Here is a 137,704-nt window from a genome sequence, read left to right as displayed (position 1 = left end):
ATATTTTGAAGTGTATAGTTTAAAATTTTTGAAAATTTTTCTGGGTTTACTGCAGTTAAAGTTGTTAAAAAACTTATAGCAGACAAGCTTGGCTAAAAACTTGCTTGCCAAACCAGGCCATTATTCTTCAATTGATATAGGTCCAGTATCTTGCATCGAACCTCTACTAACATACTTTATAGGTTTTTTAATCGTTACTTGTGTAGTTAATTGTTGTAGATATCATTAAAAGTGTGTAAATGGCTTGACAACATTCAGTACACTTATTCTAACGTGCTAAACACCAATCCAAGGCAAAAAGTACAAATCATGTTAGTGGCCAATAGAACATCAGTGGCATGCCACTGAAAATCATAGAAGCCATTGACTGACATGTTTAACCGGTAAATATTTAAGAAAATCAGATATGGACACAAGGAACACAAAAAAGAAAATAAAAAATCAAAATTATTATGGAAGGATAAACAGTTAAGAGAGATAGAAAGTGGGATAAAAAATGGTCAGAACCAGTATAAATTTCCCTATTTTACATTCTTGTCTTGATCCTTCTATTACTTTTTTTTTTTTTTTTACCAGCGGTTAATCAATTCATTAATTCAAGAGCAAGACAGAGTGTTGTTCGAATGAATTTAATCTAGTTTAATCAATTGATCCAATCTTGTTACCAAGTGAAAAGTAAATTTAATCTAGTTTAGTCAATCCATAAAATCTCATTACCATGTGAAATGCAGTATCTCTACAACAAAAATTACTGTATAAATCCAAATAGGGCTCAAACTGCTTAACCAAGTAATATGCACACACAGAAGATGCTAATAGAACCAACCAACTGATGATTTGACATGTTTAATTAAATGGTGGTGATTGTGTAAAAGAATGATAGACTTTCAATGAGAGTTTTATACTACGAGAGTAATAACACCAACAGAAGGATAAATAGATTTATAGTACAATATAGCACAAAAAAGAATATATATCACCTTGTCTATAATTGTGATTTGAGCCTCGGTTGGCCAATAATGACAGTCTTACTTAAAAGAGTTCCTTTTCAACTTTTTATATGGATGTTGATCCTTTTCTAACCCATAAAAAGAAAAGGGGAAAAAAAACACGATGCTTCTATCAAATGATACATCTATCTCCTATGAGAATCCTAAATGTAATTATACCAGTACAGATTGCAATTGTACTTTGAAGTTTGAACGATGATATACTTCTGATTTTCAATTGAAGTTTTTGTTGGTGAAGATTGAAGTAGAAGTGCAAACAAGTCGAGTTTTGATCTAATCGAGTCGAATTTTAGCATAATTTTACGAAATTTGAACTCGAGTTCGAATTCAATGAGTTCAAAATATCAAAGCTCGAGCTCAAGGTTAAAAAAATTTTAAAAAATTATTTTTATTTTTAAAAAAATAAATAAAATAATAATTTTTTAAATAAATAATAAAATAATAAAAATATATATAATTTTACTATTAAAATAAAAATATATATATAATCGAGTACGAGTTGATTCACGAACTAATTAATTTAGTATTTTTGAATTCAAATTCAATTTAATTAGTTCGAACTTGATATTGATCGAGCTCGAATTGAGTTCGAAATCTCGATTTCATTTGCAGCCCTAGATCGAAGAGCCGTGGAATTTGGAAGAAGAAGCAGATGACAGCACCCTCTGACCAGTCCACAGAGAGAGAGAGAGAAAGAGTAACACGGACCAACTCAAGTTGTAACAGACTTACAGTATACAATGATATGATGCGCATGGGTCCCTAATTTCATTATACTTGCCGTCGCCGGCGCCATACAACCGGCCCGGGTTTTCTCTTTTTAACAGGTTATTTAACTTTACATTCTTTTCCCAATACCGGTCTCGAGTTCTGTTTCTTGTACCAGTCAATTTCTCCTTGGCATTCTGCGCTAGTAGACTTACCTCCATGTCTATCTGCATTAATTTTAGTAAAAGTATTACATTGCCTTGACGGCAACGAAGAGAGGATGGCTATATATGGACTGTCAGCGCTGCCGCCAAATGCAAATGTGGATACAAGTTCTTCTTGCATGGTCCCATTAATTATTGCTATTTGCTAGCCACAGCAAAATAATAAAGAAATCTAGTAGCGCTATCTGCTACTCTCATGAATATCGCTGATTTTATCTTTGGTCTTCCCTCCATCAATAAACATCTAATCGGTAGGTATCCTAAAAAGGAGGAGAAGCTAGCACGTAAAAGTTTCTCTGGAATCAGCAACTCATGTAAAAGGATAAGTAATTATTAGTCTTTTGCCAGGAGTGCAATGGTTAAATTAATCTGTGATGTTGCCCTCAAACTCAAACTACATGAGATGGGTACGTGATCAACCTAAAGCGGGAAGTTATTCAGATTTTCCCACATGATCAACCTGCAGCTACAAGTACAATGCGTGCACAAAACAAACTAGAACAGATATAGCAAAAAAGAAAGACGAGTTTCTTGAATTCCCCATCTAAGATCAGAATCAGATGGTCACTCCCTGAAGCAAAGATGGTCAAGGACGTTCATCCACATATATCATGATGATCAACTTCAAATCTATGTGCCACCTTTTCTTGTTTCTTTTTTCCCCATTTTTTGGTGGCAAGAGCTATGCGCTCTTCTTCATCATTAATGAGTATGATCGATCTCTTTAATTTGTATGTATGGCAGTATTCGTTAAAAATTCGGTAGGGTAACAACTCTTGCCGTAGCAATATGAATTTTAAGAATACCATCCATAATTCAAGGATCAAATTAAACCAACCACATGGGATAAGCACATCAGCTATATTTAGCAGCCCCTCCGGCCTTTCTTTGTTTTTGTTTTTTTCCCTCGTCAACCTTTCGCAAAACCTCAATCCCATGAATTCTTCGACAGACGTTCGGCTTTCGACCAATCAACTCTCTCTCGGTCTCTATTCTCATACTCTTTCTTCTCACCCCACTTTACGTGATAGTGATACCCCACCCCTGCATGCATGATGCATCATCGAAAGAATCTCCATAATTAAATCAATTTAGCAAACCACCGTCACCGGAAAACCTACTTAACTTCCGCCGCTAGGTTTTCTATTTTTAGCAACTCTTCTTATCATCAGCACCTTATAAATACCGCCCCTCTCCCACAATTCATCATATCCCCCTCGTCCATCATCAACCACTCAAGTTAACAGCCTCCAGCATTATAGCAACACACATCATTCTATTGTGTGCATCAATCAATGGCAAGTTGTAGTAGAAGAATAAGCCATCTTTTTGGACTAGCTGTTGCACTAGTAGCACTACTGTTACTAGTTCTTGCTTGTGAAGCTAGCGGTAGTACGGTTGCAAGAAATGGTGCAGGATTTGTTAGGACTCAGGGTGCTCGTTTTGTTCTGAATGGCTCACCATTTCTCTTCAATGGATTCAATTCCTATTGGCTGATGCACGTAGCCGCTGACCCTAGCGAGAGGCATAAAGTGTCTGAAGTGTTGAGAGATGCCTCCGCTGCCGGTCTCTCGGTATGCAGAACCTGGGCTTTCGGCGATGGAGGCGACCGTGCACTTCAAATATCACCTGGAATTTATGATGAACGTGTTTTTCAGGTTCATTCTAATTATTTTTTTCAAGCACTTCTATTTTTGTATTGCAACTAGCTAGCTTAATTACAATGCTGGTGTACGTGGTATACCACTATACAGGCGCTGGATTTTGCGATTTCTGAGGCAAAGAAGCATGGAATTCGTTTGATATTGAGTTTTGTGAACAATTACAATGACTTTGGGGGTAGAAGGCAGTATGCTCAGTGGGCTCGAAATGCAGGAGCACACGTCAACGGTGACGATGATTTCTACACGAATCCCACCATCATAGGCTACTACAAAGATCACATCAGGGTAAGACTAAGAGAAAGCTGCAATTAAGAGTCGGTAATTATGTTTCCATGTACGTCTTCCAGATTTATTTTCTTTAATCTGGACGAATAATGCTTTTTTTTTTTTTTGGGAAATGTACATATGGTTCGCGTTTGCAGAGAGTGGTGACAAGGTTCAACACCATTACAAGAATTTCGTACAGGGATGATCCCACAATCATGGCATGGGAACTCATGAACGAGCCCCGCTGCCAAGCTGATTACTCCGGAAGGACAGTCAATGTGAGGACTCGTTGCCGCTGCGTTTTAGTATCCCTCAAGTTTTTTAGTGCATTTTTCGGGCACGACCATTTCATTTGAAATATGTATATTGGTTAGAGTTTTTTTTAACACATTGTGCTGAAATGAATGAATGAATGAGTTGAAATGTTGTTGATCATAGGAATGGACTCGAGAGATGGCAAGTTTCGTGAAGTCATTGGACCGGAAGCACTTGCTGGAGATTGGCATGGAAGGATTTTATGGGGACACAAAGCCCGAAAAGAAACAATTTAATCCTGGTTACCAAGTTGGAACAGATTTCATAAGCAGCAATCTCCTCAGGGACGTTGATTTCGCCACCATCCATGCATATCCAGATCAATGGTAAATTAAAAAAAAAAAAAGAAGAAAAAAAAAGTTATATCAACCAATAATCCCATGGTTTTAGCAATCAAAACGTGAAAGCAAGCATGATATAATTAATTCCTTCTTCACATCATGATCTCACATATTAATACATTGGGTGGCAGGTTATCTGGAAAAGATGATAAAGCACAGTTGGTATTTATGCAGAGGTGGATGTCAAGCCATTGGGAAGACTCGAGGACCATACTGAAAAAGCCGCTAGTCATCGCGGAATTTGGCAAGTCCAGCAGAGATCCAGGCTACAGCTTGAGAGCGAGAGACGATTACATGAGCAACGTGTACAGAATAACATACGGCTATGCAAGGAGCGGAGGAACCATGAGCGGAAGCTTAATATGGCAGCTCATGGCCCAAGGAATGGATTCGTACGACGACGGATACGCTGTTGTGTTAGGCCGGAATCCTTCAACCACCGCAATCATGTCCAGACAAGCCCATGCCATGAGTGCTCTGTCCCATTTGGTCGCCGGAGCTGATGACGCCCACGGCCACGGCCACGGCCAGGAGGCTCACCCAAGATTGATGAACCATCGTCATCCTTCCCGCAGAGCACTGCTTCATCATGCAAAGCAGCACGGCCATCATCGTTCGTCATCCCTTCTCTGAGAGCATTGGCTCTTGACGGGGTCATATTTGATTAGTACTATTAAATTCTTGAATAATGAGAATTGATTTTGCATTAAATATTTGTACTTCTTAATTTCAAAGACGTACAAATTTTTAGTGTGGCACGCAAATCCTTGATCGATGCGTCACCTTCAATTAATTTAAAAAGCTTGAGAATCTGCATGGTAATTCTCATGGCTTAATGCAGGATATTCTATTTGTTTTTATGCAAAGTTGTAACCAATGAAATAAAAAGTGTGATTTACCTTCAATTAATGGATCCAGTACTATCTTTCGTTTGGTTATTTGAAATGATGATGTTCTTTCTCGACTACTTGATGTAGTTTTGATTTGTATTTTTTTTTTCTCTTTTAAGGTTTTTTTGTCCTTGTTGACTTTTTCTATGCTCTTAAGTGGTCAAATGGATCGGCAAATTACACTCAGAATAAAAGCTCTTTTGAGTTTGATAAATGGTAGTATTTGGCAATAATGATATAGATATAGAAAGTAATTAAATGCAGTGATGACGTGTTATTATTGATAAATAAGGCAAGAGGAAAGGGATCCACTAATGTTTTACAACTCATTACCGTGTAAATTAGCTCTAAACCAATAAGCTAAACCCAATGTTTTAAAGTATTAAGTTTGCATATATTGAAGTGATGGATTATGTGTATTAATTGATAGTAATTGATTTATATGCATTTGCATTGCATGTTCCGGATTTGATTAACTGAAATTAAGGCTCTGTCTTTTCAAGACAGTTTCCTGCACAAAGATTTCGAGACGGTTTGATGCTAAACTTTCATTCATTCATTCATCCCGTCGGAGGAAAGGCAGGCAACACTCGGCTGAAAAATGTTTCCACCACCATTGAGTTCAAGAATTGGATGCCCTTCTCAGATTTAATGCGCTTAGGCGTCTTGTATTGATTCAAAGATGCACCCTCAGAAAGAAACAAGTCCATGAGCCCGTCAAACGTTCCTCGTTTCACAACTCTAATTTCCAACGGATCGATTACATTGCTTCGCCTCCGCAGTGTCTTGTACATCCCATCTAATGATTCTTCCACCGCATTGCAGCATCCTTCCATTTGAACCCTCTCAAGCACTGCAGCTGTTCCCGCATTTTCTCTCATTTGAAGCTCCCAGAAGAGTACATAGTGCCCTGGAAAACAGGACATGTCTGCATAGCTGCTGTAGTCTGTGAGAAGGTAGCCAAGTGGTTCAAGGATTTGCATGGCTTTTGAAACCGCTTTCAAGAGGCCTTCTTCGGTTGTTTTATCCGAGTCTATGCTCAAAACCACATTACGCCGTTGCACAACTTTGAATTGAGGGGTGTTGTTACGGAAATCAGTTACCATGAGAACATCTCCAACTCTATATCTGTAAAGCCCTGTAGCGTACAGCAAGGAGGCAATGCTAAAAATTTAGACTTGAGGGTTTTTTATTTTTTATTTTGGGCAACGAGGCATTAAAGAAGTTTAGAATACTGGAAACAAGAAAAGTTACCATTAATTCATATAGCTAGTGTTTGTATGTAACTTTTAACTCAATCATTTGATTGTGGACATCAACGAGGCATATACTAAATTGAAGAAGGACAATGCAAGCAAAGTTGAAGAGTAAAGAGAGCCAACCTGTAAAGGTAGTTACTACTAGTTCATACTGCTGACCAATTTGCACATTGACAAGATCGACGAGTTCACCCAGCGTACTCATGCAATTAGTATCATTATCTTGGCTGTGATCTTGTGTAGCACTCTGCTTATGACCTAGTCGCAAAAACTCGTAGTAGGCCATCCATGGTACAAGAGTGTAAGACACATTATAAGGGTCGCTCAATGGCTTCAAGTTGAGACCAAAAAACCCCTCGGAAGCCGCATAGTACATTGAAACTAAAGGTACCCCACCACAGTAGAACTCAAGGTTTGGGATATATTGGGTCATAGTCCCTGTACTGACGACCTCAATGCACTTGGTTCGAGGCCAAAGCCTCTTGACTATTCCTCTCCATGATCCTGATCTACATTCAATTTCAATTGAATCAGCTAAGTCGGGCATCTGTTGGCTCAAAATCAAAGATACAGCCTTCTGGCATCCAGGATCAATGACCCAATCACTGATATTTCCTGTTTTTATGTTGGAACAGAGTTCTTGCCAATGCTCCTCCAAGAATTTGATGACGCGAAGAAATCCGGATGCATAAGTTGTTCCGATTCTCACTACGGCATCACGCTGCACAAGACCACAAAGTAATTGGCAGTACATGCTCTGTTTGATATCTTCACATAATATCACCTGATCTGGGCTAGTGTCATTATTCCAGCAATTAGAACGGTTTTGAATTCTGCTCCTCCTGAAGTTGCTTGATACAGCATTAGTTACCACCAATCCACCCAAGGTAGTCATTTCTGGCATGATGAATCGAAAGTTCATCTGTTTACCTTGATTCCAGAATTCAATGTGCCTGAATGGAAACATCAAATACAGCCAAGACAATATCACAATTTGAATTTTGTGGGATCGAGATACAAGTACTTGTTTACACAACTAGGCCTAATTTTAAGACACAAGGATTTTTAATTTTCAATAGAAGTTTTATGGTAGTCATTGAGCAACTTACAGGAGAACCCTAAGTTGCTCAAGCCTCAATGACCAATTAAAACTTGCCAACAAGATAACTAATTAAATGGGTCTAGTTGCTCAATGACCAACTGAAACCTACTTATCTAATACTGTAAACCATCTATATAAGACCTCAAGGGTAATGGCATGAGAGAGTTCATGGTTCAAATTGGACAACTCTCCTTTATCTTAGAATTACTTGTGTTCGGGAACTCCAGTGAAATCAACAAAATATATTTTCAACTAGCAGTATATCGAACTTCAGACCTTGATTTTGTTAAGAGTAGGGATTTGGCAAAATCCCTAACAACTAGAAGCTGCATTAGTTGTGGAGATACCTAATTCGTACGTGGAATGCAGAAACCTTTAACAAGTAGTCACTCCTATAATAATTGCAGGTAACTTAGAAAAGAAAAATTCATTTGTGAGCAGTAAACTTGAAGAAAAGAATTTTAAATTTGATCACTTGTTTAGTATAGTAGCAGTGAGACTGGCGTAGAATGCCCTGCGCCTTGGCTCTTCAGCTGTTGTCGGAATCGCTTTCCGCTTTCCACCGGAAGTTCCTGAGCTGCAATGAAGTGTTAAAAAGTCAGAAGACTCAGAACAGGAACAAATGAGATAGCAATCATTAAAAGAAAAAAGAAAGAAATACTTGGTCTAATTCCCTCTTGTGTAGTATAAACTATAAACCGTGCGAGTTTCGACTGATATTCAGTGCCATCTTCTACAATGTATAATACTTAATCTTGAGTCTTAGACCAAATTATGTATGAACAGTTTCGTAGACCAAAGTCGTCTACCTAATCTTTCTTCTCCTTTGGTAAAGCAATCTTTTTTCTCAATTTGCAACTAAATATGTTCACCTCAAGAGTTGAGTATTTTTCTTCCTAAAACAGATTACATGAATTGAGATGGATTAATCTATCAAATTAAATAAGAGAATCTGTAAACAAATTGAAAAAAAAAAAAAAGGCTAATATTGACTCTTTTTTTATTAAAAAAAAATTTTTTTTTTACCTCAAGAGTAGCTCAGTAATGGGGTGTGAAGATATTAGGTGGGATGACTCTCCGTTGGCTATCCGATCAACGAAAGGCTCGATATCTTGGTATTCTACAACCGGCACCGCCTTCTTGAAAAGTTGCTTATCAGAGTAGCCATTTAAGAAACCTTTCAGATACTGGGTGTTTGCATTTGTTGTTAAAATCTGCTGCAGCAAGTCATCCTGTATTTGACTAGCATCAGCAGTCATCTTCTCCAAAAGCTCCAGAAGTGCTTGACTATCTGTTGAATCCAAAGCTGGCAACGACATGTTTACAGCTAGCTAGCTATCTGCTGCTGCTGCTGCAGTAGTCTAAGTTGAAGCCTGATAATCAAAATCCACCATCATCAATTCAAATGCTTTTTATCTGTTTCTTGGACAGACAATTAATCGGTGATTAAGATGAACGGACTTGGTCAAGAATCAAGGGAAACAATTAAACAAGACAGCTATGCATCTGATTCCGATATTTCACTAGTAGTAGTATCCCGTGTTCCGTATAGATAGCTATGCATCTGATTCCGATACCAGGCACGCAATCTAGACCCACAAAGCCATGATCAGCAAATTTTTCTCATTTGCCAGCCTAAGAAAGAAAGAAAGAAAGAAAGAAAGAGTATCAAATTGAACACTGGTACTAAAAGAAAGATTACCCTCGCCACCGGCACCGGCCGACGTGCTCCACACTCTCAGTCAGCACGGATGGTGATAGCCACCCACAGGTCGCGCAATATTCGCACATTTGTTTACTAATTAAATTAAAGAAAAAAACTCCACTGCACTGATATCAAGTATCAATAGGACTGTCAATGGGGCTGGGTCAGCCCGAGCTCGGCTCGCTCGGCCCGATAAAAAGCCCGATAAGCCAGATCATTTAGTGAGCCGATCTGAGTTTGAGCCTAAAAATTAGGTCCGAATTAAATGTGAGCCGAGCTTGAGCCTTATTAGGATCAAACCCGATTTAGGCCTGGTCCTTTAATTATATATATATATAATATTTATAGTTTGATATTATGTATAATTATATATCCAAATATATTATTATTAAATACTAAATATCTACATAAATTACAAAACACAAAAATACATCTCAAAACTCTTTCATGAGCTTTCTTGAGAGCCAATATTGGTAATGCATAACTAAATTTCTAATTTTTCTTATTGGTTGAGTAAATTTTTGTATTGGCATAATATTGGTTGATTTTTTTTTAGTCTACAAACACAAAAATCATCAAGCATATTTGGATTTAAATCACAAGATTATAAAAAAAGTTTCAACTTTTAAAGATGTATTGACTTATGATCGCATGTTTTATTACTATTTTTCATGCATTTTGAATGGATTAAATATAAATATTATTGAAAATTTTTTGGTTTATATACGTTTTAAGAATTATTATTTGTTCATGTTTAGTTTTAATATTATAGTCTTGTAAATGTTAAATTAGTTTTACAACTTAATAGTTATAGTAATTATATTAAGAAAATTAAGGAGTAATAAGTGAGCTTGGGCTAAGCCCGATTAAGGCTCACAACCCGAATATTATGTTAGTTGAGTATGAGTTTCACATTTACGAATCCGAAACTCATAACCCGAAACCCGAAAACGATTCAAATTAAATGAGCTGAGTTTAAGCTCATCAAACCCCGGCTCATTAGGCCCAATTGACAGGCCTAACTGCACTGATATCAAGTATCAACCATACATACGGGACGTGGCTTTTTGTTTTTTTAAACTCTGGAAATAGGGAAGCTGTGAGTTTGGGTGGTCCATTTGTATTTTGTACAAATGAATAATTCTTGTAAAATTTGACATAAACTCGTCCAATTTTCATGTGATCAAGAAGTTCGTTTGTCTCCACAAATTCATTGAAATTATACCAAATTTTTGTAAGACATAAACTAACCAGAAGGGAACATCAACGTTACTTCCTTCCCTTTTTTTTTTTGCAACTATTGTTTGTTTGCTTTAGAATATAGTATATTTTTTCAATTTGTTTTAAGTCAGTCTCTCATATTTCGATTCTTGATAATTTATGACAACCCATGTATAATATAATGGGATAATTGCAGAAACCTCCCCTGAGGTTTCTGACATTTGCATTGACCTCCCCTGTGGTTTGAAAAATTACACTGACCTCCCCTGAGGTTACTAATCCTTTGCAAATTCAGTCCAAACGATTAAAATATTGTTTTAGGGAGTGAAATTAGAATTTTTTTATCAAATTTGTCCTTTGTATTACATGTTCAATGAATGACAAAATACTACAAATCAATTAACAATTAATAAATTTTAAGGAGTATAGTTTATAGGCAAATATGCATTACCTATTTAAAGTACCGGCTCTTTATGGGTATTTTACTTTCAAACATTTAATTTAATACAAATATTTACGCTCAAATACATATTTGTATTTACTTTCAAATATTTAATTTTTGTTAAATACAAAAACTATCAATCTCTCTTCCATAAAAATATTAATATAACACTTTTTCAATTTTAGTTACAAACATTTATGTATTTAACATAAATTAAATGATTCATAATAAAATACCCATAAAGAGCCAATACTTTACTCATGTAATGGATGAAAGCCATAAATAATTAATACTTTATGAGTCATTTTTTTAAAAAAAATATTTAATTTATATTAAATAAATAACCTACCGATTTTCTTTTTGCAAGAATATTACTGTAACACTTTTTGAATTTTACTAACAAACATTGATATATTTATCATAAATTAAATGTTTGAAAGTAAAATATCCGTAAAAAGCCGGTACTTTAAATGAATAATGCGTGTTTGCCTATAAAGAGCCGGTAACTATTTAAAATACCGATTCTTTAAGGGTATTTTACTTTCAAATATTTAATTTAATACAAATATTTACGCTCAAATACAGATTTGTATTTACTTTCAAATATTTAATTTTTGTTAAATACAAAACCTACCAATCTCTCTTCCGTAAAAATATTAATATAACACTTTTTCAATTTTAATTACAAACATTTATGTATTTAACATAAATTAAATGATTCAGAATAAAATGCACATAAAGAGCGAATACTTTACTCGTGTAATGGATGAAAGCCATAAAAAATTAATACTTTATGGGCCATTTATTTTTTTTTAAAAATATTTAATTTATATTAAATAAATAACTTATCGATTTCCTTTTTGCAAGAATAATACTATAACAATTTTTGAATTTTACTTACAAATATTGATATATTTATCATAAATTAAATATTTGAAAGTAAAATACTCGTAAAGAGCTGGTACTTTAAATGAGTAATACGCTTTTGTCCATAAATTATACTCTTTAAAATTTATTAATTGTTAATTGATTTATAGTACTTTGTCATTCATTGGATACGTAGCACAAAGGGCAAATCTGGTACAAAATTCTAATTTCACTCCCAAAAATAATATTTTAATCGTTTGGACTAAATTTGCAAAGGATTAGTAATCTCAGGAGAGGTCAGTGCAAATGTCAGAAACCTCATAGGAGCTTTCTGCAATTATCCCTAATATAATTATTCTCACATTGCACATTTTGACCGGATGGAGACAAATTGGCACTCATTGAAGCTGTTTAATCCTTTTGAGATGAGATGACAAAGCCTACTACGAAGTTCTAGATTTTCTCTTTTGAATTGCTCTCTCTCACAGTCGTACTGCTCTTCTGAATGCTTTGTGTCTACCTTTCACGGTCGTACATAATTATTATCCCTAAATAATTGTGGTGGATCTCATTCTTATGTTTTTGTCTCTCACTTGGACCATCTTTTGCATTCTTTGCAATTTTTTTTTTTTAACAAAACCACTCGCATGGAAGAAATAATGAAATGATTTCTTTTAGTTGCTCAAAATCAAATTGGACGAACTGTAGTCTCTAACAAATAAAAATGCTCACTTTCAGTCTTTCATCACTTTTTCGATCAAATTTTGGCCGGAACATGTCATGAACCCATCACATGATCGATTTTGAAGAGCAAATTTCGCAACCTACTTGATGATGATCCAATTTCTCACATAACCTACCATTTTCCTAATTATTGCCTACCTAAACCCTAATTTCAAAAACCTAAATACACGCTCTCCATTTCTCTCTTTTACTATCATTTTCCCACGCCATTCTCACTTCCACCATCGCCGCCACCACCCCCGACCCCTTCTCATTCCTTCTCTTCTCTCTCTCTTTCATCGTTTTCTTCCTCCCACCTTATTGGTCTTGTAAATAGAGCTATTTCTTTCGCTCTCTATTTTTTAAATTCCATGGAAATGAATCTCGACAAGTTTCGAACCTTTGTTGTAACTATGTTCATTCTTCAGGCTATATGGCTGATTTTGGGACTTACTAATGTTCTATGTTTCATGTGGGTTGTTTTTGCTGAAAATTCCATGAGTTTTGGTGATGTTTTGAGAGAGAGAGAAAAAAAACCGAAGCTGTATTTGGCCATTTTGACTACTTTTTGTATAGTTTTTGCCAAAAAATATTGATGGAATAGGAATCTATGCGAAAAATCAAATGAATAATTTGAGAGAATTCTATGACCAGCAGAAAGTGGTGGCCTACGACGGTACCAAAGTAGCTAGCTGTGTTGAAATCTACAACTATTGTAGCTCCTGTGAGCTTTGCAAGAAAATAGAAGGAAGACAAATTAATATAGATAAAGAAAAAAGAAATTAAAATTTTACTGAAACTAATGTTGGTAAATTAGAGTAAAAGAATAGTTCCATATATTAGTAAAAATATATGATACTTTAGCATGCATATTAATATTATTACACACTTGTACCTTGAATAATACATATGCATATGAAGTAATCCTCTATTTGGTTGGTCCTTGTCCTTTAAAAACACATAACAAGAAGAAGTGAATCCGATCGATGCTGTTTTTATCAGGAAAAAGCATAAACTCCCTTTTTCCTTTTTTGGCATAGTAATTTTAAAGCTATAATAGTGTAGTGATTTCACAATTGTTTTTCTTTTTCTTTTTCTTTTGGGCGTATGACGTGCATGGAAACCTTGACATAATTAACAAAGTCGGAACCCATTCTCATACACGTTAGTTGCCGCCGGCGGTGGTTTTTCTCACATAAAGTAGGAAGCAAAAAAAAAGCCCATTCTCGTACCTGAATCTCGGCTTGTGTTTGTGTTGCTTTTCATACCTGAATCTCTTGTCAATTAGTATCATCAAAATGCTCCTTTCCCTGATTAAACTCAAAGCCATTATTATATATGGTACCAGAAAACTGACCAAGAATTTGATTTAACTGACTCCATCAAACTAACCAATATTCCTTCTCTTTTTCTTATTATCCATCCCATCTTTTTGCATCTTTTTGTGGAGTAACACATCCTATAAAATATATATACCCTATCCAAACATTACTGTTCTTAATTTGTAGAACCCACAAATCTTTTTGGCATGAAATTAAATCAGCGTAGGGGAGAACTATTCAGAATCAGATCTTCCACACGAAATTGTCTCACTCGAGAAAGTATGATTTTCGATCGTGAGAAAGTTTCTCACTCGTTCGTCAATATAAATGCTTGGGCGGTCAAATATGATCTGATCAATCTTTAATTAGCAATTAATGAGTTTTGCGGGGTGACTAATTGTCTCTTAACAACAGTTCAGTTCAGGGATATATACTAGTAAAATTATTGTTAGCAACAAAGCCTAAAGAAGGCGTTTTTGTGCTCGAGACAGAGATATCAAAGGAATGAATTGAACATAAATGATGACTTATATATGTAAGAAAACGCACAAATTGAACAAAGAAAGCAAATTAATCAGTCGTAATGCAAAAAAAAATCAGCACATAGGATAATACAACTCCATCAATTTGAGGCAGATCATCGGGGAATTCAGTTGAGATTATATCCCTTGATCTCTCCCCAATTCCATGTTCTTTATTCCGTATGATTTTTGGACCTCATCCCATCATCATCAGCAACTGTTCTAACAAAAAACACCATCACAGATCGCCTTTTAATTGCTTTCTTTCCATACTCACTCAAAATCTATATCACATGGAAGTTGTTGACTCTCTTCTGTCCTAGTAATAAAGTTCCCCAGATTTTTTGTGCAACACTCCAATCCCTCGCCATAAAACCTCCTTTCTCACCAACTATAAGTACCCGCCAAACCTCACAATTTTTTGATCCATCCACAGCCAACCAAAACATTTACCCACTTGAAGAAAGTTCATTAAAAATGGCCTTCTCCCGGAGAAGCAATATCAGCAACTTCTCTTGCTGCTTCCTTGTGATCTTCGTCTTATCCCTGCATTGCGAAAACCATAGAGTTTCTTCTTCTGCTTCGCGCTTTATTCAAACAAGAGGAACCCGATTCGTGTTAGGTGGCTCCCCATTTTTTTTCAATGGGTTCAACTCCTACTGGATGATGCATGTTGCAGCTGAGCCAAGTGAAAGGCATAAAATTTCCAATGTATTTCGCGAGGCTGCTGCTGCAGGGCTTACTGTTTGCCGGACATGGGCATTCAGCGATGGTGGCGATCGAGCTCTTCAAATGTCCCCCGGAGTCTATGATGAACGTGTCTTTCAGGTTATTTGTTTTTCTTTTTTTGCGTTACGCTCCAGATCATATCTTCAAAATTTCCTTAGGTAAGATCAAAGTGCATGTAGTAAATGGAGAAATTGTCATGACTACAGGCCCTTGATTTTGTGGTATCGGAAGCAAGGAAGTATGGCGTTCACTTAATCCTGAGTCTGACCAACAACTACAAGGACTTTGGAGGAAGGACACAATACGTGACGTCGGCTAAAAATGCTGGAGTACAAGTGAATAGCGATGATGATTTTTACACCAAGAATGCTGTCAAGAGATATTACAAGAATCACATTAAGGTCCTTTCGATGAAACATGTCTTCTCCTTCTTGTTATTTTTTTCCCCTTCGTCCGGATTAATTTCATGAGTTATCCCATTATCTTATATATAATCAACAATACCACGTTAGCACAATATTGGATTGGATTGGGTTTGAAGGGGTGTGCTTTTTCAACAGTCGTCGACATTAATTAATAGCTAAGACGAATTTTACGTTTTATATAACATCATTGAACTGCAATGAACAAAAGCACTAAATACATGCGTTCCAATGTTTATGTTTATGTTTTTTGATCTCAGAAAGTGTTGACTAGGATCAACACAATCAGTAGAGTTGCATATAAAGATGATCCAACAATCATGGCATGGGAGCTAATCAATGAACCTCGTTGCCAGGTCGACTTCTCCGGAAAAACCTTAAATGTGAGTCCTTTTATTTCTAACTCATGTCTTCACATGCTTATTCTCTCTCCCAGGGAAACAGGTTTCCACATTCCGTATATAACCGCTCTCAATTTTTTCCCCTTTTTTTTTAATCTCTTCCACTATATATGAATATGATAGGCTTGGGTTCAAGAAATGGCAACTTACGTCAAATCACTCGATAACAAACACCTTCTAGAAATAGGGATGGAGGGATTCTATGGAGATTCAATGCCAGGCAAAAAGCAGTACAATCCTGGATACCAAGTGGGCACAGATTTTATCACCAATAATCTTATCAAAGAGATAGATTTTGCAACCATTCATGCATATCCCGATATTTGGTAGCACAAAATCCTCATTTCTTCTTCCCTTCACCGTATAATTTCCATGGAAGAGCGCTCTCCTAATGAATTCCTTTATTGCATGTCTTGTATCATGTGTGTACGTTACCAAAATAGGCTGTCTGGACAGAGCGATGGTGCACAGATGATGTTCATGAGAAGGTGGATGACCAGTCACTCCACAGACTCTAAGACCATGCTCAAAAAACCATTGGTTCTCGCTGAATTTGGGAAATCAAGTAAAGATCCAGGATACAGTTTATATGCCAGGGACTCATTCATGGCCGCAATTTACGGTAATATCTACAGGTTTGCTAGAAGAGGAGGCATTGCAGGTGGATTGGTTTGGCAAATCCTGGCCGAGGGAATGGAACCGTACGCAGATGGGTATGAAATTGTCTTGTCTCAGAACCCATCAACCGGACGAATCATAGGCCAACAGTCTCGACAAATGACTTCACTCGACCATATGGTCAGTAATAGAACCAATTCTCAAAGCAACAAACTGCGCAATTCAAAGGAGCAGTGATCAGTCTTCCAGAAAGTCTACTTGAGTTTGTTCGTATGTCAAATCAAGTATCAACCATAGAAATTTCCATTATATTAGGAGTGTTTTAGTCAAGTTCTAGTAAAACCGCTGGCGTCATGATAGTTATGATAGTAATACCGTTGGAGTCAAGTTATGATACAAATTTGTTATTGTTATGAGACTTGTTTATTAAGTAAATGGGAAGTCTTATTATTATTATCATTTGAGAAGAGTGAAAATTTGAAAGTATTATTATTATGCTGTTACTAATATTATATTGTTGATATTATTACTCTTTTCTCACACATATTTTTATATGTGTAAATTGTCCCCCATACATATTGATTTTTATGAAATTTATCTCTTATATCTTTTTTGTGGAACTTTTTGGGTTCTACATCTGATATCAGAGTCTTAGGTTCAAGAAATTGAACTTGACGTTCTTGTGAACATTGAAGAATTGACGAGACTATGAAGTTAGTCGTGGGTATTTTTCGCTGTCAAAATTGAAAGCATAAAAGTTGTTGTGAAGAAGTCAATTAATCGAGTTAGACCATATGATTGGTCATGGAGTATTCAGTTAGTGAAAACTGGGTCATAAGATTGATTCGAGAATTGTTAGATGTGAAGATTAGACTGTAAAATTGGTCAGAGAATTATTATATTGATTGGGAGTGTGAAGATAGAGATCGGAGAAGAATCTTGTCGATTGAAAATTGATATCAAATTGTGCGATGAAAACAGTCGATCCAGAATGTGAATTATTTTAGCAAGTCAAAAATAAATTGAGCGACAAGATGAATTTGTCTAGATGCATGGAATATTGCAGCAATGAACACTTTTGAAGAAGCAAAAGAAGTCAAAGTGATGCTGGTAGAATTTGCAAAGGATGGTGGTAAATTTGATCCAGAAGAGAATTTGATTTAAGGGATATAATATTAGTACATTAAATCAAATCTCAAAAATAAAAATTTTCATATAACTGTTTAACAGCGTTTCAATTAGATTAAGGTTGTGTTTGGATTGCATTTTCCGTCATTTTTCATGGAAAAATTACTGTAGCAATTTGATATATGTGAGGAAAAAATGTGATAGGGAAATGTGATCACGAAAAACGACAATATTTTTCGACGGAAACAAGCAATCCAAGCATGGCCTAAGATTTTAAGATAACACTATTGGAGTCAAGTTGTAGTAATTTTATCAAAACTTGTTTACCGATTTATCTGGTGCATAAAGTGAGAGTCTTATAGTTATTATCAATTGTGAAGAGAACGAAAGATTGAAAATATTTTTATTATAATGTTTATGATATTATATTATTAATTTTATTACTCTTCTCCCTCACATATTTTAATGTGGGTAAATTATCACCCAATATATATTAAATTTTGTGAAATTTACTAGGAGCGTAGAAAACTACCCAAAAGATATTTCCTTGGCATTTCGCTTTTAATGGCTAAGTGGTGCCCATATGTGTTAGTATAACACTAGAACTAATAAAAAAGAAGAAAAGGAAAACATACCGACTTTAAAGTCCAATGACGCAACAACACTATCGCTTGAGCCAAGTACCACATGTTATCTGATACCGTCAATTGCCTTTAAATTCACTAACAAAACATATGAAAATGCATGCTTCTACCAGCTAGATCTAATTATAGCATGCATCTACCAGCTAAGATATCCGTCACCGATTACATTAAGTATAACATGTGATGACCTTCAGAACGTGGCAAAAAAGTTGTCACAGAGAATGAAATCATTAATATGAACTATCGAACTCACTCCAGTAACTTCCGACAAATATAAGACCAGGAATACAAACTGCTCAGCTAAGAATGACCAAAAACCAAAAAATTACTCCTCATTATTTGGCCGTATACCAATTTGGAGTTGTCTATTATGATCAATACACTGACGCGGAACCAAGAGTATCCTGGCAACAATATCAATAATTGAGCAAAGAAAAGAAATGAAAAAGAAAAATATGTATACAGAATAAGGCCACTATGCTACAAGCAAAATTCACATACTTCTCTACATCATCTCGGGAAACAACAGGTTCTCACTGCAGCAACTATCAAAACATTCTTCCACATCTTTTTGCGTGGGACCGACTATGCGCATATTTTCATCCGTGCCTCGTATTACTGTGCTGACTTCGCATTCACACAAATGCGAGCCCTCATTTAAAGCAAATCCAATAGGGGTGGCTGTTCAGACTGAGGTTTCATGTGGCTAGATCGTGATGCTGAAGAGGCACTAAGTTGCCCCTGATTTCCTCGCCCTCTTCCCCTCCCTCTACCGACAGCAGTTACTGGGGGTGGAGCAAGTCTTGGTGCAGTGTGCTCACTTTTGCTCGAAGCAAATATGGATCCAAGATCCATTGTTTTCTCACTTGAAACACCGTAACTGGAAACACCTTGATTTTGTTTCATGAACCCAAGCGAATTTTGAGTGTTGAGTCCCCCACCATTAAGACTGTTGGTATTCAATGAGGAATTCCCTTGATTGGGTCTCATCGGTTCTGTTAAACTTTCGGTGTTAAAGGCCCACGAGGTACTGCTACCTGTTTGAAAGCTCAAGCCATTAGGGGCAGCACCACCGTAACTTGATCCGTTTTTGTTAGCTGACAGAGCCATCCCGCCATTGGTGGAAGAACCAAAGGCAGATGTAGAACCACCAGGCCGTGGAGGCCAGTTGGCAAAAGGATCTATATCATCCAAACTGGTAGCTGACAAAGTTTTGCTTTCAGTTAGCTTCCCACTGATGTCTAATTGAGTTGACAAACCCAACGAGGACGAGCGTGGGGGCCATTCTATGTCAACTGCAGGACATGAAGATGATGACTGACCAGATGCAGTAGACGTCATTGTGGACTGCAAATATCCTGAAGTACCCTGAACAGACTGAGTTGAGGCAGATGGATGAGCTGTTGCCTTTGTTGCAGATGACGGTATACTTGCAGATGATTGCCTTGTCGGAATCCAATCTTCATCCCATGATGGGCTGTGCTTCATATTAGATGAGGCAGCCGTGCTAGTTTTATTCACTTGTCCCGGCATATGCCCATCAGCAATAGGGGATGGTCTTACTTCTGGAATCCCATTGTCAGTCAAAGTTACTCCTCTTTTTTCTTCTATTTTCCTGTTATTCAACAGGTAACAACACGTATTAACTTGGATAAAGAAACTTTGATCCGCCTAAGTACTCTACTCGAGGATAGAGAATGCACAAAAGACAAGTGAAAATCCAATAGAAAATCTAAAAGCCACCAAACAATTGAGAAGGTTTTGGTTTTCGAAGATCATTACTCCCTTGCAAAGCAGACAGAAAAGAGAACTATATCAGACGAGGAATACCTGAGAATATCCTTGACAAAGTGCATAAACTTGGCAAATTGCTGAACATTTAATTGTTGGACAATCAGAAGAGGAGTGAGTAGTGGAAGGACATGTTCTGCCACAAATTCTACTCCATACTGAAAGAAAGATGGCAAGGACCCGAGTCATGATCACGAAACAGAACATTATATATCCAACCAAGTTAGGCTAAAATATTACCTGCTTCAAAATAGAGTTGGCAACACCAAGGGTACACATAAGAGTTGGAGCAGAATGATCTACAGCCGTGCAACATTGTATAGTTTGCAAAACATCTAGAACAGCATTCTTATCAAGCATGTGAACCATATCACCCAGGCATAATAGTGCATTCACTCTGACCTGCCAATATAAAAACAAAATCTTCAGATTGGCGAGCTGATTTCTACTTGTGTGTGCTCTAAACTACAAATACCACAGGCACGGGAAGAACTTGAAAGCTATTCATAAGCTGCAGATTTTACAGGACAGTTGGACATATAAAAACTACCGACTGCCAGTAATCATGAATTTAACTCTTAATTACCAGCATAACTAATTAAGGGCATCAAAACTGCACTTCCTAACTCTCTAATGTAGAATCATATTCTATAAACTAAAGTGGCAAAATTGGTTTAATCTCAAATCAGTCATGCTTGGTTTATACAAAGAGGATAGCCATAAAGTATGCATCTTTTTGCATCGTAAGGCTGGAAACATCTTTTTCCTTCTGTCAATTTCATGCTGCAATAGACCACAAGATAGTCTTCACTCCTCAAGAATACCTTTTTTGTCAAAGCATCTGATTTCAAAAATTGCCTTAAGCAGTCATCTCTCAACAGGTTTACTCAATTTAAAGAACAAAATGGAAACAGCGATGAAAGGATTTTAATGACAATCCTTTCTCTCTAGGTGCAAATTCAATATGTTCAAATATCATTAACAGTAAAAGCTAATGCAACTTCAGCAGGCTAAAACCCAAATTTAACCATTAACATCAAGAGTAGAAGCCCACATACTGCAGCAACAGTTGTCTTTAATGCTAAACCATGAACTCGGGGCAAGATTGCTTGCTTCACCAACTGCAGCAAAAGAAAAACCACAATAGACCAACGCAGATAGGTTAGCTAATGCTATTCTAAAATAAAAAATAACAGACAATGATAGTTGCAATATGCTACAACCACCAAACCATTATGGTCGCTTTTCAGGTGCTGTAGAGATGTGCTTGAGGAGAACTATGAAGAATCATTGGAAGACCATTAAAGGACAAGAATATCCAGGGCTGAATCACATTATCACTAAGAAGCAAATATCCAGAAAAGATGGACATCAAGAAGACGTATGAGTACACTATCCTGTAACAAGTGAGACATTTATATCTTCACACCAAACCAATTATATCCTCCTGAACAATCGAGAAAACTTATCATTAAGCCTAATATTCTCAGAGCTCACCACTTACTAATCATCAGTGCAAGAATAGAAACGAAAACACTCCAGAAATCTTGCCGTTTAAAGGCTATGATTCATTAAGAAATTATTAGAGGACCAAGACATCAGGCTAAAACTAGTCTGCCATCCCTAAACTGTAAATTATATGATAACAACACAATACAAGTTTGCTACTGCAAAAGATACACATGAATATCCAAATTGACAAGAAAAAAGGGTCTTGAGAAGCACTAAGCTAACACACACTAAATAATAAGAATGGCTATGCACTTGCCAATTACCTGAACATCAAGCTGCTTAACAAGCGATACAGTCTTTTTCAGAACTTCCTCTTGCATACGAGCATCAGTGTCATCATAAGCTCGAACAAGCATCGGTAGAACATGGGAAATCAAGTGCTCATGACTAGCCTGATAAAACATGTAAAAATTGCTAGTTAAATGAGTATAAACCATGGTCATAACCCATCTTTTAACTACTTAGCAGCTTAATAACAAGGCAAAGAAATAAACACAGGGTTTAAAACACAATGGTTATCTAAACCAACAATAAACCAAAACTGCAAGTGGAAAGCATTTTAATTGTAATTAGTTCAACTAAATTTCTCACAGTATCTTCTTCTCATTTAAAAATGACGATGGAACAGAAACAACTACTTTCGAGAATAAAATCCTCTCACCAAAATACTTTCGTTTCAAATGTTCCAGTCTAGACATTACTAGTAATAGTCCCAAAATTGGATTCACTCTTGAAAGGCAGGATAAGGCTTTCCCATGACACCATTTGGAAAATTACCATTTATGAATTCTAATGTACCGGAGAGCTACATTTCAAATCCCTTCCAAAGCCAGCTCACCTAGAATTTATTATTACATGTTCCCAGTCATAGTCTAAGACACCATAGCCAAGTCAAACTTTATTAGTGGACACCTAAAAGTATATATAAACCAACGACCAGAAAGCACTACAATCACAATGCAGCTACTGGGAGGAGTTTCTTGGAAATTTTCATTACATCATAGACGGATAAAACAGAATTATAAGCAAAAATGAAAGACCAAAATAGCTTTTGCATGTAAAACTACAAGGGTTCAATGCTTTGAGAATAACTCCACATCCAATAATCAACGCCCATTTCATCACTGGACTAAATATTATTCAGACACTCCCCAAAAGGATTGGGAGAAATGAAGATAATTCACCAGACTAATCCATCCACTTAAACAAGTCCAATTAGGCAAGTTAAAGCAGCACCTTAATACTCACTAAGAAAACTTACAGCAATTGCATCAATACCCCTAATTCCATACCAACTACCAAGTAATCAATCAATGCTTCTAGGAAAATTATTCAACACCATGACATAAAACAATCCCAGCAAAGACAACTTTAATTGAGTGGTGTCAGGAGTGACGGGAATAGGAACTGAACTTCAAGTTTTCTGTATGTAAACCTACGAGTACACATAAAATGACCGACTCCCACAGCTTGATCTTTTCCCCTTTTCCCACAGCTTTTTTTTTTTTTTTCCCTTGCATGTAAATCTACAAGTACACAAAAAATGACCAACTCCCACAGCTTGATTATCTTTTCGGGTGAAGCCTGCTGCAGTGAGCTTAAATTGTCACTTTTTCTGAACCTCAAAACTAACACTTCAAAACAGATAATAGCCATTTGTACATTAAATGGCATAACAGAACTAGTTCAGACAAACTAAAATTTTTCACAGGCAAGGGCTTATCAAGTTCTAACTAAACAAACACATATGGCAGTCTCCTTTAATTGAGTAATACATAAAAATCACAAAGAGCTACCATAAAGTGAACCACTCTTACAACTAATATAGATTCCCAAGAACAATTAGTTAATTACCAATTTCTGCATACGAATTAAAGACATTTTACTAAACAAATCAGATTTATCTCCTAATCATTAAGTTGATATGAACCTAAAAGGAAAAAAATTCTATGATAAGAAATTAACAAAGAGAAAATGTAAAGGCATTGACCAAAAGAAAAACAGGACATCCAAAAGCAATTTCTTGCATTAGCAGAAGTTCTTCAAAGCTATCTCTGTTACCTTATTGATAATAAGCTCGGCATGCTTCACAAGTAGCAACAATGTCTCACCTGCAGCACTATTTACGACAGGAACAAGAGCTGGAAGAGTAGACAGCTCAAAATCATTTTTGTCCTGCAAAATTCTTATACACATAAATCTACGAATTATGTGATATACAAGTTTCATAATTATCTCCTACCAAACTTCACATTTATCAGACAATATCATAATATGGTCCACACGAACAAGCAAGATAATCATTTCTCTATGACCCAGCAATCAGAACCTGAGGCAAGGGTTGTGCAGTAAGCAAAAGAATAATAAAACAAAAAAGTTTCATAATGCCACAATATCATTGTTAATTTTCGTAAATTATAAGCGTTTCAAAATGGTACTGCACAACATATCTTGATAAAAAATAGTAGTAGCAGAAATCACATCAACCAGAGCCCATTGGTCTGGAGTAGACTGAGTTAACATATGTCTTCAAATAATCGATTTTGTTAAGATGTTTTGCTTCATTGGCAGAAAAACCTGAACATGATATCCAGACACAGCATTCTTGGAAGGTCCTCAATTTTATCACCTCTTTAATCTATATGACATATTAAACCAAAAGAAACACTCATTTCAAACTCGCCTGTGAGAGCTTATGCCAACCATTGCAGGAAATGCTATAGCCTTTGTGAAGAGTGCAAGTGAAATTCTTTACATTGCACATGCTAGAGTATTCCCTCAATTAATCTTTCTGGAAACCAATTTGGTCGAATCATGCATGACTAAAGGACTGCAAAGAGACTTTTAACTTTTTTCCTTGAATACTATGACTTTCTTTCAACAACTAATCCTAGACTACCCTGCCATTCTGTTTAATGAAGTCCAACTTTTTCATAAATCTCAAAACCTTCCAGATCTGAACTTGTTGACAGCATGGCACTGAGAAGTTTATCTTATCAATGTGATAAACCATATGAATCTCTATCAATATTTTACTTGAAATATAAAAAGAAATAAGAATAAAATGTAGCTTAACATCTTTCACAGCGAACGGCAGAAGATTTAACATAGCTGGCAACATGGGGAACACATTAAACACACAGGCAAAAGTCAACTGTTTGGCCAGGTTCAAGTTCAGGCTCAAAAATGAAGGCTCCTTATTTTGTCATTGAACATGGGCATATGGATCAAGATTTGCAGGCATTAGTATCAATGGTACCTGAGACTCTGCTATTGTAAGAACCATGGGAAGTATCATTGGCTGCATGACCAGATTCCGAAGCTCAGCACAAAGTGGTGGAAGTACCTGCAAAGATCATCAAGATAAGAGCCATCTCATTAAAACTCTTTCCACAGCAAAAGGAATTAAAATGTCTCATCCATGTCCAACATCGGTATGACTCGCTGCTTAACAATACCCTATTTACTAACTCTTTTCTCTTTTTCCGTTTCTCCTCTTTATCTGTGGGGGCACTATCAGAGATGTTAAGGCAAGAGAACGGTTTCATGCGATGTTTTGGAGTCTAAATACACAGTGAAACAAGGTAACCAGGAGTCAACTTGGTTAAATATCCAAAATCACTGTAGAATCATCTAAAAGGGACTTCAGACATCATGAAATCAATTATTCCTGCAATCATCCAGTTCTTTGGTTCTGTAAAAAATATAAAAGCACATACAGCTCAAAGAAGTATGTCAGACAACGTTATAAAGTCATATTACACAAAAGGAAGCAGAAAAACAAACCTTATACCGCAAGACACGCGGATCAAAATCTTTCCACATGTCTGATAATGCTTTTAGAAACTCAGTCTTCTGCATGTTATCCCTTTCCTGCAATCAAGCAGAGTTTGAGTAGGAATACTCAAGGTTCCATAACATTCTACTACAAAAAATAATTGTCCTTGCTAAGCCTCTTCTGGCTGTCAAACTAATATAAAAAAGCATACAAGCATGTGATCCAGGAAACGAAGTGCACGCAACCTAGTGTCATCACGAAAAAAAGGTGACCCTGCAAAGAAGGAATGTACATTTGGTTATATAGAATAACAAGATACGCCTAAATAAAAATCTTAAACACAATAAGAACAGAAGTAAAGCAATTCAACATTACGCACGCTCACAAACCACAAAGCCTCCTCTAAACAATAGTTAAATTGCTAGTCCAAAGCCTCATTAACTTACAACCACAAAGACAAAAAGACCATTTTACTACCACATTCCAGATGCTCTCCATCTATTTTCACATCCTACAATTATTTAGAGATTGTGTTTCTCTTTCTTGTTAAAATACTATAGAGGAGTATCTGCCATCTTCCCCCTAGCCCAACCATCCAAAACAAAAACAAAAAAGCTTCAAAGAAAACTAGGACAGGAATTCTCCCAAAATGCTACTTCCCAGATGTTCATCTCATACAATATCACCAAAGCATATGTGTGCGAAGATAGTATCACATCCTTACCTGTAAAGTCCATTGCTGTTGGCCTCAAAGCCTCATTAGAAGAAAGCATCCTTTGCAAGTCCGAAACCAAGTCCCGCGGTATTGACGAGAAAGCCTCACTGGATAAGTATGTCAAAGTATTCATGTACTGCACTCGAGTTGCATAGGGACATTAGTATAAAAAGTTACATATGCTATTACCATGTAAATTAAACATATGAACACATCTATAATAAAGATACACACTATTTTGAGGCAGCAATGAATAATCCAACAGAACAGGAAAACAACTGTACTTCTCATTCAAGAGACCAATTAACCAGACTATTATTGATTTTAGCAGAGTATCTATTTTAGTCATAATGTTGTCATCTTATAACCATACAGCAATTCATTGTTACAATCTCAAATCTCCTACTCCACCCATAAATTGTGCAAATCATTGCGCCAGGAAATATTAGATAAATACCATTTTGACATTGTTGTGACAATTAAACAACGGTTTTCGAGCAACCAAGTGGTAGGCAAGACATGCAAAACTGAAGATATCAGAGGCAGATCCAACTGTAGATGCTTTACTTCGAACAAGTTCAGGAGCAGTGTAGTCCAGTGCTGGCTGAAGGGGCAAAATAGAATCTTCAACATCATATTCCTGTCAAAGAATTATATTAGCGGACTAGTTACAGCCTTAGTCAGAAGTAGTTCCAGATAGAATCCAATAGACCAGTTAATAGAACTCCAATCAACTGCTGCAAAAATTTTGATGCTGAAGGTGTTGCACATCTCCAGAACAAAGAGACAGAGCATACAAATACAATAGAAACAATCCTTTCAAAACTTTCTTCGGCCATATGTAACAATTTATTCCATGCAGAGCAACTTATAGACAAAACTGGAAGAAGTCAATGCAATTGCAATTAGAAGTTAAGGCCATCTGCTTAAATACACAGCAAGACAGTAAAACTACCAAGAAAAACAGAAAGAGAAGAACTGAACTAAATATATTAATCCTCTTCCGATCAATTCAGAACTGTTGCTAAACCATATATCAAGATAGAATAGATAGACAACAACTCGAGTAGGAATACGGAAGGACTTAAGTTTGAACCTGGCCTCTGGAATCCTCCTAAACAGAGATGATACAACATGTTATACCCAAGGAAATCTTATTTTTGTCTATGTATTGTTTTAGTATTACTCTGCATACTCAGTTCAAACTTGGTAAAGGATTGGAAGGAAATTGCAATCAACTTTGGCCTCTCCTCCTGCTCATAGAGAGATGACAAGTCAACAACTCGAAAAGGGAGCATTAAAGAACTTTAAGTTGAAACTGGCCTCTAAGATCCTTTTAAACAGAGATTCAGACGTCACTTTTACTTCTTCTTTTTCTGCCATGCCTCTTACAAGTTTTATTCTGGTCACGCAGTTTCTTCTACCTCTCCCATTATGTACCTCCATAACAACATAAGCCCATGCCAAAAGTTATATAAAAAAAAAATTATACACCATTCCTCTTCATATTCCTTGTGCATATCAACCTAGAAAGAAGCATAATCCACTTTCATGACCATTCTCCAAACTTGAAATTCACTCTCACACTCCAAATCCAAAATGTCCCTTCTAGAAAAAGACCTTGCACTCAAAACTTTTCCCAACAATTAATCCCAACCCATATCAGATGCACTACCTGTAAAATCTAGTCCACAACTTGAGACAATGATGCTACTACAATAGAATCTCAGACATTATGAAAGTAACGAGCCTATTCTTCTTACCAACAAAGCCCTACAATCACAAAAGAAAAACTCTTGTAGTGATCACAGTAATTTAATCTCGGGCATTAAACAATTTGCAAAACCAAATATGCTTTTTGTTTGTACATTACATCAATGCAAGAAAGTTCTTGGTCTCCCAGTATTTTGCTCCTGTCTCCCTAAGACTTAATGCCATTAGGGTGAAATGAAACCAGCCTTAAATAGGGGATGTGCCAAGAGTCTCTTTTCAGAGTAAAGCATACTAAACGAAAGTTCCTGTATCAGTTTTCCATGAGAGTTCAAGAAGTAGATGTTGGAACAGCAACTTATAAAATAGGGGTCAGATAAATGTAATCAAAATACAATTTCAGAAAACAGAAATGCAGTAAAAGATCTAAAAAAAATTACAAATGCATAAGTTTTGTGTTTCCATAATGGATCTAAAATTTCCACTCACAGCATAGTGGAAAGCCTGCAAATTTGCTGAATCACTGGATGATTGATCTGTAGATATTGTGAAACCAAATCCACCTAGCTTCCAAGCTCCATTAGATGTGATTAAAATTGTCTGCAATATCAGATAAAGAGGCAATACATCAAATAATGCACATTACTTGAAAAGAACCTAAAGGCTTTCTGGATTGCATGAGAAGCAAAAGACGGCATGATTCTTCTTATAGAATCTATTGCTCTCTTTAGGCACGAATGATGAAAACAACTAAAGCAACAATGACAAACCATCTTTAGGCCAATATTTAGCAAAGCAATCTATTATCAATTATCTTGATCCTTGATAAGACAATATGTTTGCGATAGTTAATGCTTGCCTCAAAAACACCAAAAACAATCCTCGCCCAACCTTCCTGACTCAAAAAGAAAATTTTTAGAAGTTTTAAGAGATATCAGTGCTTAGAAAGCTATTAAGATTGAGTCAAGTAGCCACTAGCAATGGATATCAGCAGATTTTTCACTTGGCTCAAAACCAAGAGAAGCAGAGAAGCAGGAGGTTAGCACACGAGTAAGCATGAAAAAGATTCCTCTGGAAATTTTTAGAAGGATGAGAAACCAGGAATTAAAAGAGAAACACAGTAACAAGCCCCATCTTCTGCAGACTCGCATGGTGCTATCTACCAATTGGAGCAGAAAAATCTGAACTACACAATTTAGCTTCTCACTACTAGACACCAAGCATTGGACAAACAAACATTTTTAGATTAACTACTGCTTAATTATCATTTTGTATGTAAACTACTGCTCAAGGCTCTAAAATACCAACTAAAATGAATAAGAGAATTAGATAAACCACAAAACTCTCTTTAAAACTTCATGGGAAAACAGGAAAAAAAAAAAAAAAAAGAAGTGCCAACTCAGAATGAGCAAATATTTAGAAAGGATACATATCTTTTCCCATTATTCCTCCAAATAAGGGAACAGAAAAGAGGATGCGTCGTCCTCCAACCCCCCAAAAACAAAAAAAGGCTCTTTTAGAAAGGACAAAAAGAAATGCAAAATGCCAAGTATGATATTGACTGAAAAAGACAAAATGGAAAGAAGAAAAAATTACCTCAGGTGCTATAGACCGATGTATAAGACGAGCATTGTTGTGGAGAAAATCCAAAGTTTCTGCAATTTGTAGGAGACCATGCTTCACCTCCAATAATCTCATTTCCTGCACATAAGGAGATTATCAGAAAACTGCATAAATCATAATTATTTGCAGCCATATATTACTGGATAAAGTGAAGAAATTCAGTAGCATGGCTTGATACATTATCTACTTCAAGAAGATTGTAGCATACAAATCAGTCATATATGAGTCAGGCACTCTAATCTCCCTTTTTCCAGAATGAATCCAAACAAAACCAGATCTTGAATCCAGAATTGAAGTCGGACTTTTGTATAATCTAGCAATCTAGTAGGTAAACTCATTATATCAGTCACAGCAATAGGCAAAGGGAGATTGCATGCACCTCCTCCGTCTGCCAAAGAAAAACAAAGGGCCAGAGGGAAACACCTGGTAGTTGTCAAATTTACTCGAGAAGAAATATTAAACAAGATAACACATTAATGTGCATTGTATAAAGTTTTTGAAATCAGCACTTTTCCTTTGTGCCTCCTTTAGTTCTTTTGTTAGTACAACGGTTCATTCACATGTAAACCACATCTTCTCTGTGAGGTGTCCCATATCATTGCCATTACTATCATTCACCGGTAATTGGCTTCTTTTTAACTTCTAAAAATACTTAAAAACAAATAAAGAGCATTGTAGTTCATTCCTCTTACTATGTTGGTGTATTGCATGTTATCCAACACTATTTCCAGAGTACAAACCAAGGCAAGATTGGTGTATCATCTGGGATAATTTACACTTAGCTGCATATAATGAACTAATGTCCATTCATGTAAGGACGCTTGACTGACTTCAAGATCCAAGCAGTACTGAACTATCATATAAACCGACGAGAAATTTGCCATCTTTGTTAAGCTATTAACAAATATAATTCCATGTTCTGCCAAAATCTATGCCAAGATTACAAATTTTTCCTAAACAACTCCAGAAGAATGCCTACACTTTATGGTCTAGTTGAGGGGTTTCAATAAGCTTATAGGCCGCAGATAAACATATGGAAGACAAAGTCTACTAATCAAGAGTGGCCATACCTGCAAAAAAAAAATAGTGCATTTTAACAAATCGACAAGTCAACCAAGTTCTCTGCACAATTAAATCTTTAGTCCACCTCTATTACAACTTACTAATGTAATTATTATAGAACTCAATCAGAATGATGTTACGATTAGCATTTAAAATGGTTTCCTTCCAATTAAATACCAAAATAAATTAGTCGCCTTATAGACTCTCAAAGGGCAATAATGATCTTCAAACCAAGTATCTAAAACGTAGTTCATCTGACATTCTTGGATCAGTTTTCATTTTCATCTCATTCCTAATTTTCACAGTCTCTCCTTCTCAACATCATGTAGTAACTATATTAATAGAGAACTCAGATTCCCCACCCATAGCTGACCTCAGAGTATACTCTTTTTGAGCTCAGTCTTGTACCTAAAAATACCATCTTGTCACCCAAATAACTTAAACCACCTCATCTAATAAGAAAAGAAACAATTCGTCTAGCATATTTTCACATAACTCATTTCAAGGCAGCGCCAATTCTACAACTCCTGAAAAACTTCATCCCTAGAACATAATGTACTTAAAGGGGAAAAAAAATTTTTGATTCCAGACAGAATGCGAGACCATTTGCCGTGGCACTATGTTCAAAGCAACTTGGCAAGACACAAGATGGCCTATGAGTGGACTGCTATACATTATTATCATTTTTTCAGCATATCATATCACTGCTCATGAATCATACCACCATTAAAATGTCGACACATACATATTGTTGGTAAATCAGATCGCCTTCGGGCCATATACTGTGGAAAATTACTGAAATTTAGCTTCCACGGAGTGTAGAAATAGACATCAAATCCTCACGTCAGCATAAGTTGCTTCCACTACGAGGATTCTCAAGTCATAAGAGAATCCACCTAATGATGCTAATAAAATATTTACATCAAAAGCAAACAATTACCATTCCTTTGAGCTCCTTGGGCACTTTCTCAACATTCTCCAAATTCCCCAAAGCATTTGCGGCCGATGCAAACAAAGGCTCGGTAACCATAGCCATTGCGTTCTTACTCTCATCAAGCGCGTGGACCACATGCACAACCCCAGGATGCCTCAGCCTGACCAACCGGGAAGCATCAGCTCTGAGAACCTCCAAAAACGCATCCTCCGCAGCCTTGGAAAGCCCGGCCCGCTGCCTCGCCTCCGACAGCGCCTTCTTGTCAAGCAGCCACACACAAACATTGGGATACACCGCGCGGCCGTCACGGGACTTAGCAGAATATAGCTTCCAGGCGAGTCCCGGGCCGGCGGACCCGATCTGGTCGAGCAAGTCGTAGTCCTGTAAGGGCTTGGGCAGGCCAGTGACTTCCTGGACCGTGGTTTGGACCGTTTTCTCGATCGCTGCTGAGGCCTTGGCGAAGGCCTGAGTGAGGGTTTTCATATTCAGGGACATGATTGAAAACTATGAGAAATCTAGAGGGGCAATTCTGAGATAAATGATGCTGTAATTGGACGTCTGCCGTGGGGTGGAATTGAAAGTGGATCGAATTAGTACAAATTACTGAAACAAGAGGTGATCAGATTCGGATCCCACACCTAAACGACGACGACGACGACGACGTCGTCTTCGCCTGGTAGAATGAACAAGAAGAAGAAGATGATGATGTTGATGATGATGATGAACCAGAACAAGTCTATGGGAGTGGAGGAGATGCCAGCTTGGAATTTTTCTAATTTTCTGGATATTTTATTTTTAAATTTATTTAATTCAATCGTGCTGCGGTGCTGGTTTCCCATGGGGTGTACCTTTGTCGGTCGCTGATGTCAGTGATGTGTGATGCCTTCAAGCCCGTTATTTTCTCTATTTGCATGTTTGCAATTACATTTTGACTAAATTAAAAATAAGCTCCCTAAAATTTGTCCAAATTACACTAGCGGTTCTTACTGCAAAAACAAATCTCTATTTGGAAGCTTGGTGTTTGGAAGCTTTTGCCTTTTGTGACGTTTACAAGTGTGATTGGATAGAAAGATTATTTGAAGTTCTATTTGGAGTCGAGTCGACTCGAGTTCAAGAAGTGCACTATTTGAGTTCGACTCGAGATAAAATAATTAAGCTCGATCTTATCGAGCTTTTAGAATTCGAGCTCGAATTCGTACTCCACTTCAATTTACATTAATCGAGATCGAACTCAAGTTCGAATTTAATTAAATGTAATCAATTCAAATCAAACTCCATCAAACCTATTCGAACTCAATTAAGTCTAATCAAACTCACGTAATAAAAATTAATATTTTACATATAATTTTAAATAAATGATATTATTGACATTTTATAATAATAAATATAAAAAATAAAATATATATTATAAAAAAGTTCAATTAGGTTCGTCGAGCCTTCGAATACAAAATATTGAAATTCGAACTCAACTCGCTGCTTCTATCAAGCAGCTCGAGTCCGGTCAAAACAAGCTCGAGCCAAACTGCTGATCAAGTAACTTGCGATCTCGAGTCAAGCTATTCGGTTCAACATCAGCCCTATTATTTGGAATATATGGTACTCATTAACAATCCAAAATTTGGCCATAAACAATTCTATATAGCAAATTTTTTAAAAACAGAAACAACATTTCTGTGCTAAAAATAATGAAATGTTGCATACATTATTATTTTTCCTGAAATATGCTAACTTGGAAGGGGAAATTTTATGTACAACATCTTGAATATTTATTTGCAGGTTCATGGATAGGCTACCCAACGTATTGAATACCACCGAATATGATATAATAACCCTGAATTACGACCAGGGCTACCGATCAAACCACCATAATAAGAATACCAAAACCCTTCCCCCCCCCCGCGCCCCAAGCTTTATGTTGCATGAAGCTTCACATACATATACAGAATTCTCTGATTGGCTGACAACCTTTGAGGTACATCACACAATGAATGGGCGGAATGTGTCTACTGTAAACAATGCGTACCCCAAAAACACACACACACACACACACAATGCAGCAGCAGCAGATTTTCCAGGCAGAAGTTTCCTTTCACTAGCCGACAGCTTGAGGAAGGAGCAACGGGAGGGACACAGGTTTCACAAAAATGCCTCCTTGTACTGACTGCCCTTGATCTACTGGTATGCATCTCCCAGCTCCTCGAGTGCATCGATCCATGCGTCGATCCCTTAGTGAATGTATTAAAATTCCATAGGTATTGGTATAAAATCTATTGCTAATGGCCTGCAGAAGTAATTACTCTGTGTTGGGATAACAGCACATATTTGTTTCTCTTCCAGCTCAGAATGAGAATAAATTCATAAGCATTTTGATCAGCCATCTAACTGCCTCACAGTATAACCATAACCATTTCTCATAACACTTTATTTCCATTTTGCAGTAAAAAAGTGTCTCTCTGCGATGAGAAATTCGTGATATGTAACCGGTCAATGAAATGCTAAAGTGAATCTTAACAGAGGTTCAGAAGCAAAACCAAAAGACGTGGCCCTAATGTCTGGTACAGTGAAAGCTTCTGAGCATAAAGCAAAACTGTAGCGTACACCAATCACATATATAGTAAACCATTAAACGGCCATTAGTGGATTCCATGACAGATTTTGTAGCGGTGCTTTACGAATTGCAAATCATTCATAACTTTCAAACGATCTATTTATTACTGCTTCAAAATACATGTGCACACAAAGTATATAGAAACTAAGAAAGAAGCCTAAACTGAGGAGGCAAATGGCCTCAACAGTGTTAATTAACAAACAACATGTACAACAAAGATCGAAGGAGAACCATTAATTTATTTACAAAAGTTGCATCTTACTCCAACTTTCAAGAAGTCAAAAACAAAATGGCCAAAGAAAAATACTACTACTATCGAATAAGGAACTTCTCAGCCACAAGTACTTTTAGCTGTACTTTCAATGAAATAAATGGCAAGAACCCATTTAGTCCATAACTGCAAATTGATAACTACTAAATGGCCCCTTTTGCTGCTGCGGCCTTTAATGGACAAACCCATACATCATAAAACTCCAAGATCCAATTTTTACCCAAAATTTCTGCAGCAAAATGTGGTACCTTACCTTAAGTTTTGCTCATACAGGAGAACAGGAGAAGGAGCCATAAAGAAGCAGAGAAGAGGTATAAGCCCAGCTCCAAATTTAATTTAGAGCCCATTTTCTTCTGGTCATCTGGCCAATTGTCCCTCCAAAATCATGTTGAAAGTCTCAATTTTGCCCATATAACTCTTTTTCATGTCACCTTCTACACAAACGAAAATAAAATAAAATTTGGCTAACCCCAGTATGCGGGTCGGAGTAGTAGTCCCTTTTGCCGACACCAAACCTTTAAATGCTTGTCATTTCATAAATACTTTGGCGCGCTATATTTCGTAATCCAAATTGCCCTTTAGTTTTTGTTGAATGCACTTTTTCTTATCCCATTTTCGCTTTTTCTTTCCCCCTATTTATCTTCCGTTCTCTGCGGTTCTTTTTCTCTTGTTCAACAATTTTCTCTGAACGGTCCTAGCACCATTGGTGAGTGACTGACCAGCAGCCCACAAGTGAAAATGGAGCACTAGAAATATGATCCCTACTGCTGCTACGAGCTCCAATCGACAAACCCATACATGATATTGATAAACTCGAAAGATCCAATCTTTTAGACAAATTAACGGTGGAATGCAGTAGATTTGGAGAAATTGTGGTACCCTAAGTTACAAAGTTACAGGAGGAAGAACCAGGGAGGGAGAAGAAGAGACCAATAATGTTGCTCCAAATTTAAACCGCAATTATATAGTTGTTGGTTTAATGGCCAAATAGCCCTCCAAAGAAATAAAATCCTTTATTGAGCCCTTAAGTTTTGTAAAACTTTTAATTTTACCCTAAGAACAAACAAAGTTGTTCTAAACCTCCCTATATTCTGGTCAGAGCTTCACATTTGCCCCGAAAGTCTTTGTATCAACACTTTGATCTTTTACTAAAATTTAAAAAAAAAAAAGATCTGTCTCCTTGCATACATATTTGCCAAAAAGAGCATAATAGCTTTGGATAACAATTATTTACTGAAATCGACAGCCATCAAATCATCTATAGATATATTAATCTTGGCGATAAATATATATATATATATATATATATATATATAATATAGTAATTCACACAAGGGAACACTCTCAAACTCAAGAAACACGCCTGACAACTCTGCAAATGCAAACATAAAAGGTTGTGAGGTGGTAGCAAGATATCGTGAAAGAAAAATCCAAAAGAAAAAAGGAAAAAATTACATTAAAATGAAAAAATCTGGCACCATTCGTATAGGCCAACGTGCCTCACATGGGACATTCTTGATGGAGGCATATGCAGCTACAGCATAATAGCTTAAAATTTTGTACTACCTCTTCATCGAGTACACTCATCAATTATTGGAGTTGGGCGGCTGGGGTGCGACGGATAAAACTGGAATTTGAAATAAAAAATCTGGAGTTTAAATGTATTAAATATTAAATTGTTAATTATTAAATCTAATACATTTGAGTGCATATCACATTCAGTGATAAGTGAATAGTTTATCACTTAATTTTGAGAATAAGTTTTATCTACGAAATTCAGTGCTACTTAATTAATTCAGATGTTCAATTTTTTGTTATCAAACGATCTGAATATGTTCAGATCTGATCTCATTAAATTTAAGTGTTGAATTAGATTATCAAACGGGACTTAGTCAACCTAATAGAGTGTTAATATATATTATTGTTATTTTCCCCTACAAATTTCTAATAAAAATCAGAGTAATTAGTTATTGCATGCAACATAAAAATGCCAGTGAATAGATCACAGAATGCGAAACACGAAAACTGTAGCAAGGCATTTAATGGTAATAACAAAATATAGAGCAGCCTAAGAAAAGCTGAAATGTTAGTGACAAGATCGTTTACAGGAGTAAAAATTGTTCAAGCCTTTGACCTGGTAGAAGACAATTCAACTTCAGAAGATTCAACGGTAGGATTTCAATGGATCATTCAGCGGAAGGAGAATTAAATTAAGAAGGAAGGCGGGGAGCAAGCCATTCCTTACCAATGCCACCTTCTTCTTAGTCAGTGCACCGCATTGTACTTGTGTCTTTAAGACATCCTTAGCTAGTGGGGTACTACCACACGTTTAATTGATGCTACATTCATTTTTCATTTTTATTATTGTGTTTTGAACAGAGTATTATTTAAAATAATTACCATAGTAGTATTTTTTTGTGACGTGATACAAATGAGATAAAAAGATGGTTAAGAATATTATTAAAAGGTGGATTGAAAAATATATTTACGATACAAGTGAAATAATATTTGAAATAATGTATTATCCAGACACAGTAATACAAGATTTGTTGTGGGATTATGCAAACACAGGGGAAGTAGGATGGAATTAGATGAGAGGAGAAGGGGAATAAGCATATGGTTGCATAATTGGAATTGTCAATATATATATGGTTGGAATGGGTATTATTGATGTTATGTGAACCTTGCTTTTCGTCATTAATTCTCATTTGGCTTTGCAATTTGGAGATTGTTGTACAGGAAGTAGACGCTAGTGGGATCCAGCAAGATACGGCTGCGGTGCATGTGCCTGTGCCTGCCGGTGCCGGCATGACGTTTTTGAAGTCTTTAGTCTGATTAGCCTTACCTGGCCGCCGACGTACTTGACCGTCATTAGTCATCAATATTCAGCGTCGAGATCCCAAATTGCTACCACTCCGCTGACTGCGGACGGTCAAATGCACCGTTTTAATCTAGGCCATCTTAGAGCTCCCAAAAGCGCGCATCCGACTCTCCTCATCTCTTTGCAATTTGCAATTGTGTGTTTATTGGGGGTCATGGTCAATGGACTATAGCTCCCGGAGTCTCCACAATTGATTGTGATAAATAGCTGTATAGTAGTATATAATTTAGACACTAACACATCAATTTTTAGACACAAATTTTAAAAGATAAAAAATTAATGTTATATTTTTACGTACAATTAACAATTCAATAGGACAGAGTCATTGATCTTATCTTTTTTTTTTTCATAAAGTTTCTTAATCTAATCCATTCTAATCTATAAAAGATATGAGGCTAAAAAGACCGTGTATAAGGGGCTAATATATATAAAAACCTGACTAAATCAAAAAAATTGATCTGACACTTTCTTTGAATTTATTTCACGAGAAATGGAATTCGAACTCTCGATTTATAATCTGAAAACACACTAAATTCTTTTTTGACAACTACTAAACCAAAGCTCAAAGAAATGATCTGACACTTTCTTTGAATTTATTTCACGTTACAAATGGAGTTCAAACTCCCAATTTATAATTACGGAACCAAAAGCTCGGTGGTTCCTTGATCCTATCTTCAGAGTGAGTGCTACATAGGATCCTAAAGTCTCCCGGCATGGTGATATGTGCTGGTATTTGTGGCCCACTGGCCCTTCACATTAAAGTTCGAACATTTAATGGTAATAAAATAGCAGCCCTACCAAGTTGCAGCTCCACTCATCATTAGTCACCGGTCACTTTTCCTCCACAAAGTTTTCCCTCCCTTGACCGACCATACACAAAATCACAACAATCTGGTTTTGTTTTCTAGTTGACAAACAAAAAATTTTTCTACTTGTAAACTTACTTAAAATAGATAGATAGGAAGTACATAATACTATAAATTTTTAAGATCCCATACTTGACCTTGGAACTGACTGCTGATATATATATGTATCTGTCTATATATGTGCATGTACGATTGATTGGGGCTGGCAACTGGCATTTCAATCTTCATACAATGCAATCTCTCTTCTTCTCCCGTCTCCATTTTGCTTTCCTCCTCCTATTCACTCTTCTCAATCTCCGCTACCTCACAGCCGAAGCAGCAAAATGCCACCCAGACGATGAAGCCGGCTTACTCGCATTCAAGTCCGGCATCACAGCTGACCCTTCCGGCATGCTTCAGTCTTGGAAGCCCGGAACAGACTGCTGCTCCTGGAACGGCATAACATGCCTACAAGGCACCCGGGTCACGGCCCTCGCCCTCTCCGGACAGCCTCAGAACTCCACCCAGGTTTTATCCGGTACTATCTCACCATCTCTTTCGAAACTTCAGTTCTTGGATGGCGTTTACTTCTTAAATCTCCGAAAATTATCCGGTCCTTTTCCAAATTTCCTCTTCAGCCTCCCCAGGCTCATCTTTATTTACATTGAAAACAATAGATTGTCGGGTCCGATACCTGAAAACATTGGCAGTCTGGCCAAACTCCAAGCATTCAGTCTTCAAGGAAACCGGTTCTCAGGCCGCATTCCCACTTCAATCTCCCAACTCACTCAGCTATCTCAGCTCAGACTCGGTGGCAACCTTCTTACGGGCACCATACCCCTGGGAATCCAGAACCTCAAAAACTTAACTTCTTTGACCCTGGATGGGAACCAACTCACCGGCACCATACCGGATATTTTTGCATCGTTCCCCACCCTCTATAATCTAAACCTGGCAAACAATAAACTAACCGGAAACATCCCACCAAGCATTTCATCTCTGGCACCAAATCTCAGGTACCTCGAGCTCGGCCACAATTCTCTCTCAGGACAAATCCCAGATTTCCTTGGAAAGTTTCGGGCCCTGGACACACTAGACCTGTCTTGGAACCAATATTCAGGACTCGTCCCGAAAACTTTCTCGAATCTTACTAAGATATTTAACCTTGACCTCTCCCATAATTACCTAGTGGATCCATTTCCAGCAATGCAGGTTAAAGGCATTGAATCCTTAGACTTGTCCTATAACCAGTTCCATCTGGTCAACATCCCAGCCTGGGTGACTTCTTCCCCAATTATCTATTCTCTGAAGCTGGCAAAATGTGGGATCAATCTGAAATTGGACGACTGGAATCCCGCACAAACGTACTTCTACGATTACATCGATCTTTCTGAGAATCAAATTACCGGGAGCCCGTTCAAATTGTTGAACAGAACGGAATATCTCAAGGGGTTCTACGCTTCGGGGAACAAGTTGAACTTTAAACTGGAGACCTTGAAACTTCCCAAGACTTTGAAGGACCTGGATTTATCGCGGAATTTAATAAGTGGGAAGGTGCCTAATGCAGTTGCAGGGCTTCAAAAACTGAACGTTAGCCATAATCACTTGTGCGGTCAGCTCCCCAAGACCAAGTTTCCAGCATCCGCATTCTCTGGGAATGATTGTTTGTGTGGCTCTCCGTTACCCGCCTGTAAATAAATTTTAACATCCTGTCACTATGCAGGCCTCTTTTTTTTTTTCTTTTTAATCCTTTCTGAAATAATGCCATGGCCAGGTCTAGCTGGAAAACTGGCATTCCAATAAGTGCTTGTTCTAGAAAGATGTATTTATGCTTTTCATAGTTAATGATTGACGTAAGCTCAGCAATTTAGAGGTGGAATAAGTTGTTAAAAGCAATAATAGACTTCATTGAAAGAAAGCATGTCTGCTTGTTTTGTTGCGGACCATTATTATCTCCTGTTCTCATTTCTGATAGGTGATCAAAAGACGACAAACCTACCATACCACTTTCAAGATGCAGAAGGCTGATCAGATCAATATATACAGGTGGAGTTGGTTCATGACTAGTGAAATGGCAAGGAATATGAAAATTTGTGTCTAAAGGCAATAGACTGATGAACGAACCATTGAGAATGAAGTTGCAGTAATAAATAGTCATTCTTTTGAATGGCCTCTGATAGGGTTGTTAGATTTGATTCAATAAATTGAACACTGAGAATAAGATGTTTACACCAGCCACAATTTCTTGAGCTGTATATTTGATTCAATAAATAGAATATTAAGAATAAGATGTTTACACCAGCCACAATTTCTTGAGCTGTATATCTACACTTTCAAAGAAGCACTTCACTCTAACCAAACAAAAGTGAGTGCAGAACCCTGCAATAGACCTCACTCGGCAAGTTTTCAGGATGTAACAAGCAGGGCAAGTTGAACCTTTGCCTTGAATCAGTATACCCCATACTTTGGTTGAAGAAGAACCCGAATCATAATCCATTCCCGAACTTCCAAGGCATTCACCATCAGAGCTAAGAGCGTCTTCAGTGCTCATTTCTTCGACCAAGATAATGCCACTCGGAGAGGGGCGACCTCCACCCCATCTTCCTTTGATACGGGGCCAGCTCTGTGCATCTGCCTTCTCTTTCACTAATCTGGTGTTGCTTGTGGATACAGATGCCTCTTCGCCATCAGAGTAGATGTGCACAAGAAAAGGTGCTTCATCAAGGTTATTCAATATCTGAACAAAATAACAACCGGGCCATGAACAAACAATACCAAGACAAATCTTCAAAATCTTTAGTACAAATAGGCAAGCTTTCACTGGGTTAACTATTTTCAGTACAAATACAACTTCCTGGAAAGTTGACAAGGAATGATGGATGATGCAATTCAACAGCAAAACTGTTGAATACTGCAAACAAAAGGAATCCCTAATATGTGCTAAAGACTATTATATGACTGATGGTTGAAGATCAAGACCATCATCCATTATGAACCCAGTTTTAGCGAAAGGATCCAGAGAAAATTAAGTCCAGTTTCACTCTTACAAAACATGGAAATGAAAAGAGTATTTCCCATATCTACATGGTAATTTTGTGACTAGGATATGCAAACTTATTTAAGTACTCGTCACAATAACCAGTCCAACATCAATTATCGCAGAGAGTTATTTGTAGACTGAGTACAACAGGACATGGTCGCCGCATATACGCGTAATAACGTAACTGTCATCTGCCTAACAAAAATGCAAACGTTGAAAATTTCCAACACACATAAAAAAAAAAAACCAATAAGTAGAAAGCAAGAAAAAGAACAAGGATCCAAAAATTAATGGAAAAAAGTTTTAAAATAAAAAGAAAGAAATTGAGGAAAATTTACCTCGGCAACGGATTCTTTAACCCAGCGATCAAGATTCCCAGAAACATCACCTTCCTCCTTATCAAACACCCTTTTCTTATTTTTGGAAGAAATACAAGCATTGTTATAAATTGAAGCTGAATGAGGATTAAATACAGATAAATGAGTACTGCTGCTGCAACTACAATCGTTAGTATTATTATTTACAACCGAAGCAGAGGCAGCAGCAGAACTAATACTAAGCCGGGGTGCTTGGCAAATCTGATTTTGATGATCCCTGCTCCGGCTATAAAAATTCACAAAACCCTTGTTAGGCATCAAAGATTGAGTATTGCCGAAGCAACAGCTTCGTAAATCTTCTAAATTATGTACAGATTTAGCCCGCAAAGGCATGGATGCCATGCTGATATGTATATATAAATAGATAAGCGTGTATATTTGATCAAGAATAAATTCGTGACAAGAGAAATAACCCGAGAATGAATTGAACAGAGACAGAGAGAAAGAAGAAGAAGAGAATGGCAAGGATTCCTCTGTCTCCGTTGTTTCTTAGGATTCAGGTTCTGTGGTTATATATTTATGGTGGCGGCTTTGGGTAACTAACTGTAAATAGGCTGGGGGGGGGGGGGGGGGAGAGTCCGACGTGGCACGGCATGACTGGGCTGCATCCATGCACGTTCCCGCCCGCGACTCACTTGCGCCGTTTGGACGCGTTTCTCCAGACTACTCGTGCCATGTCATTTTTCTATTTTCCACGTCAGATTTTAAAATTTAAAGGAACAAGCAGGAAACATAGGAGTACATAGTTGGAAAAAGGATAATAGTAGAAAAAAAAAGCGATACATAATACGGGTCAAGAGATAAAGTGGATGTATATGTATATGGTTTAAAAACATTTGTATTGAAACAAAAAAGATTAGACCAATCGGAGGTAAGACATAATAATAATTCTATACAAAACAAACAATTAAAAGGGACAGCCACCATGCGATGTAAAATAATAAAAAGGACGATTGATGTAACAACTAACAATTCTACTCTTCTTGATCGTTCTTTGACTGACCAATAAATTGATCTTTTTATTAGAAAGAAAAAAATAGAAAAGGCAGAAAATAAAAGTTGCCTGTAATATGTTTTTTTTTTTAACTTAAAGGTATTCCAAATTTTCGCTTGAACTAATTCCCTAAACTCATCTAGAGTTTTGTCCTAATAATACACAGCGAGGGAGGTAATACATGAGGATCAATCACAAAACCTGCTGATAACTATTAGACTCTGCGGGAACCAATTGCAAGAGCCTATGGTATGGTTGAAGAGTAGAGCTGCAAACGAGCCGAGTCGAGTCGAGTTTTGAGCTAATCGAGTCGAGTCTCGATTGAATTTTATTAAGTTCGAGCTCGACGAGCCGGCAATTTCAAGCTCGAGCTCGACTCGAATCAAGTCGAGCTGAACTCGAGCTCGAAAAAAATAAAAAATAATTATTTTTATTTTTTAAAAAATGAATAAAATAATATATTTTTTAATAAATAATAAAATATTAAGGATATATACGTAATTTTACTATGAATATAAAAAATAAAAATATAATATACGTAATTTTATTATTAAATAAAAATAAAAATATATATATATATATACTCAAACTCATGAGTCGAGCTTAATATTCTGAGTTCGAGTTTGACTCGAACCACTCTCGAGCGGCTCGATTCGTTTGCAACCTTATTGAAGAGGAAATTGTGATGAAGATTGGAGAGAAAACCAACCTTAGCTGTGTGGAGACGCAAAAAAAAAAAAAAAAGTGTGACGTGTTGGTGGGAAATCGTATTCATATCATCCCATCATGTGCAAATTGTGCTTTGCGTGAAGCAAGAATACACTACTGCTACTGGCGGGCTGTTCTTTAATTACTGTCACCAACGAACAGCTTTTTCTAAATTGACTCCAACTCCAGCTCCTTGTCGTGCTAGATAATGATAAATTGCATGTATCAATTCCTTGCGCCATGATAAAGGGTTCTTTCTACGTTTCAATTTTGAAAGGCTATTCTTGAATTTTCAATTTTGACAGGCTGTTCATTACTTTTCATTAATATAACAAATCTCCTGATGGAGAAAACTATTTATAGCACCGAGTAATGGATGGATGGGATAGTATTTATAGTTTTGCATGTTGTTTCATAAATTCGCTCATTAATGATTTCAAGAGTCTCTCTGCTATGTTGAATGGTTACTCGATGATTCATCCGATAGAGAAAGAACGTTTTGTTTCAACTTTCAACGAGTTCAAGACCAAATTTTCCGAGTCAAAGATGATCGAGTTACGTACGTGGTTTTTGTGCATGCCTGTTCTAGTATTTGTTTGGATAGAGTATTATTTGAAATATTATTTGGAATAATTACTGTAGCATTTTTTGTGATATGATGTATGTGAAATAAAGAGGTGGGTTAAAAAAAATCTCCACTCCAATTTACATGAGGTGGCCAATGAGCTTTTGTTCAATAAGAAAGATATTCTACAGATTTTTATCTTAAATGTTAGTTATTGTTTTACTATAGAAATAATTATGTGTAAGTGTTACGTATATGCACACACACATATATGTATATATATACAGACACACAGTCACACATATAGACACATATATAGACACATGTATACATATATGTACACACACAGAGCCAGATATATATATATATATAAAGCACTCGACTCTATGATGTGGATGGCACTAGTTATGATCTTATCTTATTGAATAATAAGGGATAATTGCAGAAACCTCCCCCGAGATTTCTGACATTTGCACTAACCTCCCCCATGATTTGAAAAATTACACTAACCTCCCCTGAGGTTACTAATCCTTTGCAAATTTAGTCCAAACGATTAAAATATTATTTTAGGGAGTGAAATTAGAATTTTGTACCAGATTTGCCCTTTGTGCTACATATCCAATGAACGACAAAGTACTATAAATCAATTAACAATTAATAAACTTTAAAAAGTATAATTTATGGGCAAACACACATTACTCATTTAAAGTACCGATTTTTTACGGGTATTTTACTTTCAAATATTTAATTTATGATAAATATATCAATATTTGTAAGTAAAATTCAAAAATTGTTATAATAATATTCTTGCAAAAAAGAAATCGATAGATTATTTATTTAATATAAATTAAATATATTTTTTAAAAAAAATGGCCCATAAAGTATTATTTTTTTATGGCTTTCATCTATTACACGAGTAAAGTATTCGCTCTTTATGTGCATTTTATTCTGAATCATTTAATTTATGTTAAATACATTCATGTTTGTAACTAAAATTGAAAAAGTGTTATATTAATATTTTTACGAAAGAGAGATTGGTAGGTTTTGTATTTAACAAAAATTAAATATTTGAAAGTAAATACAAATCTGTATTTGAGCGTAAATATTTGTATTAAATTAAATGTTTGAAAGTAAAATACCCTTAAAGAACCGGTACTTTAAATAGTTACCGGCTCTTTATAGGCAAACACGTATTATTCATTTAAAGTACCGGCTTTTTATAGATATTTTACTTTCAAACATTTAATTTATGATAAATATATCAATGTTTATAAGTAAAATTCAAAAAGTGTTACAGTAATATTCTTGCAAAAAGGAAATCGGTAGGTTATTTATTAAATATAAAATAAAATTTTTTTTTTAAAAAAAGAAATGGCCCATAAAGTATTAATTCTTTATGGCTTTCATCTATTACACGAGTAAAGTATTCGCTCTTTATGGGCATTTTATTCTGAATCATTTAATTTATGTTAAATACATCCATGTTTGTAACTAAAATTGAAAAAATGTTATATTAATATTTTTACGAAAAAGAGATTGGTAGGTTTTGTATTTAACAAAAATTAAATATTTGAAAGTAAATACAAATCTGTATTTGAGCATAAATATTTGTATTAAATTAAATGTTTGAAAGTAAAATACCCATAAAAAGCCGGTATTTTAAATAGCTAATGCGTATTTGCCTATAAACTATATTCCTTAAAGTTTATTAATTATTAATTAATTTGTAGTATTTTGTCATTCATTGGACATGTAGTACAAATGACAAATTTGGTAAAAAATTCTAATTTCACTCCCTAAAACAATATTTTAATCGTTTGGACTAAATTTGCAAAGGATTAGTAACCTCAGGGGAGGTCAATGTAATTTTTCAAATCACAGGGGAGGTCAGTGCAAATGTCAGAAACCTCAAGGGAGGATTCTGCAATTATCCCGAATAATAATGTACCAAAAGTAGTAGCATTGAATAAGACCGTTTCAGAGAACTTCTTAAACCTTTTCCAAAGATAAAAGGGATAATTTCACAAACCTCCCCTAAGATTTTTAATAACTGCAAAGAGCTCCCCTTAGGTTTTAAAAATTAGGCACAAAACAAATGTGAGGAAAAAAAAATTCTTTCCTCTAAATTATTCACCGAAGAAATATTTTACCCTTCTGTATGGATTTTTTGTCGGTTTTGAACATTTAAAAGCTTCTTTTGACAATAATCATTTTAAAGTTTCTTCTTTATTAAGGCTAGAAAGAACTTTATTTTCATGATGGTGTGACTAAAGCATGGGTAAAATGTGTCCTTCAAGCCAAATTTCGCTTAGATTTGTGATCCATTATGTTAATCTCAAGATCCCATCAGCATTAGCGAGTAAAAAAAAAAAAAAAAATCTAACACTACTAATTCTATGCCATCTACGGAACCATGCTCAATAGCACAAAGTAAATTCCATTTCAATAGGAAAATTTGACACACTACAATTATCTTCCTAATATCGATATTACACAAATACGCACAATATATAAAGCTGCAAGATCCATTTAAATTTGGTTGTGTTGCTCTCTTTTCCCAGGTCTCAACAAAGACTATAAAAAAGGGGAAGAAACCAAAGATGTGCAGTATAGTACTCCTATGATTGATGCAAATTTGCCCGTGCAAAGGATTTACTTTCCAGTTTTAATCTTCCACCTTTGAACTTGTTAAGACTTTTTATTTCTTTTTCCCCCCAAAGGGTTTCAAGCAAAACATTTCACAAAAAGCATAGAAGCCAAGCATTATTGAATCCGAAGTACCAAAGTATGTGCTTCAGAAAAACAATATCTAATCAAGACCAAAAACTCTCTCCACGCTCTCAGATTTATACAAGACGGACCAGATGCCAAAGAAAGGTTGCTAAAATGTACAGTTTCCTACATAAACCAGGCTTCAAGGACCAAATTAGTGCTTTTCCTCCTTGGGTGTATCCTTTCCAGGTATCTCCTTCGGCTTTGCCTTCTCCATCTCCCTAAATGGAACCAAGCATGCCATTATACGGTTGCTTAATGTTAAAATGAGATAACAGGCTCCTTCAAAAACGTAAATTTAAGAAAACCAAAGATATCAATGTATCCAAACAAGGACATATGCAGCTGCATCAGATATCACCGTAAGTTCAAATTCAGTTGCTCTTCCCACTAAATACATAATAAGTAAGAATTATTTGGGCGACACAGCCGAGTAAGTGTTCCCCTGCTCACATGGAGTTCCTATCTCATCCAAAATATTTGGGCCAACCTTCAATCACCATTTTGTTCTTTTTAACATGTATAAGTAAGCATGTGCTTTAACTGTGTTCTTCAGGTCTCCAAGTGCAATGCAAGAACAATAGAATAGTTTCTCGGTTTAAAAGAAATGCTAATGACACGAGCATCTGACAAAAAACTTTTATTCCTTCCATGGAAACATCAGGCAGTCACATGCTAATCTGAAATGCTTAACTACAAGCAAAACTTAATGCCCAAATACTATACTACGAGCAAAACTTAACGCCCAAAAACTATATAGCCCCCGCAAAAGAAATCTGCCCAACAAGAATAAATCATCATAATTTAGCTACCACTAGCGACCAAATTAGGTTCGACTTGGTCTACACAACAAATCAGTCATCCAGAATGACATTCCAGCAAAGTTTTTTGGAACTTTTCGTGCCTTTTGACTCGAGCATAATTGAACATGCAACTCGGATGAAATATTTGTTGTCTAAGTTCAAGAAACAAACACTTCCACTTCTGAATTAAACTTCTTCCACAACCAAGTTTAAGCTGTTAAAATGTGGAAATGTCAAAAGAGTAAAACCAAATAACTATTTTCCTCATATTATGACAAAACCTAATCCACAGAAGGGAAAAAGAATGACTAGTTATCCAGATTTTCAATTAGGAAGCATGTGGTCTAAAAAGGCTAAATAGCAACAGCATTGGCGTCAGAAATGGATTAAAAAAAATTGATATTTCAAATGAGAGAAGTAAAATTTTTTGTTGAGTTGGGTATTAAAACAAAAGGCCAATGGGTACAAGCGAATATCAGGGATAAATAAGGAAGGCATACTTTGCAGCAGAAGCAGACTCTTCCTCAAGCCAATGGCGTATCTGTCGGACATTGCGTCTGAAGATGGTGGCAGATTGCTTGACATCACTCCTAAGCAGCAGAATCACAGCACTGACACCCGCCACCGTGAGTATGAAGTTGGTTAAGGCCATTTGACTGATTGTCTTGATTCACTTACACAACCGTATCTTCAATGCAGAAACTAACAGTAATCATCAAGCTACAAAACATGTTGCAACACAAAAAGGTACCTCAGGAATCTTCAACTTTGCATAAAAAGCATGCATCAAATAAAAAAAAAAAAAGAGAGAAGGGATAAAGTCCTTTTTGAAGCAAGCAATCACAAAGACTAAACAAGAGCCTTTAAGACCAACCAAAAAAAGAAAAAAAAATTAATCTTTAGGAAGACTATTTTCCAAGAATAAGGTCTGCACTGAGAAGAAAGTTAGTTTTAAATATTGAAGGCTTTTAGCACAATTTTCCCTAGTTTTGATAATGTGACTATATACTCTCCTTAATCAAGCATGTTGAGTAGTAAATACTACCTCCAAGAACAGTAAACAACACAATCAGGTCACAATACAACTTCGGCGTCCAAACTGAAACCTTTCCACCTATAAAACCTCTTTAGTCCCAATTCATGGCCAACTGATGTATGAATATGGTGCCTACAATCTTCAAGGGGGCATATAGTGCTTTGCCCATGAATTTAGCATACACTCCTGTCCAATGAAAGATCCCAGCTTTTCCAAAATTTATATGTTGGAAATTTGTCGGAAAAGATGGTGTCAATAATTACTCAATTATTGGGATCAGTTATGGTGGATTTGTGGTGTACCAAAACGAGGCCCTGTGTGACATGAGGGAGTCGGGTGAATCGCAAAAGAAGGAGCAGAAAAGCAAAGAGGGGAGGGGGAAAAAAGGAGAAGAAGTCCATTTCTTGGAAATCCACTTTGAAGTCGATTTTTAAGAAACCCATTCATATTCTCATGTAAATCAGATAAAAGTATCGATTTTTCGCTGTTTGGAATTAAAACAGCAATATTATATAAAAATAGCTCCACAGGACATACATAAATAAGCTGCAAATATCACACAGCAAGTTCAAAGGAAAGTTTCAGCAAGATTTCATGGCAAATTCATAACAAAAGCAAGAAAGCTAATCCCTGACTCCATGTGCTAAAGAAATCAACAGGCAAGAAACAGTAACAAAGCCCTGACTATTTCAATTTACATAAAAAGCTTTAATTTTGATGAACAAAAAATTAAGAAACAAACCTGAGCCAGGACAAAACAGAACCAAGAGCAGGCGATGTGGAGGCCTTAGGTCATTCACGGCGACTTGCAGGAGGAAATGTCGGATTGACAGCGACGAGGAGGCTGGAGAGGTCGGGGAATCAGGGTTCAGATGGGAGCAGTTAGAGGTTGCTGAAGCTTTTAGTAGAGTCCTTTAAACAGTTTTTAAAAGGGAAAAGAAGAAAGAAATCAGAAAATGGAGAAAAGGAAAGGGAAAATATTTTCCAAATACTCCATTTGGATTGACCTTTTTTTACAGACAAGTTTTTTAAATATAATATTACAGTAATACATAAATAAAAATAATTTAAAAAATATTTCATATATATAATATATCAAATATTTCAAAAAATATTTATAATAAAAATTTTTCATATACACTGTTATAATGAATTTTTCAAAAATATCCGAAAAATTAGCTAATTCAAACGGAGGTGCCTGCCAATCAATGGTCATAGGAGGCTTATTTATTAGTAAAATATTTCTAATTAATAAAATGAAGAGGGCATTGCAAATATAATGTAGTATTAAGTATTGACCTCCACACTAAAATGTACAATTGTTAGCAGATAATACAAAAAGTAGCATGAGAGAAGGGAGATAGAAAGAAAAGAAATTAAAAGTAAACAAAGGGGATAAAGGTAATTAACATAACAACGGTACATTTGATCAAATATATATATATATATGTATGTATATATCTCATTTAGGTATAAAGTTTTTTTTTTTTTGAGGGAACATTTAGGTATAAAGTTAAGTGCCTAAAGAATACTAAACATCATTTAGGTATAAATTTAAGGAGGGCTTAGTGCATTTAACGAAAAGGGGGAAATAGAATGAACCAATAACACATATTTGTTCATTTTTGGCGCAATTTTTTTGGTTCTTGGCAGAGTCAATCGCCCCAGTTTGGAGCTTCTTCCCTTACCTGTCACAAAGTCTACTATAATTGTACGACTCATTATATGTCGGAATCTGGATCATAGGTTTTTTAGCTGCGAAACAACTTAGTTACAAATGTCGAACCAAAACTTCAAAAGACAGATTTAGAAGAAGGCAATTAAAAATTTGTGGGGAAGATAGATATGGCCTTACTTCGAAGCTTACTGATGCAATACTTATTTCACTAACAAATCTCTTAGTAATGAATGATTACAGAGGTATCATTGTAGGAGCAACAAAGGGTCGGTCACTTTTATTGACCTAAATCAAAGAATCTACAGAGTCCTAAACCAACTGACTGGGTGGTCTATGAGGCCTAGGAGCATTGGGATTTCCCTGCTCATAGAAAGCCTGTAGAAGAGAGACTGCCTCTGGTGCCAATATTCCTCCTTGGCACTTGAAACCCTTCCTCGAATGATCTCCAGAATGCAGTGACAATATGGATCCACAGCCTCCAAATTTATCATTTGCACAGCCATAATACACTTGTTTTATACCAAGCATTGATAAGGCTGCAGCACACATAATGCACGGCTCGCATGTGACATAAAGAGTGCAGTTTGAAAACTTCTCAGCAACTTGAGCCTTTGAAAGCCCAGTTTCTCGACACTGGTCCAGAAGCACATCAATGGCTTCCATCTCTGCATGCCTCGTAGCATTTCGGCTCTCAGTGGTTCGATTTCTTCCAGAGGCAATAACATTATTATTCCCTTCATCCACAATGACACAGCCAACAGGAACTTCAAGGCTATCTAAAGCAAGCTTTGCTTGGTGGAATGCAAACTTCATAAATGCTTCGGTATCTGGCACCATCTCCATCTGCAGTCTTTCTGTGACTGCAAGTGCCGACATGTATACAGCTGAAAGAAATGGGGCGGAAGAAGAAAACAAGAGGAAAATGCATTAAAATGGATCTATCAGCCACTTAAGTGACGAATTTCTTCTTAGGGAAAAGATTATTTTTCTTTCTTTACTTTGAAAATCACATTGTACAACAATTACAAGGGCAAAATTTGAGTTCAAAATGCGTATTACACTTGTCCCATTTTTTAAAAAAAAAACTTCACCAAAATGCAATCTTTGATCAAATTAGCGTGCAATGCTTGGAAATTGTGACTCAAATTTACTAAATGCAAGTGGGATTCTAGAAAATTAAGTAAAGGAATCAACTTTCTTGAATAGTAACAAATATACAGAAAACCCAAACAGGTAAATGAAGTTACAGGCTTAATCCACTCAAAAAAGAAGAAAAAAAAAACAACAAATGCAACTAGACAGCAAATAAGTGAGAGATAGCAGCCCAATAAATTCAATAACAATCTGCTAATCTGGAAGTTGTCCAAGTTAATGTGCAGCTAATGGTTAATTACCTGAATTAAGTAAGAAACGGATGCTAAATTTGGTAACAAACACAACCTAGATCAGCCCAATATCGCAGCTGAAAACTTGGTGTTTTGGTGGTACGCCAGGAGTAGCAGAAAGAAGAGGAGAGTATAGGAGGGAAGAGAAACGGCCAGTGGCCGATTGGACTTTGAGAGATTGGAGACTTCCTGCGGGAAGGCTAAGAGAGAGAGAGAGAGAGACCAACCGATGGAACCAGAGGAGGGCGCGGGAAGAGTAGGGTAATTTAGCTAGTTTGGGAGTTCAGATTTCAAAGGAATAGAAAAGAAAGGAAGGGAAAGGTGGACTTTTCACGTTTGGGAGATTTAAGTGAGACGGAAAAGAAAAGAAACGAACGGATCTTGAAGAGAAGCCAAGCGCTGCTACAGTGCAAAATTTTTCTGACCAAAACGGGCGGAAAGCGAAGGAAAACTGATGGAAGCTTACAAATTTTTTTTTTTATCCTTTCTTTTCTCACATAACTTACCCTTTCTCTTCTTTTCTTTTCTATCCTCAACTCACAAACTAGCTAGGGAGGGCATCTTCTTTTAAAACCGGAAAGCTTTGTTCCTAAGTCGAGGTTGGCATAGGGCTGTATAGCCTAATTTAAGCCCAAATCTTGTTAAAAAAAAATAATTGCAGTTTCAGTCATATGACGGCGGTTAAAAAAAAAAAAAGAAGAAGAAGTCATATGACGGATAGTTGGATTAGATGGCACAATAAAAAAAATTGTAAATAGAAAATTTCCAAAAATTACATTGCAATTTACCACACGTGCTGCAGAGAATAAAGGCAGAAGGGATTTTTTTTTTTTCATTTGGGGCAGCCCGGGAAGAGGGGGGGGGGATTTGGCGTAGGTTTATAAGTCTCCTGCAAGAACCATAAAAGTTACCGGCTTTTGTGGTACTTTTGTGGTTTCCTACTAGGTTAAGATTTGTAAAGTTATCAAAAGTCATTTTTTGGCTTTAACAAAAAAGGAAGGGGGCGGGGGTTTGCACTGAGCAGGACCGTAATGGTCAGTAGTACATATTCAGGTTGCCTATTTTATTCCAATTAGCACCAAAACCCAATATATATATATATACACGTGCAAACTTAAAAGAAAAGAAATACTCCCTCCGTCCCATTGTTAATGTCGTATTTCCACTTTTTGCTTGTCCCAAAATTTGAGTCACTTTGAAAAAGTCAAACCACTTTTACAATTATTTTCCAGTTATACCCTTATATTGACAAGTCAAGATTGCACTAACCAATTCTGATGGACCCAGCCATAACACATTATCGGAAGTTATATCCTTCTGATTGTCTTTGCCTTTTAGTCAAAGTGACTTAATGGCAAGTGGTCCCAACAGTTTGTTGTTTCACTCCATAAACAGCAAAGGATATGCTTGGAAGAGTCAGATAAGCGTGTCCTGTAATGTCACTGTACATAAAAAATGCGTTTCCCAAAAAGCGTCCCAAATTTTGGGACGGAGGGAGTAACATGTAGTAGTTCCATATGTCTAACTAGTAAACATTGCCAATAAGTCCGCTTACTTTTACTTTGTTCAGCTTCATTATCTTGCGGCCTCTGGTTCTTAAAACTCACAAGGGCCACACGACTACTTATTTTACACCAAAGAAGCATCAATTGGTTCTCTCTGTCTCTTTTTCTCTTAACTCCAAAAGAGGGCCAAATTGATTTTCCCAGGAAGTTTTACATGCTTTTTGGATGATTTTGTAACTGATGATCATCTCAAAATCAACCAACCGCCATCAACCAGGGAAAGAAAGATAGAGGAAAAGGCAAGAGAAATAAGCAAAGGAAATAAGGATGAGGCCTAAGGTTTGCACGGTTTTGATGTTTGAACAAAATGCAGTTGAAGAGAAGCAATAATGTTGGTAACTGGAAAACTCTCTGCGTGATATTATTCTCTGTGGAGCGTTTGCAGCCATGGTTATTGCAAAGGAAGAAATCACTTTAAACGGACATGAACAACGAAGCTGCAGTAATCTCGACATTGTTACTCTATTCTTCAGATTTCACTGTTCATAAATAATCCCCACCAAAAAGAAATTAATGAAGAAACCAGCTTGGAAGTTAACATCAAATTCCCTACTCACTATGATGATGTGAACACTTACTTCACCGCTTATATAAACTAGGGAATAATAACAGATGCTGTAGCTGGAAATTTGTTGGCTGTCCCCAGAATTGTCTGCCATGACTTACAGTAATAGCATAGCATCATCCAAAGCAAGAGCAAAAATATTTCTAAATGCTGCAAGTCTAAGGTCCAAAACAAATGTACGAGTCATTCTATTCAAGACACAAATTCGAGTGAAAAAATAAACGAAAGATATTCCCATGTGTCAGGGCACTACAAATAATTCGGGACTGGAGAAATCACATGCTTTGGTATGTTTTAGAAACAGAAATAGCATGCCCTCTCATATATGTAATTCTAAAAATTGCAGAAGAAATGAAACCCGACTAACTCAGAGATCCAGTAATCATCTCAATTTTTCATCATCAAGCCACTTCATTGCTGGCAATAGCTTACATAAAAACAACTTAAACTTTTTGTCAGCAATTGGATTTCCGGTAACACTTAACTGTCTCAAGTTCAAGCCACTAAAAATCGAAAAAGCATCCCAATAAATTGTCATCTCGGGACCACTAACCACAAATTCCTCTCTCTTCCAATCACTTGCATGGGACAGTGGAGACGCACACAAATATCTTCTTGTGTCAATAGGATGTGCTCCAATTTCATTGTGTGAGATATCTAACACTTTTAATGACTTCAGCAGTCTCAAAGGCTCTAGAGCAGAAAAACTGCAAATTTTATTGTTACTAAGATTTAAGCAGCAAAGAAGCTGCAAGGACTCCAAACCTGTGCAAAATCACAAGAGGTAATGTGAGACAGAGAAACTCTGATATCTAGTTGAACATTGGCTAGTTTGAAGATCAAGATCTTTTTAGTGATATAACAGATAAAAAAAACTAATTCCAAAAAGTAGCAGATAATAGTAGTTCAAATGTACAAGAAATTCCAGTCAAGAAGCATCATAATCCTGAAAGCATGGCTACAAACAACAGATCATCTAATTATAGGTACCTTCAATTGAACGAATTCCATTATTGCTAAGATCAAGCATTTGTACCCACAGCAGTTGCTCTATACACCCTATTTGCGACAGTGAAAGACCGCGCAGGCATAGACATAAAGAATTATTACTCAAAGAAGTTGAATCTCTATATTGATAACAGTATTTCAGCAATGACTCCTCATTCGCAAGCTCCTGTAGCCCAAAGGAAAAGCAAACCTTCTCATTAGCAGCCCAAAAAAAAAAATAAAAAAGCAAACCTCAGAAAGGATGAAAATTTAGTAACTCAATGAATAATTGGAAGTTCATTCTTATGTTTGAAAAGATTCCACAAACTAGGGTAATAGCCAGAACCTTTTTTTTTTTTGGCAAAAGTAACCAGAGATACAATCACAAGATTCTGTTGCGCTTTACAAGCCCAAGAACAAAGTAGCAGAGTTTCACCTGCTTTAAAAACACCAAACTGTATTGATCCTTGTAGTATTGAAAATGTGGCGGGTCCAGCTTCATCAAATCGTGGTAAAGTTCAAGAATTTCTTTGTACTGGAACATGTTTTGATCCTGTACACCACGAGATGCTGATGACAATGCATCATATGCCAATAACAGTCTTGCAAGTGTAAGCTTTCCAATTTTACTACAACAAAGAAGAAGAGTTCGTCAAACAGACTTGATAATGTAAAGGTTCTATGAAGTTTCTAAGTTATCTCAAAAACATTCAAGCATACCAGTCCATTTCTGACAGCAATTCACGACAATAAGCAATCTCATCAGCTATGATCTTGGCATTCGTTTCATATGTTTTCTTGTTACCCCCACTGATTGTTAGCTCATTAAATGAGTTAATCAAGCCTAAATTCTCAGAATGCAATTGATTGGAAGAGAAGTTTTCCTCGGACCAATCTATCCTCTCTATATCAGGCCCTTCATCAAATTCTGTGTTACTTGATGGTAGACAAACTGTGAATGCCATATGAGAAGGATTGCTACAGCAAAAACCAGCTGAAGAAATTATGCCCTCAGAATTGGCGATGCTAACCTTCACTAGATAATTCCTGGAAGGATGCATTGGCTCAGAGGAAAAAGTTAGGTATGTCAACCATGTTCTGGCAAACCCTGATTTATCTACTGAAATCGGTGTCCAAGTGAGATTGCTATCCATATTGCTTTCACATACTACACTTACTGTAGAAGAATTAATACCTCCAACTGCTTCACTAAAACAAAGAATAAGGGGAAGTGTTCTAGATATTGATGATAAACTAGGTGACAAAGCACAATAGTCTGATACATTAACATTGGAACCATTAGGTGGCCAAGAAGAAACCAGTAAATGCTCGAGTTTAACTGTCTGATCCAAAAGCCAAAGATGATAAAACCAGCCACTTTGATCATCCGGATCTGTGAAAAGCGCATTGCGAACAAACTCAAACTCCTCTGTCAAAACCTTCTCTTTTGGGTAGTATCCTTCTACCTCCTCCTTTAGCAAACGAGAAAGAAGCACACTGCACACAAGTTCACTCGTCAGACAGATATGCATAGAACAGCATTTGAAATATATGGAGACAAGAATGTGAAGTGAGCAAATGCAGCAAAAAGAAATAAATAAAAAGATGAACCAAAATAAGAATGTAAAACTATTACAAAAATTCATCCAATGCAATTGGTACACAATGTGCAGCAACTCAAGCAAAGAAACTTGGCCACCATTTCAATGATATAAATACCACAATTAATAATAAAATTGTAAACATAACCTACAAAATTTGCAGGTCCATAAATTGAATATCAAAAGTTCTCACCTCCCCTCAAAAATTTGTAAATGGCATACACAGAACAGAAAATCTACAACCTAATGGGCCCAAAAATGTGGTAACATTCATCATATTATAAATCCAGCCATTCTTCATGTCTTTTACTGATCGCTTCAAATATGCAAATAGCATGCCTAGATTTCAACTGCAGTGATTAGTCCACAATAACGACAAAGACAAACTTCTAGGGTGCCAGCCTTCCAACACCCCCCCCCCCCCCGGGGAACAAAAATAAAACAAAATCTTTATCCTCTTTATTTTTCTTTTTCTGCACAAATAATTTGCTCAAGGACTTAATTGGTCAAGAAGGCCCATTTCTTTATCTAATAGATATGTGGCATGTACCAGAATGAAAGTATTTCCACATACAATATAATAGTTCATAACACTTGTAAGAGTATCAATTTGCATTAAAATGTACCTACGGTTATGCCAAGCAGAATAGTTGCTGAAGTTTTCATATATCATATCCGTTGTATATTGCAGCTCCTCCTCATCAGGTATATTCTTCAACGCTGTCACAAATCTAACAAGTAAAGTCAAACTAGGTTATTCCAGAAAATGAAGTTGTGTTAGAACACAATACAGGTTCTCTACATATCAATCTCTACACCTTCGGTAATTCCACGCATGGAAATTTCGTGCGTCTAACTTCTGAAACTTTTTCAGGAGAAACAATTCACGGTCTGTAGAAGAATGCCCCATGTTTAGCACCCATTTCCTATGATGCCAAGCTCCATATGACTTGAAGTTTGTCATCAATGCGCTCTCCACCTAGATAAAGAAAAATGCAGGCTTAACAACAAATTACATGAAAGAAAAAAAAAAGAACATTGGTTTATTTTCTCTGTAGCTAAATTTCTACTAATGTTTTGCATAACCAAAACTCAAACAAAAGAAAACACTAGAAACTCAACATCACCTATTGTTCCGACTTTCTTCAGTCAAAATCAGTATTCAAATTCTGTTTTTTTTTTATCCCCTTGATTCTAGATTAAAATAAAGTGCAGTTAGTTCAAGACGTAGTTTTGGTCGATCCAGAAACGTTCCATTTAGTTTCCTTTATTCAATTCCAAGTAACTGATTCCAAATCAGAAATACACAATGGAGTCCTTAAATATTTGATTTAAAAAAATTAAAAAAAAAACATATATACAAGATTCCAGGATCACTAATAAATAATAAGATTTCATACAGTACTATAACTTACAACTTTCAATTCTTCGTCTAAAATGGACTTAATCGAGTCCTCGTCGGATTGGGCAGCCTCGAGATGATATTGAACAGCAAGCTTTCGGTAATTCCAACCAGTAATAAATTCCGGATTCATTTCCAGTAGTTTCGCATTGACCTCTAGGGCTTCTTTCGTATACCTAAAAGTTCCCCAATCACCCAGTTCCAAAAATAAAACAAAATAAAACGATAAGTAAATAGGAAAAAAAGAAAAGAAAGACTGTCTTTTGACTTAATTATTTTGGTTAAGGAGGAAGTTAAAGCTGAATTACGTATTAGTGTGATGAAATTGGAAGAACTTAGCCTGGATAGAACGGAGTTTTGCGCCTTTAACCACCGAAGCTTCTTGCTCTTCTTCAGTTGGGGCTTTTCGCGGCCTTCCGTGCATTTTTTTCCCTTTCTCTCGTAATGGTGGAGTCGAGATTGGATCCCGTGACACGGCAGTGGCGGTGGAGGTGGCGCTGGGGAGGAGGAGGAGGAGGGAGGGAGCGGTGATGGTGAGGACGGGGCTTTGGATCGTTTTAGTGACGTTGGAGTCGGACAACTTAGCATGGAAGAATCAAATCTTAATTTTGTCAAATTGCAATGCTAACCCCTTACGTCTGGAAGGCTGTGAATATAGTCCCCTTAATTTTACTAACTTTTTTTTACCTCTTTAGTATTAGGCTCTCAATTTTGATCTATCTAACAATTAGTGTCAATGGTAAATATCTTTATCTTTTGATAAAGGGAGGTAAAGTAAGAATGTAATCAAATCAGTTCGACTCGACACTAAGGAGGCACTATTCGAGCTCAAACTCGAATTCGAGTAAATAGCAAAAATGGAGCTCAAACTCGAGCTTAAAAAATTGTTAGAAAATTCAAGATTGACTCAATTATACTCGATTTTTTTGCAAATATGATCAAGCTCGAGTTAAGTACTTTTTTTTTTTTTTCAACAAACGGAATTAGTACTTTCATATATTAAACTTGATAATACAAGAGTTAGTTACAAAAAGGGGCAATTGCCCTCATATCTTTCCTAACAATATTCATCAGCCATACCGGAAACTCATTGTTCCATTCTATATCATGTACTAGCTTAATTGCATTTCGAGTTAAGTACTTGAGGTCAAGATCCTTGCCCAATTTCGAAAATGCATAATTTTATTTTTTACATATCTCCATGCAAAATGACTATATGATATATAAATATTTTAAAGTCATAACCAATATTCTGGTAATTTATACAACTCTCAAACCTTAAAGAGTAAATATGTAATAACTAAATATATAAGTTTAATTTATTACTTGGTGCTTGATAAGGTTCGACGAGCTTTCAAACCTAAAAAAATAATACTTAAACTCGAATCGAAATACTATCGAGCCACTTGAGCTTGACTCGCACTCAATCAAAGTTGAGTGCGAATTGAATTCTTAACCGAGTTACTCGTGAACTGCTCGCAAGTAGCTCCGTTCAATTACGTCCTTTAGATAAAAAACAATAATGGAAAATGTTGCAAGTACTAGTGACTTTTTCTCATTTCTTCTAATGTTTTTACAAGTAAAAGTAAAAAAAAAAAAAAAATGTAAGACTCAACTTTGGCCAGAAAACAAAACACAAGTAGATCAAATTCCCAAAATAGGCCTTCAACTTTTTTATTAATTCACGTTTACTCCTCAATTTTAAGCATAGGACATAATAATCATTCAATAAAATTTTTTGGGCCAAATTCGTCCTTATGTGACTAATAGCCAAGAAAATTCAAATCTCATCACCACTTTGGTCCAATTTTTTCCTTGACTGCTCCCCCATATAGAAACCATTTTGGTTCAAAATATTTTTATTGAAGGACCAATCTGTTCCACTTTTAAAATCGAGGACCAAACATGGATTGATTAAAAAGCTGAAGGACTATTTAGAAAATTTGCTCAAATACTATAAAACGTTGTTTAAAAATTTTTTCTGGCCTACACAATATTTTCAACAGTTCGAATATTATGTAAACAAAACTTGCACGATAATTAGTCTTCATTCTGATAGATACTGATATTGTGAAGGAAGAGAAGCTCCCGAAGGAAGAACGATAGAATACTTAAAAGATACGAAAGTCTGAGTGTCATTACTTCATTCATCACTTTATCCAGGACTCAAAAAGATGTTTTCATGTAAAGGTACAATTCTCACAATAATAATGTTTATCTGACAATTCATCAAGGCGAGCCTAACTATTTAAACCAAGGTTCACTAAATTCATGAACCCCAAAATGGAACCATAAATCTTCACTTCCCGATCCCCTTGTCATATGTTATTATCAAGCTCAAACAACAATCCAAGAAGAATACTCGCTTGCATGTCTCCTCCATGATTCCACATATCCCTAAAGCGAAAATCTGATGCTTCAAGCTGGTTCCAAGCCTACACACAGCTATTTACTGGTTGAATTCAACTGCACAATTTCAGAAGTTTCATTTGCTTCCTTAACCAAGCCATTCAAACCATCTCCATCGTTGAGAAGATTAAATTCTGGTTTAGAATCCCCATTTGCGTGAGGGACTGAAGCAGTTCCCACAACTTCACTGTAACATGCTTCATCTGTTGAAACTCCAAAGTCAACCACTTTGCTGACACTAGAATCAGCTCTACCCTGTCCCAGCTGATCATCCGTATGAACCACCGAGCTGGCTATGCTCTGGTTTGGGACAGGGTTACCTTCACCTGTAGCATGCTTCTTCTTCTTGGATTTCTTTTTGAAACGCCTTTTCTTCGGTTTTAGTGCAGCTGGAGTCTCCTGGGAATTGATTCCCAAATCTGCCATTTTCTTCTTATGTGGAACAACAGTATGTATCGAGCTGCCATTAAAATCAGAACCAGACGCATTAGCCTGGATGGCTAGCAAAGCAGTTCGGGCAGCTTTGATTTCTGCTTCTTTCTTTGTTCTTGCTGCTGCTCCAATGTATTTGATTCCTCCAATATCAACAGTACATGAAAACAAGGGCGCTCTGCCAGGAGTCTCATCCTTGCTACACTCGTACATTGGAATTGCATAATTCATCTTTTGAGCATATTCTTGCAATAAATTTTTGCACAAACCTGTTTCATGCTGAAACAAAAACCAAAATCGAGTGATTCAATACAGTGTTATCTGAGATAATTAATGTTAGAGACACGTGCAACAAAAACTGTTGTGCCATTTAGTCTTCCCCCTTGGCAGCTCAAGTTCAATATAAAAATAAGTGCATTTTCCAAGTACCATCGATGCGAATTTCCTCACACAGAGAGCCATGACACAGTACAAGATCAACAATTCTACTTTGCAGTTTAATGCCAGTCTGTCATCCCATCTCAAATTGATTGTACAAACCAGACTTTAGAAGAAAGGAAGTAGGGTGATACACTTGCAGAAGAAAGATGGCTGATACCATGAATACCAGATAACTTCAGAGAATAAGTAAATCTACATTACTACTTTGGCTTGCTATTTCCTTAAGCAAGTTCAGTGCCAATGTGAAACATTCTGAAGACCTTAGAGCTATGCACCAAGCAATCGAGATAACCGAACTTAACTTCACACTCTTATCATTACTAAATGACAATGTGGATTCCTTTGTAAAGGTGTTGTAGTTATTGTGTGTGTGTGTCTTATAGAACCATCATCTTTACTGTTGTCTGCTACCCTTAGAAAGAAGCCATGAAAGTGAGTATTAAATAACATTTGACCATAAGGTCAATATAAATAGCATGCTACCCCCTTAGCACATTGGACTACTTCGTAATTTACATGAAAGTTTGCTTCTTTTGAAGCTATGATCCAAGTTGCAATTTCATAGCAAATCACTGAAAACTGGTATACGATTCATGAAACCACCATAAAGTGGGAAAAGAATGCTAAGGATCAGATACTGCAACTTGAATAAACAATTGGGTATCCCATCCCATTGGCTATCAGAAAAGGTCAAACAATTATCCCAGCAGAAAGATTTTCTTCATTGAGCAGCTTCAGTAAAAGCACTTGGTCCTTTAGTTTCATCCTTGTTGATAACGTGAAAATGACTCCTATGCCAGCCTAGGCTAATAGATCTTCATATGTCCAACTAAGAACAAAAACCTTCGAGCTAAAAATAAAAAATATATACTAAAGCTTAAAAATCTCAAGAAAGAACCTTGATAAATTAGCAAAGTTACTTTTATAGCACCCTGCTCACCATGCCATAGCAAAATATTTGTGTGCTTGCTGAAATACTAAAATGTTTCACTTTGCATTAACTCTAGAAATCACAAAAAATACACCCTAGAAGGCATTGTACGCTACCCACCTCCCCCTTTCCCCCCTACATCCCCAGTCCCCCACCCCTCAAAAAATGGAAAAATAATTTCCAGGAGGAAGGAAATATTAATAAAGAGGTAAAGGAGTGAAGAAAGGTATAACAACATATTAACACCATCGAGGAGGTATGTGTATGCCATATTCCATGTCATACCATGTCTGTATACAGACATTTTTTCTATATGTGCATATTGAATACATATATCTCCAAAGTCAATAGATTAAAGAAGAAGAAGAAAAAAGATTGCTCAATGGAAGGTAGGGGTCGTTACCACTGGTTGAGAAATGCAATCTACCCTGGCTTCTGAACTTGAGAGCTGCAAAAGAGCAACTTCTGCTGCTGATTGCTCTGCAGCCTTCCGATTATAAAATCCGGGGAGAGAATCATATCTAACGTTATTTACAATTACTGTTGACCTAAATGTAGGTTCATGAGAAGGACCTTCCTTTATAGTGTCATAAACAGGCGTAGGCAGTCCTACTTTCTGAGCGAATTCTTGCAAGCGGCTCTTGAAAACGTAACAGTTTGATACACCTGCAATCATTGATAACTATGTGAATGTATGTAATATCCCAGAGTGATATATGGACATGAAATCTCTATTCCAATAAGAGAAATTTCTATGAGCAGTTTCAGCATACTGGCAGGTAAAAAGAAATTATTAGGTATTGACAAGAAAACTAGCACTTCCTCTACATAGAATATAATGAAGCCTAATACCCAACTCCCTTCGGACTGCAACCATCCTACATCAACAAACCCAACACCTGATTATTTAAGGTAGCAATTAGCCTGGCAGATCGAGGTATGTTCTAAATTTGTGAATACTATGAATGAATTGGAGACACTATCCTCAACAAAAGACTAATCAGCATTGTTCAGAGAAAAGGCGCACTGTATTTTTTGTTTTCAAAAAACAAAAGACAAAAAGATTATATAAAGTATAACCAGCAAAACTAATGGAAGAACTATATGCTTCATTTTCAGTTGCATAAATTGTTAAAAAGGCATAATTCTGTTCACCCTTTGCTAAAAAGGCAAACAGAGTTTCCATTTGCACCAAGAACTTAACCTAAATAAATAAAAGTTTTCATCTTTCTGTGTTTCTTTCTCAATCTAGTCCCATTATATAAAAAACTGTATATTTTTTATTCCTCTGGAAAAAGGTATCCTCAGCTAAAGAACTACTCTACTCTACTATATAATAACAATAATATAAGAGGGAAAAAAACCTGACAAGCGTAAAAACAAAAAACCAAACAAAAAAAAGGAAAACAAACAATCCCAATAAATAAATTTTTCCCAGATGACATTCAATCTTTCACCCCAAAACAAAAATACTAGCAGCACTCAAAAAGAAAAAAAAAATGGTGATATTATCAGCAAAATACCTTGGAAGGCGTCGGTGGTGGGCATTTGGTGGAGTGTTGCTGATGAATAGAAAGAATCAGAGAACAAACGACGAGTAATCGCTCGATTCTCCTTCTTTCTGGGTTCGGTGGGAAAAAGGGTTTGCTGTTTTTACTTGTTCGAGTTTTAAGTGATCAGTAGGTTTCTTGTACTTTCGGTTTTTGTCAGATTATCATTTACAAGTGGTGTTTTCTCGTTATTTTGGTTAGCAAATTTACCATCTTAGTCCTTATGATTCTTTGAACTTCTATTTACCGCGTCAAGTTTTTATAGCAATTATTTCTGATGTTGCGAAAAAAAAATTATTTATACTAGTGTTCAAGACACCCGCCAATTTGTGTGCAAGTAATGAAAAAAATTATTTATAAAATTTGTTGAGTATATTTGTTAAGATCATTTTCGGAAAAATTGGCTTTATATTGTAACAATAAATATGCAAAAAAATTCATCAAAAGAAAAAAGTATAAATGGATAGTTATTTGGTAGTAATCCATAACCATAATTGATAGTTGCTGATAAGAACTAAGATTTATTAAATAAGTTGAAAAATAAAATAATAAAAAATATGTTACTTAGTAGGATGACACATTGGTCGTGGGCGCTTATCAAGATGAATTTAAAAAGAATATAAAGTGACAAAATTTTGTTTATACCGAAAATCCTTTCTTCCTTTATATATGATATAGATATTTATTTATATTTCATTCGAGTAAATGCGTATGATTTGTGGAAAATTTTGTAAAGCTCCATTGAAAACGTTATTTGAGCACTATGATCAACTAAATCAAATCTAGGATCTAAAATTGTTCTTATTTCCCATTGGCTTAATCTCATTTACATTGCTTTAATCCATGGATTTCACTTTCTTTCCAAAAACAGGGCGCAATGCAATCCAAAATTAGTATTGAGGAGAGGAAGGAAAAAAACTTAAACTTTATGGGAATTTCGTTTGGTTCTATTGTTTGATATATGACATGTCAAGTTGGGAAAGGAATATGATTTGTACTAAGAATGAAAGTCTCTTGAATAGAGAGTTGGAGCTATTGAAAATCTAGTATTGGAGTTGGCTCTAAAAGAAATCTAAAGTTAGGTGCTTTCCCTAAGTTTATTAGCCTTGAGATTGTACTCTCTATAGTTTCATAGGATATATGCATTTGTCATGGGTACTTGAACGAGTGGTAGGCATATTATACAGAGGTAAGATTCAACTTTGTACTATTAAGTAGAATAAAGCTTCCACCTACAATGAGGATGATCCTAGTTTTGGTGGAATTCCTTTGCAAAAAAAAAATAAATAAGAGCAAATTTTATATACACTGACAGTGTATACACTATCAACGTTAAATCCATAATATATGTGTAAAAGTTGAATTTTAAATTTAAATTTTGTATACATATCATTCATCCAATGCTAATAGTGTATATTCTGTTAATGTAAAAGATTAATCCAATAAATATAGCGCAAAAGGTAATATATTAAATGAGAGAGGAGGGGGGGGGGGGGGGAGGAGTGTAACTTCCCTAATAGTTCAATGGGGTTTGTGCAATAGACCCTAGAAATTCAACCCGTCTAAGAAAGAACTGGATTTTTTCTCCCAACCCAACCAGAAGCCGAAATCCGATTAATCCAACCCAAACTTCAAAATTAATATTTTGCCTAAGCCCAATCAAATATTTTGACTCTATTATTCATCAATGGCTTTTTAACTTATTAAAATGGCCGAGGTTTGACCGGTGCAGGAACTTTTTGATCTATTTGTAACAAATTGCCTTTTGTCCATAGTACTAACAATTTTTTGAGTATAGAACCCTTTTTTTCCATTTCTTGTTTTGGACCAAAAAGGAAAAGAGAGAGTTAGAAAACTAAACTAAAGACTCTAAATTAATGACCTTCCTCTAGCATCATGTTTTGCTGTTTTTCTTGGGAAGTAAATTAGTTTCTGCAGCCTGCACGCAAGATGTATTACATTACATGAGGCTATGAACAATTGTACAAACTTCGAAGTTTGAGGGCACTTTCTTCTTTCTATTTGACTGAGAGATATCAAAATTACAAGTTAGCAAGGAAACAACCAGCAATTCTCCGAGCCCAAAATTGCAAAAGATTGTCTTGTACAGGTTCAAAAGGACCTATGCAACAACAACTACCACTCTTTCTTTCCACAAAAAAAAATAAAAATGAAGCTAATGCCACAATCTAGTGCAGAATCTGTGTGAAGAAGCCAATTTCTCCTCACTGCAAATCTCATCTTCGAAGGTATCAAGTAGCTGCCCGGCCAAGCTTGAAGGATCATCGACAAAGGTGTCCACGAAAACGCTGACTACCCTTTTCTCTTGCACTGTGGCTTTCAAGCTAAACCAGGCGAGAAACTTCACCCTGAAATCTGATCCTAGGTGCCCTTCGTGCTCCAATTTTCTGATAACCCTTACTGCATACTCATAGTCAGTTTCCTTCACCTGCCTCTTGCTAACCAGCTGTGGCATCCCCGTAGTTCCATCAGATTTACAAGGCGTTGATGGAGCATTTGAGCTGGGACTTGCTAGAGAGACATTCTTCATGGGAGAAGGTAATGTAGGAGACCCATCACTCTTGTTTCCGTACTCACTAAACGACAGTTCCTTCGAGTGATCATCACTTAAAGCAACTTTGCCGTCACTGGAATTCATTGACTCTGTCCGCATCTGGGAGTTATGTTCGTTAGTGTGTTCTCCTGCCGCTTGTGCAGGTGTTATCCAGTTAGCTTCACAAACTCCCAGAGGGGTTCTAGTTTCACCATCGACTGAAATCTTGCAGAAATATTGGGTTGAAGGATCTAGGTCATACAATTCAAGTCTCTCCACTGGCGCTAATACAGCATAAGTTGGTTCCTGTGGATAATCCCTGTCATATCTTCGATACCAAAGCCTGCAGCCTAGAATATCCTTCAAGATACAATCTTCATACTCCAAGACAATGGTTACTTTTGCTGGAGAGGATGCTTCAAAGTGTATTTTGATTGCTGTCAGTATTATTATGTACAAGACATGAGACGTCAAATGTATGCATTGTTATCTAGGTAAACATACAGGAATCAAGTCCCTTCAACCTATACTCTGTATGCTAAAGGCTCAAGGTGGAGTTCGTCACTAGAAATATTAATATGAAGTTGGGGACAATACCTGGTGATTCCATCTCATTTACATGATCAAAGCATTTGCTGGCCATCATGCGATCAAAAGCTTCTACTGCAGAGGCACACAACTTCTGAACTTGAGCACCACAAGAGAGTCTATTAACAATTCTCCGGTCCATAGTTGCTGATGCCCGATGTAGAGGCCCGACTTCATTTTCCAGGACTGTCACAGCAGATTCAACGATTTTCAGTAGTTCCTTGTACTTGTTGGTTCCTACCAGAATCTTATAGCTTAGGGAGAGCCGTAGACAGAGGACATCCACTCTCCTTGCCTCTTTGGCTACAACCAATTGTTTTCTCCAGGTTCTGAAAGTGTTTAGCACTGATTAAGTTGAGTTGAGAGTGTGACAGCATGCGTCAAGCACTTTCAACAAAGTTATCACCCATGAAAGAGTAATGGCAGTCTTCCTGCTTTTGATGCTGACACTCGCATTCTAATGACTAGAACAAAGCACAGGATTGCAATCTTACTTAAGTTACCAACAGGCAAAATTAGGTAATTTTGGTAACAAAATTGTTTCATTTCGGTACTATATCAGGTCTGATTTTCTATCCTTGTTACTTTCAATGATCAAAATTGAAGGAAAATAGTTTAAGGGCTTGAACTCGGATCATGCTGCACATGCAAGGTACAATTGAAATAAATGCTATTGCTATTCCAACTCTAAACACATAGAAAATATTGGTTCAGATAGGTCATCTAAGTCCCCAAGGACTTGCTTCACCGTTCAAGTACTGCTTTGAGCCTGCTCAATGGTCATTACATTCTCAAATAAAGGTATATAAGTTCTAGAAACATTATTTACCTCATCACTTCATTAGATTTTCGACAAGAAACACAGCAGAAATACCCATCTAGATTTGCAGAAGAATCTTGATTCTTCATCCCCATAGGCTCATGCTCAAGGACACATTTCAGATGGCATGATATTCCACAAAGTTCACCTTCCTCAGGGTAATTATAATCACAGGTTAACCACAGACTAGGATCCTTGTTTTCATCATATTGGTGACATATACAGCAAGAACATCTTTTGCAAAATGCATCATCTGTGCTCAGAGCAGCTCTGCATGCAAGGTTGCCACATAGTAGTAATTTTTGGTCTTCGACCATGATTTCCGCGTAAGATTGATCAGATTCAGTGGTTAGTTGGGATAGATATTTGTTCTTCCGTTGCTTATTGAATTTCTTTTCATCTTGTGAGGGGGAAGGAGGAGCCAAGTTTTTAACGGTTTCCTTGTTGCACTTCCTGGCTACCAACTCTAAAAGGTACTCTATCATTTTAGGCTTTGTGAATCCAGAGCACTTGCACTCTTTGCCTACTTCAGCACATATTATTTCAAGAAGTTCTTTCCGTGTAAATGAGTTCAGGACTGCTGGAGCATCGTCTAAGCACTGAGCAATTTCGTGGACTAATTGCCTCTTCTCTTCCAAGCTTGACCAAGAAGTCTTTTCAGAGCGACATACAAAACCTGGAGATGAGAAAAGCAGTTTTACAAATGAATCAAGATGAACACCAAATTTACCCAGCTATGACTTCAATTCCATAAATGAAATAAAGTTTCAACTGAAAAAGCTGGCAAACTGAGAAAGAGAAGCAAGGATCAGTAACCAGAATGAGATGATCTAATAAAGTCCTATTATCCAGTATTGAAAAGAAAGCCAAGATTGTCGTTCAGGTCATATTATTGCAGCACAAAAGTTTTTGCTATATCAGGCTTGCGAAGCCTTGTTGATCTGACCAATTTGATTTAAGATTATCCTCTGGAAGATCAATACCTCAATGGATCTCCACATGCTATCAAGTCCCAGATCTTAAGAAAGTTATACTTCTATATCAAGATCTTACGCCGAGGCAAGGTGTTGCTTCATTCTTTCTTCTGTTCTTTTTCCTAAAATAACTAAGCCTCATCTTTAGATGCATGAGCCCAAATTATATAGAAGGCGACAGAAACAATTAAGAGTGATCGTCATTATTGCATTTTGCAATCCAGCTGCTAATATCTTCTTAATAACACCATGAGAGATGTGAAGATTGTGTCTTAGGATCATGTCCACCTATTCCAAATTCCAAATAATCATACCTCTATTGTGCACTTCATTGACCCCCAGGTCTTTAACTATTTAGCCTACATAATTTTCATTTAAAATAAAAGGAAAAACAAATGGGGTACTAAAGAAGGCTTTTACCACTTCTGATAATAAATCTAATCACCATGTCATTGGAAGGGAATAAAATCTACATGCATGCATTCAAGCAGAATGCACATGCATGTAGTGAAGCAAATGTAGCATGAATAGAGACGGTTTATAAACAAAAGTCTGAAACTAAAAGATTCTGGCGAAAACCTTTGTTTGTCAAGAAAAAAAATGGAAGCTGAAAATTGAGCAAAACGAGCCAAAAAGAAAAATGCATGGCCTCTAGATCATCAAAAAAAAAAATTTTAATTACTTCCCAAATATAGGGATTGAACAACGCCTGCTTAAAGCTGCCCCCAAAAAAGAAAAGGAAAGAGGGAAAAAGAAGAAAAAAAAAAGGGTTCAGCAACCTTGAGGTCCAAAGATGTATTCATCTCGTTTTGTCACCCCAATTATCTTGTGAAACATTTTCCTAAAAATTATTTTCCCAAGAAACAAAAAAGACTGTCAACAAACTAATGCATATAACTAGTCACCCTATGACCTGCATTGTCTCTAAGAAAAGTACTAAATGCACCATGGAATTATAGAAGCCAAAAAGACAAACGATCAAACGCCAAACCGTACAATCGGAAAAAGCAACAGCAAGAAAACTAAGACTTGTTGTATCAAATATAGGCAAAACCCAGAAAAGGAAAAAGGTCATAGGAGTTACCCGATGCCATAGAATCGACCCTTTTACTCTCTGGTTTCCTCATTGGTCGTATACTGCATTCAAAAAAAGAAAAAAGATAAACCCGACAATGTAGATATCAAAATTACAACATGATAAATAAAAAATCGCATATGAAGTTAGGAACTTTGTATACCTCTAGACTAGAAGCACGAAAGAGAGAGGGGCAGGGAGGAGGAGGAGGGAACAAGAAAAAGAAAAGGGTTCTAGTTGTTCTAGGGAGTAAAGAAAGAGTGGCATTGATTGCATTTGTTTGTTTAGACTATAGAATGCTTGGCGTGAGCTCAGAATGAATGAATAGCTGCTGATGACGATGATGATGAATGATGACAAAAAGAGGCTCCGTTTTCTAACTACTACGGTGCAGTAAACGAAAAGCCCCTCACTCCTCAGTCCTCTGAGGCTGAGCCCTCTATGTATGCATCGTATGGAGGGATAGCTGGATGCATTGGGTTTTGGGGTTTTAGCTAGCCTTGGCGTGGTTTACTTTCACCCTCCCACGGCCTTACTTTTTTTCGCCTCCCTCCCTCCCTCTCGTCTGATTTCTTTTTTTTTTTTTTTTTTTTCTTTTGGTGTCCTGATTAGGCCTTGAACAATTCAACCACTGACCTTGGTCAAGGAGGGCCTTAAGTCCCACTTTGAGCTATAAGTGGGGGATTCAAATTTCACCTGTAGCGAAAAAAATTTAAGAATGATGCTAAAGCACCTCTTTGATCTAGTAAAGTCTGTGTATCTACGAACCCTTAACACAAGTGTCTTTAGACTCCGCCTCCCCTTTAGTCTAAGATAGAATAGATTATATATTTGCTATCGTCTCTGAACAAAAAAAAAAAAAGATTAGGCCTTCTTGAACAATTCGAGCAGTATAACTATAAGACAATCCCATTCTAAGATAGCTTTTTCAAAATTGTTTTCTCCATTCACAAGACCAAAAATTAAAAGGGTTCAATACAATTGGGATATTCCTACAAGCATCAAGCATGCCATTGTTGTACATTTTAGATGATTCGGTGTATATGCACGTCTCTTTATTGTACACCAACTCAATAATTTAATACAATCGTAATTTTAAATGTACCATGCCTTGTGAAAAAGGTACAACTATAGTGCCAATTGTATAGCATGCCTAATTATACTGGCCCCCTCTCCTTGCTAAGGGTATAAACTACTGTTAAGTTCCTCCTAAGTAATTAGCAACCATTAATTCTCTGGTCTGGTACTCCGGTGGTAAACAAGAGTAAGTGTCCCGGAATTGGGATTCCTCCTGAGATTGGGGACCAGTTAGGTCTAGACACCCTCGCAAACAAAGCCCTAGATTTGAAGGGGACCCCCACCGCCTTGGGCCCAAATTATAATCAATGCGCATTAGTTCCCATCACGTACAGCCTCATACACAAATTGTACGCTCTTAAAGGCTGTCAATAAATAAAGGGTACGATATTCGTACACAACATTTCAACATCTTGCACAACTTAACTTCAATATTGCGGTGTAAGAATGAATGTCACCACCAAACCAATGGTTATACGACTTTTTTTTTTTTTTTGTTGATAAACAGATGGTATAAAAAACCTTAATTATACTACTGGTAATATATGATTGAAACCGCAAATTAGGAGGACATCCTCCCGAGTAACGGGACTTTGTTTCCAAGTTGTAACCTAATCGGTAGGAACGATGTTGTTTGGGTGATGATAGCTGAATGATGGATCTCTCAAATCCTCTCCTTTAATCCTCTCCTTTTTCCCTTCCTTTGATAAAGCATAGGATTTTCCTTGCACCAAAATAAATAAATGCAGGGCTCTGTTGACGGTGCCCTTAAGGGAATGGGTCCTAGATTAGGTTGGGTGGTCTAATCCAAGATCCCATCTGGGCTGTAATCTTATTTGGGTAAATTTAGAGGTCAACAAAAATTGGATATGATTTGATATATCTAATGGCAAAGCAGCAAGGCATGATCTTCTTCTTCTTTTTTTTCTCATAAATAAAAGGGATAGTAGTGAATCGGATACCCTCACAAATCTCTCTTATGCAATCCTCATTCACATATTTAAATCTTTTGCGAAACCCAATCGGATAACCCTAAGGATTTTAACTCTTATCACCAAATCTTCTCGTTTCGGGGTTCGAATTATCCATTAGATACATTCTACTCGTTAATCTAAATAGTTTAAGAAAAAAAGAAATTAGCATTTAAAAAAATAAAAATAAATGCATATCATGTTAAATCAATAGGTTATATTAAATTTAAACTTGGGCAGAGTTGTAGAAAAACTCAACATTTTATGAAGGGTAAATTTAACAACCTTCAAAAAAAAAAGAAGATTCGAACAACTATCTCACATTTATATATAATAAAACATGACAAAGACAAGTATCCCACATTTTTCAACATGGTATTGCATGTATATATATATATATATATTGGGCATTGGAAATTTTAGAATTCTCTTACTAAATCCTATTGAATTACTTGTCAGTAACTTTTCATCAATACCAAACTCTAACGAATTATTCATCACTAATCTAATCTAATTAGCCGTCGTACCTGTGGATCTTGGATTTCCCTCTTCTTCTTCGCATCTTAATTAATATGATGAACGTGCTTATTCGCACCTATGTCGAAACATTCGTGGAATGGGCGCGACACCAACCCATAAATACGAAACACCTCAGGAGCGAGACGTGTAAGTAAGAGGTCATAGTCCTCTTCTCGAATTTATATGATAATTATTATTTATTAACTGTCCGGTTACACCTATTAACTGTCCTCATAAATAAAATAAACGTTGGTTAGCATGCATGGGTAGTTATTAGCTGATTAATAAATAATCCTGTCCGCAACCGTGCCTTAAAAGGTTTCAGGTTTTCTACTTTCTAGTGCAAGTACGTGCATGCCTTGATCGTCTAGAAATTACGTAAGATTTAATCCTTTTCAATCATCAATTTAGAGTAATCTTCTTTAGCAGTACTTTGGTTAATTCGTTTTTTTTCTTTTTAATCCTTTAAAAGTTTTTTTCTAAAATTAACAAACCCGACTATGTATTAATTTCTCCAGTTGGTGATTGGTGGGCAAATCATTCTTTTATCTAAACCTAACTAAAGCCAGAACCCAATTTGGTAAGCAAGCAAGAAGATTTTTCTCATTTCAAATAATATTAATCGCAGTGTTTGGATGAAGTATTATTTGAAATAATTACTGTAGTACTTTTTGTGATGTGATATATGTGAGATAAAAAAAGTAGTTGAAAATATAAAAAGATATATTGGGAAATATGTTTATAATTAAGTTTCGAGTCATTTCGGGTCAACCCACCAACCCGAAATTTTTGAGTTCGGATAAAGTATCCTGACCTGTTTCGGGTTGACGGATCAGATTCGGGTCAGTGAGTTTTCTGTCATACAATCCGATTTAGACCCGATTGCCACCCCTAGATTCGAGCATCAAGGGTATATGCCTCGCATGAGTCCAGTGAAGTGGGGCTTGCATGTTTAAACAGGCTAATGTCTGAGAATAGTTAACTTTCATAATTAACGTTCTGATTTCCCTAACCTTTTATCATCAATTACCAAAGATGGCCGTTGGAATTTACCTCTTTAAAGATAACCATCAACCCCAACCTCCTTTTTTCTTTTTTTTTTTCGTCTGTAACATATTCTTCACCTATAATTTCATTAATTGTCTACTCTTAAAACGTGCCTCATTTTCATTAATTAAGCACATAACAGGATTCTTAGTCAAACTAAGGGATAATGGACCGCTAAGTACCGAGTGTGAGTAAGTCATCAGAAAGTATTCATCGTAATTAGTTCCAGTGTCTGGGACGGCACAGGCATTGCATATATATATATATATATATATATATATATATATATATATATAGTTAATTCGAATCCAAAAGGCACCGTTGTAATGTGGGATTTGTGTGGCTCTGTTTGCTGCCGAGAAATGTTGATTTCTTCAAGGTAGTGAGGTACCCGTGAGTTTGACAAGGACAGGTTTCCCGTAATTTTCACAATCTTAAATTCAATGGAAAAGTCCAGTAAACGTTTGATGCATTAGATGGAGGTTAGCTCTTTCCACCTGCATCTGCATGCCCTAACTAAAAAATAGTGTACTATTTCCCAACCATTCGTGTACAGATCAATTGGTCCTGTAGATTCCTAGAAAATCATCATATATAGTTATTTGTAGGTAACATTTACAGTGTCTTTTTTCTTTTTAATAATCTGCATGAGATTTATTATGCCATAAAAAGACAGTTTGGTAGGCAAATTGAAACCTTAAGGTGCTCTATCCAAACAAATATTTGCACTTCGGACGTCAAGAGATGCAGGTGCAGCTGCATGGGTCGGAAGTGTTAAATAAAAAGAGAATTACAGTGTTGATCCCAATTATTTGAGAGCACGAGCCCTTCTAATCCATAAAGTTTGAAAGAAAGTAAATGTTAGCTAGGCCCAAATGTTATTCAATCTCTAAACTCATTTAGGCCTATTGACTAATTTTCACCGATTGCTATTAGAATCCGATCACATGCAATCACGTACTGGCAATTGGTATTTTTAAAAATAAAAAAAAAAACTTGAAATAACTATTGTTGATCATAATTTGTAGTAAAATATGACTAATTACTCTCAAGCCAATCACCTGAGTCATTAGTTTCTAGTAGAGCTTCTAATGAATCGAGCACTTCACGAACGAACACGTTCATGTTCGATTCGTTCGAGTTCGAAAAAAGTTTACTGGTTTATTAAAAAAATCAAATTCGAACACAACATTAGGCTCATTTAATAATTGAGCCGAACATGAACCCGTTCGCAAACTATTCTAAAAGTTCATGAATACATATACAATTATAAAAATAAAAATAAAAATATTTACTATTATTAAATATATATTGTATTTTACAAAAAAAAATTAATTATACAAAAACTATTTTTTTTTTAAACCAAGAAATACTACAATCAAACTCATTCTAAATAATGTATTGTTTATTCAAATATAATTAAATCATCTCCAAACTCTAATTTGAACTCGAGTTTGAGCTCAAATTCGGCTCTTTTAGTTTAACAAGCCAAGCTCGAATTTGAACTCGAATACTTATACGAATAAACGAATTGAATTCAAGCAATACTTATAGTTCTTTTGATATTCGAGTCGAACTCAAACCCTGTTCGTATATTCATATAATATATGAATAGAGTCTAAACACAAAGTATTCTACTCGATTCAGCTCTAGTCTTTAGTCTAGAAATACAAAAAATTAGTTGATAGAAAAATAGGATAACAACTAATTATTCACGTTACTAGCATATGAGTAATTAGTTATTTTTTATTATAAATTATGGCTAGCAATTTTTTATTGAATTTTTCAAATTTTTTTTTTCGAAAAATTAGTTGCTGGCACATGACCAGATTCCGATAGTAATTGGTCAAAATCAGTCATTAGGACTAAATGTGCATAAAAATATAGAACTCTATTTGCTTTCATCCAAACTTTAGGGACTAAAAACAGTTAAACCCCAAGCATTTAAGACCAAAACTACAATTCTCTCTAAAATAAAGCACTAAATCAGCTTTCATTAAATTTTGCCTCTTGTTGGCCCTTAAATTGCCAGATAAACAAGAGTATCAGGTGGTTGTGGCCAATTAGTTTGAAGAAGACCCTCGAGAAAAGGAATATGTAGTCCAATTTTTATAGCCAATAATATCCAACTCCAAAATTGAATCTAATAAGTATTAATTTGCCACAACTTTCAACTCCCATCAGATCTGATTGATCCTTGACGCCTAACCTTTTAGTCTTTGTGCGTCAATTCCCCCCTCCATTAGTAAACTTAAATAAATGGTCCAAACACAAAGATAAAAGAGTACCCCTCTACCCCTTCATATTTATTTATAGTGCCCCTCTTCCCCGGCCTTCATATAATCAAATCACATTCTTTTCTAAATGAAAAGTCTACACTTCTCCTTTAGTCCATTTCTAGCTAGCTTGGCACCAATTTCCTGTTTCCTTTAAGATCTCATCTTCTCTGCACTTCCTTGTCTGATCATATATCAAGATATGGTATCGACAGCGGGCGAAAACGCCGCCGTTTACGACGTAAGGCTGTCGTCGGTGGTCCCGGCGAGCATCACCGGAGAGGATAAGGTCCATGAACTCTGCAACATGGACTTGATGCTGAAGCTGCATTATGTCAAGGGAATATACTTCTTTAGAAGTGGAGCAGCACGAGGGTTAACCATAAATGACCTGAAAAAACCAATGTTTGAATGCTTAGCCCTCTACTCCACTTTATCGGGGAGAGTTAGAAAGTCCGAAGATGGAAGACCATTCATCAAATGCAATGATAGTGGTGTTCGTATTGCCGAGGCAAAGTGCAGTAAAACTTTGGATGAATGGCTGGCTTTCAACGATGATTCTCTTAACGATCAGCTAATTTACAGCCAGTTCCTTGCTCCTGATGCCGGATTCACTCCTCTTGTTTTTGTCCAGGTAATTAGTACCAACTCACTTCTCCTTTCTCCTCCTTCTTCTTCTTCTTATTTTGGAAGTGCATACTTCATTTGTACCAGGATTGTGCATTAAAATCTTCAAAACTTAAATAATCTATTGACAAAATTACTAAGACTGTTCATTTTGGTCTGCTATTGCGAGTACTTATTTTTCCAAATTTTTTTTTAAAAAAAAATTGTCTCCAAAAACCAGGTCAACTGGTAAGGATATTTAATTAAGTGACCTTGACATCCTTGTAATCAAGTGACCTCTCTTTGTAAGGCCCAGAGTTTGCCTTGAACCAAAAAAAAAAAAAAAAAAAAAAAAAAAACCACAAAGAAACTTCGCAAGTGTATGGTTGTTGGCTTGCATACTAGATGTAATACACACCAATTGGCTGGACGAATGTTTCTCGTGGGTCTCACTTAGATTGTTTGTTTGGGCGGTGTGTTCGGTGTTACCTCTGCGTTCGTATTAAATTAAGTGTGCGTGTGTTTATTCTGTCTATGGAAAAAAAAATACTAGATGTAATACACGTTGACCCAAAAAATAAACTGCAACCATATGTATGGTGCATTTAAGTTCTTGAGATAAAATAGCAAATGAACCTTGAGGGTATTATTGATGTGCTATAATTTGGCTGTAAAGTACCACCTTGTTCAAGTTTTAACTTCACGGACCAGGATTCATCAAATATGGTCCTAGCCTCAAGAATTTGGATAATATATAATTATTTTTAATCCTTCTGGGGTTGATTATCGGTATTAGTACGACCTTAAACTAATACTGGTATTTTGTGATGCATCTTCGTGTGTGTACACATACATATATACATACATACATACATACACGCATCATGAGCATTTGATGTATTGGAGCAATCTTTAGTGTTGTTTTATCTTTAGAAACACAATTGATTTATAATGCTAGCTACGGAATGAGATATTGACCTACACAATCTTTAGTTCATCTTTCCCTCTGGCTTTCCTTTCAAGATAGAATTATACTACTGCTAGTAGATTAGCATAAAACCAGGAAGTAAGCGGACAAATTAATCTGGAAATCTGATGGGAATTAGATGGTGTCTTATACTTCATTTATTTAACCTAGATTGCTCTTGAAGATAGCAGACTGCCATTTGTCCTGAAGAAAAATACAGCAGGCAACGTTGCCAAGCAGGAACCAATCACAAAATGACTAGCTATGTTAGAATACTAGAATTATATGAACATCAATCGAATGGCAAGTTGCTGTTGGGGGGCAGGGAGGAGTTTAATTTAATTTGGTCCCTAATTAAATTCCATGTCCCATTGTGGTTATCAAGCTACATCAATCACATCCTCAATAATTGATATACAAAAGTTTGTGTTCTTCTTTTTCTTTTTCTTTTTTTTTTTGTTAAATGGTTTCTTTCAGAAATGAAGCAATATACAACTGGACGGTACCCCTCATCCATCCAATACAAGAAAAGATCAAAACCAATCAAACCAACACAATAAACCTGTAAAAATTCCACCATATGCAGCCAGCTAGGACCGTCAATGGGTCTGGACCAGCTCGAACTCAGCTCGTTCGACCCGACAAAAAGTCCGATGAACCTGACTTTTTAGTGAGTCGATCTGAGTTTGAGCCTAAAAAATAGACCCGAATTAAATATAAGCTGAGTTTGGGCCTTATTAAGCTCAAAACCAATATAAGCCCGACCCTTTAATTACCTATATATATAATATTTATATTTTGATATTATGTATAATTATATATTCATATATATTATTATTAAATACTAAATATATATAAATTACAAAATACAAAAATACATCTAAAGACTCTTCTTTCTTGAGAGCCAATATTAGTAATGCATAACTGAATCTCTAACTTTTTTTTATTGGTTAATATTTATATTTTGATATTATGTATAATTATATATTCATATATATTATTATTAAATACTAAATATATATAAATTACAAAATACAAAAATACATCTAAAGACTCTTCTATGAGCTTTCTTGAGAGCCAATATTAGTAATGCATAACTGAATCTCTAACTTTTTTTTATTGGTTAATATTTATATTTTGATATTATGTATAATTATATATTCATATATATTATTATTAAATACTAAATATATATAAATTACAAAATACAAAAATACATCTAAAGACTCTTCTATGAGCTTTCTTGAGAGCCAATATTAGTAATGCATAACTGAATCTCTAACTTTTTTTTATTGGTTGAGTAAATTTTTGTATTGGCATAATATTGATTGATTTCTTTTTGGTCTAGAAACACAAATCATCATGCATGTTTGGATTCAAATCACAAGATTATAAAAAAAAAGTTTCAACTTTTAAAGATATATTGGTTTATGTTCGCATGTTTTATTGCTATCTTTCATGCATTTTGAACGAATTAAATATAAATATTGTTGAAAATTTTTTGGTTTATATACTTTTTAAGAACTATTATTTGTTCATGTTTAGTTTTAATATTATAGACTTGTAAATGTTAAATTAGTTTTACAACTTAATAGTTATAATGATTATATTAAGAAAATTAAGGAATAATAAGTGAGTTTGTGCCAAACCCGATTACGGCTCACTACCCAAATATTATGTGAGTTAAGTATGAGTTTCACATTTATGAACCCGAAACTCATAGCCGAAATATGAAAATATTTCAAATTAAATAAGCTGAACTTAAACTTACGAAAGCCCAGCTCATTAGGCCCGATTGACATGTATATAGCCAGCCAGCCATCCTATGCACAAAAGTAGAGAGTTTGGAGTACAAAGCAGAATCTAAATGATACTGCTTGAAATGTAAAACTCAATAGGGGATGGGATGCCAATAAAGTCAATAGGAGATCTTCCATCCAGAGATGCAACTTTGTCTAGTAAATTAGTAATCGTAACGAGGTGGCCAATAAATTGAAAAGAGACGTGAGGTACTTAGTTTAATTTCTTGGAGAAAGACTGGAAGTTTTAATGCACGCCGACTCATTAACTACCCTTTCTTTCTTCAAGTCTTCAACTTACCGCTTAACAGAGCTCATGCACGATGACCAACTACCCATCCACCTGTCTCAAAAGGCAAAATTGGTTAGCATATTACGTACAAGTTACAACTTCTCACATTCTTTGTCTATGTTGGGTGTATTCACATACAGCTTGCTAGCAGACACCACCACTTATAGAACTTTTCCCTTTTTCTGTGTTGGAAACACAGAGAAAAATTTTCCATGTAGTAGTAGTAAATGTGTGTATACATACATACATTATACATATATATCACGAAGCCCCCTATTCATAGTAGTTCTTTTTTTTTTTTTTGGGAAGCATCCTTTTATACTAGTACGCGGGCCTCATTTGACAAATGATTTTTTTTTATGTTTGTATGAAATTTTACTGTAGTTTACTGTAGAGATTGTAAGAAAAATTTTTAAAATGTGTAAAATTTTGAAAATTTTTTTAAAATTATTGTAACTAAAGTTGTTAAAAAACTTATAACGAACAAACTGGATGCTTGCCAAACAGGCCGTAGTTTGCGTTTGATATAAATGCACTTTCAAGTAGCAGAAATATTTTATAAATAAGAAGTTTTCATTTGACAGAAGTGAAGGCAATCATGACCTTTGACAAATTGTTAGCGAATCCATAATTTTGTTTCCCAAAACAAATTAAAAAGGATAAAGTAAAAATCAGTTCCTACAATTTGGGGGAGCTGTCTGAAATTAGTTTTATGAATCAAACGTTGTGTCCACATCCTCTCAACTCAAGGGCACGGTTCCAAGAACATTGGCGACTTGTGCATTTTTGTCCAAATTGCATATATAGCAGTTAGTAGTCATTCATCATTCACATTATTAAGTTAAACTTCAAATTAAGGCAGAAATCCATTGGAAAACATAAACTTTCTCTCTTTTTCCCCCCCTTAAATGTAATGTGCCATCTTGATTTGTGCTCAGTTCACATGGTTCAAATGCGGAGGAATCTCAATTGGACTAAGTTGGGCTCATGTTGTGGGAGATGCATTCTCAGCTTCACACTTCATCAATATGTGGGGCCAAATCTTGACAGGTCAAGTGCCACCTCATCATCTTGACACCTACAACCCCAAAAACCAAAAAAAGTTCCCCTCCCCACTTGCCAAGGTACCACTTTCTATCCAGAGGGTACTACTGGACCCAGATGGTGGCCATTGGCTCCTTTCCAATCACAGAAAAATGAGAACCCACTCCTTCCACGTAACTCCAAAACAGTTGAATCGTTTGACCGAAGAAGCTAAACTGCTAAAGCCCTTTGAAGTTATCTCAGCAATGATATGGAAGTCTTTGGCCAAGACAAGTGGCAAAGCAGAAGAGCCTAAGATTGTGACATTAATCTCTGGCACTTGGGATAAAGAAAATGAACTGCCGAGCAATTCTCGAGTCATCATTAGCACAATTGAAGCGGCTGAGGCTCCACCTGCACAGGCTGATTTAGCAGAATTGGCCAGGCTGATTGCTCAGACACAGGAGGACGAGACCCATTTAGTTGAACGAGTGATGGATCAGAAGGGCAGTGATGATGGAGAGTCTCGTGACTTTATTTTATACGGCGCCCGTCTCACCTTTGTAAATTTGGAGAAGATGAATATTTACGCGCTGAAAATGGGCGGCCATCATCAACCAGTTTTTGCAAGTTATTCTGTAAGTGGGGTTGGTGATGAAGGTGCAGTTTTGGTGCTGCCGGGACCTCCTCCTGGGACTGAGAGTGGCGAAGATGAAGGGGGAAGGGTAATAAATTTGATTCTGCCCGAAAATCAACTCGAGGAACTCAAGTATCAACTTGGAAACGAGTGGGGTATACATTAATTAGCTGAAAACCTAGACAAATCCTTGATTGGCTGAAGATGGAAGTTGTTGAATATTTGATCATTCATTTGTCAAACGAACGCGTTACATCTCTCGGTTTCTTGTAAGTTTGCGTTGTTCATGTCTTTACGGAAATGCATACGGTTTGCATACGCATGTGTGGCTGGATAGTAAATTATTTGAGATAATTTTATGAAAAAATATTGTATCACTTTTTTTAATGTGACGTATGTGAAATAAAAAGATGATTAAAAAATATATTGATAATTCAGGTAAGTCAAATTTATGTAAATAAAGTGGAAGAATCCTTCAATTTTTTAAAAACTAATTTTTCAAATATTTGGATTGGTCATTTTTTTAAAAACAAGATTTTCAAATGCAATATTACAGTAATACATAATAACTCAAAAAATATCTTATTCGTACAATATATCAAATATTTTAAAAAAATTTTATATACACTGCTACAGTAAAATTTTTTAAAAACATTCGAAAAAACAGCTAATCCAAACACAGTTAATTGGGTTTTTGCCCTGAAACTACAATAACACGTATTTATATATCAACCGAAGCGGCGCCGATGGGATTAATTATTATTCTACTCTGTTGGAGTTTTGACTGAAAACACAAGTACATGTGTCTCCTCTCCATAGTCCATCCATTCATGCTTATTTTTTATTTGTTCATGATGACTTATGACCAAAGATGTCGTCCAAAAAACCTCCACTCATCCTTACCAAAGTATGGAGGAGTTAATTCCTTGTGTACGCATTTGTTGCGGAAACGGGGCAGCGAGCATCAGAACGATCGCTCCTAAGCGGTTAATGGTCATGATTTGACCTTAACAAATTGTACGGTCTAGATCACAAATTGTGCATCAATTTTCACACCGTGTGTAGGATTCACAAAATTTTATACTAAAGTTACATGTTGTGTAAATAAAATTACGCCGTGTACAATCAAAATTACGCGCAATTGAAAATGATCAAAATCGTTGGGAACGATTGCACCTGCAACCGTCCGTGCCCTTGTCTGTTTGTTGCACCTTTTAATGACGATAGAGAAAAGTTTATGCGTCACCGATTATTAATTCCGGTCCCAACACTCGACAACTGCTCCTGTTCCTATGGCCACCCTGTACATACCGATTACCGGAGGATCTCCTCCGGAATTTAATCAACAATTTTGCTCGGCTTCTATATAGTATATATCAGCCACACGAAAATATTATTACATACATTTTTCTTTAAGGCTATATTTGTTCTCTAGGTAGTAGGATAGAAAGACAAGTACCGTTGAGATTAAAATGGTGTAGCAACCATGTTTAAGATAATTAATTTGTACTAGTTTCTTAAGCCACTAGAACAAGAATAATGCACTTTTATAAAATAAAACCAAGTGAAGTGGGATGATAATTTCCTGCACCAAATTAAGATCCATTTCACTTTTATATAGAGTATGGGAAAATGTGTATGAAAAGTTGCAATTTTAATTATTGAATATTTTTAAGACAAATCACCAACTTGAACATACTATGTATTTGTATGTGCAATGAACTAGTTCATACATCGAATTTTGTATGTGTATTCATACACATTGTGTGCTTTGTACATATTGTGTATTGGTATATACGATGAACTTATACATATTATGTATTTGTACATACAAAAAAACAAGTTCATACTATGAAATAGAAATTTTCCATTTCAATTACTTAGTATTAGGTGGCCTTAAAAAAATTTAATATTAAGCGAGAGCAAATGCATCATACCGTAATCATCAGTTGCCTACTAAGTAAAAACATACTCAATGGTAATTTCATAGTAATGACATGAAATTACACTAATAAAAACATACTCGATGGTAATTTCCTAGCAAAAACATACTCAAATTCAAATACACATAAAAAGTGTAAATTGCAATTTATAGTAGCTTAGAAAACTAAGCATATGAATGATTCTTCCTGCATGATGCAGTTCAATTACACTAATTGATTCTTATTATAGCAATTGGCATATTTAGTGGCCATATGTGTACATCAAAATATTTTATAAAAAAATAGAGTCAATCTTATATACATTATTGACAATGTATATATTATCACTAATTATTAAATTCATGGTATATGTGTAAAAATTGAATTTCAAATTCAAATTTTGCATAATTATCATTCTCAATGCTGTTAGTGTATACACCATCAGTGTAAGAAAGATTAATTCTAAAAATTAATGAAAACCTTCATTAACTACGCTACAAAAAACATGCAAGCTATAGAAAGGTACCATACAATCTGAAATTTTAATGCCTCACTTTTAAAGAAAAGAAAAGTATACAGGTGCGCAATTAACAAGTTCATACTACGAGACTGCATCTTGTGCACAAAAAGGATTATACGCTGCATTAGAAGTTTAATGTTTTATTTTCTCTTTTAAAAAGGGATTTGCACTTCCAAGTTCCAAACTAAAGAAGAATACAGTATGAAACACACATTCGTTACTGTCAAGTCCAAAAGGTATGTACAGGTTTACATCAAATTGGAAAAAAGGTTACTTTCTCTATCCTAGTCTAGTAGTCTTGCTTTTTCTTTTTCTTTTTTCACACATTTTAAAAAAAATTAGTTAATATTATTGAAAAAGTAAATCTAACATAATATTTTTTTAAAATACCCTTACATTAATATTAGGAGTATGATTAATCACTATATCTTTACATTAATTACAACAATACACTTACATTAATATTAGGAGTATGATTAATCACTATATCTTTACATTAATTATAACAACAATATTATGGAAAGTTGCATCACCAAAGCATGAATCATTAATGATTAAGATAGGTTGTACTCACCGATAACAAACTACATTAAATAAGGGTATATTAGAAAAAGTTACCAGTCAATTATATTTTTCAATTGAAAAGTAAACTATAATTTGAGATTGATAAAAAAAAAAAAAACTATCAAAATGAGAGGGATGAGTAAATGCATTAATGCAGTCATTAAAGACAAAAACAACCTAATAATTCAAAACATAAAAAGTATTGTCTCCTTTGAAGACAGATTGAATTGGAAGCAGGAAAATATCTCCACCCCAACTTCCAAATTAGGCTAAAAGTTGCGGCAGAAAATTATATGTAGATTTACAAAAAAAAGAAAACAAAAAAATCACCTAATTCAATTGTGTGTCATTGGTGTATCCGTATTAATGATGTCAAATCACTGTCAGATAAATCTTCATCCTTTTTTTTGTTTGTTTTGATTGCCTGCTTCCAAAGGGCTTGGAAATTGTCGAACACAAATTCTTTTAACAAGAAAAACAGTCTTTGGAAAGAGTATTATTTAAAATATTATTTGAAATAATTATTATAATATTTGTTGTGATGTAATATATGTAAGATAAAAAATATAAAAAAGTAACTTAAAAAATGTATTTACAATATAAGTGAAATATTTATTTGAAAAAAACTATCCAAACAATGATTTAAAACCTCGTTTGGGTTGGAATTTTTCTCCAAAAGATTTTTAAGTTTTCCTTTAACATATTTTTTAATCATCTTTTTATCTCATGTACATCAAATTATTACAGTAAATTTTTTTTTTACAAAAAATCTAAAAAATAGGAATCCAAACAGGCATTATTTATTTTTGTTTGAGCAATCTTTGAACTAGTCAACAATAAATCACACCAAAAAAAAAAAGAAAAAGAAAAATTACTCGTTTTGGATATTCAGTCGAATCAAAATGGTACCAAAACTTACTGGAAACTTCTACCAGTTCTTTGCCACCCAAAAGTGCAATTAGACACAGCCATAAATTTTGCCTGCCACATTGGTAAAATGACATGCACCTATTTGGTACCACAAAATTAATTTAGGTCTTATTTCGAATGCTAAATTTTTTTAAAAATAAAAAAATTTATTTGACACATTTCTCAATCACCTTTTCACTTTATATACATCACATCCTTAAAAAGAATTACAGTAATTTTTTTCAAAAAACTCTTTAGAAAATGTAATCCAAATAACCTCTCAATCTCTTTGCACATTCGTTAAATACTTTATCTGTTAAAAATTATTTTGATTATGGATTCCAAATTCCCAATCAATACGGGCATCAACATTAATTCCTAAAAGAAAAGAATATGCAATTCAATTTGTTCATCCATTTACATATCTTTTAAATTTTACAATACTAGTCTAAAAATTCGTGCTACACAAGGTCATAAAGAATATTATGAAAAAGAAATAAATAGTTATGGGAATATATAACATATAGAAATTTAATAAATTAGTTTAACCTGCCAATTATCAAACAACTTTAAGCTACTCTTTCCACCTTCTCACTTCACAAATCCCACCCCTCCAATGCATAAAAAATTTTTAAAAAAATAATTTTTAGCTACCGTCTACCTATTACAAACATGCATTACAAAAAAAAAAAAAGAGAAAAAATTAGTATAATACATAGAACATGTCATATTAAATTGTAATGGATCTAAAACCAAATAATATTTGCTAAATGCCAATTAATTGCTCAACCATCATGTCCAACATTTAGAAAATTCAAAAACTATTTGCCAAAATGTTAATTTATTTCTCAATCAATATATCCATTACTTTTTGGCATAAAATCCATACAGTATTAGATTCTTTCAAGAATAATAAAAAAATAATTATCAAGGGTCCATTTTATATAATTTTAAAATTTTAAATTTCAAAATCTCTATTTGTTTATTTGGATTAAAAATATTAAGTAGTACATGAAGTTACAATTTTCAACATGGCTTCTAACTAAAAAATCATTTTGCAATTTTTATATATATTGATTTTTGGATTGTGTGTTTTTGAAGAAAAGGAGTTTTAGGAGCCTTTTTGAAAGGTCTAGAATAAAATCTGTATGAAAATTTATAGATGTATATAGATACATATGATAATATGTAAACTCTTTTCCAGGCATTAGTGTAGATAATTTCATAATCAAAGAACACAAATAATACCTATAGAAACCAAAGAAGGATCTTGGAGATAAAGAAAAAATAATTCAATATAATTAGGGTAATACATAACCAAAAATATGTGTGGACCAGAAAATTCATTTTTCCTCTCAAATATTAAAGTCACATGTATCATCAAATTATTATAATTTGAAATAATTTCAATTTTGAAATGATGAGAATATATAGTCTACAATCAAGATTTTGAAATCAAGTCATTACATTTTAGGAATTAAAATAAATAAAAAATATAGAATAAAAGGAATTCAAATAATTACAATTTTGAAATGATGAGAATGTTAGTCTACAATCAATCCAACTCATTACATTTTAAGAACTAAAATAAATAGAAAATCTACAAAAAAAAAAAAAAAAAAGGAATTGAGAGTTTTGAGATCTGGGCTCTTAAGTGAAAAATCCTTCTTAGTGGAGTGCATTGATATAGAGCTGTAGGATATTATAACACAAAAATTGCGTTGCCACTCTCTCCCTTATCACACATTGACCCCGAATATTTCAAACAATTCCAAAATCCCTCCTTTTCTTCCACCTTTTTTCCGCACTCGAAAAGGAGCCTTCCTCAAAAGAAAAGACCCTCATTTTGGCTTTTCTTGCCCCCTCAACTCACCGGCCCCAATAAACCGTCTGGTCAAAGTCTCCTCAAACCCCTATCTCCGCCCCACCACACCCCTCCTTCGCTAACAACCACAGCGCCTTGCATCCTGCAAAGTCAGCTCGGCGGAGGTCTTATAAAAGATGGAGTCAAAATTGGAGCTAATAAGATCAATTGAGTCAGCTTTGGGGGTGTCGTTGGGGGAAGATGGAAACCAAGTTCTGTTGGTCCTAACCACGTCGTTGGCCGCGATCGTGGGTTTATTAGTGTTTTTATGGAAGAGATCGAGTGATCGAAGTAAAGAAACGAAGCCGTTGGTGATTACCAAGTTGAACACTTCGGTCCCGGAGGAGGAAGAGGATGATGTGGATCCTAGTAAGGTTAAAGTTACGATTTTTTTTGGTACTCAGACTGGTACTGCTGAGGGCTTTGCTAAGGTATACTAGTAGAGATCTTTACTTTGATTTTTACTAGTATTTTGTCTTGTTAGAATATTCAAAGATTGGATTTTTTTCCTTTATTTTTTGATTTGAAATGAGCATTGACTTTGAATTGGATGTGAAGTTTTGGCAGTTTGCTTTTGAATTTATGAGTTTGATTATTAAATATGAATGTGGAATCAGTGACAAGCTTATGCCTTCATTTCTGTTGTTTTGTGGCCATAAAATGAGGAATTAGCGCAGAGATCGTGCATGCTGGTTCCAAAAAAAAAAAAAGAATTTGTTGTGGTGAAGATTACTCTAGCCATTTATTCGTTAAGTAGATTAGTTTTGTTTCATTTACTGGTGAATGACAAAAACAAAATGAATGTCTTCCTTTTGAGTGTTATTGTTTGAGAAAGTTGATTTTTAGTTTACTATTGTCAAAAGCGCTGGATCAGGAGATGTACAGAGTCTATCTTGTTTTATATACCTGAAGGCCAGCTGGATTTTTCGTTTCTTTTTTTTTTCTAGCTAATTTATAGTATATCAATTTTTGGCTACTTAACTTCGTTGCTGCTGGCTAATCGTCGGAAACGTTGGAAGGTTGGAACATTTTATTAGTCACTGGATGCAACATAAAAAAAGGTTTATAAATCTATCTTCTTCTTTTTTATTTTTTATTTTTCTTTATGCACATACTGTCCTTTTGGAGTAGAGTAATTGCACCATGTATGTGACGATATGAGTTAGCCTTGCCTACTACCCTGCTTGCTTGACTAGTAAAGCAGAGAGCGCAAATAATAGATGCATGGCTATGTCATGTGGAACACATTATCCATCATATGATTTATCAACTGCATAAACTTTGTAGTACATGCATTTTTTTGCCTTGTGCTTGTTCAGGAATTTGTTCTAAGTATATTTACATTTCAAGTTAGTTCCTTTTGATTACCCCTTTTGTGTTTTTGGGTAGAACAGATAATACTCTGATTGCCTCTGAACAATTTTCATGAATTTTTTGATAGGCATTGGGAGAAGAGATCAAGGCAAGATATGAGAAAGCAGTTGTTAAAGTTGTTGATTTGGTATGCTTGAGAAATTTTCTACTGTTATATGAAGGTAGCTTGTGATTTAAAGAGTATTGATTCATCATGTTCTTTGTTACTGGGAATAGGATGATTATGCTGCGGATGATGATCAGTATGAGGAAAAGCTGAAGAAAGAGACCTTGGCATTCTTCATGGTTGCAACGTAAGATATTTGCCTGTACTTCCTTTATTTATCATCCATGTATTTTCAGCTGAAAGAAATGATTCTATAGATATTTTTTGCGTCTGAAAGTATGGTTGTGTTTGCAAATATATGAGCTTGAATAATTAACATTGATCTTTTAGTTATGGAGATGGAGAGCCGACTGATAATGCTGCAAGATTTTACAAATGGTTTAGTGAGGTTGGTTGGAAGATCAAACTGATTTGGTTTTGATCATGTTAACTCGTGTATTTGCCTTGTGAAATACTTTTTGAATCATTTTGATAATTCTTTTTAGGGATTAAAAGACAGGGAGCCCTGGCTTCAACAACTTACCTATGGTGTGTTTGGTCTGGGTAACCGTCAGTATGAGCATTTCAATAAGGTAGATTGAAAACATATTCTTGTCTCATCTACTGGTCTTCCATTTATTAACAGAAATTATGGTCTTGGTGAGTGTCAGTATGAGAGTTTCAATGAGGTACATTGAAAATATGTTCTTTTCTCAGCTATTGGTTTTCTATTCATTAACAGTAAATTTTTTGACAGATCGGCAAGGTAATCGATGAACAACTAAGTGAACAAGGTAGATGGAAGTTTCTTGTCTCCAGAATACAGTCTGGTCATGCATTATTGTGTTATGTAACTTGTCACTAGCACAAGTTCTGATCTAGCTGATTTGGTCTGTTAATAAAGCTCCTTTCCTGATATTTTGGAAAATTATTCTTATCAGGGTAATCTCACTTTTAGAGTGATTTGATTATCAATCTAAGCAATATCCAAATGTGTTAGTTAAAGGAACTTCTTCCATAAGTTTTTCTTGTATACACGATTATGTAGATCTTGGCTTCCATCAATGCATCTCATATTCTTTTTATAAAATGTGAACCCTGGATTGACTTTCAACCTGCCTGCGCTATTTTGAGTTTAAGATCATTGCAAGAGCAGGATTTGCGTGCTTCAGTTGACCATTTTGTTCTCAACGATGTTAACATTTAGTAGTAAGAAATTCATTCAAGAAGGAACCCTTTCAGAAACATGGGAGACCCAGAGAGAGAGAGAGAGAGAGTGAGAGAGAGAGAGGAATAAAAGAATAAAAGATGCATCCTTAATCTAGGAAAGGAGCTTTTCTACAACAAGATGACAAGTATATAGCGGCCCCACAGTAGCCATTGGAAAGTGATTGAGGTGACATAAGTTAAGTAGGAGTGCAGAATAGCAATAAAAAGGTCTGCCACTAATAGAGGACCTCTTGTTGATTATGATCCAATATGGCTGGAAGGTATGAGATGTTGAAAATATTGTGCTTTTACTGTAAACACTCCCTCTTTCTGACTCTCTCTCTCTCTCTATATGTGTGTGTGTGTGTGTGTGTGTAGAACCTAAAAGGATGGGTAGCAGCACTAAGTAATAGGGATTGATTGAAAAAGTTTGAAAGAGAATAGCTTTTAGGCTGTATGAAAGCCAAAGAGTGCTGATACAAATTTTAAATCGAAAATGAAAACTGCTGGCTGCAGTACATAAGATGTGTGCTTATAGGGCTCCAAGCACATTGTTGCCCCCTAAAGTGACAAAGCACCAAAATAACCTTAATGGGGCATATGCATAGCACATGTGCACCAGCTGCACAACAATTTCCAAAACTACTGCAGCATATAGCAAAAAAGCATAACTAATAATATACTAAACAAAAACAAAATCCAAGATCTAACATGCTCCTGCATCACCCTTATCCCACCACCCCCTTTCATTTCGAAGGCTTATGGTTTGGGAATGGGAGATTCTTCACTTCCATGATGCTGCATATTTCTTTATACGTTTGTGTTTAGTGCACGATGATTTAGTTATATCTTTGATTGAACAGGTGCGAAACAGATTCTTCCACTTGGTCTTGGAGATGATGACCAATGTATCGAGGATGATTTTGCTGCCTGGTATGTTTTATTTTTCTGATTTCCAAATGTTCTTTAGTGCTAGGTGTCCTACATTTTATGTTGCCTCTATGAATCTAGATTTTTGTACGAATAATGGACTATTAAGAGCATTTTATCAGCTTCTCTAGTTGGGTTGACTCTGTAAGTGTCATTATGTTTAGGCGAGATCAACTTTGGCCTGAATTGGATCAGATACTTAGGAACGAGGATGATGCAAACTCTGCGTCTACCCCATATACTGCTGCAATTCTCGAGTATAGAGTAGTGTTTTATGATTCTGAGGACACATCTTACGAGGATAAGCAATTCAGCATGGCTAATGGGAACACCTCATATGATATTCATCATCCTTGCATGTATGTGATTAGTAATATTGCGATTCGTTCTCTTTGACCATTCTAGTGGCTTACTGACCATTCTCACTGCCCCTACTCTAAAACCCCACTAAAATCTGCAGAGTTAATGTTGCTGTTCAAAGAGAGCTTCATACACCCGAATCTGATCGGTCATGCATCCACCTGGAATTTGATATATCTGGCACTGGCATCAAGTAAGAACCTCTCTTTTTTTTGGGGGGGGTGGGGGGTCTAAGTACGACTATTTTTTTCTGTTCATATTAGGGTTTAAGAAATGGAAAAGCTTGTACTAATGTTTTTCTTTTTATTAAATGTGGAAATGGAAAAGATAGGGAATGGTATCTGCCTGAAATCTCTGTTCCCTTGAAAGATAATTAGGAAATTATATCACCTTATCTTATCTCAGAAGATCTGATCATTTTTCCCAATAATACTAGTGCATGTTTTCCTGTAAATGATCATTATTTTCTTAACTTCCTTGAATCAGCTTTCTCTTCTTTTAGCTGATGGATTACCTGATTACAGCTTTTTGGGCTGATGGTGGATTGTAGAAGCCAAAGTTGATTCTTGACCATGGAACTTATTCTTAATTTTGCCCTTGACTTCTATAAAAGCCTGCCTATACTTCCATTTATCTGCTAATTTTCTTTTATGTACTCTCTATATGTTTAAATTCATCATGTAATTGTTACAGGCCAATCTTGTTCTCCTAATCATTTACTTCTTTTACAGTTATGAAACTGGAGATCATGTGGGGGTTTATGCTGAAAACTGTGATGAAACTGTTGAAGAAGCAGCAAAACTATTGGGCCAACCTTTAAGTGTACGATTTTCTATCCATGCTGACAAAGAAGATGGAACCTCCCTTGGAGGCTCATTACCGCCTCCTTTTCCCGGTCCTTGCTTTCTTCGTACTGCCCTTGCTCGCTATGCTGATCTTTTGAATCCTCCTCGAAAGGTGTGCTTCTTTTTCTTTTTCTTTTTCTTTTTTTTAGTTTTTGTAGAATGTAGACCGAGATATTTTGTGAAAATTTTACTGTTTTAACTTTTGAGAGTTATAATTGCTAACTGTGGCCCTAATTTCTAAATTTTGAAAATTTACAGGCTGCTTTGGTCGCATTAGCTGCTCATGCAAGTGAACCTAGTGAAGCAGAAAGGCTAAAATTCTTATCATCACCTCAGGGGAAGGTGAACAAGTTCCTCCAATGTTGTTTCTTCTCCATTTGATCTTTGTTGCTTCGTTCACATTCTTTATTTCCCTTTATCATACTTTTGTTTTTTGACCTGCTTGACTATAAATAGCAAATTAGTAACTACTTATTGAATAGACTAATTCCTTACCTTGATGAGTGCTTGTGCTTAGTATTGTGTTTCTAAATGGTGTGATTGGATTTCAGGATGAGTACTCCCAATGGGTTGTGGGGAGTCAGAGGAGTCTTCTTGAGGTAATGGCTGAGTTTCCCTCAGTGAAACCTCCACTTGGTGTATTTTTTGCAGCAATAGCCCCTCGTCTGCCACCTCGTTACTATTCGATCTCTTCTTCACCCAGGTGATTTTTACCCAATAATCATCTATGACAATAAAAATGGTGTGTAGCATGAATTGCAATCGACTAACAATTGGTTGATTTCATTAACTTGCTGCAGATTTGTTCCCAATAGAGTTCATGTGACCTGTGCCTTGGTTTATGGGCCAACTCCAACTGGCCGTGTTCACAAAGGAGTATGTTCAACCTGGATGAAAGTAAGTTGAAAAGCTAAGGTGTATAATTGGTATTTGTGATTTGTGCTTATAATATCTTCTGTAGCTCTTGGAGACGGCACGTTAATTTAAAACTTGATGCAGAATGCTGTTCCATTGGAGAGAAGCCAAGATTGCAGCATGGCTCCTGTTTTTATTAGATCTTCCAATTTCAAGTTACCAGCTGATCCTTCAATTCCAATCATCATGGTGGGACCTGGCACTGGCTTGGCTCCATTTAGAGGATTTTTACAAGTAAGGATGACTTCCTTTTTTTGGATTTCTCCTGTTCCCATGAAAAGAAATCTTATGGTGCAGATGTCCATTACAGGAGAGATTGGTCTTGAAAGAAGAGGGCGCTCAGCTTGGTCCTGCTTTGTTGTTCTTTGGCTGCAGAAATCGCAGGATGGTAATCATGACTATTCTATTTATTCTCTCAGTCTCACAAATTACATTATTCCATTGCTCAAGGTCTTCCTTAAAACACACTTTGCTTCCAGGACTTCATTTACGAGGATGAGCTAAATAATTTTGTCGACCAAGGTGTAATATCAAAGCTGATTGTTGCATTTTCTCGCGAGGGGCCACAGAAAGATTATGTGCAACATAAGATGATAGAGAAGGTTTGTTAATTCTTATCAGGTTTGCCTACGGTTATGAGTTGAAGTTGCACTTAACTAACCACCACCTTTTTTATTGGGCAGGCTGCCGAGTTTTGGAGTTTGATCTCCCCGAAGGGGCATCTTTATGTATGTGGGGATGCAAAGGGGATGGCAAGAGACGTGCATCGCACTTTGCATACCATTGTTCAGGAGCAGGTACGAAATTCTCTCTCTCTCTCTCCCCCCCCCCCCCCCCCCCCGGGGTGGGGCAACACACACAAAAGAAAAAGGGGGGGGGGGAATTCCCATGAGAAAGTTTTTAACTGCTGTTGATTAAGGTTGATTGTTGGGCTTCTCTAGTCTAACGTAAATTAGGTTGTTGTTTAGGCTGAGGCATTTCCCTGTGATACTGCCTACACTAAGTATAATATACATTACAGACTATTTTGTAGGAAGCTGTTTCGATGTTCTGTTGCATGTGATTTTTAATTTCCTAGTAGTGACATGATAAAGTAAAATGTCAATGCTATCAGAGTTATTTCTTTGCAATATTTGTATATACTTTTGCATTGGAAGCTTAACTTGGGTACATCTCTCTAAGAATGCATACATGTAAACTGCCTTTCTGTTTTTTTAGGAAAAGGTCGATTCCACAGAAGCGGAGGCCATGGTGAAGAAACTACAAATGGACGGGAGGTATCTCAGGGACGTTTGGTGATGATATTTACTTGTGTACCAATTGTTTGCTTCATAGGCAGGACGCAATTCTTTTTTCTTCCATATTACAAGCTCGTTCTTTGCAGTTTTCTCGGTTGGTTTGGGTGCCAGAAGCTAGTGATGGACCAACACTCTAAACTGCAGCCGTGCATTCCTGGCTACATGAAAGTTTTGTCTGCTGGGTTGCAGGGTTTTCTGTTTGTATTGGACATACATAATATATGTGTAATCTCTTGGTTAAATTCAACATTGATACGGAAAAACATCATACTAGGTAGCAGCAAGTCATGTGGAGGCCAAGTTGGTTGTAGTAGGGTTGCTTTGCATGGTTTTGTAATGTTAGTTATGTAAACAAAGGAAGAGTAAGAATAAAGCTGATAATTTGCACTTTGTTTAGGCTAGGAGAGGATACAGCGCAAATTGCCAACTATGCGTGCGTGTGTATATGTGTGTGTGTGTACGAACCATAAACTTGCCAATTTGTTAACCTATTTGACCGACAAGAAGTGGTAAAACAAGTTAATAGCGGATTTGCTGCTGGTAGCACCTGATGATCATGCCAATTCTTGAACTGAAGTAACGTTCGAGAAATGGGAAACTTTTGGTTGGAGGTTCTGGTTCTGGAGAAAGTCACATTTTTGCATGTTTGATTTTGGGTTGGACTGGAGGAAACCAAGAAGATGAAGGACGTGAATTTATACTTGAAACAGCTGGACAAGATTTGGGCAAACAGTAAACTGAATTGTGGTGATTTGGTGTTAATTTTAATGGCTACAATAATGAACACGCTACAGTCTACGGTATAGCAGGTAAGAGGTCGCATTCCAACAAAGTCTGAAGAGATGCGTTCATGTCTCCTGATGAGTATCGCTCCAAGTTTGGTAATTGCGCAAATGTTCCTTTTGGTTTGCAGCTCAACTTCAACTAAGTTGATATGCGCATGCATAATCTTTTGTTTGCTCTTCATTACAGGCAGCTCGGAATGAGAATGTACATCGTGGAATATAAAAGGCTTGCTCTTGTTTAGGCTCATTCAGAAAAAAAAAATATTTTTTTTTTGGGGGTGGGAATTTGACATTCTGATTCTACTTTTGTATTTAGAGGTAAGATTTGTTTTAATAGAAGACCAAAAAGCTGAAAAGTAGTAGTAGAATGTATCCAACATTAGTATTTTGATTATGTTTGCATAGAGCTGTTAAACGAATCGAACTGTTCGGTAACTCGATTCGTTTCGATACGTTCGTGTTTGTGAAAGACTCGTTCGAAATCTTAAATGACCTAAGTTAGAACGAATTTTTTTGTTCGATTAATAATTTCGCGAACAACGTTTGCGAACACGAGTATGTTCGCAAGTTTTAATGAATGTTCGCGAACATGGATATAATTATCATTTGACAAATTTTGGGGTTAATTTTATGGCTAGACTATTATATTTGGAGGGTTTTATTTGTTATTTTTATGTTAATGTTAGTTATATAGTTAATGAATAATAGAATTTAGTCACTTATAGTACTTTAATTGTTTTTTAGAATGATTAATGATTTGTATGGCATATTTAAAACTTAAAATAATTTGGATTCGAGCATTTCGAGTATGTTCGCGAACGGCTCGTTTATGTTAAACGAGTTGAACATGAACTCGAATTCGAACATGAATTTTGCTTAACGAACCAAACACGAACATGGGTTTAGAGTTTGAAAATTGATGAATGAACCCGAACTTTGTTTGAATTACTTAACGAACAAAATTCAAATATAAAATACTCGATTCAATTCGACTCGTTTACACTCTATGTTTGCATTGGTGAAACCAGCTTGATTTCTTGAGCCCCGAACACTCCTACTAGTACTAATATTCCACTACTACCACTACTAGACTGCTGGTACGAGTACAGTAGCAGACGAGTAGCAGTACCCAACTTCTGTCCGCTCACGCGCACGCCGTCAGTGTAAAGGTGTCAAAATGGGTGACTTGGGCGGGTTTGGGTTGGGTAAAATGGGTAATGGATATAAGTGAGTCAACCCATTTATACCCATTTAATTATATGGGTATAAATGGGTAAGTCAAAAAATGAATTGGGTAACCCAATTACCCATTTATAACCCATTTATTTTAATTTTTTGTAAATTCATTTAAATTCATTTTTGCAAACTAAGTTATCAATTTATACCGCTCTTTGTACCCATCATTAGTTTTAAATATTTACTTATAATGTTCAATAAGCCTAATTACCAAATTTTTTTCATTTATACTCTATTTCACAAAATTGCATATTATTTAATAATTGAATAATAAGAATATAAAAATTTGAACTAAGTATTATAAAAGTTAATATAAAAATTTAATCCAAAAATTTTTAACCCCTAACATTTTTTCCATATATAAATTTAAAATTTCATTTTAGAAAGATAAGAAAAGAGGCTCAAATTTATCATAAATTGGTAATGCCGAAAAATGAGCAAGTTAACAAACTAAGAGAAAACAAAATAATAAAATAAAACCAACAAATAATAATAATAATGAAACAAAAGTAGTTAACATCATGACAAAATGAAAAATTTGAAAAAAAAATGGGTGGGGGAAAAGAAGAGATTTAGGGGAAGAGAATTTTAAATGGGTTAATTGGGTTTGATGGGTTATCCAATAATACCCATTTCATAAATGGGTATTATTGGGTAACCCATTTATACCCATATACAAAAATTTAAGATACCCATACCCATCTATTCATGGGCGAATATGGGTAAATTTAGTTAAGTGGATTGATTTGCCACCTCTAGACTGCAGCCAGTCTCCCTTCTCCCCCACGTTCTCGTGTCGTAAATTCCGGATGCGCGTGTCGTCCACGATCTTCAACTGTCTTTCACTTTCCTCTTCAGCTCCGTCCTCTCAGAAACGTCGTCGTCCAAAGTAGTCTTCGTCTCCCTTACAACCCATCCCTTCCCCGGGCCCCCAACAATTTCTCTGCTAAACCCTCCCTTTCCCTCTCTCACACAACACTCTCTCTCTATCTGGGGTTTTGCCATAACCAAAATGGGGGAGAAATCAAAGAAGCCCAGAAAGAATTTCGTCACCGAAGAAGACATTTCCACTCTCTTACAAAGGTCTCTATACATTATTCTTTTTCCCCAAAATCATTCCCCCCCCCTTTTTTATTTGGTTTTCCCTTACTGAGGTTTTTTTTCCCGGGTCGGGTGTTCTTGTTTGAAATTGGTGAATGAAGGTATACGGCGACGACGGTGCTGACGCTGCTGCAGGAGGTGGCGCAGGTGCAGGATTCTAAAATTGATTGGAATGTTTTGGTGAAAAAGTCGACGACAGGAATTTCTAACCCGAGGGAGTACCAGATGCTTTGGCGGCATTTGGCTTATCGCGACGCTTTGCTTGATAGACTCGATGATGCTGCTGCTCAACCTCTGGTAAATGACCGCTGCTTTGGATTTAATTGAGGTCAATTAATTCGTAGCCCTGGATGTCTTGCGCTTAAGAAATTAGCAACACCCCCCCCCCCCCCCCCCCCCCAAAAAAAAGTGACGAGGAATATGTATATTACTTCAGTCAATAGAGTCGAAGATGTTGCTTGACCTCTGTTGAGTTACGCACTTGTGTATGTGTTTATCTGTAGAGACGTAGTTACGTGTTCTAAAAGGTGTGTATTGTGGTGATTTAGGGAAAAGTGAAAAGTTTTTAGGCCTGCAGTGCTTTTCTTTTGTATGCCTGAGAGATGTACTTACTGTTTGTGTGCATGGACTGGGGTGTTGGTAGTGAGGGTGTGGTAAGATTTGATGATGCTTGCTTGGCAGGATGATGATAGTGATTTAGAATGTGACTTGGAAGCTTTTCCCGCGGTGAGTAATGAAGCTATGGCAGAAGCTGCAGCTTGTGTGAAGGTAAAGTTGATGTCTAATATTTTACCTGCATTTTTTTTTACAGTTTTATGCTGAATGGTATGCTTGCATTGAATGGTACTCCAGGCGAATATTTAGCTAGATGGAGTATTTGCGCAATGTGTGGCCATTATGTTGGTAGTTTTGGCAGCTTTCAATGTAAAAGCTACTTTTCACTTTTTGCTTGTTAGCTGACTTGATTTAATTACATTTGGAACTTAGTAGAACAACGATTATTGGGACATAAATGTCCAAAATGGTAAGATTCAAAGAATTAAATGTGTGGCGTATATCTTGTATGGGATGATTTTAAGGTGCTTCAACACTGTACCTTGAAGGACTTCACTTTTAGGCTTTTTAAGATGGTACAAATTTTTGAAGCTTGAAAACAGTTGCAAATTTGTTTTATCGATCTTGCCTACTGCTGCTTAAACTGCTTAGCTATTTTTTTGTTGAGACTGTATAGCAAAGGGAATGATTTGGTTGGTTGGTTACGCTGATTGGATTCTTATTTGGCTAATACAATGGAGAAATTGGGTTGATGGCCTATGTATATATTTTTTATGTAGATGGATTTTTTTTTCTTGGGTTTTTGCTGCTAAGATACACTCTATGATTGATTTCTAGTGCTTCGGAAAAGGTGTTGCATGTATTCACTTGTTTCACTACATTTTGATTATACACTCAAAGCTGTAATGCACATATTCACTTGTTTCACTACATTTCTATTGTACACTCTGTGCATAAATGCGTATGTGTCATTCTGTATATTTCTGATTGACTTTTGGTGAAAATTTGCCCTGCATAGGTATTAATTGCTTCTGGACCAAGCGATCCCAATGGCTTAACAGTTGAAGCTCCCTTAACTATTAATATTCCGAAAGGCCAGCCATCCAAAGCTCCTGAGAATTCACATTGTAATGTGTTTGCGCAAGGGACGAACATAACAGTTCCAGTTTCTGTACAGAAACCGTCACTGCCTTCTGTCGCAAGTGCTGAAGCATTGGATTCTAATGGAGCAGCTAATGCAAATTTGCCTCGAAGGAAAAGAAAAGCATGGACAGATGCTGAGGATCAGGAACTTATGGCTGCTGTGCGAAAGTTTGGTGAAGGAAATTGGGCAAATATCTTAAAAGGAGACTTTAAGAGTGATAGAACAGCCTCACAACTATCTCAGGTTCTTTATCTAATTTGCAAAGTTTCCTTGATGGTCCAAGTATGTTTTTATTTGTTTTAATCTTATGAGCCAGATCTTCTTGGATGTAAGCATGGTGAAGGCTTATCTTCAATGATGCAAAAAATGTTCTTAAATCCTTACTAACAAAATGAAAGTTTTCTTGTTTGGGTTATATGACATAGTTAAGCTTGACTTTAAAAATTATGAGTAGCTTTAACTCGTTCAGAGGCAGAAGGACAAGTCTGCCTTTAGTTCAGAAGAGAGTCAGTTAACTGCACTCCTTTGGGCATTTAAGAGAATTGACATTTCTGGATGTTACTGGGGAATTAACTTAAATACATGCACAGACAAAAATCAGTAAGAGTGGCTGCTCTATTTAATAAAATTCCGAAAGAAGAATATCCTTCTGTATAAAGATTCATTTGAATTTTCAGAAATCTGATGAAGCATGGTTTACATAGGATTTTCACGAGTTGTATCAGGAAGACAATCAAATTGGTGAAACTTTTCAGATGTTTTATTTATCATGTGTGTGAGAATTTTTGAGATACCGGATCTAGTATAATTTTCTGGAAAACCCTATCAGACTAGTTAGTTGTTTTGAGGGTTGGTGATAAAGATACATAGCTAGGTCTGTTTGCTGCCGTATATCTGTTCTTGTCCGTTTTTCTTTTTTGTTTTCCTTTTTCATGTTTCCTGATAGGTGTTCCTTTTACCATATTGCTACATGATGGCTGGTCAGGGCTTCCAGGAATGTTGGGATTTGGCTTTAATATGAGATATTTTTAATTTGCATGGCAAACCTTTTAATAGACTGTTAGTGTAATTATACAAGACATAACTTGTAGGAAGCCTTCAGTAAGGTGACATTTTGTATTCTTTTGGAGTTTTACTCCTGTGGAGAATGAAAACTGTGGAAAGTAAGGTATAAGAAAATGAATAAACAGGTTAGAGGATTTTGCAAAATTTCTGATGCAAACATTGCTTTGTTTAGGGCCAACTTTTTAGGAAATGATTTCAGTCAGGATAATAAATTGAAGCTAGTAGGATACGTTTCAGCCCCCATGATGGAATCTACAGTTTTGTCTGAGCAGGTCATAGCAAACTTGATGATCAAGACGCATCAACAGTTGACTTGCATCATCTTCATTACATGGTTTCACTAAGATATTTTAGTGAAGGAATCCGTTGTTATCTAGTATGGTTAGGATGCCTGGATTTTGTCCAGGTCTCCCGGGTTCAATTCCCGGCAACGGAATAGGTATTTAGAAGTTTAACTGTGCGGATGGATATACACATTGCACTCGTATTACATAAATACAGTTTGTGAATGCTCGGTGAAGAGAAGACCTAGTCACATCGTCCAAACTTATGCAAATTAATAAAATGTGTCTGATCATGTAAACAACTTTTACTATTAGTTCTCTGCATTGTTACTGGTCTACATATTCAGTTAGTCTAATTTCTTGGTCATGAATATGTGCAGAGGTGGGCTATTATCAAGAAACGACAGGGTAATTTGACTCTAGGAACAGGCTCACAGCTTTCAGAGGTTCAGCTGGCTGCCCGTCGTGCTGTGTCACTGGCTCTTAATATGCCTATGGGGGATACCTTGAAATCATCTCCTTCGATTTCATCAGGTAGTTATATCTGTGTGTGCACGTGTGTGGAAAATTATGACAAAAGAAAATTTCTTGAACTTGATCCAAAGATAGTTTATGTTTTTTGTGCTTACATTCATGGTGAATAATGAGTATAGATTTGACTGTAAAGTAGATGGGATGGAGACGGGGGTAAATCAAAGATGATATTGGTTTGTCAACTGTGAGTGGTATGTTTAATGGTCAATTTCAAACCAGTGCGTGAAGTTACACAAAAGCCTTTAGCTAATACTTGCTTCCCATAATTTGGGAAACAAGACACCTTTAGATCAAATGAGCTCTTCAACCTATTCTGCAAATGCTAAGGCTTTTCTATGATTTGGTTATAGAGTTGCTTTAACCTGCCAAAAATTAGACAGATACAATTAATGGTTCTTTGATATTTTAAAGCCTATCTCCTTCCGTTTTTCTGTATCTTAACTCAAACGACATATATTCCATTGCACCTGACTTGTCAGTTGAGTGGCTGTTTGGGGATGACCGTTGTCAAGGTTCATTATGTGAATAATAGAGTAAGAGGAGGTGAAATGCCTGCTGACATATTTGTTTGATATTTGCAAAACTCTTTTAACACAAACAAAGAGCAAACCATTGGATGAGAAATGTGTTGAGCATCTTACATTTTCAGTTGCAAAGGTGCCCAACGGTTTGGAAGATGGTAGGAATAGCATTATGCTTTTCTTTTTTGAACTTTTTAATCAGTTAAATTCAACAGATCATCATCACAGTTACACCCAGTATGTCTTCATCAACTTTTGCAAAGCTTTCACTAGTTTCTGGTTGAAATTGGATGGCAGGGACGAATGCAAATGTTGCACACAGCAAACTTGGACCACCTCATTCTAATGAAACTCCATCCATTGTCGCACCATTGCAACATGATTCTGTGTCAACTGCAGGGCATCAAATTGGATCATCAAAATCTCGAGTTACAACCAAGAAACCTTCTACAAAATCTACTATTAGTTCGGATTCAATGGTTAAAGCGGCAGCAGTAGCTGCTGGAGCCCGAATTGCTACCCCTTCAGATGCTGCAACACTACTCAAGGCTGCACAATCTAAGAATGCTGTCCATATCATGCCCGGAGGTTCTGTGCTCAAATCGTCCATGGCAGGCAATGCAAATTCATTGCCCAGCAATGTGCACTTCATCCGCACTGGCCTGGCTTCAAAACCACTTTCCACTTACTCAACAGCTGCAGTAAGTTCCTCACAAAATGGTGGTACTCAGCAAGTCCTAGGCACATCTTCAAAACCTGCAATACCTCTAAATCAACCCAACTCAGCTGGCACTGCTCAAGAATTAAGTGCACCGTCTGAAGTAAAAAGTGTTGCCGTGCCTGGCCCTGTTTCAAGGCTCGAGTCAAAAATTGTTGAGGATTTTGGTACCTTTATGTGCAATTCTGAAAAAGAGCTTCTTAAAGAAAATCAAGCTGGTTTCAAATGTGACGGGTCCAATGAACAAATGAAAGGAGATCTGACTGCTGTTTCTGTTGATACTAAACCAAATCAAGTCCAAGAGGATCAGGGTGCTTCAGAGAATTTATGTAGTGATCAGGCTGAGGGAGGTCAAGCATCTGTTATGGGCGAAATATTGAAAGAGCATGCCAGTGGTGATGAGGTCTCTGCTTCAGCCAATGCTCTTAACAAAAAAGCAGGAGATCTGATTGATTCACAAAGCTCTAGTATGGCAGCTAGCAATGGTCATCTTGGTCCAACTGACAACCAGGCCTCAACCACATTTGACAGCGTAAGGAAGGATGATGTGATGGGTATGCCAGTTAAATGCATCAGTGATAAACCCGTCAAGGAAATGTTTGAGAATAACATGGCAAAGAGAGAAGAGGGCTTAATCATGGATTTGGATGGAAATGATGGACAAGCAAATTTAAAGCAATGAGAAGCTTTTAGAATGGGGCGAAGTGAAAAATAGCTTGCTCGCCTGAATTAATCACCTGTGGAATGACTGTTGGCCGATGTTATTATTCCTCTCTCCCCACCTTTCTGAATTGTATGTAATTTTGCAGGAAGCAGTTACTGTCAGGTTAGATAGAAAAGGCTTGTGAATTCATGACTTCTGGTATCTTTTCATCTGTGAATAGTGGAGCCCTCTTTGATTAGTTTGTAAATAAGTTGAAGGCGTTCTGACATAAGTAGGGTATATTTCGTTTCATCAATTTCTTATATTGGAGGAAATGTTTGATCTCCCCTTTCCTCAGATCAAGCTTGGGCTTGACTCAGTTACTCTATGCCTCTTTTGACTTCTGCAGTTGTACCCTATTAATTTCGTTTTCACTTTTCAATTAGATGGTTCTGCTAGTGCTATTCTTCTACTCTTGTCTTGCGAGTTGGATTTCCCCGTAAGAAGTTATAACTGAAGAATATCTCAACAAGAAGGATTATGCTATCATATTAGCTATTCAGAAATGTTTTCTATCGAGCAAGTAACGGGTGATTGAGGTGGCCTTCCCGTGATTTTGTTTGTCCGGTATAACCATAGAATGCTAACAATCTATAATACTAATGTACACCATCAAATCCTAAAAGAAGGTGAAGCAACAACTCTATATCTGTACAGCTTTTAAGTCGCTATACTGCTTCTGCAATGACGGACTAATGCAAGCAAAGAATGATGGCTTCTGTTTCTTTAACTTTACACCAAACAAGAAAGTCCTCAACGGAATTTTGGATCGAATCGGTGAGTTCCTAGGTTGTTGCTTTCTTGCGGCAACTCCAAACTCAGTATCCAGGTCTCTAAGTGTCCTTTCAATCTCAACCAGGATGACTTTGACACGTTCCAGACCCAAGTGCAGTTCACCAGCAAGCTTATTGTTCTCCTGTTTCATATTCAAAACCTCGCCCTGGAACTTGGCTGCTTGATAGTCACTCAGCTCAGTTTCTTCTGCACTTGACCCTGCATTTGACAAGATCTCTTCTTGTATGCCAGACAGCGAGGCTAACCTGTTATCCAAGTCATCTTTCAACATGTCATTTTGGTCCAACCATAGAGTTAGCTCAGTTTGTATTTCTGACAGGTGCCTGTAAATTGGACGAATTTCTGATACAAGTAATTGATGGTTTGTGCTTCCACTGTGCTTGTTGTTTGCCTTCACTTCTGCTAGCTCAGCTTGCAGATCCCGGACAGTTGTTTGGAATTTTTGTACTTGATGGAACGAGGTGCTAAACTTCATCCAGAATCCTATATTTTCCTCCAGCAATTCATCAATGTCTGTGCGAATTCTTTCTTCAACAACCGAAAGATTTTGAGTTTCATCTAGGTTAATAACCTTGATGGCTCCATTCTCTTCCACAAAGGAGATCTTTGGCTGCTCTTGTGGAGGCGATTCCACTCTAGTATCCATGGACTGAGGAGTTGGAGCACCTACCATATCTGCAAGAGTCTTCTGCTCTGTTAGTAAATTCTGTTCAGCTGAGACATGGTAGCTGGCTGAGGCTCTGCTTTCTATTGAATCAACAGCTGCATCTTTTTTTTTCCCAAGCAAGTTCAGTTTCTTCTCCAATGATTCAATCTTTGCATCTTTTGAGGCATTAGCACTCTTGAGGACTTTTATCTGTATGCAATACTGAAAAAGGCTAGCTCGCTTTTTCTTCTCCACTTCATTGAGCTTCTTTTTTGCTTCCTTGTAATTCCTAAGAATGGATGTATACTCCTGCAATAGAAGCTTCTCTCTGTCATCTAACCCACTCAAAAACAGCTCTTTCCAATTAGGCTGATCGTCATCCCCTACACCAAGTTCATCTTGGTTCCCGCTGAGATCATGTTGAAGTGGCTGGAACACCTGTTGCTGCTTTGCTTCCTGATCCTTGCCTGCAAGATAGTTGAAGGTTATTGCCTAGAAACAGACAGAACCAAAATGGTTCTATTCGATACGGTAAATGTACCTTGATCCGGAAAGCTGTACATCTTTTGGTCCTTTACAGTTGCCAATTCTGATGAGGTGGGTGAGATGTCAGGAGCTCTGTTATCTTCATTTGCAGCAAGCACCTTTAATGGACTGGTTTCTGAAATGCTTTTCACTTGACTATTCATTGGAAGATCATTAAGCTGGCTACTGAGTCTGGACTCTCCAGAATTTCTGCTGGCTTTTGCGGTATTCCAATAATCCTCCTCCATGTCCCTATTGTTATCAGAAGCACTCGGTGTCGAAAGATCACCACCTGTTTCTATCTTAAATGACCTGGGATGGTTCTTGGCAGCTGATTGGATGTTGTTATTGTTATCTGACTTATCTAGATTGGCATCCAGAAGATCTCCCACTCGATCTTTCAATGAGTAACCATCCATGCAATCATCCCTGTTGGAGAGAAAAAAGTCATCCGGGCTGGATTCTACTTTCATGTGCCCTTCAATAGACAAAGACTGATAAGTAGCTGTACCACAACCCTCTTCTGCTGACCTCCTTTCAGAACTGTCGCTATGAACATCTTTCATTGGACCTTTTATTGGTTTATCACAAAGGTGATCACCTTGGTTTGAATACATTATACCCTTTCCACATATGGAAGACCTGCTGTGCACCAGAGCATCCTTTTTCAGCACTTTTTCTTCCATTGTCACATTTTCTAGAGGCTTAATGTGATAGTCAGGTGGACTCACAGATTCATCTTGACTGCACTTTTTCTGTGAATTGGCACCTGGACTAGCTACTTTTTGTGCTGTGGGAAAATCATCACTGTTAGTTTGTTGATTTAATTGGAAAAAGCTTTCGTCTCTTGCCGTTTCAGAAGTGCTGGTATCCACAAGATTAAATTTCACTCTGTTCTTCATAATTGTTGAGCCATAATCAGGACCTATCCCATCTCTTGCTTCTCCAAACCACTCTTCTGAATTCACATCAAGAGAAGCTCCAGATAGGGAAGTAAATTGGTTTTGGCTTTGATTGGACAGCAGACAACCGTTTGATTCAGCACTTGTGGAGTTGCTGTCACCCTTGATACCATCACTCTCTACCTTACGTTGAAGAACCACAGAGCTGCAGGAAGGAATTTCTTGAACTTCTAATCCTGCACTGGCATCTGTAGTGGATTTCACTTCTCTATATGGCAGGATACAGTCACGGTGGTTGCTTGAGCTGGATTGCACAGGACAGTTTATCTCCTTGATTTTGCATCTATTTTGCTCCGGTTTGCTGGCTTGCTTCTCTGCTTGAATGTTCACAACATGAAAAATTTCTTCAACATTCTGTGCGTGTTTCTTATTACGAAGAATATCTTTGCCTGGATTGACACCTGGAACATGGGTATCTTTGCTGAATAAAGTTAACTTCTCTGTCTCCTCATCTAGCTTCACATGCAGCAATTTTTCAGAAAGATCATCGAGATTACAACTTGCTTCAACACAATGATCTTGGAGGCGGTTGTTCTTTTCTTGAATGCACTTGTTGAGTCTTTGTACTCTCTGCAATTCTTCTTCAAGATCTCTTATCTTCCGATTCATGCCGTCTGAACCTTCAATCAGAGTGTCTTTCTCCTCTTCCAAACTTCTAAGGTGTGTCTGGAGCTCATATGTCTCTGACGTTAATCTCTTTACATAAGCAGTCTGAGAAAATACAGCACTTTCCAAATTTATAATCTGATCCACGAGTTCATCAACTTTCTCTGCAAGTTCTGACATGGTCAGAGGACTTGCTAAGTTTAGCTGCAACTCTTCCTTTATTCTTTTCTGCAGTGGTTCAACGTCATGAATAATGTTCTGTTCAGCATTGTCTACTTCTTTATCTTGCTTATACGCTCCAACGTTGTGGCTCGTTCTGCTTTCTTCTTCCAAGTACACTTCCTGACGTGCCTGATTGCTGTTAAATTTCTCTTTTAGCCTCTTGAATTTCTCTCGGGTTTCTTGAAGTTTTCGGTTCTCCCCTCGGGCCTCTTCAGCTGATTTTTCTTGTTTTTCTTGTAATTGGGTTAAGGCCTGTTGGCATGAATTCAGGGCTGTGGCAGTCATCAAGGTTCGAGCTTCATTATCATCGATAACCTTGCAAATCCCAAACTCATCCTGTAAGTTGCTGACCTCTGTTTGCATTCCACTTATCTGGTTTTCAATGTTCCAATATTTTTCTAGCCCAGACTCGTATGAGCTTTTCACGAACTCCTTTTCAGTTTGAAGGGCCAAAATTTCCTTTTGAATCTTGTCAATTTTTTGAAGTGCCTCAGATTTGTTCAATCCTGATATCGGACCGGCAGCTGCTGAATCATCAGCATTAGTCTTCAGCAACCCCTTCCTTGACATTAGTCTAGTTGGCATCTTGCCATTTCTCTTTCTAACACTACTATTTTTTGCTATACTTATCTCAGGGGCAGGAGGTGGATGCTTGGAGTTGGAGAGGATGTTGAATTTATCAAAAGGCATCGCTGCCACAGGCAAGTTTTGTCCATCAAAATCATCGTCATCCATCGGTAAATCAACAGTTTCAGGGAAGACAGAGGCAATGGTTTTATTGGCATTCTGCAGCTCTCTTGACAAATGATCATATCTCTCAGCCAAAGCTCTGTATCTCCTGACCGAATCTTCAACAAAGTTTACGAGCTCTGGTCTCTTCCTATAGTACATTTCAGCCCGCTGTTTAAACGTGTCAGCTTCCTCTTCAATGATTTTAAGTACGTACTCCACTTTTTCTTCCATATCTGCAAACAAGTAGTTTGAGAATTAAAGGCCCTTCAATAGTAGAAAGAATCCGTTCAACCTTTAATTGATCATTCATAAAAAGGCACTGTGCAAAAGTTAAATTAACCATCTTTGAGCAGGTGTACACATTAGATTACGAAATGTGCTGATTCCTTCTGCTATTATGCAAATTTAGTGAGTGTAAATGAATTGGTTGGAGACCTTTCCGAAATAGTTTAATTGAATAACTTTACAGCAATCCATGTACCCTGTGACAGTAGGTGCTAGTTTACAACACCTAAACCATCTTTATACACCTGTTAATCCTAAAATTTGACTGTTTCAAAAGGTACCATACAGCACAGTGTCAATGGTTAATCACTATTCGGAATCTTTATTCATAATTGTTTTAATTAATCAAGAAAAGGACACCCATTGTCTAATTCACAATGATCTTACAGACAGAATTCCTTCAAGTGCTAATAGGCAAGTTGAACCGAAGGGGTTTAACACAACCTTGATGTTTTTCCTCATTGTGAACCATGCTAATAGGCAAAAATAAAGACTGTTTCATGTGCTAAAATGGACGACTCTATGCTGCCGTTCATGCAAATTTAGGAAAACCCTTACTTCTAAGCAAAAGCCTGGTTAGCATGTATAGAAATACGAACAGAAAACATGTTCACACAATTAAGAAAGTTGAAAAAGTTCACCTTGTAGGTTTTGGTCCAGCCATTTTGACTGCTTCGTTCTAACATGGCTAGCCCACCACCATGAATATGCATTCCTAGCTGCTCTATGCAACATTCTTCTTCTCTCTCCCTATGACTCTTCACCCTTCGAAATCCCTCTGATACATGCATTGACTCTGCTGTCTCACCTAAAATATAGCAAGAGAAAATCGACCCATCACTGTTTAGGAGGAAATATAATCAATACAAAATGGGAAAAAACTAGTAATGAGACAATCTTGGGCTTTTGGGGGAATGATATGGCTTGATTTTGGGCAGAAATGGAGGGGAGCATCCTTCGTCAAAATAAGCGGAAAGCACAAATGTAGGAATCCATCAGCTAATTTGTTGTCACATTTGGCATGTCCTAGAATGGAATATGAGGCGTGCATGTCTTTTTCAGCCATTGACTTTTTTCCCTTTTCCTTTTTCTTTCTTTAGTAAATTACACCTTTGATGCTTCTTCATCTTTAATAGTATTAAATCGCAGTCGTGGTCGCGGCCAAAACTGTTTTACATTGGTCTCGGTATATCGATCACGGTCTTGACGAGATGCAAATTTTGAAATATTTAATATTTTAAAATTTGTGAATAATATTCAAAAATATGCTAAACAAAAATATTTTAAATATTAGCAAAAGAAAATCTATAAAATATAAGTTTACGAATTGACTCAGACCAACTCGACCGAGACTATTCGTATCGGAGACTTCTCGATCAAATTTTTGGTGACTCAACCAAGTTCTCAACGAATCAAGTATTTCAGAGCCATCTCGTTCCGGTATCGTACCGAAGAGATCTGTTCCGATGACGACTTGGCCGAGTCGTCTTGATCTAAGCTGAGACTTTGAACCATGTTTTGGACCCTCATCTACTTTCAGTCTGGGTAAAGTTGTACTCAGATTTGATATAATTGGTCCGTCGGATCAAAGGCCACCAAAGTAACTGCATTCGGAAACTAAAGGACCAATTTGACAGACACAGGTAAATCCATTAGCTATTTAAAATGACTATTAGTCCCTCACGTTCTAAATGCTTTTCACTGTTTGTATCGGATTAACTGCTCTATTTCTGGGTCGATCACTGTGAGAGAGGAGTAAACTTGTAACTGGATCTGTTGAATCTTGCAAGACTATTGCACAACAGGTTTTCTTTAGCCCAAAATTCTCTATCATGAGGAACCATACCGTAGCCAATCTGAAGTTTTATCAGGAGAGCTGCATCAATAATTCACCACGAAAATGAAGAATGGTACAGGGGATTTGTTGCAGTGCTTAAAGCCATCACCAAGGTACAAAACTACAGTGCTATCTCGCAGAAAAAACAACATTAGCAAATGAAAAAATAGCTACCTTTTGCAATAATGATACCAAGAACGCTACAATTATTTACAGGAATTTGTTTATTCAAACTGCAACCTGACATATATACAAATGTACAAAAGATCACTGGTCCAGCCATCCGACTTGCCAAACTTATGTATAAAACTATTTACATCAAAGAATGACACAAGCAAAGCTTTCTTATTTCTTCCCTCCCCTTCAAAACAAGTCTGTGTCTGAAAAATAATCTCAGGCGTTTTAGAAACAAATATAAAGTTCCTTGCCAATTCCTGGACCTGGAAGTGCACAAGCGTATCACCTCCTAGACAGAAAGAGTCAATTTCTGTTTCTCTTCCTTCCTTGTCCCCCTTCTTTTTTTGCTTTCCTCAGCAACCAGCATCCCCCAAATAAGGAAACATCATCATCCCCCTATTTTCCGTTTCCTTTTGTCCTAGGTCAGAATAAGTTCAACCCTCCTCCCCTACTACCAATGTGAATAAAGTACCAAATCACCGAACTTAATTGTACTATAATTTACAGCTTTTTACTATTTTTTTTCTCTATTTTCCAGTTTTTCTCAGTACTAGTATGTTTAGGCTAATACCCATTATAAGTTAATCCACTGGGACAGAAGTGCAGCATAACATATGGAGATTCACACGAGGGCATGTTTATGTCAATTGTTCTGTAGAGAAGAAAGCCACTGCTCCATATAATTCTTGGTTTCTGCATATCAGAACAACAGAAAAAATTCAAAATTAGGATAATTCCATCTCGGGGTAAATGATGCAGAAAATTTATTCAACTTTGTCAAGCACAGATTAGGGCTGTACTTCTAGGGAGGAAAACATTTTGACAAAACAAATGATCTTTTGCGGAAATACAGGCAAATCACAGACACGTGGTTTCCCCTCATATCATGCAGTAATGTGTGCCTTCATGACCTGTATCAAACCAACGAACAGCATTCATAACAAGAATGACTTAATTCATTCATTTTGTGCTCAGATCAATGCACAAAATAACCTTATACTATTGGGCTTTGCTACATAAATCCTTCATCATGAATTCTTACTATTGGGCTTTGCAACATAAATCCTTCATCACCAGTTCTGACATGTCATTTTCAGATGACTCGTACAGACTAAGTTACTATATTCAAGTCTAGCATTCATCCCAATTTCAACACTCAATTTTGTTGGTAAAGTAAGTAGATTTGCACTTCTAGACTAGTAGTAAGCAAAAGCTTATAATTTATTCACACCAATAAGATTGCCATTTCTACCAACATTAATGACGTTCTTTTCAGAAGAAAGCAGTCTTGAATTGGTACCATTTGGTTTCCAAATCCCACACTGTTCTAGAGCTACAAAATACTTTATAGTTAGGAGTTGACCAGATTAATGAGGCCTAAAATGCTAATTGAAACTTAAGGAGCCTTAAGTGACAACATTGCAACTTAAGCAAGCCAAAAGGAAATCATATATCATTGTACACCATTGTCAATGTCATCACTTCACATGGTCATCAAACATTTTGCAATTCCAAGAATGCAATAATTGATGTGAGTACTTGATATGGTAGTTAACTATTTGTGCAACTGAAGGAATGTGGTTATCTATTTAGATCTGTAACGACTAACTTGAAGTATTCAGAGGAAAAAAAAAAGGATCATCTTTGCATCTAATCATACTAATTGAGCTCCTAAAACCCCTAAACAAAATAAATGAAAAGAGATACAAACAAGTAAATCTGCTTGGCTAAGTTTCAATGTTGCTACTGTCCTCTCAACTTTACATTAAACACCAGTAAAAGTGAAAAGTTTCTCATGTTGTCAATTGTCCTTGAAAGATCACCGGGGTAGTGAAGGAAGGAGACAAATTGCAAGTAGTGTAGGATGCCCAGGAAACAAGAGCAGAAAGAGATTATAATTGCAAAAGATCTTATCCATTTGACAGACTACGAAATAATGCAGCAAACTGTTTGTAACAGAAAAAATTCTTCTGAGTACTAAAATAACAAGTCAACTCCTATTTACATCATACCATTCAGAGCTACAGGAGTATGAAAGCAAATAATTTCATGCACCTGGATTTTTTTCTATGAAAAGTTTTTATACCGTAATTAGGCAGACAAAGATTAAAGACAATAATAATAGCAATTGCCTTTCAAAACTTTCCATGCAACCACATTTTATGCGTTCATAGGCTATCATGGAGTTCTACGCAGCGAGTATTCAATCATATAAACTTTCCACAAAACACCCTGGAATACTTCATTTAGCTCTTGATACATCTCGCTTGAAATCATGGGCAATCCAACTAACTCCATACAGTGCAACTTTAATAGCACATTCATTCCCCTGGATCATATAACTAATGACTTTCTAGAGCCAATCACATTATTCACCACCACAACTTTTGTGAGTAAAGGTCCAAAATCAAGTTGTACACTAGTATGTTATCCTGCGTCCAAGAGAGGGACGATATGTAATGTTCAACTTTCAATTGAACTATGAGGCAAAAACTTCTCTAAGAAATTTATGGTGTTGTTACACAATAACAATTTCAAGGGACCAGATTCACCAGAAACTGCTCCTTACCTGTAGCATACAGATCAGGGATGTTTCCAATGGTGTCCAAAATCTTGTCCTTCACATTCTCTTCCAGTTCTCCCCGGCCACGTCCATAACAAGGAACCAGCACAGCAAAACTATCATCTGAATCATCATCGGTTCGGAAGGCAGGGCCATGGGGCTCCAGCCATCCGATTGACCAATCCGAATCATCGGAATCAGACCCTGAAAGGCATCCACCATCTGATGGGACAAGAACAACATCATACTCCTTGTCAATCTTCCTCGCCTCCCGACTATGCCATTTTCTCTTAACTCGTCTAGGAGAAGGTCCCAAACCTCCCCTGTGAACCAGAGGAAACTTTACAGTATCCGCTTCCCACAATCCGGGATCCGGTGAAGGATTCACAGAAGTTCCATTGGGGACTTTGGGGTCCTCATGTTCATGCTGCTTTCCACTCCACAACCACCATGACACATTTGTAAATGCTATAGCCATGGCTACCCCAAATCCAAGAAGCCTCCTACACCAACCAGGTCTTAAAGTCCAGACTGATCAATTGAGAAGAGAAAATCCAGGTGGATACAATGTACTTTTATTGTCAAAGAATCTGGACAGCGAGGCAGAATATTCAAAGTATTGTTTATCCCTGTAGCAATAAAAATTACAGTTACATTAAAGAATTGACACCAACAACCTTCGAAGAAACAACCAAGACAAAATTGCATCGACGTAAAACAGATGCATCAGCTAAAGATCAATTAAAATGTGAAGAAGACCGTAGATCATAAGAGTTGATTCGTTTAGTTTAACCTAAATCAGGGCCACCAATTTCCACGAAGGTACATATTACTGTTTTTACACTTTTCCTCTATTTCGAAAATATCCTCCACCAATCCAGATAAGTCATCACACATTCAACAGCAACAAAAGTAAAAACGTGACAGCTAAAAACATTCCCATATACGGGTCAAGAGATAAACAACCAAATTTGACCCAGAAAATTCAGGGTATTAATAACTTTATTGCGTAGCAGACAAGATTCGAAAACTGCTAAAAGAAAGACAAATTCAATTTTTACACGTCCTCGTCAAAAACTACTTACTAAAAACCATGAAAAAGCCATACGAAGCGGCCATGAAGTATCTTTTCCCGAATTGAGCACATTAATCTTTCTCGCCTTAAAATCACATCCCTTAAATTTTTTTAAGCACCCTGAACTCACAATTTCGCTATAAATGGGTAAAAATCCAATATTTTATCAATAAATAATGCATTAAACCAAGCAAAAAAGGAAAAAATTGAACAAGCAAAAAAAAGATACGAATCCAGTGAAATTTAAATACTCCATACAAATTGAAGGTTTGGCAAAACCCCGACGAGGGTTGTCAGAGAGAACACACATACTTTCCTTCTCAATCAGAATTCGAATGTAGATGAAAGATTCAATGCACCAAGAGGTACAAGACAAGCAAAAAGACAGAAAAATAAATAAATACAGACTTCCGTGTACATGGAGATAAAGGGCTCCTTGTAAAGTATGTACCTTGTAAAATAAAACAGGGATGAAAGCTTGTAGTAAACCCAAATCTTCTGAATAGTTTTTCTGAGGTGGGTTCGGGAGAGGAGAGGGGGGGGGGAGGATTAATTTTAAAATTTCAGTCTTGGATGTGATGCGAAGAAATAAGTAGTCTTGGGGAGAGAGAAATAAAAACGTGTGACAGGAGGAGAAAGGAAGACAGAGGCAGAACCTCCAACCCAACCCAAACCAACCCAGAGGTGGTTTCTTGTACGCTGATCAGTAGTAGGCTACCTCAGGCAAGCTCCCCGCGCAATACTCCATTAGTAATAGTAATAGACTAATAGCCAATAGGAGAGTAGTCAGTAGTACAGAATAAATCTACTATAAACTTGCCGAATTTTCAGTATGGATAGAATTTTCAAAATAATATTATAGTATTAATGATGGTCAGACACTTACGCCTAGTTCAGATCCGTAACCTGCTTCGTCCGGACACCCATTACGATTGTGTTTCACGCCGTCCGTTATTCTACGTGTCAAGTATAATAGTATATCAAGCCTCTTGGAATCTCAACCATAGTGATATGCGTTATAGTATATTTTATTCATATACATTATGCTTACACAGCATACAATAATAGTATACCAAATTGCACGGAATTTCTGTGCCTAATCAACAAAGATTTTGACTCCCATCGCAGTTGAGCGAAATTGGAGGTGCTTATTTGATTAATGAACTATATGTTATTCTTTTCGTTGGTTACGATTTTTTAAAAGCCTGTAAGTCTCGAAACTTGATTAGAGTTTTTTTTTAAAGTATTAGTGACAGGGTATGAACTTGAGATCTCTCCTGTATATTTCATATTTCGAATCGTCCAATTCATCATTTCCCTTGATTAGGGTATCTATTCGAACTAAAAAAAGAATAAAAATAAAAATGAGGATTATAATTTAATAACAAAAAATAAATTGTCAGGCATTTTGGTGCTTTAGGGAGATTGGACGTACTTATTTGATTAATGAATTGTCTTATTTTTTTTTATTATTTTGATTAGGGTGTCCTCTTAATACTATGACGAAACATAACCACAATAATATCATGTTATGCTTGTTCAATGCTCCTAAAAATATTGTGTTTGGGAGGAGGGGGGTGGGGTTTCATTACATTTTCATCATCATCAGGATGAGAACTAGGGCTTGATAAGAACAGGAAAACATGCATGGGGTTTCCTCCATGTATGTATGTGACACTGCTAGCAACTAGTTTTTGACTTATTTTTTATACTGCAAAAATAGTTGGGTGGGTCATATGTGATATGACCAATACTGCAAACGCGAGCGGTTCAAGTCGAGTTTGGAATGATCAAATCGAATTTTTGAATTTAAATTTAAAATATTAAGTTCATTAGTTCGAATATATATATATTTTATTTTAATAGTAAAATTATATATATATATTTTTTAATATTTTATTATTTATTAAAAAAATATTATTTTATTTATTTTTAAAAAATAAAATAATTATTTTTTATTTTTTCGAACTCAAATTTTAAATTGACAGCTCGTCGAATTTGAACTGAAATTCAAGATTAATAAACCTAAATCAAGATTTAATTTGATTAGATCAAAATTCGACTCGATTCAATTTATTTTTGCATGACCTCCATGCTGAGTACGACTTGGAAATGTATTTTGAGTTTCTTAATCAGATAATTGGAAGGAAGGCTTCATGTCTTCCCCAAAGAACCAAAGCAAAGTTGCATCTTAGCTAGCTTGATTTTAATTTCGATAAGAGCAGTAGTTTTACAAACGCTCACAATAATGTATTTTATTTATGCATCTCAGATATGTGAGCTGATGATTACCAGTAATGACTTCGATTCAATTCTCGAGTTGTTTTCTTCCTCTTTCTCTTTGTAAAATTAGAAGATCTTCTTTTCTCCCATAAAATAAAATTAAATGAATTTCTTTTTTTTTTTGGTTGATTAATTAAATGCAATACCCAGATTTGTCCCTCACAATAAACCCGCACAGACACTAGCGAATCACCGGCCGCCGCACAATGGAGACACTGTTGGTCTCCCCTTCTTCTTCCTCTTTGTCATCATCTTCGGCTTCCATTCCCAGTTTTTCCCCAGTTCAACGCTCTCATAACCTCCATAAAAATCCCATCTTTCTTAAACCCCAAAACCTCTCTTTTACCAAACTAAACAGAAGAACCACCCCCTGCGCCGCCCAGAACATGAGCAGCTCCGCCGCTTCCGCCAGCACCGACGGCCCATTGAAGAAGGAAATCAAATTATGGGGTGGGAGGTTCGAAGAGAGTGTGACTGATGCAGTGGAAAACTTCACTGAATCAATCTCATTTGATAAAGCTCTTTACAAACATGACATTATGGGCAGTCGCGCTCATGCCTCCATGCTAGCTCACCAGGTCCTCTTTTGAATTTTCTTTTTTTTTCCTAAATTTTTAATTTATTTTTGAATGCCGTGGTTTGTTATCCCTTTCTATCGGGTGTTCGTTTGCAGAATGTTTAGATGATTTTCTTTTTTTGTTTAACAAGAAAAAATGGCGAAGTAAAAAAGGTATGCGAGACTTGTGTTTGGATTGCATTTTTCATGATTTTTCATGGCAAAATTACTGTAGCGATTTGACGTATGTGAGGAAAAAAGGTAATAGGGAAATGTGATCACGGAAAACGACATAATTTTTCGATGGAAAACCGCAATCCAAACAAGGCTTTATATAGGAGTACTTTGCCAGTAGGTTGAGATTTTGAGTTTTACAATTTTTTTTTTGTTGTTGCGGGAACTAAGTTACAATTTTTGTAGAGATGTTGAATAAAAATGTGTCCTTTGACGGATATTGTTGATATTTAGGGATTGATAAGCGAAAAAGACAGGGATAGCATTTTACGAGGTCTTGATGAGGTAGAGAGGCAAATTGAAGCAGGAGAATTTGTGTGGAGGACCGATAGGGAGGACGTGCACATGAACATTGAAGCAGCACTTACTGATATTGTTGGTGAACCTGCAAAGAAGCTCCATACAGCCAGGAGCAGGAATGACCAAGTCTCAACTGACTTTCGCCTATGGTGCCGTGACAATATAGACATTATTGTTGCATGCATTAGACGCCTTCAGGTTGCATGACTTTCTTGGTTATCTTTTTCTCTTTGATTTCGTGTGCAGCTTATAGTTTGCAATTAAGCAACTTCGTGATTGGTCAAATTTGTACTTCAAATATTGCAGGTTTCACTGCTGAAACTTGCGATGAAGAATGACGGATTGATAGTTCCTGGATATACCCATTTGCAAAGGGCTCAACCTGTTCTTTTGCAGCATCTTCTCTTAGCATATGTCGAGCAGGTATATATTTCATGAACTTGCAGTTATTGATCATTGATGGTTTTTCAGTTGTGTGATGCGTTCGTTTGGGAACTTTTCATTAATGAATGAGAATTTGAACTCCATTAAACAGATATCCTGATCCCCTTTTGTCCTTGGGAACCCTAGTAAATGGAGCTTCATCTGAAGGCCTCTAGTAGTTTTTCTCCTATAAGACCTCTGAAGCCTCCACCAGACAGTTTCTCTGACTTATTACCAATCTTATTCCAAAAGTAATTTAACTGCAAAATTATCTGGACTTAATTATTTCACAAAAATCTACATAGAATCCTGAACCTATTAAAAGGATGGCTTCTTCCATTCAACTGTTGTGCACACATGATAGCTGATAGGAAGAAGAACACTTTAATGTTTAGCTATTCCTTTATCATACCAAAACAGAAATTGTTAGACTTAGAAAGTCATGATATTTTGACTACAATTTAAGATGCTTTAAATAGCACATCTTTCAATTTTTATTTAACTGTCTTTAGGTGATTGGCAGCCTGTTGTCAATAGTTATATGCCATGATCAGGATTCTAAAACATATGCGCCAGTATTATTGTGTCTCCCCTCCTTCCTAACAACCCCCACCTCCAAAAACACTTGTTATTTTGTATACACACTCTTCATTCCTTTTTTCTCAGCTTTTGCTGTTCTAAATTTGCTGTTCCAGTTCTTAGGTTTTTTTTGTATGACCTTCATTTGATTAGTGACTTAAAGAGACTACACTCTCATATTCATCTCTTAGAACTTCTACTGTTTAACCAAACTGTACTTCAACTTACTGAAGACTCAATGGTGAACTGTAGTTTGAACGTGATGTTGGCCGTTTACTAGACTGTAAAGTGAGGATGAATTTCTGCCCTCTGGGTGCATGTGCATTAGCTGGTACTGGTCTTCCCATTGATAGGTTTATGACTTCTGAAGCTTTGGGATTCACTGCTCCATTGAGAAACAGGTATTAGCTGAATCTGCTTTTGATTCTGGCTGCTATAGAACTATGAGGTTCTCATCAAGTAATCATTCAGTATACAAATTATTGATGTTTTTTAGATCCATTGAAGATCCTGGTGATAGACACAGACTTTAAAAAATAACTAAATGAATGAATGAATGAATATAAAGGGACAATTTTTTTTCTTGGAAAGCTTGTTACTCCACTGGATTTGGTACTGGCAAAAACAACTCTTTCTACTATCATGCTAAAATACTGAAGAACTATTGAACTGGTTTTACTTCTTCACTGAAGGGTAGCTAAATTGTAGTCATTTTGATATTGCTGATTTTTAAAAAAAAAAAAAAGTTCCAGGAACATTTTTAAAAATTGATTACTTTTCAATCCAAATTTGACAAAAGTTTCTTGATCTTTTAATTTTGATTAATTTTTATACCATGAGCACAATCTATATTGTTCTCAGGTTTAGTTGATTTTCATGCTTGCTGTGTAATCCTTGACCTGATATCCTGTACTCGTACCACTGGTGACACGGTTATTTGAAATAGCATTGATGCAGTTTCTGATAGAGACTTTGTCTTGGAGTTCCTTTCTGCAAATTCAATCATGGCCACTCATCTATCTCGGCTTGGAGAAGAATGGGTATTGTGGGCATCAGAAGAATTTGGATTTCTCATCCCAAGTGACTCAGTTTCTACTGGAAGTAGTATAATGCCGCAAAAGAAAAACCCAGATCCAATGGAACTTGTTCGTGGAAAATCTGCTAGAGTAATAGGAGATCTGGTTTCACTTCTTGTACTGTGCAAAGGACTCCCACATGCATACAATCGCGATTTGCAGGTAAAACTTGTTCATCTACAGTTATACAAGCTAATGGTCTACTTGTATCACCTCCCTTTGATACCATGCTTCTTGCTTTCTATTATTAGACTACTTGTCATAACATACTTCTTTAAGAGCTGATGCCTATTTTGTCTTGCCTTGATTTCAACATGTACCTATCATTTGATAATCTTGCATTTTATTTGATTGTCACCCCAAACAGGAAGATAAAGAACCTGTATTTGACAGTGTCAAAACAATAATCGGAATGCTTGAGGTATCAACCGAGTTTGCCCAGAATATTACCTTTAATCAGCAGAAAATACAAAAAGCTTTACCAGCGGGTCATCTTGATGCCACCACTCTAGCAGATTACCTCGTTAAAAAGGTAAATACTGTACAAGATTTTCAGTAACTGTTATCCTCTTAGGGATATCTTCTGTGATGTCTAATACCATTTACCAAAGAGGCGGGAAAGTTGAGAAATGTCTGATTGAGTATGTGGTTCATAGAATCTACATCTGAAGAGTCGATGCGACTAGTTAAGCATCAATTTTCTGGACATTGGGATTCTTATACTCGTATTAAAAATGAGGCTCTTCTGAAGAATGATTACCTTTTCTTGCTTTTTCCCTTGGATGAGTTGAATTTTGACAACAATCAGAATGATTAAAGTGGCGTCGGCATATGCTTCTGCAAGCAGCCTCAGCGTTTTCATGAAAATCATCTATTCTCTTGTTTAATAGTTGGTAGACTATATAATATAAATTCCTCTCCTTTGACAATCTGGAATTTGTCTGCAGGGCGTTCCTTTCAGAACTTCTCATGATATAGTCGGAAGGGCAGTTGCCATGTGTGTGTCAAGAAACTGTCAACTTCAGGACCTGAGTATCGGGGAACTTCAGAATATAAGTCCTGCATTTGACGAGGATGTCTATGAGTTTCTTGGAGTGGAGAATGCCGTCAAGAAATTCAGCTCATATGGTTCAACAGGTTCGGATTGTGTTGCTAGTCAGCTAGGCTACTGGGCAGCCAAGCTTGATATAAATCGAGAAACATAGCTGTGATGCCTATAAAATATGAGAACGAGTCATCTCCAAATTATTACTTCCAGAACTGAGCAGGCAGCTCAAGGTCAAAACCAGCTATGACGGATGCTACTTCATTACTGGTTCCAAATTTAGCATTCCCGATCTGGAATTTTTATGGATGAGTACTAAATCTAGTGATTCATTTTGTTGCCTAATTTAGACTCGCCATGTTGTATGCCTTGCTGCTTTTTACAAAAATATATTGAAGTAACAATTAGCCATTTTAGGAAGAGGTCATATTAACCTCTAGATGCTTTTCTGGAAGACTCCCTGGCACTTTTTGCAGGAATAACATTCGGTGATCATTTCCTCCAATTCTCCTATCCTTCACTAATTCCATTTAAGGACGAAACATTTTTGTCAAAAGGAGGTCGTGTTCAACTTTTGCTGCCGATAATAGGACTATAACTTTTGCTGCCAATATGAGGACTATGTTGGTAGGTAATTGGTAATTTTCCTGTTACGTAATTTGTAATCTCAGAGGCATGTTGTAACCTGTAAGGATAACGAGAACTAAAACCATCCAAAAGAAAAAAACTTACGTGATTTTAGCGCACAATATGGAAGAAAACAGAAGCCTCTAGAATTAGTTTCACCTCTTTTGCAATCAATCGCCATAGTCCAACCAGGTTGAATGTATTCATTTGCCAGCCAGTAGTTAATCAGGCTATAAACTCGTTACATATTGAGTCAATTCCAAGCATCAACAAGCGCAAGAAAAATGGACATGCATGATGAACAGAAGAGCTTTTACAACTGCACCGCCTTACGGGTCATAAAGAGCTTGCTCTGAGATTCACTTTGAAGATTCAATCAGCAATTTTGGAACCAGCAATGGAGAAACAAATTGCGGTTCTACAGGTCAGCCACTACTTAAATTACACGAGAGCCAATCGCCTACTACGGAACACCAAAAGAACCTCCAATCTCTTCAAAATGTTAGAAAAAGCAGCTTGTACAAAATTAATCAAACCAATAACTGCAGCAGAGGAAATTATGGCTTATAATTATTTTCTTTCTCATCTGTTGTTCTCGATTGTTCTTGAGGACTTCTAGAAGCTGTAACTCCAATCTCCTTCATAACAGTAGAATCACTGTGTGCATCTGAATTCCTTTCTCTTAAAGGATTATTGTGCACGAAAGCAGAACGCATAAATCTGGGTAATTTCAAGGAAATATCACTCTCACTTGAGCTGATTTCAGGCTTTACAGATCCTTCAACATTTTCAGGTTCAGCGGCAGGTGGTGGAGCTGGAACAAGTTGAATAGTAGATTTCCGCCATTTCTTTCTTTGATTAGGTTTTGGAGCATTTGATTTTGCCTGTAATTGAATAGCTAAATGAGAAAAGCCTAAAGAAGTCTTAAGACACTCCCCGCTTGTGTGTGAAACAGATATCATCAAAGAAACACACACATCAGTGACAACAAGAAAGATTGTAAAACAGACATACCAGAGTATTTCCAATGTCAGATAAAGGCTTTCTTCTGGGTCCACCTTCATCATTTGTGATCATAGGTTTCTCAGAAAGTGCGGACTGGAGTAACATTGCACCATGAGAAGCAAGGACGTGACTTCCATCTGCTTCATCAGTCTCTGAAGCAGTTCTAGTCAGTCCAACAATTTCTGATGGTGGCAAGCCATGGTCCTCTTGGGTGAGTGCTGATTCTCTATTACTGCATTTTACAGGATCACAGCCACAAGATGTCCCACAAATGCCGTCAGCAAGTCGACATTCACATTTCATTGTCTTGCACAAAGACTTCTTACTGCAGGAGCAGCAGATTGCAGACTCATATTTCTGACTCCCGGTACTATCTTCCCCACCTGATGTCTTTGTATTCAAACCTTCAGAATCACTGGCAGATATGGGATGAGATGCTGTGCCAGAATGGCTGCTATTCTTGGAGTTCCTTTTCTTGGCACGCCTTCTTCTTCCATTTGTAAGGGACCACTCAGGGTCATCCAAATCAGTATGTCCCAACTCATGGTCATCATCCCCTTGGCCATTGTCTGAATATTCTGAATCTGAGGTATCCATGTCTTCCAAAGATTGCAAATTATTCCAGCCACCATTTAAGATGACAGACTGTCGTATCCCCTGATAAAGACAAGGCAAAGGTTTCACTTGTTTGTCACTAATTAAGGTGGCCAGAAGTAATTACTCTTATTTGAAAGTTTTAAGAAAGAAATTGAGTCATCTATTTTCATGGACTCTGCAACGATGTATCTGCAGCTTAAAAAGAATTACCTTGGGCCTCAAATCATATATGTGCCCTTCAGCACCACCCTTTGATGCATCTTCACCATTCTTTGCCTCTCCCTTGGGTTTCTTGGCAGCCAACTTCTACAAAAGATTAAGTCATTGGCTAATAACTAAGTAATCAATATGACAAGGAAGCCTATGCGGGAAGTTTTAATTGTGAACCTTCCTGAATTGGAGAGGTCAATCAACTAGAACACCGCTAGAAACTACAGAGAACTGGATGGGAATAATTACAAGACAAACAAGGCGAGACACCAAGAGGGAAACAGCAGACAATTATGAATAAGAGCTTCACATCTGCTGTGAATTCAAATAGGAAAACACCCCACATTTCTAGTTGATTGACTTGTGAAACAAACTCAAGGCTTGCTCACGAGTCTATAAAACACACAAAAGTATCATAGAAGACAACCAAGCTAATTGTAATCCATTGATTGGGCTCATATTACTTAAGCTAATTTAAGCAACTAGCAAACTTGAAGATGACATTTAAGCAAGTTAGCAACCAAACCAGCTGAACACCTTGGCTGTAGGGCCTCAGATTGACTTGTTTATACCCCTAACTAGGTGCAGCACTCAAATATTCACCAACTCTCAAAAGGAAAATAAGTTCTTAAAACTTGAACCCAAAAGTCATCATATCCAAGAAAATTCACAATATATTCAGATGAGAAAATAAGCCAAAAGTTGTAGACTCAGGAATCACTAACCATAAATTTCTCTTGACGAAGGAGATCAGCCTTTTGTAGTTCTATCTGCCTAACCAACTTGACTACCTTCTCCTTCAGGTCTCTAATTTCAGCATCCTTCTCTCTACAGTAAACTTCACGATCCATCAGCTGGCATCTTCAAGAAACAATGCCAAAGTACCCTTTTCAGTACACAGCTTTAGAAGGTCATATACTCTGTAAGGAGATCTATTTTTTAATGCAGACCTGGAGGAGGAAGCTAAGTTAAATAAAAAGTTCATGACATCTTTTGCTTCAGCAAGAGATCGAACTTGTTTCCATCGTCCTCTACCACTAAAGGCTCGTTCACGCTCTTCTGCTTCTGACAGGTGTGATGCCATGGAAACAAGGGAGCTGGATGAGGTGGCAAGCATGTTTTCAAGCGCAAAAATTCTTGAATCTCTTGCACCAGGAGACATGGTGTGTCTGCAACCGTTACAGCCAAAGTATTAATTTTATATGATCCCTCAGGTGAATGATGATATTATAAAATCTCAAAATAATTAGAACCAGATAACAAAAGCCCCCAAAGTCAAACCTTAAGTTTCCTTGTTTCGTAATCTGTGCCTCTTCCTTTAATTCTGCAACTTCCCTAGCCATTCTAGTTCTCCTGTATTTACAGAGAAAATTCTCAGAAAGTCAGGTATTAAAGTAAATTCTAGTAAGTGTCAAACGGATCACTAACATAATGAAATTAGTGATGATAAGACAAATTACAAACATTTAGTAGTAGATTCATCAAAAAGTGAGGTAATGATTCTCATGTTTACAGAAGCATCATCATAAGTACTACTAAGATCAGGGAATCCGTGGAATAGCCCACTTCACCATATTCTCATTTGGCAACCCTACACCACCCAAATGGTAAGAATACCTAAATCCATACTCTTGGGGCAAAAACTTCAGCTGAATCAGAACAATGAAACCTTTTACATATTCTATTTGTGATTGTCAGCAATGGATAACAGTGACCATAATCAGGAAAACTCTGGCCCAATATAAACCTCAACAAAGAGTATGCTGTGGCATAGTTCAACCAAGTAAAGAATTTGACACTGTTGTTATCTTCTCAAATTGCTAAAGAATAAAACACTACCAGCCGCCTATATGTGCTGCAGATCTGCTACATATTTTTTTTGTGTCATCCACAGCATATCTTAGTAAGATTCTGAGAGGATACTAACTTTGCGCCCTTTTGTAATTCATATCCAACCATCAATCCAAAAGTAAAAGTAAATTTATACTGCAGAGGCCATCAAATAAGAAATTGTACCACATGAACAGTTACGCCTAGAACTTTAGGGCGACATTATAATAGGATACTAAAGTTTGAGCAAGTATTAAAGGATCAACAAAAAAGATTGTAATTGTAAAGTAACAGAACTCACTCTTCGATTTGACGCTCATATTCTGCCCGAACTTCATGTACACGTACAGTGACCTCAAGTTCATGTTCAATTGCCTGCATTAATGCCTTTTGAATAGAAAACTTATTAGTTGGATGCATAATAGAATACCAACATCTGCTGCAATCTGGGGAACCCCTTAAAGAGATATTCCATATATTCATACAACACTAGGACAATGATTAATCAATCAAACACTAGAACATGTGCATGTAAACATTAGTTTAAGATACCTGGATTCCAGGGCCACTGCTATTTCCAACACCTAGACAAAAATGCAAGAGTAATAGAGGAAATGTTAGTGGACCATAAACTGTAAATTGATGTCTAGTCTAAGGACTGTGTAATAGAGCATATCCCTACCAGATAGTTCACGTGAAGCTTTCCGAGATTCTAGCAACTCTTTAAGCCTCTTAGTGGCCAGAGCTGCTTCCTCTGTCTTTCGTTGCAAAACCTAACATGCAATTGAGAGTGAAAAGAATGGTTCTTCACAAATAGATAAGTTTCGTAATTCGAGGAAAAAGAAAAGAATGACTCACCATCTTTTGTCTTTGATTGAGCGCTAATAACTTATGCAACTCATATTCGTTCCTTCTTCCCTCTTTCTTTAGCTGTTAAGGAAATACAAAAGATATACAATTGCCTCCTTAGAAAATTAGTTCATACTACAGGAGCACATTGTATACGAATAAGGAAATTATAATGCTTCCTTCATTGCAAAGCACTAATTGCCTTAACAGAGAAAACTAAAAGGGAGGTGGGCTGGGGGTGGTGGGACCGACAAAAAATATATTTCGCTACAGGCTAATACCGAAGTCTTAACTCTCAATAGCAGGAAGTACTGGCTTACATTCTGGAAATGGAGCATGATTCCAATTTAGAAAAGCAACGCACTAACTAAAAATGTTAATACATGTTTGTTGATTTTTGAATCAATTGTTTATTTACAAAGGCTGACATCACGTGTAGTTACTTCCACATTGTACTCTGTCTGCCAACATCTAAAAACATGACATAAACTACACATCCAGGAAACAAGCTAAAGCTGAGAACTCCCTTAGTGGAAACAGGTTCTCGATAAATCGTTAATAGAACCTACTTGCTACCTTTAAGGTTCATCCAATGTAAGATTCCATCTAGAGTCTAGTTAAATAGGACAAAAATCTCGCCAGTATAAGGAAACTTTTGTTAGTGCCTGTCTACTTCAGTACCATTAAAATGACTTGTTTATGTACTTGCAATTCTACTACTTGGATCTTGAATGCCTTCTTGTCCCTCGCAGACTCTTATCTTTCAATCAAATAAGCACATGTTGTCTTGTGGCTCAAAGATTCCCATTTACCATTATTTCAGAGCTTATGCAAAATATGAGCAACATTACCACATTTAACAACTTGCTATCCATACAAAAGTAACACGAGTCAATGAGATAGCACCAGGGCACCACTAGAGCCTAATACTCATAATTTCACTATTTAAGTTTGGTGTTCCATCTTCTGGTAAAAATCTGTAGTAAAAGAAGAAGCCAAATGGAATAGTGAAAAAACTGTAGTACCTGAAGGACCTCTTTTTCACGTGATGCTTTCCATAACCTGAATTGCTCAGATTCTTGCTTTATCTTTTGTTGCAATTGAACCTTTTAGACAATAGAATGCCATTAGAAGAAGCAAGGGATTCTCTATATCTAAACAAGTATCAAATACCAAGACCCTGTACCTTCTGTGTTTTTATCCTCTGTATCTCATCCTGTAGTCGTTTTGCAGCCTCATCGCTCTTTTGCTTTTGTCTCAAAAGCTGGGCTTGAGCATCTTGCTTCTTCTTCAACTCGACAACCTGCAGAGGCCGAAATTATTATCCAGACATAAAGTTTGGTGGGGGAAAAAACAGTTGAAGGAATACCTGAGCTTCAAGGACATTTAACTTTTGAAGATAATCTTCCTTCAGCTTCTGAGCACTATCATCAGTAGTAGATGATATGTTTGCAAGATTATGTCTAAGTTCCTCGATCTCTTTCTGCAATAGAAAATTAGCTCAGAAACAAAGAAATTATCAACTAAAATCATCATACTCAAAGACATACCTGCAGGACTCTCTTTTCGAGTTCTAACTCCTGAATTTTTTTATCATAATGTTGCTTAAGAGTTGAGGTATCAGGATTTGCAAACCGCTTCATCTCAGCCTATAAACAGATATAATAGGTCAAGGTGAAATCAGAAGTTACAAAGTAACAATTGCTTCTAGATTTAAGCCAACCAATATAATTACTTGAAGAGATACCACATACCTCCTTCTGTTCAAGTCTTTTGTCCAATTCTTTGAGCTCCATGTCCAATTTTTCTTGAAGAGAAGAATGTTCTTGCTCTTTCTGCTCATCCTCAAACACACCTAACAAATATGAAAGAACATTATTCTACCAGCAACTTGAAATCAACTTGGTCAAATTCCAAACATAAATCACGACCATTCAGGTACAAGTTGTTGCAACATAATCCTCTTGTCAAGCAGAGTCAATGATAATGCGCTACATAAAATACTAGAAAGCCACAACAAGAAACATCCACCGCATAGCAGCCACCCGAACAAACACAGAAACAAGAGTGTACATAATTATCATGGAACAGCTTATGGTAGCTCACCACTTAAATTATCAGCTTTTGTTTCGGACTCTGCAAAACAGTTATCTTTTGAATGAAGCCCGCTATCATCCAAACTAACGTAGTCAACAAAATCATTCCGCCTTAAATGGTTAGCACTTTGTAGCCGCAATAATTCTCCTTCCAATTCTTGTATCTTGGATACATATCCTTTTAACAAATCAAAATCCTGTAGGAAATTTGAAAAGTTATATTAGCCAAGTTTCCCAAACTACATGGCAAATTGACCAGGAATCCTATCTACCTGATTAGAATCAGAATCTATTTCATTCCACGATTTTTGACTTCGAGCTGATTCAATCTTCATGACAAGCCTATCCCTCTCCACCTAATACATTATTTTGATGTAAGCGGCTTCAAAAATGCATCTAACTTGGATGCCGTAAATAGATCATTTTAACATTGGCAATTACACAAATAAAACTACCTGAGCATCTAGGGCTCGTTGTGTCAAATGATCACAAGTAATTCGACGTTCTTGAAGCTCCTGCTGTAGTTGTGCATTGCTTGTTTCAAGCAAAGAAATTTTATGCTTAAGAATCTGTAGGGCAGAAGGAACAAGTCAATTTCTACCCGAGACACACTTATGGACAGAGGTTATTAATTAAAAGGATAATACAGCCTCTTGTATTAGCTCCAAGAAGTAACCACCTCAAATCTATATGCACAACCCAACACAATGATAATCATTTTAATCATCCTCCCAATCACAGCAACTAAGAAACTGACAGACTGACACTTATGAGGAAAAATGAAACCTGAAGTTCCTCAAAAGGAACAGTGCAGTCTCCACGAAAGAAAAGAAGCTCAGCTTGCAACTGTTCAATTTGATTTTTCATTCTTTGCATCTGAGTTGCCAGTGGATCACGGTTGATCTAGAAATTAAAAGTAGGTGAGTATACTGATTGAATTAAAAAAAATATGATTTTTCTTAACAATATTAAACTTACAATTGCTTTATTTTGAATATTACGAGCACGATTTGCATACTTCAGAGTGTTTAGTGTCTCCTCTGCATTTGTATCTGCTGGACTGATGCAAGCTACCACATAAATGCAAAAGGATAGAAGAGGTTAAGTGACATTAATTAAAGAAATGATGAAATGCCCAGCAAAATCATATAATAAAACAGCATATCATGTTCCTGAGGACAGATATAAAGCATCTTGGCAAACGAAATTAAAAGTTTACCAATCATTACTGTTTTGCTGTTCCCTCCAAGAGAATCCTGAAACAGAATATTCCCAAGGTTAGCAATGGTAGATTTGCTTAAATTACATATAACATCAAGGACACGCAAGGAAAATCAAGCTGGCCAGACAGGACAACCACAAATATAGTGAATCATGTTAAAAAAATGAAAGCACAATCAGGATTAGTTAGGACACATGGTATTTATGGAGGCATGCAATGCAATCCTTATGAGAGAAAATTGTCAATAGAACTGAGCATCAATAGGAGCCACCACTCTAGAAAAGTTCAAACAATATAAACAACTTACAGAGAACAAAAACCAGAAAAGATCATGTCTTCTGATTGGAAAGGAAAAAGGAAAATGAGAATGAAGATTCAAGAACAGATTACTACTTTGAAATAAGCTGATTTTTATGTTTGCATTCAATACGCGTAGAGTTCATTCTGATATGTACTTTTACTTGTTAACTGCATGGTCCTAACACAATGCCATATAAAGCAATAGAAAAAATTTTGTTCGTAAGAAAGATTATGACTAAGGTTGAAAAGTAGACGGAAATGTAAGAAATACTAACATATGAACACCATATTATAATATATGGTTGTTTAGAAACTTGGGAAGGATGAATAAGGAAGCAAAGAAAGAAACATCTCTTGCCTGCAACAGCCGAGTTAATTTGCTATCTCGATAAGGAACATGACCACCTTCTTTCCGTTTCTTGTCATCACCCAAAGCACTAATCACATTGCCAAGAGCCAGCAACCCTTTGTTGATATGAATGCCTAATCCATATTTTCAATTAAAAAGAATGCCAAATAAATGAGAAGTAGCAAAAACAATAAAGAAAAAAAAGCATCATCAAGCAGGTCCAGTAGCCAGAGTATATATTTCAGTTATCAAGGATAGTTCCACCTTCTTTCAAACGCATCCCATCTGCTCCGGTTCGCTTTGCTCTTTCAGAACCTGCTAGGTCCACCAAGTGAAGCTTAGCACCCAAGATTTCGTCACTAAATTCATCATGTATGTCTCCACTAGAGCAACTGCTTGTTCTTTTTTGTTCCATTGATATTGTGAAAATTGCATGCGAACGACTGAAAATCATATAACACTAACATTAAAAAATTCTCATTGTAATGACTGAAAGAGTAAGTTAAAAGAAAGGCCAAGAAAACAGCTAAATCTGCTGGTTTCTTCAAGGTATGCAACCTATCTAGAGTGCTCTCTACAGATTTCACTAGGGTGCTAATAAGAGAGCACTGACAATTCGTATTAAGATTGGAAACATGCTCCAAGATTAATGAGACTTCTTGTTAACACAACTCTGTCAGCTAGACCGATACATTTACTGTGATAAAGAAGAAATTAAACAGGTAAAAAACAATAGAAAAATTACTTCTCCTAAAACAAGTGCAGGCTACAATGAAGAAACGAGAAGTTATTACATTTTTTCAGAAGATTGTGATGATCTGATTTAATTTCTCAGCTGCAACAAGCTAATTGTCATTAGAAACTAACTCTTACACTACGTATCCTTCAATCAAAGGCAGCACCCAACTAGCATACATTGAGTTTCATTTTAAGAGTTAGAGCTACTGTAAGCGCCATATGACTGTAGTAACTTGAAGACACCATTAACACCTTTGTTTAAGTAACTCCAATTGTCATATATATTCTGAACCCAGGGACATCCAGAGAAATATCAGTAAATTCTTGACACAGAAACATTACAACAGAAAAAAGGGGAGGCAGAAGAGAAAAGAAGGGGATGATGTTGATTGACCAGCTCATTATTGGCATCTTCACAAGCAATTTTTGCTTTCAAGCAAAACCTGAAACTACAAAATCTCTATCCCTCAAGCATAAATGTTTAACTAATGCTAGTTTTGCAGAGTTAATCCACATTATATACAGGTTTATGCCCTAACGCTTTTGAAGGAGATTGAAAAAAGTAATTTAAGCAGAGAAGTGATAGAGAGAGAGAGAGTAGCACAAGATAACATGATTTAGAGGATCCATAATTCTGAGTAATTTTGGTATCTGCTCTCTTTACAAAAAAGAATGACTCACACAGTAAAGAGCACACAAGAATCATCATGTAACTGAAGACATAAATCAGCACCTCCATATAAAATTAACTACGTTAGTCAACATCATAGACAATGCACAAAAATCTAAGAAGTTACAGACATACAGGTAGATTTTATCAATAACACTAAAACAATGCACACACCTTGATTGACTATTCATGTTAGTGCTCCCCGTAGCACGAGATACTGAACCACGCAAGAGGTATGATGCCATCTCTTCTTTTGTCCTAACCTCTGCCTCTGTAACACCGGCAAGTGTGATCCCACCATTGACAGTTTCTCTAATTTGAATGGGAGCTCTTGCTGGGCCAGGTTTTGCTATAGATGCCCCATCACCTTTTGCAATAGCAGGGGGGTTTGGATCTAGTAAATCAAATACCTCTTCCTTAAAAATCTGCAAATCATAAAATAAATAACATGATACCAAATTAGGCGGTCAATACATGAACTATGAGACTTTAGTAATAATACACCGAAAAACCAAATTACCATACCTCAATAAAAGATACTCTTATAAGAAACTCTGTAGAGGCTTTGAAAGCCTCTACTCGTGAAAATATGGTTTCCATTACTTTAGGAATAACTCCTCCTTTATGGTCTTCTCCATTATAGTTAGTTCCCATAGTGTATGTTTTTCCAGAGCCAGTCTTTCACATGAAACAAATTTTGAACAAGGTAAGGAAACACAAAAAAAGGACTTTAAGTTGCAGAAAATAATTTAATATCAGAAACAGGTTCCATACCTGTCCATACGCAAGAACAGTACCATTGTAGCCGTGGAAGAGTGCATCAACTAATGGAGCCACACACTCATCAAATATCCGTGAAGATGATAACCCAGCACTCCCAAACACATAATCAAATGTGAAGGCATGTGATCCAATTTGAACCTGTTTGAGCATACAAACACCTCAATAACTCCCAATTTGCACCTAAATCTCAATACTCCACTAAAAATTCGCGACCAAAAACACACAATTAAAAAAAATTCTCAATCAAAAGAGCACATGTTTTTTAAAAAATAATAGTAATAATTATATAGTTTCCAAGTATTAAACAAAAGAATACTCATCCCAAGTACCTGTGGTTCTCCAGGGACAACGGTGATGCAATCAGTGCATCCAGCAACAAGCTCATGAGTGACAAGCGGCCGAACATTGACTGCAACCCTCACACACTGAGATGTGTCTTTAACTTCAGAACTGTCCATCTCCACTCAATGCAATTTGAAATTTTGAATCACTACGACAGGAAAGAAGAAAAGAAGTAAGCAACAGAAACCCTAGCTAGATTCAATTGAGCCTGCACACACAATCAAAAATCCAACTCTAAGGCCATCATTTTAATCTTGACCTTCGAGATCTCATTAACCACATTATTCTATAAATCAACCAAAATGTATAGTGACGAGTGAAAAATGTAGTTGAATAGTTTGAACTGTACCTGAGGGGAGAAAGAGGTGGGAATGAGGGGTTGGGACGGAGGAGGATGGGAGGGGTGACCGTTGAGGGTTGGATTGATTTTGAACGGGGAATTGGGAGGGACGGTGGACAGAGAAGAAAACAAAAGGAAAGGGCGAACTCCAAACTTTAAAAAAGTGAATTGAAGAAAAGGCGCTGGAGTCCGAAATTCAAATGAGGCGAAGGTCACGTGCGATGCAAGTGACCGCAGGTGCTCTTGAAGTTTTTAAACGTTACAACTCACAACTATCATTATATCAGTATGTCATCATAACCAAACAATTACTAGTAAATCATTTAAACTCACATCCCAACCAACGATTTTTCTCAGTATGTTAATTATCCGATACTCTTAAAGATTATCTTATTATCATAATAAAATTTACTTCTCAAGTCGACTGAGATGAGAGTAATGTTCCTGTGGTATTTACTTCCGAATTTAATAACAAAAAGCAAAAAAAAAAAAATGATTCTTTTGAATGCATAAGAATGGATTCTTTTGAATCTTGATATTTCACATACTGTGTTGGCCCCAAAAAAAAAAACAAAAGAAAAGATGACTATATTATATTTATGTGGCCTCAAATAGTATAGATACAAGTGTGACAATAATCTAATGCAGTTTTTGTTTTAATGTCGATTAAGAAACATGTAAAGTTGTTGATTCGATTTCTTTGACTACTAAGAAAACAATCTTAACTTGATGAGGTCTGAGGATTTAGGGGTCTTAAATTTCAATTTCTCTTCTCTCTTTTCATTTATTAAATTTCACTCCTCTTTGCCAGAAAAATTAATAAAAATAAAGTATTCCCAATACTACTCAAATTTGCCTGTATTTGAAAAGAAAATAAAATTTAACGTGGATAAAGATATTAGTCAGATGACTATGGATCTATTTTTGAGCATTTATAGTCAAAAAATTGGGTGGTGCACTAATTAGTTGAAAAGACAATTCGTTATGTATACGGGTAAAAAATAAAAAAAAATTCCCTGTGGTAAATCTAATATACAGAAAAATCCTCCATGGTTTCAAAACGTACAACATGACACTTCATACTTTGAACTAAATTGTAAAGATAACGGAATCCGTTAAATTTAACGGAAATGACTTATTGGAACAAAAAAAAATTTATACTTAATTTGTAACCAATATACCTATTCTACCCCTTAATCCTCAATTCTCTCTATCTAATGAATAAAATAAATGATTTTTTGAGCTGTCTTTTGCTTAATTACATCACGGCATTTTGGTCATTTCGTCTATTTCCGTTAAATTTAACGAATTCCGTCACATTTACAATTTAGTTCAAAGCATGAGGTGTTATATTGTACGTTTTAAAACCACAGGGGACTTTTTTGTACATTAGGTTTACTACAGGAAGTTTTTTTTTTCACCCTTATGCTTTTATACTAAAATGTTCAGTTCAAAAAATAGTTGTTATGTGGAATGGCTTTCTTGGTTTTTGTCAGGGGTGGTAATTTTTCGACACGACACGAATTTAACACGAAATTAATGAATTTTGGTTGAGATTTCGCGGGTTCGGGTCAAAATCGGATCGAACCTGATGAACCCGAAAAAAAAAAGGTCGAATTTATGTCACCCACGGGTTGACCTGATAATCCGCTTATGAATTAAAAATAATTTAAAAATTATAAAAATATTTTATTTAACTAAACTAAGTTATTCTTTTTTTCCCCAAAGGCATTAACAACTTAATCCTAAATGAATTTGTTTAACTTGTGTGAATTTGAAATTACTATGTTTGGACAAATGATATATTACATTATTTTCTATTTTTATAGTATTTTAATTTATTTTAGATCTGATTTGGGATAAAATATTTTTACAATGTTTTAATTTATTTCAGATATGGTTTTGGATTGTTTTATCGAGATTTTTATTAATTGATTATGTAATTAGCCTTATGCGAAATTGGTTCTATTAGAAACCACAGTGCTAAATTAGAAAATTGAAATTATATTTCAAGGCATTTGGATTGACCCGCCAATCCGAAATTTTTAGATTCGGGTCAGATATCTGACCCGTTTAGAGTTGGTGGATCGTGTTCGAATCAGCAGGTTATTAGTTTTATTCGGGTCTCAATCCGATCCGCCGACTCTTTTTTTATCCAATTGCTACCCCTAATTTTTGTTGGACTGGGTGAGCGAGGGTGGGGGTGGGTGGGTTTGTTTCATCAAGTGCTCAAATTGATTAGGCGGACCGAGATTTTGAAGTTTGAGGTTACAACAGTGGCGGCCCAGTTGCACCTTCCAAGTTAGTGATTCATGATGCGGTTTTGCTAGAATGAACCTTAGTCGTTAGAAACAAAATTGCAGGCCAATCGTGTCATCCGTATTTGCCAGAATAAAATATCATCACTCAAGCCCCGAAACCACGAGCGAAGCGTGCCTCGATCGGACTTTATTCATGGGTCCTAGCAAAATGATAAAAGCCGGAATGAAACTTGCTAAATTCGTGCCTTAACAAAATACATCGGGATTCAGTCTCATGGATCCCGCCAGATTCAACGTTTAGGGCAGCATCAGTTGTTGTGACTAATGAGTAGTGTAACAAAAAATATATAGCTAGTATACAGTAAGTAGTAGTGGAACTTCAAGTTATTCTAGAGCCGTGAGAATCTCACGACCGGAGCGCCCTAACTGCAGAACTCGATTTTTCAGTACTTTGGGTGATTTTGTGAGCTTTTCTTTCTTTTTTGGGTTATTTCTTTAGTTGATATTGATGTTGAGGAAAACGTACGTAAATGTTGGAGGTGATGGGGCTGATTTCTGAGTTGTTGCTATTGATGCATGAAGAGGTGATTTCTGTCCCGCTGGAGTAAGTCACCCAAACTGGAGAAGTATTTTTATCTTGGGCAGCTCTCTTGGACGTGGTCACCTGCTTGGGTAATAAGAGGGGCTGAATCCCCTGATATAACTCCGAAGCTCAAGTTAGTTCGGTTGTAAGGAGGTAGTATAATTGAAGGGAGGAGTATGTTACCAGAGAATTGGTCATCATCCCTTTCTCAATAGAAATGTTGAGAATTTATAGAGGAAGGATAGGAGAGAGGGACTGTCGGCACGAGTCCCTAAAGATCTGAGATGGTCAGTGCATCCGGTAGACTTGACCGATCTTTATGAGATGTGAGGGGACATCTGTCAGGTTCAGGCGGCGTATCAGAGCAGCCTTCCCAGGTGTCAGATGTGTCAGGAGTCACATCGTACCTTTCTGCAGTTATCAAATAATCAAGCATCACTTCGGCTAATGATCTTAGCCGGAGTGGTAATGAGGTGGGTTCCAAACCAACAAGTCTTGCCGAGGTGGCACTTCGGGAGGCACTCGAGCCGAAATGACCATCCTCACTAAGCCCCCCAAGCTTCAAGAAGAGCGAGGTCGGGGCCTCCCGAGGTCGTCGTTTCCCGAAGCTGACGCGCGTGTAGAACACGGAACAATGCAAGGACACGTCACGACTGTGTAGATGTGACTAGGGGAAGGTGAAACGGGGGCTGGCAGCTTTAACGTCGAATCAATACGATCGATTGTCAGGTGAACAGCACCTTCATTAATGAGGGGAGAGAGAGAGCTTTAGGGAATCCCAAAGATCGCATCTCTTCGGTTCCCCCCTTGTTGCCTATAAATAGGGGTTTCTTTTCACCGTTCCATTCTTTACCAAAATTTGAAATCATCTCAGAGCTCTGTCCATTTGCTTTTTCACTTCGGCAATCTTTCCAACCTACATCTTCTTCAGCAACTTTTTCACTTCGCATCTTCTAAGTAAGTTCACTTCTTCTTTCTGTATTAATGGCTAGAACAGCTCGCACACACAAAGAGACGGTGAGGCCTGACTTCACCGAGGCAGAGAGGCCCGACCCTTCCGAGGAGAGAACGGCCTCTAACGCCGAGGAAGGAGGTGGGGAAGCGTCTGATCGAGCCCGGGGAGGAGATGCGGAGGCATCCCGCCGAGCTGAGTCTTTGGAAGAGCAGGCCGAAGAGATTGAGGTCGAGCCCGAGGTCTTGTACAATGATCACCTCGGGAATGAAGTTCCAATGGACGTGGGTGTACAAGAGCCCTCCACTCCTCCACACGTGGCCACGCTAAACTATGGTCAGATGCCGGCCTTCATCAGTGCGGTGGACCAAGCTTCCATAGCCGATGTGGTCCGCAAGTATCCGTGGAGGAGGGATTACAGTATCTACCTTCCGCGCCCACATCAATCCGCCGCCCTGCCTCCAAAGGGTAGGGTAGCCATCTACATAGAACAGCTGGAGGCCGGACTCATGGTGCCAACTACGAGGTTTCTTAGGCACTGCCTGAGGTATTGGGGGGTGAGGATTACTCAGCTCACTCCAAATGCAATTCGCATCCTCGTCGGCTTCCAGCTACTCTGCCGACATCAAGAGATAGAGCCGAATGTCAACCTCTTCCGCCGTTGTTATTCACTTAAGAACAGTGGGAGCGAGAAGGGGTGGTTCTACTGCGGGAACAAGGTTCCAAGATTGGTATATGATGCCCCGAGCTCAATAAAGGAGTGGAAGAGGAACTTTTTCTTCGTCCCGGCTGAGGACTTCCCCAGGGGATTCTGGTGGAGACCTCCCACTTCGGTCAAAAAAACCTCCCCGGGCAAATTGGAAGAACGCAACTTCCAAAAATTGACGGGGTCGGGCCTGAAGATTAACTATTGGGACTTCCCTGAAAGAGTGCTCGTGAAGGGCGAGCTCAGCCGAGCCTCGATCAGCTCGGACTTTCCCGTCCTCGTCTTCACTAGGCTTCACATACCTCGTACTTTTCCACTTCTCACTTTCTTGTTTGTTTTCCTTGAATTCTAACTAACTTCATTTCGTACTTTGCAGTAATGAAGGTTTCCGACCTGATTACCTCGGGAGAGGTCGAGGTGGCAAAGAGGCCAGCAAAAAAGCGCAAGGACGCCGGTGAGTCCTCTTCCAGGCCGGCTAAGAAGACCACTGCCGCGGCAGGCACTCGCGAACCTGTCGTGGTGATTATAGGCGAGGGGTCGCATACCTCGGGCACGCCGGGAAGATCCAAAGCGTCCATTCCAGTGGGAGTTCCATCCCATGGAGTAACCATAGCCTCTCAACCTCGGGGCCGGGGTCGAGGTGCGACCGTTGTCCAGGGTGACGCTATCTCGGGGAACTCATTATTGAACCTCCACCACGTGCCCTCTCTAGCAGCCGGGGAGGACAAGAGGCACTCCGGAGCACAATTTTGCCCGGAGTGGTCGGTCAATGTCAATGACCGCTGCAAGAATCCCCAGGTCGCGCACGAGCTCCTGGTGAATTCAGTCCTGCCACAGGACAACACTTACACTAGAAAACTCAATCCGGCCGAACTGATGCAGGGTGCCTCGGTCTCCTGGGCTTCCACCACGGCGTTTCTTGCCGAGATGTACCAACGCTTCGGCGATTTCGTAGAGACTTATGAATCACCTTCCGAGCTCCAGAAGAAGATCGCCGATCTGGAAGGGAAACTAAAGGCCGCCGAGCTGGCACGTGACAAGGCTGAGGCGGCGAAGAAGAAGACTGAGGTCTCGAACAACTCCCTCATAACTGCTCTTGATGAGGAGAGGGAGAAGAGAGCTCAGGAAGAGCAATCATCCAAAGTGGCCATAGACACAGCCGGGGCCACCGCTGTGGAAGCATTCCGGAAGTCGGAGTCTTTCATTCGCGACCTCGGTGAACTCACTCGGCCGAGCTTCATGTTCGGGTATACGTCGGCCATTAATGATGCGGCACCCTTTCTTCTCCCTGAGCAGCTGGAGTCCTTCCAGAGTGCTTCACACTACAATGAGGATGCTAAGGAATTATGCGACCGCGTGGGTGAGGGCATCCGGACTGGAAAGGACCTGGCTGAGGTCCGAGCTGAATTCAACAAGTGGCTCCAGGAGTTCGAGTTGGATGGTGACAGTGCCGAAGGGGACCAGGCTGGTGGAGGAGAGGAAGAACAGCAGAATGCCGGACAGCAGGATGCCGAGGCAGGCGGCGAGACCCTGGGGGGACAGGACCCCAGGGCAGGAGGTGCTTAGAAGCACTCATGTTTTGTAATAGATGGCCGAGGTCATCGGCATTTCACTTTTGTAATTATGGCCCCGACCTTTTGCTTTTCATGCTTCAATAAAGTTGGGTTTTGCATATTTTCTCTCCTTTTCGATTGAGTTCAGTTTTTTCCTTTTAACTACTGCTTTGTCCCCTTATTTGTCACTTGTAATGAAATAAGAACGAGTGAGAAATAACTTAAAGAAGTGGAATTTAAGAACACGTACCCTTCAAGGGTAATACAACTTAAGGTTCTCAGCATGACAAGTTCGGGGCACACGCGAACCATCTCGGTAAGCCAGTTTACAATATCCATTTTGGCTGGATTCAATAACACGGTAGGGTCCCTCCCACTTGGGGTTAAGTTTTCCCTGGGGTTCAACTCGGCTAACCGAATTCTTCCGGAGTACCAAGTCTCCTGGACTGAACCTTAGGTGTTTGACCCGGGCATTGTAATAACCAGCTAGGATATTTTTATAAATAGCAACTTTGGCCGCAGCCATATCGCGCTTCTCCTCGGCAAGGTCGAGATCAACCCGTCGCTCCTCTTCATTGACATCGGCAGCGTACGCGGCCATTCGCTGCTG

The 137,704-nt window shown here is 36.8% G+C and overlaps 17 protein-coding genes and 2 long non-coding RNA genes across 23 annotated transcripts; 8 read left to right on the top strand and 11 right to left on the bottom strand.

Moving 5' to 3' along the window:
• The first annotated feature begins 2,911 nt into the window (after positions 1 to 2,911).
• Positions 2,912 to 5,434, top strand: LOC113712052 (mannan endo-1,4-beta-mannosidase 5). The gene is made up of 5 exons (XM_027235329.2): positions 2,912 to 3,600; positions 3,697 to 3,891; positions 4,029 to 4,151; positions 4,312 to 4,514; positions 4,661 to 5,434. The coding sequence occupies exons 1-5, from the start codon at positions 3,238 to 3,240 to the stop codon at positions 5,160 to 5,162; spliced, it is 1,386 nt and encodes a 461-aa protein (XP_027091130.1). The 5' UTR covers positions 2,912 to 3,237; the 3' UTR covers positions 5,163 to 5,434.
• Positions 5,435 to 5,814: 380 nt separating this feature from the next.
• LOC113711619 (indole-3-acetic acid-amido synthetase GH3.17) lies at positions 5,815 to 9,579 on the bottom strand. 3 transcript variants are annotated; one of them, XM_072066796.1, is made up of 6 exons: positions 9,483 to 9,572; positions 9,242 to 9,369; positions 8,807 to 9,153; positions 8,256 to 8,357; positions 6,802 to 7,631; positions 5,815 to 6,557 (listed from the first exon to the last, which is right to left on the bottom strand). In XM_072066796.1, the coding sequence occupies exons 3-6, from the start codon at positions 9,097 to 9,099 to the stop codon at positions 5,980 to 5,982; spliced, it is 1,803 nt and encodes a 600-aa protein (XP_071922897.1). In that variant the 5' UTR covers positions 9,100 to 9,153; positions 9,242 to 9,369; positions 9,483 to 9,572; the 3' UTR covers positions 5,815 to 5,979. The 3 variants fall into 3 exon arrangements, with proteins under 3 accessions (XP_071922897.1, XP_071922895.1, XP_071922896.1); XM_072066794.1 differs by lacking the exon at positions 9,242 to 9,369 and having other exon boundaries at positions 9,483 to 9,579; XM_072066795.1 differs by lacking the exons at positions 9,242 to 9,369; positions 9,483 to 9,572 and having other exon boundaries at positions 8,807 to 9,235.
• Positions 9,580 to 15,014: 5,435 nt separating this feature from the next.
• On the top strand, positions 15,015 to 17,184 carry LOC113711734 (mannan endo-1,4-beta-mannosidase 5). Its single transcript, XM_027234920.2, has 5 exons — positions 15,015 to 15,409; positions 15,517 to 15,711; positions 15,993 to 16,115; positions 16,257 to 16,459; positions 16,577 to 17,184. The coding sequence occupies exons 1-5, from the start codon at positions 15,059 to 15,061 to the stop codon at positions 16,986 to 16,988; spliced, it is 1,284 nt and encodes a 427-aa protein (XP_027090721.2). The 5' UTR covers positions 15,015 to 15,058; the 3' UTR covers positions 16,989 to 17,184.
• Positions 17,185 to 18,830: 1,646 nt separating this feature from the next.
• LOC113711030 (SCY1-like protein 2 A) lies at positions 18,831 to 32,481 on the bottom strand. Its single transcript, XM_027234166.2, has 14 exons — positions 31,655 to 32,481; positions 29,626 to 29,730; positions 28,519 to 28,629; positions 26,777 to 26,959; positions 26,329 to 26,455; positions 25,816 to 25,877; positions 25,613 to 25,699; positions 25,086 to 25,172; positions 23,888 to 24,001; positions 22,090 to 22,218; positions 21,373 to 21,435; positions 20,555 to 20,716; positions 20,354 to 20,472; positions 18,831 to 20,138 (listed from the first exon to the last, which is right to left on the bottom strand). The coding sequence occupies exons 1-14, from the start codon at positions 32,141 to 32,143 to the stop codon at positions 19,181 to 19,183; spliced, it is 2,796 nt and encodes a 931-aa protein (XP_027089967.1). The 5' UTR covers positions 32,144 to 32,481; the 3' UTR covers positions 18,831 to 19,180.
• A 5,947-nt stretch (positions 32,482 to 38,428) lies between these two features.
• On the top strand, positions 38,429 to 40,174 carry LOC113711836 (uncharacterized). The gene has a single exon (XM_027235059.2). The coding sequence runs from the start codon at positions 38,437 to 38,439 to the stop codon at positions 39,949 to 39,951; it is 1,515 nt and encodes a 504-aa protein (XP_027090860.1). The 5' UTR covers positions 38,429 to 38,436; the 3' UTR covers positions 39,952 to 40,174.
• A 217-nt stretch (positions 40,175 to 40,391) lies between these two features.
• Positions 40,392 to 42,163, bottom strand: LOC113711837 (uncharacterized). The gene is made up of 2 exons (XM_027235060.2): positions 41,632 to 42,163; positions 40,392 to 40,990 (listed from the first exon to the last, which is right to left on the bottom strand). Exons 1-2 carry the CDS (start codon positions 42,010 to 42,012, stop codon positions 40,547 to 40,549), a joined length of 825 nt encoding a protein of 274 aa, XP_027090861.1. The 5' UTR covers positions 42,013 to 42,163; the 3' UTR covers positions 40,392 to 40,546.
• A 4,510-nt stretch (positions 42,164 to 46,673) lies between these two features.
• LOC113711673 (uncharacterized) lies at positions 46,674 to 49,478 on the bottom strand. The gene is made up of 3 exons (XR_003453128.2): positions 49,291 to 49,478; positions 48,013 to 48,232; positions 46,674 to 46,930 (listed from the first exon to the last, which is right to left on the bottom strand). It is a non-coding gene; the product is annotated as an uncharacterized lncRNA (long non-coding RNA).
• A 921-nt stretch (positions 49,479 to 50,399) lies between these two features.
• LOC113712049 (tRNA-specific adenosine deaminase TAD2-like) lies at positions 50,400 to 52,156 on the bottom strand. Its single transcript, XM_027235327.2, has 2 exons — positions 51,621 to 52,156; positions 50,400 to 51,110 (listed from the first exon to the last, which is right to left on the bottom strand). Exon 2 carries the CDS (start codon positions 51,100 to 51,102, stop codon positions 50,536 to 50,538), a length of 567 nt encoding a protein of 188 aa, XP_027091128.1. The 5' UTR covers positions 51,103 to 51,110; positions 51,621 to 52,156; the 3' UTR covers positions 50,400 to 50,535.
• A 1,744-nt stretch (positions 52,157 to 53,900) lies between these two features.
• On the bottom strand, positions 53,901 to 58,312 carry LOC113712698 (geranylgeranyl transferase type-2 subunit alpha 1-like). The gene is made up of 8 exons (XM_027236214.2): positions 58,040 to 58,312; positions 57,745 to 57,907; positions 57,148 to 57,308; positions 56,956 to 57,060; positions 55,449 to 56,225; positions 55,165 to 55,357; positions 54,732 to 54,915; positions 53,901 to 54,506 (listed from the first exon to the last, which is right to left on the bottom strand). The coding sequence occupies exons 1-8, from the start codon at positions 58,153 to 58,155 to the stop codon at positions 54,124 to 54,126; spliced, it is 2,082 nt and encodes a 693-aa protein (XP_027092015.1). The 5' UTR covers positions 58,156 to 58,312; the 3' UTR covers positions 53,901 to 54,123.
• Positions 58,313 to 59,848: 1,536 nt separating this feature from the next.
• LOC113710879 (double-stranded RNA-binding protein 1) lies at positions 59,849 to 63,667 on the bottom strand. 2 transcript variants are annotated; one of them, XM_027233940.2, is made up of 3 exons: positions 63,468 to 63,667; positions 62,348 to 62,626; positions 59,849 to 60,851 (listed from the first exon to the last, which is right to left on the bottom strand). In XM_027233940.2, exons 2-3 carry the CDS (start codon positions 62,618 to 62,620, stop codon positions 60,177 to 60,179), a joined length of 948 nt encoding a protein of 315 aa, XP_027089741.1. In that variant the 5' UTR covers positions 62,621 to 62,626; positions 63,468 to 63,667; the 3' UTR covers positions 59,849 to 60,176. The 2 variants fall into 2 exon arrangements, with proteins under 2 accessions (XP_027089741.1, XP_027089740.1); XM_027233939.2 differs by having other exon boundaries at positions 62,348 to 62,610; positions 63,468 to 63,664.
• Positions 63,668 to 65,491: 1,824 nt separating this feature from the next.
• On the bottom strand, positions 65,492 to 69,939 carry LOC113712034 (VIN3-like protein 2). The gene is made up of 5 exons (XM_027235309.2): positions 69,669 to 69,939; positions 69,515 to 69,567; positions 67,466 to 68,132; positions 66,646 to 66,965; positions 65,492 to 66,485 (listed from the first exon to the last, which is right to left on the bottom strand). The coding sequence occupies exons 2-5, from the start codon at positions 69,555 to 69,557 to the stop codon at positions 65,671 to 65,673; spliced, it is 1,845 nt and encodes a 614-aa protein (XP_027091110.1). The 5' UTR covers positions 69,558 to 69,567; positions 69,669 to 69,939; the 3' UTR covers positions 65,492 to 65,670.
• A 5,525-nt stretch (positions 69,940 to 75,464) lies between these two features.
• LOC113712715 (protein ECERIFERUM 2) lies at positions 75,465 to 81,037 on the top strand. The gene is made up of 2 exons (XM_027236246.2): positions 75,465 to 76,029; positions 79,998 to 81,037. Exons 1-2 carry the CDS (start codon positions 75,598 to 75,600, stop codon positions 80,883 to 80,885), a joined length of 1,320 nt encoding a protein of 439 aa, XP_027092047.1. The 5' UTR covers positions 75,465 to 75,597; the 3' UTR covers positions 80,886 to 81,037.
• Positions 81,038 to 86,491: 5,454 nt separating this feature from the next.
• LOC113711771 (NADPH--cytochrome P450 reductase) lies at positions 86,492 to 93,910 on the top strand. The gene is made up of 18 exons (XM_027234970.2): positions 86,492 to 86,929; positions 87,940 to 87,999; positions 88,089 to 88,165; positions 88,309 to 88,366; positions 88,464 to 88,550; positions 88,715 to 88,751; positions 90,030 to 90,099; positions 90,261 to 90,455; positions 90,557 to 90,649; positions 91,188 to 91,413; positions 91,560 to 91,643; positions 91,853 to 92,004; positions 92,102 to 92,198; positions 92,301 to 92,450; positions 92,527 to 92,604; positions 92,696 to 92,818; positions 92,900 to 93,013; positions 93,435 to 93,910. The coding sequence occupies exons 1-18, from the start codon at positions 86,636 to 86,638 to the stop codon at positions 93,513 to 93,515; spliced, it is 2,076 nt and encodes a 691-aa protein (XP_027090771.1). The 5' UTR covers positions 86,492 to 86,635; the 3' UTR covers positions 93,516 to 93,910.
• A 345-nt stretch (positions 93,911 to 94,255) lies between these two features.
• On the top strand, positions 94,256 to 94,693 carry LOC140015388 (uncharacterized). The gene is made up of 2 exons (XR_011822024.1): positions 94,256 to 94,395; positions 94,487 to 94,693. It is a non-coding gene; the product is annotated as an uncharacterized lncRNA (long non-coding RNA).
• Positions 94,694 to 96,330: 1,637 nt separating this feature from the next.
• LOC113712333 (uncharacterized) lies at positions 96,331 to 102,444 on the top strand. Its single transcript, XM_027235702.2, has 6 exons — positions 96,331 to 96,618; positions 96,738 to 96,933; positions 97,318 to 97,404; positions 98,210 to 98,578; positions 100,065 to 100,218; positions 101,037 to 102,444. The coding sequence occupies exons 1-6, from the start codon at positions 96,548 to 96,550 to the stop codon at positions 102,137 to 102,139; spliced, it is 1,980 nt and encodes a 659-aa protein (XP_027091503.1). The 5' UTR covers positions 96,331 to 96,547; the 3' UTR covers positions 102,140 to 102,444.
• Positions 102,445 to 102,625: 181 nt separating this feature from the next.
• Positions 102,626 to 107,971, bottom strand: LOC113712330 (protein NETWORKED 2A-like). The gene is made up of 3 exons (XM_027235699.2): positions 107,575 to 107,971; positions 104,143 to 106,881; positions 102,626 to 104,068 (listed from the first exon to the last, which is right to left on the bottom strand). Exons 1-3 carry the CDS (start codon positions 107,666 to 107,668, stop codon positions 102,804 to 102,806), a joined length of 4,098 nt encoding a protein of 1,365 aa, XP_027091500.1. The 5' UTR covers positions 107,669 to 107,971; the 3' UTR covers positions 102,626 to 102,803.
• Positions 107,972 to 108,929: 958 nt separating this feature from the next.
• Positions 108,930 to 113,410, bottom strand: LOC113712335 (uncharacterized). The gene is made up of 3 exons (XM_027235705.2): positions 113,037 to 113,410; positions 111,517 to 112,139; positions 108,930 to 109,640 (listed from the first exon to the last, which is right to left on the bottom strand). The coding sequence occupies exons 2-3, from the start codon at positions 111,986 to 111,988 to the stop codon at positions 109,591 to 109,593; spliced, it is 522 nt and encodes a 173-aa protein (XP_027091506.1). The 5' UTR covers positions 111,989 to 112,139; positions 113,037 to 113,410; the 3' UTR covers positions 108,930 to 109,590.
• A 1,474-nt stretch (positions 113,411 to 114,884) lies between these two features.
• Positions 114,885 to 119,586, top strand: LOC113712334 (argininosuccinate lyase, chloroplastic). Its single transcript, XM_027235704.2, has 7 exons — positions 114,885 to 115,446; positions 115,893 to 116,156; positions 116,265 to 116,381; positions 117,213 to 117,361; positions 117,907 to 118,198; positions 118,404 to 118,568; positions 118,984 to 119,586. The coding sequence occupies exons 1-7, from the start codon at positions 115,075 to 115,077 to the stop codon at positions 119,239 to 119,241; spliced, it is 1,617 nt and encodes a 538-aa protein (XP_027091505.1). The 5' UTR covers positions 114,885 to 115,074; the 3' UTR covers positions 119,242 to 119,586.
• Positions 119,587 to 119,888: 302 nt separating this feature from the next.
• Positions 119,889 to 131,187, bottom strand: LOC113712332 (kinesin-like protein KIN-4C). Of its 2 annotated transcripts, none has more exons than XM_027235700.2 (28): positions 131,049 to 131,187; positions 130,687 to 130,847; positions 130,349 to 130,495; positions 130,100 to 130,252; positions 129,749 to 129,999; positions 128,431 to 128,609; positions 128,176 to 128,300; positions 127,515 to 127,551; positions 127,274 to 127,365; positions 127,082 to 127,198; positions 126,751 to 126,864; positions 126,568 to 126,651; positions 126,306 to 126,492; positions 125,954 to 126,054; positions 125,750 to 125,848; positions 125,569 to 125,682; positions 125,386 to 125,502; positions 125,225 to 125,305; positions 124,209 to 124,280; positions 124,033 to 124,123; positions 123,903 to 123,934; positions 123,652 to 123,737; positions 122,802 to 122,873; positions 122,471 to 122,689; positions 122,246 to 122,381; positions 121,521 to 121,616; positions 120,723 to 121,370; positions 119,889 to 120,592 (listed from the first exon to the last, which is right to left on the bottom strand). In XM_027235700.2, the coding sequence occupies exons 2-28, from the start codon at positions 130,813 to 130,815 to the stop codon at positions 120,266 to 120,268; spliced, it is 3,906 nt and encodes a 1,301-aa protein (XP_027091501.1). In that variant the 5' UTR covers positions 130,816 to 130,847; positions 131,049 to 131,187; the 3' UTR covers positions 119,889 to 120,265. The 2 variants fall into 2 exon arrangements, with proteins under 2 accessions (XP_027091501.1, XP_027091502.1); XM_027235701.2 differs by having other exon boundaries at positions 121,521 to 121,613.
• Positions 131,188 to 137,704: the final 6,517 nt, after the last annotated feature.

Source organism: Coffea arabica, chromosome 10e (genome assembly GCF_036785885.1).
Source record: "Coffea arabica cultivar ET-39 chromosome 10e, Coffea Arabica ET-39 HiFi, whole genome shotgun sequence".
Taxonomy (NCBI): Eukaryota; Viridiplantae; Streptophyta; class Magnoliopsida; order Gentianales; family Rubiaceae; genus Coffea; species Coffea arabica.
Note: the sequence above shows the minus strand (reverse complement) of the source record. Positions and strands in the feature narration are given on the sequence as shown.

Coding starts and splice junctions, on each gene's coding strand:
- LOC113712715 (XM_027236246.2), top strand. CDS start 75,598: ATGGTATCGACAGCGGGCGAAAACGCCGCCGTTTACGACGTAAGGCTG. Junction 76,030..79,997: donor CTCCTCTTGTTTTTGTCCAG/GTAATTAGTACC, acceptor ATTTGTGCTCAG/TTCACATGGTTCAAATGCGG.
- LOC113712334 (XM_027235704.2), top strand. CDS start 115,075: ATGGAGACACTGTTGGTCTCCCCTTCTTCTTCCTCTTTGTCATCATCT. Junction 116,382..117,212: donor TCTTAGCATATGTCGAGCAG/GTATATATTTCA, acceptor GGTGAACTGTAG/TTTGAACGTGATGTTGGCCG. Junction 117,362..117,906: donor ACTGCTCCATTGAGAAACAG/GTATTAGCTGAA, acceptor TATTTGAAATAG/CATTGATGCAGTTTCTGATA.
- LOC113711734 (XM_027234920.2), top strand. CDS start 15,059: ATGGCCTTCTCCCGGAGAAGCAATATCAGCAACTTCTCTTGCTGCTTC. Junction 15,410..15,516: donor ATGATGAACGTGTCTTTCAG/GTTATTTGTTTT, acceptor TCATGACTACAG/GCCCTTGATTTTGTGGTATC. Junction 16,116..16,256: donor TCTCCGGAAAAACCTTAAAT/GTGAGTCCTTTT, acceptor TGAATATGATAG/GCTTGGGTTCAAGAAATGGC.
- LOC113712034 (XM_027235309.2), bottom strand. CDS start 69,557: ATGAGGAAACCAGAGAGTAAAAGGGTCGATTCTATGGCATCGG. Junction 68,133..69,514: donor GGTCGATTCTATGGCATCGG/GTAACTCCTATG, acceptor TCTCATCTCCAG/GTTTTGTATGTCGCTCTGAA. Junction 66,486..66,645: donor AAATGAGATGGAATCACCAG/GTATTGTCCCCA, acceptor TAATACTGACAG/CAATCAAAATACACTTTGAA.
- LOC113711771 (XM_027234970.2), top strand. CDS start 86,636: ATGGAGTCAAAATTGGAGCTAATAAGATCAATTGAGTCAGCTTTGGGG. Junction 88,367..88,463: donor TTTACAAATGGTTTAGTGAG/GTTGGTTGGAAG, acceptor AATTCTTTTTAG/GGATTAAAAGACAGGGAGCC. Junction 90,100..90,260: donor GAGGATGATTTTGCTGCCTG/GTATGTTTTATT, acceptor CATTATGTTTAG/GCGAGATCAACTTTGGCCTG.
- LOC113711836 (XM_027235059.2), top strand. CDS start 38,437: ATGTATCTGTCTATATATGTGCATGTACGATTGATTGGGGCTGGCAAC.
- LOC113711837 (XM_027235060.2), bottom strand. CDS start 42,012: ATGGCATCCATGCCTTTGCGGGCTAAATCTGTACATAATTTAGAAGAT. Junction 40,991..41,631: donor TTAAAGAATCCGTTGCCGAG/GTAAATTTTCCT, acceptor TATTTTGTTCAG/ATATTGAATAACCTTGATGA.
- LOC113712335 (XM_027235705.2), bottom strand. CDS start 111,988: ATGGCTATAGCATTTACAAATGTGTCATGGTGGTTGTGGAGTGGAAAG. Junction 109,641..111,516: donor CCCTGATCTGTATGCTACAG/GTAAGGAGCAGT, acceptor TCTGATATGCAG/AAACCAAGAATTATATGGAG.
- LOC113711619 (XM_072066794.1), bottom strand. CDS start 9,099: ATGTCGTTGCCAGCTTTGGATTCAACAGATAGTCAAGCACTTCTGGAG. Junction 8,358..8,806: donor ATTACTGAGCTACTCTTGAG/GTAAAAAAAAAA, acceptor ACTTCATTGCAG/CTCAGGAACTTCCGGTGGAA. Junction 6,558..6,801: donor AGTAGTAACTACCTTTACAG/GTTGGCTCTCTT, acceptor TGTACGCTACAG/GGCTTTACAGATATAGAGTT.
- LOC113712052 (XM_027235329.2), top strand. CDS start 3,238: ATGGCAAGTTGTAGTAGAAGAATAAGCCATCTTTTTGGACTAGCTGTT. Junction 3,601..3,696: donor ATGATGAACGTGTTTTTCAG/GTTCATTCTAAT, acceptor ACCACTATACAG/GCGCTGGATTTTGCGATTTC. Junction 4,152..4,311: donor ACTCCGGAAGGACAGTCAAT/GTGAGGACTCGT, acceptor TGTTGATCATAG/GAATGGACTCGAGAGATGGC.
- LOC113712049 (XM_027235327.2), bottom strand. CDS start 51,102: ATGTCGGCACTTGCAGTCACAGAAAGACTGCAGATGGAGATGGTGCCA.
- LOC113711030 (XM_027234166.2), bottom strand. CDS start 32,143: ATGTCCCTGAATATGAAAACCCTCACTCAGGCCTTCGCCAAGGCCTCA. Junction 26,960..28,518: donor TGCAGGCTTTCCACTATGCT/GTGAGTGGAAAT, acceptor ATTCTTTGACAG/GAATATGATGTTGAAGATTC. Junction 20,139..20,353: donor TTTGTCAAGGATATTCTCAG/GTATTCCTCGTC, acceptor GTTGAATAACAG/GAAAATAGAAGAAAAAAGAG.
- LOC113712698 (XM_027236214.2), bottom strand. CDS start 58,155: ATGCACGGAAGGCCGCGAAAAGCCCCAACTGAAGAAGAGCAAGAAGCT. Junction 57,309..57,744: donor TAGACGAAGAATTGAAAGTT/GTAAGTTATAGT, acceptor TTCTTTATCTAG/GTGGAGAGCGCATTGATGAC. Junction 57,061..57,147: donor CATGCGTGGAATTACCGAAG/GTGTAGAGATTG, acceptor TTTACTTGTTAG/ATTTGTGACAGCGTTGAAGA.
- LOC113712332 (XM_027235700.2), bottom strand. CDS start 130,815: ATGGACAGTTCTGAAGTTAAAGACACATCTCAGTGTGTGAGGGTTGCA. Junction 127,552..128,175: donor AATTAACTCGGCTGTTGCAG/GCAAGAGATGTT, acceptor ATTCTGTTTCAG/GATTCTCTTGGAGGGAACAG. Junction 120,593..120,722: donor CTGACATTGGAAATACTCTG/GTATGTCTGTTT, acceptor ATTCAATTACAG/GCAAAATCAAATGCTCCAAA.
- LOC113712330 (XM_027235699.2), bottom strand. CDS start 107,668: ATGTTGCATAGAGCAGCTAGGAATGCATATTCATGGTGGTGGGCTAGC. Junction 106,882..107,574: donor GCTGGACCAAAACCTACAAG/GTGAACTTTTTC, acceptor ACTTGTTTGCAG/ATATGGAAGAAAAAGTGGAG. Junction 104,069..104,142: donor GTACAGCTTTCCGGATCAAG/GTACATTTACCG, acceptor ACTATCTTGCAG/GCAAGGATCAGGAAGCAAAG.
- LOC113710879 (XM_027233939.2), bottom strand. CDS start 63,492: ATGCCCACCACCGACGCCTTCCAAG. Junction 62,611..63,467: donor CACCACCGACGCCTTCCAAG/GTATTTTGCTGA, acceptor CAATGATTGCAG/GTGTATCAAACTGTTACGTT. Junction 60,852..62,347: donor ATTGCATTTCTCAACCAGTG/GTAACGACCCCT, acceptor TTTTTGTTTCAG/CATGAAACAGGTTTGTGCAA.
- LOC113712333 (XM_027235702.2), top strand. CDS start 96,548: ATGGGGGAGAAATCAAAGAAGCCCAGAAAGAATTTCGTCACCGAAGAA. Junction 96,934..97,317: donor ATGCTGCTGCTCAACCTCTG/GTAAATGACCGC, acceptor CTTGCTTGGCAG/GATGATGATAGTGATTTAGA. Junction 100,219..101,036: donor ATCTCCTTCGATTTCATCAG/GTAGTTATATCT, acceptor ATTGGATGGCAG/GGACGAATGCAAATGTTGCA.